Below are 144,179 nucleotides of genomic sequence, written 5' to 3'. Positions count from 1 at the left end.
AATGCAAATAGCCCTAATAACCTTCTGTGTCATGTTTGCGCTACATAAAACTCTACAAATAAATAAATACATAAAATATGTAAATGTATTTGCTATCTGACTTTGTACAGTGAGAAATACACAAATAGCTATTTTCACCGAAAATTATAGCTAAAACAAGTTTGTCCTTTCATCTGCCAAGAACCTTAAACATCGCCAATCACAAGAGACAGTGATGTATTGACGAATAATAGACGTGCATGGTTTTACCTCACAGCAACATCCTTCCGAACTGAGTAGCCGATATGTCTTCAAATATGTCTGAGACTCCTCACCCACGCACACAAGGCTCTCCACGACATAGGCCCCGACTACCTCAACAGACGCCTCACATTCTACACTCCGTCCCGCCTGCTCCGCTCCGCCATCCTCGCCCTCGCCACCATCCCACGGATTCGCGGAACCACCACCGGAGGAAGATCGTTCTCCTACCTGGTCGCCAAGACCTGGAACTCCCTCCCCGTCCAACTTCGACTGACCCAGGACCACCTCACCTTCAGGAGACACCTCAAGACCTGGCTGTTCGAGCAGAAGCAGCACCTCCCTCCCCCCCCCCCCCCCCCCCCCAGCGCCTTGAGACCCTCACGGGTGAGTAGCGCGCTTTACAAATGCTATGATTGATTGATTGATTGAGAAAACCATAAACGTCGAAAATACATAATTTCAGAATGATCTTCTTCATTCTACAATGGTGCCGTTCACACATATTTCAATTACAGACCATCTCCCGCAATCGTATTACAAATCATGAAACCTTATACTAATGCAATCTCACTGTGTAAGAGAGACAGGCATCTGGTTCTCTGCATCTTTGCTCAGAGCCTGCACATTTTCATAATTAAAGGCTTCAGGCATCAGAAGAACCACAGACCCTGCGTGAACTATTTCGGGGTTACTGCATGCCAGGGTCTTTGATTTGCAGTGACAGCTGAAGAAAACCTTTCAGTTTGCCAACTCCATGGAGGACAAAGCAGCATCGTCCTAACAAATGGTAACCTGTAAGAAAAACAAACCGTGCTGCTTGCATCCCATAGTGTTTCTCTCACATTTTGATCCTATTGTGCTTGGCAAAGAGTCAAAGTAAACGTTGTTTCTTTATTGCCGCTTGCTGTGCTCAATTTTCTTTGGTGTGCAAATGATATAGATGGATTTGAGTACATGTAGTTATGACAGCGGTTTGCCTTTTTTATTTCAAAGGAAGTTTGCATGCCCCTGGTGAACCTAATTTTGAAACATGCACGTGTTACAGTTTCTGTATAGTACCGCGTTTGCAGTTTGCATCGCTTCCTAATGCTGATTGCCTTGGTGTTATTGTTGCCTACACTCTTTCTGGATGTTGTTGTTCTAATGGCGAAGGCTTGTAAGGAGTAGCAAGCAGATCTTGCGACGTTCTACTATGCAGCCACCCATGATTTTTGACCCAAAGCTCAGTTTACATAAAAAAATATACAGCGACAAAATATTATGCCTTCTTGAGGCAGGCATACCTTAAAAAAAATATATTCTTTGCGACACATTTTTGCAACTCTTCATGCGTGCTATACTTTACAGCTCACATACAATCTTGGGGAACTTTTAAACTAGCATCATCATCCCTTGAATTATGGTGCATGGGTGTGTTTGTGACACAAAACACCCCAGAGCATCAATGTTTGCGGTGATAGATAAGGGTCTACACATTTTCTGCTCTCTCACTTTCATGTAAAGCTGTGCAGCAACTTTGCTTGCTGAGCTGTATGGTATGAAAAATTTGCAAATTTGGCCCTCGTGAGTGTGATCTGGGGCTCTTTGGAGTTGTGTGTAAGCCCTACCCGGTCCTTGATCGTTCTTCTGTGACACAGCGAGTCTCTGCATTTGGGGATCACCACAGCACCTCGCCGGACCCGCTTCGCGGGTCCCGCAGCGCCTTGTTCTCTGAAGCTGCTGACTGACTGGGAACCTTTGGAGAGGAGTGCGGGGCAGGTGATAGCGTCAGCGGGGCTGCGAGCATATAGGCCGGGACTCCAGTGTCCAGGAGTCCCTGTGCGCCCGATTCAAGACACCTGGGCTGCTCTCCCCGCTGGCCACGCCCCCCGCCAACGGAGTAGAAAGCAGACCTTGCCTCCGGTTCATTGGGACCATTTTGGAGTTGTGTGTAAGCCCTACCCGGTCCTTGATCGTTCTTCTGTAACACAGCGAGTCTCTGCATTTGGGGATCACCACAGCACCTCGCCGGACCCGCTTCGCGGGTCCCGCAGCGCCTTGTTCTCTGAAGCTGCTGACTGACTGGGAACCTTTGGAGAGGAGTGCGGGGCAGGTGATAGCGTCAGCGGGGCTGCGAGCATATAGGCCGGGACTCCAGTGTCCAGGAGTCCCTGCGCGCCCGATTCAAGACACCTGGGCTGCTCTCCCCGCTGGCCACGCCCACCCGCCTATATGAGTTTGCAGTAATTTAGTTCAAAGGTGACCAGTGCCACCGCTTCGCGGGAGCGACCGGGAGAAGCCCGGGACAAGCCCGGGACAAGGGTGGGATCGTCTGTGGCCGTCAGGGGCCGGAGGAGGCCGGGCTGGGCCACCCCACTGACATTTGGTATTCTGCATTGTTGATTGTGTTTGTAACCTAACTTGCTTCTTTTCTTGAGGGGGTAGGAGGTTCTATAGTATGGCTTCTTCTATAAACAATCCTACTTTGTTGCCCTCTTTGAATGAGACAGGGGCTGCTATCATGGGCCCCCTAGACACCTATTTTAAACGGCTGCCTCAAGATATTGATAGGGAAATTGCCCTGGCAGAAAGAAGTGCGGGACGCAGGTTGTCCATTGAGCTTCTAAAAACCTCTGTTGATAAACGTCCCACCCAAAGTTTTCCATCATTGGTCACGCCTTTATCATCTATCACACTGCCTGTCGCACAGGAAATCCCACACCTTTCTCCCCCAACAACTGAGCCATCGGTTATTTTACCTTTGGAAATAGTAACCTCTACTTTGCCTGTAACCCCTCCTAGTGTTCTTACCAATCCATTCACTGGGCAGCAACCTACAGCCCAACCCAGTGTTTTAATACATGTTGCAAAACCCAAACCCTGTTCCAAAAGGAAAAGGAGTGTAGTTCCAAAGAAATGTTATGCTCCAAAACCTCCCAAAAAATATAGGAAATTAGGAACATGTACACGACCTCGTGATATTACTGGGAGTAATCCTTTTTTTTTTTTTTAATATTTTTATTGGCAAATTTATACGCAATACAGATTCCCAGAGACAAACAGAATACAAAAACAAAAGAAAAAGAATTAACAATTCATGTCATAGCTTGAATAATACACATAAAATAAGAAGCATTTAAAGTCTCACTGGCACAGTAACAATATACAAAAGAAAAGAGCCGGGTAAACAGAGAAAAGTATCAGATTAATTAATCGCTGATAGGATCTGAATAACCCCTCTCATTTGTGTACCATCTAACAATGGGGTCCCAAATCTGTGCTCCGACTACTCTTGCTTTTCTACCTCTAGTAAACAAAACAGGTGATGGACCGAATGTGGATCAATGTCACACATTCACCCCAGTCCAAAGATCTGGGCCCAAATCCATCGTTTTTTTGCACTCCACACCACCCTGGGTTAGACAATGGCGGTATGCAAATCAGCTCTGACCCTGTGCCCCATGGGAACAGTCCAGTCCGAACTACAAAAGCCATGTCCTTCCCAGAACGGAATCAAGCATCCGAGGACCGGACCGGTTTCGAGGTAACACCTCTCATCAGCCCGGCTAGCTTGACTCCAGTGGTGTGGAGTGCCTGGGACCCACGTCTGGGCATCCCCAGCGCACTTATGGCGGCAATTGCAAACAAAACAGGTGATGGACCGAATGTGGATCAATGTCACACATTCACCCCAGTCCAAAGATCTGGGCCCAAATCCATCGTTTTTTTTGCACTCCACACCACCCTGGGTTAGACAATGGCGATATGCAAATCAGCTCTGACCCTGTGCCCCATGGGAACAGTCCAGTCCGAACTACAAGAGCCATGTCCTTCCCAGAACGGAATCAAGCATCCGAGGACCGGACCGGTTTCAAGGTAACACCTCTCATCAGCCCGGCTAGCTTGACTCCAGTGGTGTGGAGTGCTTGGGACCCACGTCTGGGCATCCCCAGCGCACTTATGGCAGCAATTGCAAACAAAACAGGTGATGGACCGAATGTGGATCAATGTCACACATTCACCCCAGTCCAAAGATCTGGGCCCAAATCCATTGTTTTTTTGCACTCCACACCACCCTAGGATAGACAATGGCAATATGCAAATCAGCTCTGACCCTGTGCCCCATGGGAACAGTCCAGTCCGAACTACAAAAGCCATGTCCTTCCCAGAACGGAATCAAGCATCCGAGGACCGGACCGGTTTCGAGGTAACACCTCTCATCAGCCCGGCTAGCTTGACTCCAATGGTGTGGAGTGCCTGGGACCCACGTCTGGGCATCCCCAGCGCACTTATGGCGGCAATTGCAAACAAAACAGGTGATGGACCGAATGTGGATCAATGTCACACATTCACCCCAGTCCAAAGATCTGGGCCCAAATCCATCGTTTTTTTGCACTCCACACCACCCTGGGTTAGACAATGGCGATATGCAAATCAGCTCTGACCCTGTGCCCCATGGGAACAGTCCAGTCCAAACTACAAAAGCAATGTCCTTCCCAGAACGGAATCAAGCATCCGAGGACCGGACCGGTTTCGAGGTAACACCTCTCATCAGCCCGGCATATAGCCATGTCTGAACTGGGGTGGCAGAGTGGGCTAAAGAACGGTGATGGATTAAACCCAGATCTTTTGACTGGGTGTGAGTGTTTGATTGATTCAGATGCTCCGTCCATCACCACCCCTTTTTGTACCGCTTTTGGCCACCATAGGTGTGGCAGGGTATGCTCAGACGTGAGTCCCTTGCTCACTTTGCCACTGGATTCAAGCAAGCCGGGCTGAAGACGGCTGGAATGCCAGAAACCGGTCTTTGGAAGCTTGTTTCCGGTCCAGGGAAGACATGGCTTGGCAGTTCGGGCTGGACTGTTCCCATGAGGCACAGGGTCAGACTGATTTGCATATAGCCATGTCTGAACTGGTGTGGCAGAGTGGGCTAAAGAACGGTGATGGATTAAACCCAGATCTTTTGACTGGGTGTGAGTGCTTGATTGATTCAGATGCTCCGTCCATCACCACCCCTTTTTGTACCGCTTTTGGCCACCATAAGTGTGGCAGGGTATGCTCAGACGTGAGTCCCTTGCTCACTTTGCCACTGGATTCAAGCAAGCCGGGCTGAAGACGGCTGGAATGCCAGAAACCGGTCCTCGGAAGCTTGTTTCCGGTCCAGGGAAGACATGGCTTGGCAGTTCGGGCTGGACTGTTCCCATAAGGCACAGGGTCAGACTGATTTGCATATAGCCATGTCTGAACTGGGGTGGCAGAGTGGGCTAAAGAACGGTGATGGATCACCACCCCTTTTTGTACCGTTTCTACCTCTAGTAGCATATATTGCAATTTCTTGTTTATAAATTGAGAGGAATCGACTTAGCCACATACGGAAAGTAGGGGGTTCCGGATCTTTCCAACGAGCTGCCAGAATGATGCGAAAAACGGCATACCCCAGAAAAACAACCGCTTGTTCCTCATTATTATGACCCAAAGAGTCATCATGGCCTAATATATACAGAGTTAATGAGTCTCTTATCTGATGTCCGAAGACCTGGGCCCAAAACTCCAGTATCATAGTCTTTAACCTTGTCAGTTCCGAGCATTCTGAAAACATATGTAATAAGTTGGCCAGTGGCTGTTTACATCTTGGGCAGTTATCATCGGCCCGAAGGCCCCAAGTAAATAATTTTGCCGGTGTGTAGTATAAATTGTATATAACTCTATAGTATTGCGCTTTTAAGTTGGAAGCTATAAAGTATTTTGCCGAAAGAGCAATTGAAAGATCGATATCCACATTGGGGTTTGCTAGTTTTACAGCCCAGGATTGTTCGGTTCGTTCAAGATCATCAGGGGTTTTATCCATCAGCATCTGATAAAGAGCCCCTATTCTTGTAGTTTTTTTACCTATAGATTCAAGAAGTTATCTAATACTGTTATTATTGGTATAGCGTTACGAATGCTCAACAATATTTGAAAATATTTGAGGAAATCATAAGTGGGAATGGAGTATTTTTCTTGGAAAGATTCAAAAGGGATGGGGATATTATGTCCTAAAAAGTCACCGACTGTGATGATACCTAAACGCTCCCACCTCTGCGAGGTAGTATCATTAAGAGAGGGAGAGATAATCTTGCTATGCCACAAAGGGGTATATTTTGTAAAAGTGGGAATAGATAGATATTTAGAGACAGCTTTCCACACAGCCCATGCATCTAGAACTGTCTTCAGTTTAATTTTTTTATAATACGATGACTCTACCTGCCTTAAAAATAAACCCTTGCAGTTATCACCAAGGCTAAGCTCATAGATCGAAGGAATGTATGAGTCTGGGGGCAGTGAAATAATTTTTTTACCAGTTAGTAGGGGGTCCATAGATTGAATTAATGTTGCCCAAAGATACAGTTCTAGATTAGGAATAGCGAGTCCTCCTCTATCCTGTGGTAACGAAATCCAACAAAGGGCTCTTCTTATCTTACCATAACTCCACATAAATTTAGAGATGGTAGAGTTGATGGTCCTAATGAAATTAGCTCCAGCTAACAAAGGGATTGCTCTAAAAAGGTAGAGAACCCGCAGAAAGATATTAATTTTTATATAGTTTGCCCTTCCAATTATAGATAGATGTAGGTTGTCTATTCTTTTAAGATCTTTTTTAATTTTATCAATGAGGGGGGTGTAGTTTAGATATTTAATTTTATCCACCTCAGTAGAGAGGCATACTCCTAAGTATGTAGCCTCTTTAACTTTAAGAGGACTCTCATATTGAATATTTTTAGTAGCTAATACCATAGTTTTATCATTATTTAGAGAGTATCCTGAGGAGGTGCCAAAGGCCTGGGTAATTAATTCAATTTCCTGAATTGCACCGGCAGGGTTGGTGGTTATAACGGCCACATCATCAGCATATGCCATGACTTTAGTGGAATATGAGCCTACTTTAACTGGTTGGATTGAGGGTGACGAAAAGAGTTTTTGAATAAGGGGATCTATGTATAAGGCAAATAAAATCGGAGAGCATGGACACCCCTGCCTTGTACCTCTTTGCACCTCAATAAACTCTGACTCAGCGCTGCATATAGAAATTTTTGCCCTAGGGTTGGAATATATGGCTTTAATGGCTTTAATAAAGTTGTTCCCAAAGTTTTTTCGTTCCAAGATGTTCCAGAGAAACTGCCATGATACTCGATCGAAAGCCTTTTCGGCGTCGAGGAGAATCATCGCCATCTCGCCCCCCGTGGTGCCCATGATATCAAAAAGGGTAATGGCTCTCCGGGTATGATCTGTAGCGCCCTTTCCGGGAATAAAGCCGTGTTGCCACGGGGATACGAGATGTTTGATGACCCTAGTCAGCCTTTTAGCTAGTATTTTGGCGTACAGCTTTGAGTCAGAATTTACAAGGATATCGGCCTATATGATGAGGGGAGATGAGATGGTTTTCCTTTTTTGTGGAAAATTACTATATTCGTTTGTTTCCAGGAGTCAGGTGGGACTGAGTGGTACTGTACTCCGAGAAACAAATCTAATAGAAAGGGTATTATTTGACTACCTAAGATTTTATATAAGTCTAGGGGAATTTTGTCAGGTCCTGCCGCTTTACCATTGGCAAGTTCGGATAAGGCAATCTCCACCTCCGTAAGCGTGATTTCTCTGTCCAGATTTGCTTTAACCTTGTCATCAATCATAGTACTAGAGTCTTGATCTGGGAGCCAGCTGTTCAAAAATGTTGTGATATCAGCATCAGAATATGAAACATCGCTGTGATAGAGTTTCTGGTAGTATTTTTGGAATACATTTACAATATCCTGCGTGGATGTGTATTCCTTGCCCTCAAATTCAATCATCTTTATGCTACTATATGATTGTTTTTGGCGTGTTCGTAATGCTAGCTGCCTACCAACATTTTCCCCTGATTCATATACCTTGGTTTTATTTGTCTGATAGGTTTCGGCAGCTTTCTGGATTAGGGAATTATTCATTTCATTCTTTAGAATCAGTATTTTTTAAACAGTTTCTGAAGTTGAGTCACCCTGGCCTATCTGAGTGGCATGATAGGTTTCGAGGTCAGATAGATCTTGCATGAGTTGTACATTGATATTGTCATCATTCTTCCTTTTATCAGCTACGAATGAGATAGTTTCTCCCCTTAATGCAGCTTTAAAACAGTCCCAGACAATTATTCTTGACGCACTGAACCGGTTACAATCAAAAAAACTTTGAGCCCAACTTTTAATGTATGTTATATATTCCTGATTGACCAAAAGTCTTCTATCAAAGGTCCATTTGGTCTTTGGTTTTTGGTTTTTACCAATTTAGCCGTGTCAAAAGATAAAGGTAAGTGCATTATGGTCCGAAATCGTTTTGGGGGATTTCGTTATATCAATAATAGCCAAACCCTCTAGAGATGACATAACATAGTCAATTCGGACATATTTGTTGTGGGGATGAGAAAAATATGTGTGACCATCAGTGTTTTTAACTGACAGATCCCACATATCAAATAGGTTATGACTTTCCATCATCTGCCTTAGTGCATTAAATACCTTTGGTTTGCGCCCTTTATAACTTGATGACAAGCAGTTATCGACGAGCACTCCTACATCGATATTAAAGTCCCCACAAAAAATTAGTGGACCTGTCCAGGAGGCCAATTCGATTTCTAGCTCTTGAAAAATAGTAGGATCATCAATGTTTGAACCATATATTGCACATATCGTAAGACCAAATTTTAACTGAACTATGGCCCATCTACCGTTTTTATCAGCCAATATGCGAGTCGGGGGACCCATTATAGGTTTAGCTAAAATAGCTACTCCTCTAGTTTTAGACGATTGGGTTGTGGTTACCATGAGGTTATACCCAGGCAATTTAAGCAGATCTCTTTCGACAGCTGCAATATGTGTTTCCTGCAGGCAAAGTATATCTGCAGGATTCTGACGTGTTAGCTGAAATAACTGAGCCCTTTTGCTTCTATCATTGAGGCCGGCCACATTCCATGTACATAGACTCACTATCCCCATTTAATATGATACAGACCTATCCTGGTTTTTAAACATTGATCACGTAAATAACAGCTAGCCTTATGTTTTATGCTGGTTCTTTGCTTTCTACCATATAGGTGCCAGTCAAAATAGAATCTTTGCATATGTTTTACCTTTCAAATGAATTTGCACATTTTTTTGCATTTTTTCCCCCCAGCCCCCCCTCCCCCCCTTTCCCACCCTCCCCCTCCCCAATCTCCCCCCCCCACAATCCACCCAATGAGGCATTTAGACTCTAACAAGAGTCTGTTGTGATGGAGAGACACCCCTACCCAGTGCCACACATATAAAACTTATATCTTTTTGGATCCCTTAGTTGGGCTAAAGAAAAGAGGTGTAAAAAGAGAAAAAAAAGAGGAAAAGACCTTATATATGACCTTAAAGAGACAATTAAGGACTCTATCAGGACAGGTCGGTACAGATAAAGCGCCAGCTACCACTGAGTCTGAGAGGCTAAATAGTCCCAGAACCGGTTATGAGATATCTAGAGATATCGAATATGTAATACCATTAAAGGTACTTTTACAACTATTTCCAGAATCAGTTAGATTTCTAGATCAGCTTGTATATCAATCGGTTGGATTTGATTTGGTTCCATCAAGTTTGCACAGTGAGGTCCAGTGTCATACCAACATGATTAGATATGGCTTTAGTTCAGACTATCTAGGAAGCCTTTTGCTTTGATTTCCGAGATGAAAAAATTGGTTTGGCCCTTATAAATGACTTTAAGCGTGGCAGGATTATTCAGATAAACCTGAGTCTTTTTCTCCAGAAAAGGTTTAATCAGTTGACGAAGCCGCCACCTCCGCTCCACTGTAGTGTGGCAGAAATCGGGCCTTACAAAGTATGAGATTTCACCTCTAGATCGGTGGGCATCTGGTCTTACTTTCTCAGCGATAGCTTGACGGAGAAGGAAGTTTCCGAAATAAACTAAGATTGCCCTTGGATATTTACCCTGCGAGATTGAGGCCCTTACTGTAAACGGTGTTCTGTGAACGCGTTGGACCTCTAGCTCCCAGTTCCAGGTGGACAATTCAGGGAGTGTATCCTTGAATAGCTGGATCACAAATGTGCGTATATTGTCACCCTCAATTTTTTCCGGAATACCTAGTATTCTAAGGTTGTTACGTCGCATACGATTCTCCATTTCCTCCAGTTTCCACCTGACGTCTTTAAGTTCTGCATCATGAGCGTTTACTTGCTCTTTAACAACAGTTGCTTCAGCTTCATTAACAACTATGCGATCCTCCATATCGATCAATCTTGCATTAGAGGCTGCTACTGATTTGGAGAGTTTGCGCACTACACCTTGTACTTTGTGTAATGCTTGTTGAGCCCTACGCCCATCCTTAGAAGTCTGTTCTCTGTGGGAGGCTATCGCTTGAAGCACCGTGTCCATAACAAATGTTAACGTGGCATTTTGCTGTTCAAGAAAGGGGGTGCCTTCGATATGGGCTCTAGAGGAGGGATCCTGCGGACTGGAAGCTGTTGCTGGAGAATAGTCCCAAAGCAAACCCTCAGCGCCATGATGACTTTTTTTCTTTCTTAGCACTGTATGCCTCCTATCTCTGGATTCGCCTATGGCAGGATCAAGGTCGAGATCGCTTTCCCGTGAACTCACGTTAGAGCCCGTATGAAGATCAGAGTCAGAGTAGGAATAGGAGTCTGAGTCTGTGTCTAGGTCTAGGTCTTGAGGCAATATAGGATCCTCAGCCCCCTCAGAGATGGTGAAAAACTCGGATGGTTCCTTGTCTGTGTCCGACGCTATGCCCATCCCCCCTGTAAGATCGCATGGAGGAACCACTAGAACCTGCTCGCTGCTTAGATGTTGCAGAGGGTTGGTATCCTCATTAATTAGCCTAGGAGAAACAATCTCAGGAGGCAGGATATTCGTCTGGGGCTGCACTGGAGTTATTCCTGTATCGGAAGATGTGGCATTTTGGAGGGTGGATGTAGCCTGTGCTAGGTGTAATGCAACTGCAGGCCTACCCTCCTTCTGGATCTGTTCCAGACCTCCCTGCGCTGGTCCAAGCCCATCTGCCGATGCTATTTGTGTTGTTGGTCTTGCAGGTATTACTTCTGTGCCAGGCGCCCCTGAGCGTGTGCAGTACCCTGTTTCAGCTCAGCTGGGTCATCTTCTGCAGCTTCTGTAGAGGCAGCCGCTCCGTAGGCTGAGGCTGATACTGCAGGAAGAGCAGGAAGAGCAGACAGCAAATCCGCACTGGCGAAAGCTGCAGGAGGTGCGGGAGCCGCTGCAATCAGCGTCCCGCTTGTTGCGTGGTAGGCGGAGGGGGAGGGAGCAATCACCGGAGGAGCGGAGCCGGCAGGCGTTTTCCGTAGTAGATCCACCACAGAGGGGCCCGGACCTGGTGTAGTAGGAGTTTTTGTCACCTTGGCACGTTTTTGAAATATCTGTACTTGTGCAGCATCGGGACCGGCAGCTTCGTCCGTCACAGATCCGCCAACGCCAGCGCGTCTCGCTGCCAGTTTCAGGTCGCGGAGGGCTTGTTTAGCCGCTCGAGTTTTGGAGGCGGCTGCGACCGCTGCTGCATTCTTCGGGGCCATCAGCTCAGTGTGGCCAGCAGAGTCCGCCCCCGCCACAATGGAGAGTTGCTTCCGTGCTTTGTCGCCCCTGTACTGAATACCGGCAAAGTCCTTGTTAATTTGAAGCTGCGAAAAAAGTCTCAGCACTGCAAAGCCGAGAACTGAGGCCACCAAATGAAGACTTGAATGAGACCACCCCGTTGAGGATGGCGGATCCTGCCGGGTAGGTTCCATGCATTATATCCACTGCCTCGCTTGTGGTGAAGTCTTCGTATTGTCCCTAGTATTCTTTAGTATTCTTTAGTATTCACAGAAATATGTCCATTCTTCGCCAAGACACCTCCTAGCCCATAGATTAAGGCACTGGTCAGAGGACGTCTCACAGCGGTCTAGAGAGCCGCCGCCATCTGGGAGTAATCCTAGTGGGCCACCAATGGGCGAGGGAGAAGCTGTTCCATCAGGCTTAGATCCCATAGTAATAGCATCCCCTGGGACACCACCATCTAACCCGCCACTGTTCTTGGAGTTGGAAAAATTAATACGGTCCCTCCTGAACCCCTTTGAAGACAGACTTAAAAAGCTAGCTGACCAGCTAGACCACCTAGAGCAGGCCAGTCTAGATAATTTCTTTTCAACAAAATCATTAATCAAGTCCTGTCTTAAGACGGGTGAGAGTAGGAATCCCCAGCAACTTGCTGAGCGAGATGGAAGTGCCCCCACGGTTGAATTCCATCCTCCCGTGGCTAGTATTGCAACTGGCCTACAGGGGAAGGGACAAAGCTGCAAGACTACTACCGAATCGCCAGCTATCCCAAGCAAAAACAATGGTGGGAAAACTAAGCCCCCTAATACGGTGGTTAAAGGTAGCAAGGAATGCCCAAAAAATGTCACCTCTGCAAGTAATGTTATTCAACACCTACCAAGTACCCTGATAGCTTGTCAGGGTCCTTTGGTTGGTGATAATAGTAATTCTTGCAAAAATAGTGTTGAAACAAATAAGTCCCATGCTTCTCAAGTTCAAAACAAGGTTGGTTCTGTAACTGGTGGTAATGACAGCTTTAGGAAAAATAATGCTTCCTAGGTGTCAAAAAATGTTCCCCTTTCACGCCCTGTTGTTCCAGACACAAGTCGACCAACACCCTGTGTGACAAAACCTCCACCTAGGATACCCCCCATAAATCTTACCCCGGATTCTTATCCCTATGTGGCTATTCTTACCAATGTTCCACCTCTATTGGTAGGCCAAAGAGAAACCTTCCAGATATTAAAAAATAAGGTTATGCACTGGTTAAGGGTTAATAGACCATTGCCCGGGGAAGTGGATGGTTTGATTATCGGGGTAAGAAGGGTTAACTGGATAGGAGGTACCCCGAAAAACCTGGGGGGAGAATGTATTATAATCAATTTTCAAGATCCAAGGGTGGTAGGATTGATCACGAGGCCAGGTTGGAGCACTAGCAGTCGTGGGATTGGTATTGTGGATCTCACCTTTTTTTACCCAAGACCAGTTGGTGCTCATCTTGGTGGGAATAGCGATCTAGGGAGTTCCAGCTATCCTCCACCGGCAGAGACTATCCCTTTTAATGTTCCTTTTCTACGACCAAACTTTTGTTATGGTCAAGTTTATAACTCTTATGATGGGATGAAAAACTTGGGGTGGGGATGTTGACGAAAATCGGGTGATTTCCTGGAAATTGGGGGCAATATGGCTACGGGGGATATATCCGAGAATTTTGTGGCATCAACCATGGACGTAACAGCATGTCCAAAAGAAGTGACTATTGATGGGAAGAATGAGAATTGGAGGGGGGACAGTAGGGTGTGTATGGAAAGTTTGGGGGGTGAAGAATCGTCCATATTAAATACTACTGTTATCCAGGGAACTGATGTTACCTCTGTGGATATTGCTGTAGATCAGGAAGGTAATTGTGAGAGTCTGGCCAACCTTCCACCTATGCCAGCCGTTGAGGTGGGAACCAGTGATGGCCCTAGCCCGGGGAGGTTTTTCTCGTGGAATATCGCGGGGCTAGGTACTAGACTATTGTCCCAAAATTGGATAGATTTTGTCAACGGGTTTGAAGTGTGTCTATTCCAGGAGACATGGGCTTGCGATCCGATCTTCCTCCCAGGCTATTTAAACTTTTCTATTCCAGCGAGCAGAGGCCCTAGGGGTCGACCCATGGGAGGTTTAACAGTTTGGGTCAAGCAAAGTTTACAAATTAAAATAAAAGTGCTTGACCTGGGTTGCAAGGATATCCAATTGATAAGAATGGCATCGGATAAGGGGGGTGTGATAGATATTTACAACATTTATGCTAGGGGTACCAATACCGGGAATTCTCCCACCCTAGAGGCCCTGTCCACTTTCCTTGAATCACAGTCCCTGGGAAATAGAGTGGTTGTGGCTGGCGATCTCAATAGGACCTTCGAACCGTTGGAGAATACGGAAAATCCGATAGGGCAAGAGGAAGATGTCCAATGGGGTGTCCCGAATCTAAATCTTGCACCAGTCAAACGGTGGACAAAAGACATATTGCTATTAAATGCATTATGCTTGGAATATGGGTTGAGGGCCCTTAATGGAAGGACAAAGAGCGACCAGGGAGGCATTTGTACATTCGACAATGGTCATAGTAAAAGTAGAATAGACTATGTCATTTGTAGCCTTAATTTATGGCATGGGATAGGTGATATGGAAATAAAGGGTAGATTGGAAAGCGATCATAATCCCCTTTGTGTCACCCACACTTGGTGGACGGCCACGCCAGACAAGTTACAATCGCGTAGTGAAGTATTACCTGCTATGACCAATGATATGCGTAGAGTCAAATGGCCAAATGTGCTGGCGAATGTAGCGTCCATGGACTATATAAGTTCCGAGGTGGATACTGCAATCGCCGCCATGGAGATAGCAAATCCCGTAATTCCTGGGTCCGCTTTAACGACAGCCATACATGATAAGTTCTTTTCCCTTTTAAAACCACATTTCATGAGATTGACCAAGGCAAATAGAAAAGCCCCACTCAAAATGGCTAGGTGGTTTAATAAGCAGTGCAGGTTAGCTAGATTGGAACTGGGTAGGGCAATCAGAAGTAGGGACAGGGTTTTGATCGGTGTAGCCAGGAAACACTACAATGTTAGTATCCGCCAGGCTAATAAAAAGTGGGACGAAGAATATTGGGACGAATTGCTGGAAGCCTCCGGGGCAAGGGATTCCAGACTTTTCTGGAAAATTGTGAAGTGGGGCCGAGGTGGTACCCCAAATAACCCAGATAACAACGTCGATGAGGCATCCTGGGTTGAGTATTTCAAACCCCAGTACGCAGAGAACAGGGAGACTGTGGTTACAGAACCAATTCCAGTTGTATTTTGCAAGGAAAGTTTGTTTTCAAACAAAGAAGCAGAATTGGTAATTTCCTCTTTACAAGGGGGAAGGGCACCGGGTTTAGATGGGATACCCTCTGACATATTTAAAAATGATAAGGTACGGTGGGCCAGGTATGTGACCCTACTGGGAAACGCCGTAGCTAAAGGGGCTGTAATCCCAGAAATATGGAAGGGGGCAATAATCATACCTATCTACAAGAAAGGTGATCGGTCACTCCCGGCCAATTACAGGCCAATAAGTTTGATTACCACTGTCCAAAAAGTGGTGGGGAAGATGGTGGTAAACAAACTTATGGACTGGGTAGAGGAGAACAATGCTCTTTCCCCTTACCAGGCAGGTTTTAGGCGGGCGACAAGCACGGTAGATCAAATATTCCGTTTTACTATGTTGCGGTGGGGGACGGTGCTCCTTGGCGAGGGCAGCCTATATGTCGCTTTTGTAGACTTGAGGGCTGCCTTCGACCTGGTCCCAAGGAGCAAGCTTTGGGCAGTTTTGAATGGGATAGGGGTCCCACCTGAGTTGCTCACTCTGATAATGCGACTCAATGAGTGTAATTTTGCCAAAGTCCAATGGGGGGTGAACGGGGAATCTACTGTTGACTTTCCTGTCGAGCGGGGTGTACGGCAGGGATGTGCAATGGCACCCCTGCTCTTCTCCCTATTCATTAATGGAATTGTGGATAGGATGTTGGACGCAAGTGTGGATGCACCTTCGCTAGCGGGCATTAGGGTCCCGATCCTGATGTTCGCTGACGACACCCTAATTGTGTCCAAAACCCCAGCTGGACTGCAGCGTGCCCTAAATATATTTGACACTTTTTGTAGGGAGCATGGCCTTGAAGTTAATGCTGGCAAAACTAAGCTGATGGTTTTCTCCCAAAGGCGTAGACCTCAACCAAGGGTATCTCTGAATAACATCGAGCTCGAGGTAGTAAATGTTTTTACCTATCTTGGGATTGAGATATCGAGCAAGCCAGGTTGGTCTCGCCATATAGAAAAGGCGGTATTAAGACACCAGCAGATTGTAGGGGAGCTTCGGTTAGAGCAAGCAAAATCAAAAACTAGGCCTATAAAACCGGTCCTCATGGTCTATGATGCCAAAGCTTTAGGGTCAGCCCTGTATGGGGCAGAAGTATGGGGTTTTGAGAGGTTCCCTACTCTACAAATATCAGAGAATAGGTTTCTGAGGGGAATTACGGGTCTCCCCCAGAGCGCGCCATTAATCCCGCTTGGCCTTGATCTAGGGAGGAGATCGGTTAGTGACCGTGCTCGATTAAGGCCTATCCTCTATTGGAGACGGCTTTGGACAACCCCAGAGATCCGACACTATGCTGATGGGTTTTTAGCCTTAATTAAATCAGATACTTTCCATAAAATATCATGGTTGAAAACACTCAGGGTTGTTCTTGGTGAGCTTGGTCTCCCTAATCTTTGGGAAAATCCCTCTGGGGAAGTATTCCCAAGCAAAAATACCATCAAGACCATCTATTGGGATTACGTAGAAGAAAGACTCTGGAGGAGCACACAATCCGAAACAATGGGGGGTAGATTTCTGGAAATTAAAACGAGACCTGTATTAGAACAATACTGGGACAGTATTTCTGTCCCGATAGACAGGAAGTTATTCTTCCAGTTAAGGTCAGGCTCCCTCCCCTTGAGATCATTGACGGGTAGGTGGAGGAGTTCGAATACCTCATGCTGCCCGGTGTGTGGTGCACTTAACGAAAGCATAGCCCACTTCTTATTTTTGTGTGAAGCCTATGCAATCCCAAGGAGAGCATGGCTGGCCCCAGTTTGTAGAAACCTTGGGGTATCTAGCGGTGTTGAGGGGTTGAGAATTATTTGTACCTCCACTGACATGCCCATTGTGCTGGGAACAGCAAAGTACTTGGGGTGGGCATGGTCCATTAGGCGGAGGGCTTTATCTCCCAACATGAATTGAAATTTTTATAGTACTTTTTATTATTCTTCTTGTTAAAGCTTGCACAACTGTTCAAAATGTATTTTTATGTATGAAATATGGATTTTAACTACTATGTATTTTAAAATGTATGTTTGTGATTTTATGAGTCTATAACTCGAATAAAGCTTTACAACGGCATAAAAAAATATACAGCGACAAAATATTATGCCTTCTTGAGGCAGGCATACCTTAAAAAAATATATATTCTTTGCGACACATTTTTGCAACTCTTCATGCTTGCTATACTTTACAGCTCACATACAATCTTGGGGAACTTTTAAACTAGCATCATCATCCCTTGAATTATGGTGCATGGGTGTGTTTGTGACACAAAACAACCCAGAGCATCAATGTTTGCGGTGATAGATAAGGGTCTACACATTTTCTGCTCTCTCACTTTCATGTAAAGCTGTGCAGCAACTTTGCTTGCTGAGCTGTATGGTATGAAAAATTTGCAAATTTGGCCCTCGTGAGTGTGATCTGGGGCTCTTTGTCTATACTTATGATGTGCATGTCAGGGCCACCCCCTCCCAGGATGCATTAGTGTCAGTGCATTCCCTATGTAAAGCCCACATTACAAACAGTGCAGAGTCGACATTATAGCTTGCTTTCGTATATTAAAATTGATTGCCTGTCTCCAAAGCTCAGATTGGTGTACATTTAAAACTGAGTTTGCATCACAAAAGTGATACAAACCACTACAAAGTTTCTTCAAAGTAGTGCAAAGCAGCACAAAATGCTGCTTTGTAATAATTTGCATCAAGGGGTGTTTTCCCTGGGTGGTACATGGGCCTTCCAAAGCAACCACCCATGGTTTTTGATGCAAAACTATATCTCCTAACAATAGTAGACAGGATTTTGCACCTAATAATAACGCCAATTTAAAGCAGGTGTCCTCCTAATTTTTCCTACTTTGCACGTTGGCTGCACTGTACAGCACAAATCCGAAATTGGAACTGTTTTGAAGATTGTTTAGGCATAGTATGTTTACTGGAAGTGTATCCTTTCAGTACAAAACTTGCACTAGACTTATGCAGACCACCTTTGCACTATGGTGCAGACACCTTTGCACTTTGGTGCATCCAGTCTACTGAGCACCATGCACACCTTTGCACTATGGTGCAAATGTGTGTGCGTGCCCAGCGAGGGAGCTTATCGGACGTTCCATAAATCAGAGAAAAGGAAGTCACGCAAGAGAGATGCGCCAGATCCGGAGAAGAAGGAAGAAGCAGGAGAAAGCAGGACGAGGCCATCGAGGAGGTCCGAAGGGGAGCCCTGCTGCCGAAGGAGACAGAAGATGTGGAGAAACCAGAGAACAGTACCCATTACAAGGACGGCGGCGTTGAGGAAGAAACTCCAGAGGACTGGAGGGAAGAGTGTTGGACGCACCCAGGAGATGCCTGCTTGCTTCCGCAAGTCTGTGACCAGGAAGGGGAAAGGTGACGTCGGGTATCACAAAGCCAAAAGCTGATAGAACCCCGAAAAGAGAATGTGTTGGGTCCTCTAATGGTGGTGTTGGGAGGAATAAGGGGGGGGGGAGCGGTAATCAAAAATACTGAATGTAAGAGGTATTTTATTTTGCAAGATGCACACCATATTACCGAAATGTGTAAAACCAGGTCACAAGTTGAGCCCTAGGGGTAAGTGTACTTGGGCCTTTCGGGAGGACACCTAGAATAGGACGCCTTTACACTAAAACAATAAGGCCATCAGTTTTCTTTCAGGGATTTGGTAAAAAGCAGTAATTAGTCTTTTGTTCATTTTTTTAAATCCTATGGGTTTCTATGAAGGCTTTTGATTTCCTCATCTTAAATTGGTGTGTTTCCCTCCTACGCGTGCAAATGAGAAAAGGAAAACTGAGGTATCTTGCCCTTGTGATTGTGTCTTTCTGTGTTGTCGTGTTTCCTCTCACCAATTTTCTTCAAACACAAACCTTGTGAGACAGCTCTTTTTCCTCCAGGTGTGGTGAAGGACTCTATGCTTATTCGGAGAAAGGAAACTCAAATACTTACCACCATTTTCTCCTCTCTTTGAGCCTCCTGGGGAATTTCCATCTCACGAAGACTATCCTATAAGAGAAGAAGAAGAAGAAGTCATCATTGTGCCGAAGGACAGCTCAGGCTTAATATTATTACCTTCTGCCTAAAATTCAAGAAACTCTAATGAAATAAGTCAAAATTGAAAAACATATAAGGCCTCCCAGATTCTGTTTTTGCCCATCCCTCCCACAGTGACAGTTTTGTAAATCTGGACCAAGTGTTTTTTACATGCTATTTTACCACATGTGCTCTAACAGGGTGGAACTCATGTTTTTTCTGGACACAGTATTATTACGTGTAAGAAAATTGAGAGAGACCCCTTAACACACAAGGGGAATAGGGTACTGTAAACAGTGAAATCAAAAAATTTCCTTGGCGGAATGCTGAGAAATTGAGCCCAAATGTTAGTAATGGACACTAATGCTAATCAATCATAAACAAAACATTTTTGTATATAAAATATTTGAAATGTATTTATATGTTAAAAACAAAACCTGTAAACATTTAAAAACAAATTATAATTCCATAAACACCCTATACAATATCATCACAGTCACAGTTCATCTAAAATTCCTCTACAGTTCGCAAGTTCCCATGCTACACCTGGTATTGCAGATACAAGGTATCAACCGAATTAAAACAATAACATGAAAAAAGTTTTGTAAATAAAAAGGGGGAGAGACAAACATAGACAATACAATTTGTCATGAAAATTTGCACATCAAGACCATAATTCAAAACTCAATCCTAGACTCGCTTGATTTATGTTGTTCACAGGATAAGCTTGATTACTCGATTGTGCGGTTTTTGGGCGTCGACACGTTTCGATGGCTTTTTTTCAGTAATATGCCATCTTTATCAAGACTGAAAAAAGAGTCTCTCCTATTATACAGCACTGGATGGTTGCCTCATACATAGGAATCCTTATTTCATGTCCTTTTCACACTGCTCTGGATTTATTTACGTTTCTAAATATTTGCATCCCTGATTAGAATATATTTTTTTTAAGGTAAAATGGTTTTAGGGTCAAGCACAATCATATCGTAGTCTCTTTTTAAATGTTTTAACTTTATATTTATGTATGTGTCAAAATTATGTCAAACTGTATAAAATGAAATGTTTAACATGTATTTTTTTACATATATAATCAAGTCTTTAATTGAGTATTTAATTGTTATTCTGATTGTACCATGTCTTTTTTGATATTAAGTTATCGAATAAAGGAATTTTGACTGACTGGCATCCTAGTTTGGGATGGGTCTGAGGGTCTTTTGTTCGCTCTGTAACACCCTTGCAACTTCCTTTGAAATTCGCGTGGTAAAATATTTAAAACGATAACTCTTCCGTTTTGTCTGTTGTTTGACCGGACAATGGGGCACAGCATCAACACCTCGAAGGTCGTTAGGCTCCAGCTTTACTGCACCTGGCTCTTTTCCTAGTAGCACGGCAACCTGGTCCTCACTGGGGTGGGTATTATTTACAGCTTGTAGTCCTTAAACTATCGTGCGATATCTTAGCCTCCGGCTATCCACACCCATAATACGCCTGCCAACACGGTCGTCTCCTTCCGGAAATACTGTTCGTATTCCCTGGCTCCTGGTGGTATCGTTACTCTTCCATTGACCTCCGACCATCTGTGTGTCTGTAATTTAATTGTGCATTTGCATTAGCGCTTCTGGTTGTGCATTTGTATTAGCGCTTGTGGTGTATTTTTCAGTCTGCTTAGTTTGTGCCACTTAATAACGCTACAGCGTTTCTGATATTCTGCAGCGTAGCATAGTTTATGCCATTTAATCAGCGCGAAGGAAGCGGAGCTGCGCTCTATCTGTTAACATTAAAGCTGCCTGTTTAAAAGCGCTTGTGAACATTTTATCAGTGCCCCAGCCTCACTCAACTTTTCACTACCTCCATTTTGTTTGTTGTTGTCTCCCTGAGCCCTTCCTCCTGGCACCGCTCCCGCCTCCCTGCTGCCCCTCCCACGCCCCTCCCCCCCTCAAAGTGCTTTTAATGACAGATGTCCACACGCGCAGCGTCCACGCGCTACGGCCGCGCCGAAGGTGCGCCAAAGGTAAGCCCGTCTACGCCCGTCCGCGCCTGGACCGCGCCCAGCGCCAGACCCCCTGGTCCGTGCAATGCCCAGCCCTCCCGCATTACATACAACGCCTCCACCCTCCTAGCCCTTAACCCCGGCCGACTCCCCAACTGCGCCCAAGCCGCTCCTGGACACACCCATGGACCCTTCTCTTGCAACTCCTGCAAGTTCGACAGCACCAAGAACAACTCCTCATCCACGAACACAAAACAGATATCTGACTCCAACCACCTAAAATGCATCTTGCTCAACACCCGCTCAGTCCACAGGCACGCCATCGACCTCTGGAGCCTACTAGACACCATCTCCCCAGACGTCGCCTTCCTAACAGAAACATGGATGAACTCCACATCAGCCCCTGACATCACCATTGCCATCCCGGAAGGCTATAAGATCATCCGTAAGGACCGTACCGACCAAACAGGAGGAGGCATCGCTATCGTCCATAAGAAATCCATCCGCATCTCAACCAGCTCAGACTTCAATCTCGCCAATACTGAACACCTTCACTTCCAGATCCACATCGACCCCAAGACCACACTTAGAGGCACCCTCCTCTACAGGCCACCAGGACCCCGTGCACAATTCAGTGAGGACATCACGGACTTCATCACCCCACACGCCCTCCCCTCCGAGGATTACATTCTTTTGGGAGACCTCAACTTTCACCTTGAAAAGAACAACGACCGCAACGCCACCACCCTTCTGGACAATCTCGCCAACCTCGGACTTTAACAACTTGTCACTACCCCCACCCACGTCGCAGGTCACACACTCGACCCCATCTTCACCTCCAGCAAACATGTCTCCTTCAGCCACACCACTGCTCTCCTTTGGACGGACCACAGCTGCGTTCACTTCACCTACAACAAGACCACAACCAACAACCATCCCCAACCTACTCTGCGAAGAAACTGGAACAAAATCACCATCGACCAGATCGCCTCATCGCTTCTTCAAAACCCCCCTGCCCACTCCTCAAACCCCGACCAAGCAGCCATTAACCTCACCCAATGGCTATCCAACAGCGCCGACATCCTAGCACCTCTGAAAAAACGTCAAACCAAACTAGGCAGCAAGAAGGCCTCCTGGTTCAACAATGATATTAAGAAATCTAAGAAACTCTGTCGCTCCCTTGAGAAGACCTGGAAAAAAGACCCTAACAACAGCACCAAGGACGCCTTCTAAAACGCCACCCGTATACACCACCAACTGATCAGGAATGCCAAGAAAGCCGCTTTCAAGGACCGACTAGATAGCAACGCCCACAACAGCAAGGAACTATTCAACATCGTCAAGGAATTTACTAACCCCTCAGCCAACTCCAACGACATCACCCACTCTCAAGCCCTCTGCGACTCCCTAGCTTCGTTCTTCTACAACAAGATTGCTGACATCCACAACAGCTTCGACAACCGGCCCGTAGACCAACCCACCCAACCTTCTGCAGGACCCCCACCCCCCTTGAACATCCTCAATGACTGGAACCCAATCTCCACTGAGGACACCATCCGCCTAATGAACTCCATTCACTCAGGATCCCCCACAGACCCTTGCCCTCACCACATCTTCAACAAAGCAGACTCCATCATAGCACCGCACCTCCGAGACGTCATCAACTGCTCCCTCAACTCCGCCACCTTCCCGGAAAGCTGGAAACACGCAGAACTCAGCGCCCTTCTGAAAAAACCCACAGCTGACCCCACCGAACTCAAAAACTACCGCCCCATCTCGCTCCTGCCATTCCCGGCCAAAGTCATCGAGAAAGCTGTCAACAACCAGCTCGCCGCCTTCCTCGAAACCAACAAATCCCTCGACTCCTCACAGTCCGGCTTCCGAGCCAAACACAGCACTGAGACCGCACTCATCGCAGCAACTGACGACATTCGAACTCTGCTAGACAACGGAGACACGGTCGCCCTCATCCTCCTCGACCTCTCCGCAGCCTTTGACACAGTTTGTCATAGCACCTTAATACAACGCCTCAGAAACATCGGAATCCAAGGAAAAACACTGGAGTGGATCACCTCTTTCCTCACCGGAAGAACCCAGAGAGTCCGCCTCCCACCATTCAAGTCAGAGGCCACTGAAGTCATCTGCGGCGTGCCACAAGGATCCTCACTCAGTCCCACCCTCTTCAACGTTTACATGAGCCCCCTCGCGGCCATCGCACACCAACATAACCTCAACATCATCTCCTACGCTGATGACACTCAACTGATCCTCTCACTCACCAAAGACCCTAACACCGCCAAAACTAACCTACATGAAGGAATGAAAGAAGTAACCAAGTGGATGAAGCACAGCCGTCTAAAACTGAACTCCGACAAAACTGAAGTCCTCATCCTTGGTACCTCCCCCTCCGCCTGGGACGACTCTTGGTGGCCAGAGGCCCTCGGAAAAGTACCCGTCCCGACGGACCACGCACGGAACTTAGGTGTCATCCTGGACTCCTCACTCTCTATGAACAGACAAGTCAACGCCGTTTCATCATCTTGCTTCAATATTCTTCGCATGCTCAAAAAAACATTTTGCTGGATCCCCACCGAAACCAGAAAAACGGTCACCCACGCACTGGTCACGAGCCGCCTGGACTACGGAAACACCCTATACGCCGGCACCACCGCAAAACTCCAAAAAAACCTCCAACGCATCCAGAACGCCTCAGCCAGACTCATACTAGACATCCCGCGTAAAGACCACATCTCTGGACACCTGAAAAACCTCCACTGGCTCCCCGTTAACAAGAGGATTACTTTCCGCCTCCTAACCCACGCACACAAAGCACTCTACGAACTTGGACCCGAATGCCTCAACTCACGACTTTCCTTCTACACCCCCTCCCGCCTCCTGCGATCTTCCAACCAAGCCCTTGCAACTGTACCTCGCATCAACAAAACCACCATGGGAGGCAGATCCTTCTCCTACCTGGCAGCTAAAACCTGGAACTCACTTCCAACTCACCTTCGCCTCACTCAGAACCACCTTACATTCAGAAAGCAACTTAAAACCTGGATATTCGACAAGTAATTCCCCTCCCTTCCTCAAGTGCCTTGAGACCCCCTGGGTATGTAGCGCACTATATAAATCACTTGACTTGACTTGACTTGACTTGGTCAGCCATATTTATATTGCTGCAGAAGGAGGATGCTGTCCAGCACAGAAGGGTATTCTGAGACCCTCAATGGAGGAAGAAGTTCGGGCTTATTAGGAAAAGTCTAACTACTCTCAGCATGCCCACAGCGTGCCTTCTCACTACGTATTCGTTGGCATGGCCACCATCTGGAACCTCTTGACTTGCATGGTGGATGCACTGAAGCCTACTATTGGCATACTGATTGCCATTGACCTCTCATGAAACGACTTGCTGTACTTGTGCATTATTTTTGGTCAATGGCAAATACCAGAGCACACTAGGACATGTGCATGACAAGCCACTGCCCACGTTGGTAAGGCGTTGAGATGGGCCATACATGTGTTTCTTGCTTTAAACTCTCAGAAAATTGCTTTTACTGTAGACCCCTCAACAGAGAATATATTGCTAGGGCAGATTTCTATGATATTGGGGTTTTCCTAACATGAATGAGGCCATAGATTGCACACATGTGGCACTTGTTGTTCCCAGTTCCAGTGAGCAAATCGCCCATAAAGGAAGATGCAACACAGCAGCCATATACTGATTGGTCTGTGATGCTGGCCTGACGATCACACAGTCATTCGCCTGATTATCCAGATCCTCCATGATCTCTTGATCCTTATGAACAGACGTCCAGATACAATGGAAATTCACCACCCACTCAAGACATGGCCACTATGTGATTATGGAGCTGCACAACCTCTCCCTTGCTCTGAGAATAGACCAAGGTTGACACAAGACAATATTCCTATGTGCCATGAAGGAATCTTCAGCCATACCTTAATGGAAATTCTTGTCTGTTTGGTGACACAACTGGAATATTCACAGTGCATCTTGTTACTTATAGTAGCGTAATCAAGACATTCATCCAATAATATCGCACACGAGAAAAGTATGCAAATGCCCCTCAATGTTTCCAGTGCTGTATTAACTGACAACCAGAAAAAACCAAGGTGGGAACAGAAAGTACCCATATTATTTCTGAGATAACATGACTGCGCAAATAAAGGGCACAAAGTTACAATGTGTAGTAGTCTCAACGTACAAGAATGTACTGCTCTGACACATATTGTGGATCCAGTACAGAGATGCAAAGACATACTGCAAAAACGTAAATTACAAATCTCTCTCCTGTACGTCTCATTATAATGGCTACGTAGTACTCTGGAATCAGTGAAGAACCCTCCTGTTGGCAAGATGATTGGCCCAATTTAAGCAGTGCCTTGAGGAAATTGAGCTATCTGGACAAGCAGTGCATGATTGATAAATGTTGATACTGGAAATGACATCAGGTAGAACTTAGTTACCCAGGTAAACAATGGTACATGAACGTGGTGTCCCCACCATTTCTACTCTACGATCTTACTTACCTGTCCATCCTGCGGAGGAGGCTCCATGCGTGTCAATTCAACAAAATGCCTGGGGTACCGGAAATGACATCACATGCCCTTTGACCCCGATGACATCACAGGATTTGGCATCACACATCCTTCGACCCTTATGGCACTGCACGCCATTTGTCCATGAAGGCATCACAAAAACTGGCATAAATGCAAGAGCAATTAAATGTTTAATAACACAAAATGTGATAAAACAAAATGAAAAGGGAGTAGTTAAGTTGCCACCTGGACATTACACAGGCAACTGCAAAGATATGCTAGGGTAAATCAATAACCTTGTCACTTACAATTCTAGCCAATGATGAAGTTGAAACGTAAATGTCCGATTAAAACCTGACATGCATAAGTGAAATCTCAAATGTCTAGGATTAACTGTCAGAAGCCTATGTATAATCCTTAGATTTGCAAGCCAGCCCAATTATTCTCTCAAAATAACAGAAAATACCTTAAATGTCCAGACACAACATCACACCTTGACATGCATCATGTATTAATTGCCAGTACCTAAGCATACATTGAGCTACTATACTATGCAACTGATTTAACCTTTCTAACCAATAATCTATTTCTAAAGTTTTTCTGAATTAGCTCTTTCTCTCCCTTATTAGTTTTTTCCTCCTGGTTGTCTTTAATTGCTTTACATCCCCTTTTTGTTCCATCTTGTGCCTTTTCTTATTTTTACTCCTACTAGTTCTTCCCCTATCATTCTTTTACTCTACCCATCTTTTTCATCCATATCGCTGTTTTTAATTTCCCTCATTCCTTACCACTCTCTTTCATTCTTCCCAAATATTCTAGTGACCCTTGCTTTATCCCTCTCTTCCTTCCTTTGCTTCACCATTCCTTCTTTCACTAATTTAAGTAGTTATCATTCACTCCTATTTTGGTGAGTGCTTTGATGATTTTCATTCCCTGCTCTCTCAGCCCTGACAGTTCCATCTCTTTCCCAGGTTGTTTATGACCCTCTACTAAGTACAGATCTAAACGTTGAGGAAGGCCCATTAAAAGTACTTTTCCACTTGCAACAGATGCAAATGCTAAGGTGACAAGAGAGCAGGTCTCTTTAAAATAAAATATAGGTATGGCACATGCAACAGCAGTACAAGCTTCACTCTTCTTCACAGCTAGCAACCATCCATATGTCATATGCACACAAAACCAGTACAACACGGATAGGTATTCACGATTACCTCACACATATGAATCAGTAATGCAAGCTTTTCGTATAGACGCAGCGCAGGTACAGCAGGTACAGTAAGGCTGTGATAGTGCAAGAGCTCCATAAACAGAGCAGTTTCAGGAGCAACAGTGCAGGTTTTCATCACACACAACACAAACCAGCATTGCATGCTTTCCAAACACAAGAAGGAACAGTACAAATTACACCTGTACATGTTCCTTTACAAACTGATGAGGCGCAACACCAGTGCCAGCTTTCCTTACACAGAAAAATGAAAATGGGACAGAAAGTGAAAAAGACATTTCACACATGCCTAAAAAGCATCAGTGCTAGCGTCTCTCTCAAAACACATGCACACCATGAGAAATAAAAGTAAATGGTTCTTTAGAATATTACAAGTACAATATGGACAGCTGCTCTACTTCACAAAGCAGGCAGAGCATAAGAAGCAGGAGAGTAAACCTCCATCACTAAAGCAGTTACATTAGAGCAGCTCTACCTACGTCAAAGTACAAGCACAACACTGTGAGGAACAATGCAGGACTCCTTTTTCACAACACAGGTACATTACAAACAGCAGAAAAGTCTACCTTACAAAAGAGGTATAGCACATGACACAACACTGCAGGCCTCTGTCACACAAACCAAATACAGTAGAGAAAGCAGCACAGCCTACCCCTCAAAGGAGGTACAGCACAGGAAGCAATCAAACAATCAAGCCTCCTTACAACACAGCTTCAGGGCTCAATGTGCACAAAAGCTGCTTACTTCCACATCATGTGGGACACCATCCTGGGTATTTATCCAACATCATTTTGCAAGCTGTTATTTTAAGTACGTGCTCATAATGGCAAGAACAAAACCATGATAGAATGCAAAGTGCTGTTGCTGAACAGCTAAGACTGTCTGAAAGTGTCACGCCATGGATGCGCTTGACAGCAGTGTTTGTGCAGACAGCAGCTCTTATGACGGGCAAGGTATTAGGTTTCAGTGTCATAAATAATCTGAAACACCAGACACCATCACTCTAAACGTGGCATGGAATGCAATTTGAGTATGATTTTTACAATGTTTGGTTATTTAATAAAAAAAAAACTAATATTTTAGGCCGAAAAGCAGCGATAATTCAATTGCATTATAAACAAGGACACTCTAGCGCGTGTATCCTTGATTTATCTCCCGTTTCTGTCACCACTCGCTACGCATCGATAATGAGATGCAAAATAGGCGTGGCGGACAGAAACAACATGGGAAAATATTGCGAAGGCAGCTTCGCGATATTAGCAAGGTGGGGTAGCGATGATAATAATCACGCTAACTCTAACCTAACACAGGAAATTAATGTCTACTAAATTCCTGTGTTAGGCATACCTAACATGGGAGGTGGATTATGGGATTAGTGCCACAGGGCCTTATCACCAAGATCATCGCCGTTTTGTGAGGGTCATCGCTGTTTTGTAGGTGATGTTTGGCCATTTAACTGCTATCGCTGGAATATTTATTGCCATAGGGCTGAGCATTGGTAATACAGGGCTAGCTTGGCAGGATATTCCGGCGATCGCCGGTGATAAAGAAAAGCGCGCTAAGCGAGCTCGGCAATAATTATCACCAACCCTAGATAATATGCCCCTTAATTAGCTAATGGTACGTGGTCTGGGGAACAAGGTCACACCAAGCACACATATTGCATGGAGAAAATGAGCGAAGGAGGATTGACAACGTTTTCCATCCAAAAACACTTTGGAAAATAGTGGCAATAGAATGCATTTTACAATACATTTTGCAAAAGACACTGACATTTTTAACAAGGACATGAACTCACAGTGAACCATGACCTACAGTGAGGTGATACCAGCTAGCACTGCTTTGACAGTATGATAAATAACAATCAGAAATATTTCACTAATAAAAGCAACTACTTAACAAAATGCAAACTGAAGATGACCTCCAGAAAGCAGCGAATGGAATCACTCACAGAAGGGTGGTAAAAAACTCGCAAACAGGAAGGGGTCCCCAGGGGACCCCTTCCCCTTTGGGAATGCAGGGGAAAATATTTTTAAGGGCAGGCAGTGGTCCCAGGGACCACTACCTGCCCTTAAAAAAATGAAATGAAAACGTTAAATTTTTTCTTTTTTAAATGCATCCCGCTTTCCTTTAAGGAAAACGGGCTGCATTTAAAAAAAACACTGCTTTATTGAAAAGCAGTCACAGACATGGTGGTCTTCTGACCCCAGCAGGCCGCTATCCCTGTGAGGCTGGCCATTCCCAATGGGGTCGCAAATTGCGAGTGGTATGATGTATATTTCTCAACTTCGCAAGGCAATTCTGGGAGAGCAATATCAGTGGGTTTGCTTTGACTAGTTTGTTCTTTTGTTTTGTGTTGGCATCATGCAATCTTTCTGCACTTCATCTGCAGTCCAGTGTTTTAGCAATAGTGCCTATTTTGCACATATATTGTTCCCATAGGCATCCTTTTAAGAGAAAGGCAGTTTGTGCATTGTTTTATTTTTTAATTTGATTTAAAAGTGATTTTTAAATGAATTTCCTTGCCTTGTATTAGTTTTCTTCTTCAGTAAGTCATCCTTTCCTTTTTGGGTAATCTGACAGTGTATTATTGATTTAAAATGTTTTAATGACAAATTATATTACTCAAATATTGCTTTTTTATCTCTCTTTTCTGCTTTTTTCAAACATAATTATTTAAGGAAACAACACATTCTGAAAATAAACTTGCAACAGCTCAACATTTTTGGAGAAATTAATTAACGTTTAAATGTGAAAGAATTTCGGGGCATATTATCAAGGACCGGTGATAAAATTATCGCTGTTTTATCGGCAGGAAACTGCCGATAAAATGGCGATAATGGACTTGATAATACGCCCTTGTTATATCCCATAGAACCCCATGTTATGGTGTTAACATGGGCTTCTATGGGAATTAACAAGGGCGTATTATCAAGTCCATTATCGCTGTTTTTTGAGCAGTTTCCTGACGATAAAACGGCGATAATTTTAACACCGGCCCTTGATAATATGCCCCTGTGTTCTGAAAACTTTTTTTCATTACACTCCCTACGTCCTTCAGTAAAATCATGGACATTATCTGTAACTTACATTTCATCTGTGGATGGTTCCCAAGTCTCACCTTCTCATAACACATTCGTCTGCATGCAAATATTGTGCAGCATTCCACAGACACCTGTAATTTTGCATGCCATTTTTTGGACTATAAAGCCTTCTCCCTTCTGACTTGTCCACATAACGGAAATTGGATTTTAACACTCAAAACGTCCACTCGAAAACATTTCTCATTTTCTTTACCGATGTATTGAATCTCTTTTGTACATATGTTTGGGTACATACTTCTACTGCATCGTGTTAAAAAAATAACTTTTGGTGTCATAGTACACATTGTGCTAATGAAAGAAAAAGTCACATCACTCACTCTGTCGACCACTTTTAACAGTGGGTGCCAATAGTTTCCAAACATAGTAAACAACATTTTTGTTTTAAAACCATATTAAAAGAACATTAAATTTAAGATACATTTAAAATGAAATAATATTTAAACCTATTGATTGCTAGAAATAAATAAGGAGATCTTGGATTGTGCGATACATGCAGTGGGACCGGTATACATGTACACCAGTACAAAATACTACGCCATCACTTTAAGTGCTATACACTCTAAAGAAAGGGAGACAAACATCAGGGGCAGTATTATAGGTAGACCAAAATGGTCCATGTTTGTGCTATGGTGCACCTTTGACAAGGTGCGCAGGCGCAGACCCTGACACTGTGACTTAATGCATACAACACACTGTCCTGGGAGCAGCACATTAGTCAAAGTCAAACCAGGCAGCAACTGGTCTGCATTTTAGTAGTTTTAAAGAAAAAACTTTCATAACTTCTGGTGGGTGTGGCTACTTGTAAACTTTCCCCATCAACCTAGTTAATTCCCACCCCCTCAACTGGGTCACTCTTAGACATGAGGAGATAGTCATATGTCATCAGTCTTCCAGGGCCACAGAGGAACCAAATCATGAGACCAATGAAAAGTCAGTTAACCCCAGGGCATGCAGTGTTTGAGGACAAGTCCAGTCTCTATAGTCTTTGTTGAGGTAAGAGATGACTGGGTTCACGGGTTTGAGGAAGAGGTTACATTTGTAGGCCAAATCATTAGCCAGTTTCTCTTGTACCGGAAGATGCCATAGTTTAACTAATCAATGTTCATATATTGGGAATGGTGTTCTCCAATGGGGAGAGGAAGTGGTGTTTAGCAGCCAACATGAGAAGAGAGATCCTCTTTTCCACCAGTCAAATGAAATGGGGAAAAGCCCTCTAATGGTCTGCCCAACAATATCAATATCGTTATCCTCTATCTAAAAATTGGCAATGAAGATTTTCCCTGAAGTTTCCAATGCGAGGGAAGGTTCACAGAATGTGTAGAAAGTAGTCTGTTTCCTCACAGCCCAACAGCAGGTATTGGGACGGGTGGAATTGAAGGTGGGACAAGGGTGAGGTGCCACAGAATATTGTGTTATATAAGATCTCTCTTATCTGAGCATGGCGAATGAAGTTGTTAGTGTGAAGAAAGATTTCATGCCGTTGTTTGTGGCCTGCACTTTATAGCGAAACAGAGATGCCCCTGAAGGTGGATGGAGTGACTTACTGCTCTTGCCTTCAGGAAGATATCTAGGAGGTCGATAGGACTCACTTCCACCCCTTTAAAAGGCACCCTCTGGAGCTAAGCGACTTTGTGCCACCACTATGTGGCACTCAATCACAGCACATCCTGATGGCCTTTTGCCTCTGATCCCACATCCAAAATGTGGTCTAGGTGCAAAAGCACCTACACCACATGTTTGCCACATTTACATAGGACCACACCCCCAGGCAAATGATGGAATGTCCCTTTAGGGTTGCTCGGGCACTACAGGTGCTCTGTCATTATCTGTATTACATGAAGTTATGCAAACAGCAGTGTGGGCAATAGGGGCTGCACCAATGTGTGTTCATTTCTCATATATGTATAGTAGAGATGCTCACCTTCCCGTGACCCCATCGCTAAGAAGTCACAAATATAAGAGAAAAAACTTTCTCTCAAAGTAATTAGGTTCTGAAAAGGAGAATACAATTGAACATAATTCCTTCATTAATTATGGACACGCATGTAATTAAACATCTTTTTTTATACAAAATGTTTTGGGATCCACAAAATACATGTAAAAAAGGAGTGCAAGGAGTCCTGCGATTCCTTTTTTTCAATTATTCTTTATTTGTAGTCAAATGCATCAGCCCAGCCAATGCGTTTCGTCCAACATGGACTTCATCAGGGTTGGAATTGTCTTTTTGAAGATCACCAATATGTCTCTCTATCTATGAAAACCACTGTAGCGTCTGTTGGATAAAGACTTTGAAGGCATTAATGCCTTCGATTCATATTGAGTTTATCGTACTGATGGTCACCCGGAAGCTTAATTTATTGCCAAATGTAGTTTCAAGGCGCCGGTAATCACTGTTGCGTCCGTTCGATACAATCTTAAAAGTATAATTGCCTTAGATCATTGCTAGTATGTTATCCGCTCGTGTATGTAAGGGCGCCCAATGTTTTGTCTCATGAGCTTCTCATAGAAGTTATGGCAGGTGCTCCAGAAGCTAAAAAAGAGCACAGGCTGCAATGGTAAGCCTGAGACATGTTTTGCAGTGCTACTTTACTGGGTGGCACAACAAGAGCGGCTAACCCCTAGTAACATGTAATTTCTAGGCCCTGGGTACATGCAGTACCATATAATAGGAACTCAAGTTAAAGGTGGCCATAGGTGTATACCAGTTTGAAAAGTTTGAAAGGGAGAGCACAAGCACTTTATCGCTGGTTAGAAGGGGTAAAGTGCGTAGAGTACCATGGCCAACGAAAACAGGTTCAGGAGATGAATAAAAAAATATGGGAGAATACCACGCAAAAGATGGTAATTTCCAACATAGTTTCAGTCCCTTCAAGGGATAGTTCGTTCTGCAGGTCCTCACAGTCTATCATTGCATTCACAGCCATTTACATGGAGTCACACGGGCTAACTTGCTTCATCAGTATACGTGAAGCATTATTTCTGTGAATCATGAGAAGAACTCCTTTGCACTGTACCCAATTGCTATTTCCCACTTGTGCCAAAAAGGATTGGGTTACGGCACTGTGTAGAAACATCGGCTTCTGTGCAACCTGACCTTTTGTTCATCTGGCCTAAATTGACTAACACTAATGCAGTGCAATAGGGAGGGTCTGGAATATAGTTGGAGCGTACAGCCCTGGCTTATACAACAGAAAAAATTGCAGATTTGTGCTTGCTTTATAAATAGCATACAACAAGGGCACACAGAACTGCAGTTGTCTACCGCTCGCTGATATTTTTACAATGGCCTGGTCACTGGGGAGGCCAGATGGCTCACACAAGGGTGGCACAGTCAAGCAGAACACTGACCGCTGTGAAGGCCTTCAAGGATCCACTGAATGGCTGGTATGCAGGCCGCACCTGCACAGGTTCTTCTTCTAGTGTCTTTGCAAGGGCGCTCTTAGGCCGGTTCTGGAAAGGAGGTATGGACCTCCCAATGGAGATCCTTGGAAGTGGGTTTTATGCTTCTGAGCATCACCTACTCAATGGCACTTTGATAGTGTGTCTATCCAAGGCAATATGCCCTTGTGTCTGCTTTTGTGAAATGGCACAGACACACAAACTGACTTACAACACTTGTATTATGCTCATCACCCAGATGTATAAAGACATTCCCTTAATTCCATTGGTCGATTTCAATATGCAAATGAGAGAATGTTCACTTCACATTGCATGGGGCCTAACTTTGCACCTGCACATTAAGCCCCAAATGTACAAAGATTTGGCATTGTGGTTGCATCACTTTTTTAAAGTAGCACAGATTCAAAATTATTTTTGGTATTTTACAAAGCCAAGCAAATGACGATGTGCATGACTTTTTGGAAGAAAAAGTAATGCAGGGCAGTGTGCTGTCTTGCATTACTTTGTGTCAGGCAGGCGTTCCTTAGGTGGTGCATGAGCATTCTCGATCACCCACCGATTGATTTTGAAGCGCAACTATATTTACAAAAATATGTACACTCTTGTCTGCCTGAGGCTATCAGGATGAGAAGAAATATCTTTATTTCTCCTCGTTATTTCCTCTTTCAATGTGTGCTGCATTTTGCAGCACACATACAAATAGGAAACAGCCTCAAATGATAGATCGTGTGCAGTAAGGTACTCCTTCTTGTGCAAAAACTATTCTGACCACAGCCCAGACACCCTTATTCTATGGCACAAGGAGGCCAGCAGTGGCGATAGGCAGTCCTAAGTGCACAAGCTCAACTAGAGAGCAAAACTGTGCCTTTACTTTGAAGATATGGCAGACTTCTGCTCTCTCAGGTGACACCACCCAGCACAGCAACTTTCCATGCTGCACTGCATTGCACCATGTCTTTGTAAATATGCCCCCAAGTATTCATTGCTGAGGCAACACCAATGTTTATGGTACCATCCGAATTACTAAATTGCCCCACAACAAATTATCACAAAGGTCGCTTACACTCTCAAGATGAGTTCTGTAACCTAGCATCTTAAGGACAGGGTGGTGTTGTGCAAAAGCTCTCAAGAAGCAACTGAGATATGAGAAAGACTGGATTTGGGATTACCTGGAACAAGAAACTGCATATAGAAACCCATCCCCAAAATTACAAACATCAATGTTAGGCATCTCATGCTTTCCAATTTGGATTACAAAAATGACTAAACTCATTTACTGAATCTTCCCAACCAGACAGAATGTCAATGGTGGCCGGCATGACTCGCAGGTGGTGGTGCAGGAGCAGGGGCGCGTGATAAATAAAAACCTTACCATGTCACCAGGTCCTGCATCTCTTCTCCTTGCTCCTGCTCTCCTCGTGAGACAGGAAGCCAGGAAGAACAGTCAGGCTCCCCTGATCAATCAAAACACTGCAATGCAGCGTTGGGATTGGTAAGCACCCAGGCTCCCCTGACCAATCACATCACCGCAATGCAGCATTATGATTGGTTTTGAGCATCCTGGTTCAAAGGTCGACCAGGGAATGGGGGCCTGGGTTTGTTCTCCCTGCAGGCTATAATGCAACCTGCATGGAGAACGGGGAAAGTGCCCAAGAGGGCCAACCAAACATTCATTGCGCACTTAGGAGTGGGCAAACCACTCCTCCGCTGCCCTGCTCCGTGAACAGAGCAGACCCGCCCCCCCGTCCGCCAAGGAAACATAAAATGATAATAACTGAAAGTTATTATCAGTTTATATTTTCTTTCCTTCACACTGCTCAAAAGCAGTGGGGCGACGCTCATCCACCATAGTGGAGGAGCCATCACTGCAGGATGTATCCTTTAATTCTATTTAATAAGAATTTCATCAGAATTTCCCATTTATTTAGTTGCTTACACTAATGTACACATTTGCTCATCTGTACAAGTAATGACTGACCACTTCTGGTTTCATATACAAGACCCTTGTCACTGCGCCAGGCTATATTAAGCTAAAGAGGAGTCACTGCACATGGATATGTACAGTTACTTTAGTTCCATTTTTATCTTAGTAACCTTACAAGTTTTCATTAGGAGCAACTTCTCGCTTATAATACTGCTTTATAGAATATTTAAGTTATACATCACCCCACCACACATATTAAACGAACCATGGGGCATATTTTCAAGCATGGCGTTATAATTATTGCCACTTTAGCGGCAGAAAACTGCCACTAAAGTGGCGATAATGGGCTTGATAATATGCTGTAGAGAACTCCCTTAGAAGTCCATGTTCACACCAGAACATCGCGTCTAGTTCCCGACCGTGAGCCTACTTTATCTGATCGTCTACACAACGGATATGACCAGCAAATGAGTGGCAGTACATCGGGCAAATCGTTATTCCTGATTTATACTGTCATTCATCCACCTCCAGTCTTGAAAAAGACCCGCCGCGACCACCGACTGGGGCGAATTAGTGTCGAAACGTCGACGCCCAATAAGGTCCAGAAAACTCAGCGATTCCTCGACATTGTATTAGGATTCCCTGGAGATTAACTAATTGTTGGCCTATCTATCATCTTTGTATATAATTGTGGTTATTCTTTATCACTGTATATATATCTTAGCACCTGGGCACGTTTGCACCTACTGTCACTGAACTGTATTTATGTTTGATGGTCTTACTTTGTATTGATTTTCTTGTAACTGAATGGAGTAATTCAGCACAAACGATTTTGAATTCTAAATATAAATGCTTATGAATTCAACATTTGGCTATACCACGCATTCGTTTTTTTCTGCTTGAGCATTGATTTCTCAACTTGCATTTTTGTATCAGAGTTCTAATATTTGTTTAATTTGCATATACTAGCATTTTAGAAAGTAATTGGTCTTACCCAACAGAACCATTTGTTTGTTTAATTACCAATACCCAGGTTCTGAGTGACACAGGGTTACCCCTTTTTGTTGAATTGTATCACACAGAACATGGGCTTCTATGGGAATTCACAAGGGCATATTATCAAGCCCATTATCGCCGCTTTAGCGGCAGTTTTCTGCCGCTAAAGCGGCGATAATTATAACGCCATTCCTTGATAATATGACCCCATATCTTTCGAAGAGTTATGCATTCAGAAATAAAGTGAATGAAGGCATAAGGCAGAAATCACACTGCTGCTTGCTAATTATTTGTTTGGCTGATTTGCTTATCTGGAAGGTTAGACAAGAACAGAATATTCCTTGGTGGGAAAATGAACAGTTGTTGAAAGAATAATGGAGCTGCACGGATCAGTAGAGATTTGAAAGACTTGCGTCTGGGAGACCAGGAGGGAAACAAATGTACATATTTGTAATGGCACGTTTGTTTGGGAAAATAAAACAATTAAGGGCAGAATCCTTCCAGGTACTGGGTGAGGTTAAAATCAATATTTGCCTTGCATGTGCCAAATACATGTTTCCCGTGAAAGTATTTAAATCAAATCTTGTTAGGAACAAATGAATAATCAAAGTTGGAGCGCACAGAAGGATATTGGATTGCTGAGCACTTTTGTATTTGTGAGGTTTGTAACACGCTTACCTGGGTTTTTAGAGATTCAAATACTGCATTTGTATTTGGTTGCACACGACATATATTTCCTTGAATTTCATACTTTTCTCATGTTAGGTTTATTTTAAATGTTATCACAACCGCTTTTTTTCAGACCGTGGCATGCCAAGGTTACCCTGGGTTCAAAAACAAACAAGGAAATTAGGCAAACAACTCTTAGTTTTGTAGTTGCAATAATAGGGGTGACCTGGAACTCTCACATCCCTGGGCCCCTTTACCACTGCACCTGCTGCACTGGTAATAGGCACCTCCTTAATTTTAGCTCTTTATTTATTTTTAGTTTATTTGTAGATGCTCACTTATTAAAAAACTATTGCATTAAAAACCGCTAAAATGATTTATTAACATAAATACTACACTTATAAAACTTTATGTTTTGCCAGTAATTCATGAACTTGAATAACTAGATCAAGCAGTAAATCATAAAAGTTGGCAGAGTGACTATCAAACTGCCTGCGCTAGATTGGCATCTTGTCATTACATGACACATTCCAAAGGGGCACAGACGGGGTAACATTAAGGGGCTTATTTACAAGCCCCTTGTGCCACCGGTGCGCCACTTTTATTATGGGAAAAAGAGATGTCACATTGGTGCTAGGGGCTAGTAAATAGCTCCTAAGTTTCTTTGCTGTGCAAGCCAAGAATTAAACAAAGTGAGCATGTAAATATGTGTGGTTAAGGCAAAAGTGACTGAGCCTGCGTTGTTCCGACTGTTACCCCACCACACGGCTTTGTTGACTGCAGTTTTGAAAGCTAAAAACGGAGTCACTGAGTGCCAGAGGTCCCCTAGTAGTAGGGTTAAAATTGCCCGATTGAGAAATACCCGGGCCGATGATGGTGGTCCTTGAATCTGAATGTCGGACCATAGGAGTTGATTTCGAGTGACCGATTTTGAACTAATGGGGCATATTTTCAACAAACTGCGATAAACATTGCAGAGCGAGCTTAGCGCTTTCTTTTCTATCACCGGCTATCGCTGGATTTCATTGCGTGACTTTTATTAGCGCTTCCCGGGTCCGGGACCGCATTGGTAATAGAGGCAAGTTGAGTTTGCGACAGTTTCCATGTTGTTGTTGTGAGGAATGCCTACTTTGCATATCATTAGCGATAAATATCTCCGACAGGCAAAGCGTAAAAAAAAGTCCGCCTTCGCAAGGAAACAAGCGCTAACGCATAATAGTGAGTCCTTGTTGACTGTGCGATAGGAAAATCGCCTCTTTTCCAGTGATATGTGACGGAAAAGCGGCGATAGTGCTCTTGATAATATGCCCCAGAGAGTTTATGGTAGTGTTTTACATATGACCCCCTAGCACATTACATTTTAGCTGTTGGTTCCAATCTCCAGCCGTATTTGTGTCGGGGTAATCTGAAGGCCTTCCTGTGTATACTTTGAACCAGACTTTCAAGGTGCTGTATGCCCTGTCACGCAGGGCTTCAGAGCCATATGAGATGTTTGGGATCAATTTTGCCCTAATTCCATCTAAGAGTGGCCTCAATGAGGGTCCAGACATAGGCTTTGCCAATTTTCCAAAGGCATATTGAAGAGCTCCTGCACTTTTTTGTATGTATTTCTTTTGGGGCAGGGAAGATCCACTACTGTCAATTAAAATGCCCAAATACATGTAGGTGCTGTCTTTGCCGATCTTGTTGCCATTTAGAAACAATTCACAAACCTTTTTGTTTGTGTTTCCAGGATCATTGTTTTGTAGATTCACTGCGAGGTGATCCTTTTCGGAATTTATTTGGAGGGTGTTTAGCATCCGTTGGAGGCCTATTTTTGTCCACCTCATAAGGAGTGCATCATCTGCGTCAAGCAAATAGCCAAGGTAATTTAAGCCTATTTTGGAGGGATGGGCTGACATCATTTAAAGAGGTTGCAAGGTCAGCCAGATGCTCTTTATTTTTCACTAGTTGTATTTTGGGCCCAAATTCACAAAATAATTGTGCTGGAGTTGTAAATTGCCAGATTGAACTTGTGCACCCTGCACAACTATACCAACTGGGTATGGCCCCAAATTGACAACGGGAATGCACATATTTAGGAAATGCTGCCTCTAACAAGGACAACACGTAGGGGTCGCAATGTGTACCAGAATCGATTCCTGTGTATACTTTAGACCAGACTTTCAAGGTGCTGTATGCCCTGTCACGCAGGGCTTCAGAGCCATATGAGATGTTCGGGATCAATTTTGCCCTAATTCCATCTAAGAGTGGCCTCAATGAGGGTCCAGACATAGGCTTTGCCAATTTTCCAAAGGCATATTGAAGAGCTCCTGCACTTTTTTGTATGTATTTCTTTTGGGGCAGGGAAGATCCACTACTGTCAATTAAAATGCCCAAATACATGTAGGTGCTGTCTTTGCCGATCTTGTTGCCATTTAGAAACAATTCACAAACCTTTTTGTTTGTGTTTCCAGGATCATTGTTTTGTAGATTCACTGCGAGGTGATCCTTTTCGGAATTTATTTGGAGGGTGTTTAGCATTCGTTGGAGGCCTATTTTTGTCCACCTCATAAGGAGTGCATCATCTGCGTCAAGCAAATAGCCCAGGTAATTTAAGCCTATTTTGGAGGGATGGGCTGACATCATTTAAAGAGGTTGCAAGGTCAGCCAGATGCTCTTTATTTTTCACTAGTTGTATTTTGGGCCCAAATTCACAAAATAATTGTGCTGGAGTTGTAAATTGCCAGATTGAACTTGTGCACCCTGCACAACTATACCAACTGGGTATGGCCCCAAATTGACAACGGGAATGCACATATTTAGGAAATGCTGCCTCTAACAAGAACAACACGTAGGGGTCGCAATGTGTACCAGAATCGATTTCTGAATTACATTTGATGTTAAGGGTGAGCATTCGGTAAATCTGCAGGGCATTTGTTGTTCTGGTGGAGTATTTGATAACATGCCTGGTCTTAAAGAAATGCTTTTGCTTTGTAGCCATTTGTGGATGAGCTCAAAGAGGTAGGACTTTACCTGTCCTTGTGGGAACGTGTCTGAACATTAAATGGTGTGCCTAAGAATTTTGGGCTGTTAGGCATATACCAACTGTGGTTGTACATCTGTCAACTTTACTCTGTGGAGCACTCCCTTTCTTGGTCATTCAGAACTTGAATCTTTAACACCAACTGAGTTTGTGGTTCCAAAAGCCCAACCAGGCCTTTTTCTGTTGTTTCTGATCTTTTATTAGTGTACCTAGTTTTTGGGTATGTGTCTGGATAGTTGGGTTATGTCTAAACACGTGGTGCTCTGTCTGTCCAATTTAGAGAGTATTTGGCTAGTCGAAGCTGTGCCTCCCTATATAAGTTTTTGCTGGGGTAATCAAAGCTAACCATATGAATTTTAGATTGTACTTAGATGGTTGAGGCGTTGGCTTTTATGTGGATCTGGATCTAAGTGTATGAGCGTGTAGGCAGGCTGGTAGAGCACAGTTTGGCATTTGAAGCTGTGATCAATTATTTAGTCCTGTTTCCAGGTATGTAGGGCTCTTCCTCAGTATTTACAACTGTTTAGGGCATCTAGGGAATCACCTAAAGTGCATCAAGCTACAGTTGGGCATTCATGACTGCTCCTGTGCGTTTGTGGTGTTGCCTAAGTATGTGGAAACTGACTGTCCCAAGGCACTCTGGGCTTTTACAGGCATTTCAGATGTATTTGGAAATTGTAGACTCTGCCTCAGGATTTGAGTCTGTAGCTTAACTTTAAGGCTAGATCTAATTATCAGAGGCTGTTTACTCTCTTTATGTCCCTGAAATTATTAGTCATTGGCTCAACATTTGGGGCTGTCCTCAGTGATTTGAGACTGGAAATATCCATTTGGAACTTTGGGTGTTCAAACCGTGCCTGTATGTGTGGGTCGATGTCTGTAGTTGTGGATTTTAAGACTGTACTTCATTTGACAAACCAGTAGGCACTTTGCATCAATCTATAATCATCTTAAATGGTTTGCCTCTCAAATTATTCAAGCTTCTCAATATCTTTATCACTAGAGAGCTAATAGAAAGGAACAATGATGAAGGAACTGCTATAATTCTTTACAAACCATAATCTGCGATGTTTACTCAGTAATAAAGATAGTATTGAAAAGGCATTTTAAAAAAAATATATTTATTTATGGTATTTGTACATATACATACAATACAAAAGGGAATCGTTATATGGGTTGCCAGCCTGTGAGGATACAGGGTAAGTGGTTCATGGTAAAAATCTCGGTTGTCAACCCCTTTGTTGGTTATACAGTGGTGGTAGGATAAGGATAGAAGAGGAGAAGAGGAAAGTGAGAATTTTTACCGGTAAATTCTCCACCAGAGTATTTAGGGGCATATTATCAAGGGGGTTTATCTCCGCTTTTTTGGCTTTAAAAGCCAAGAAAGCGGAGATAAAATGATCTCCCTATTACCAAGCTGTCGCTAACACCAGTTAGTGACAGCTAAAAGGAGATAGCGACCATCTTGGGCCCCGCTTTGCATGTCAGTGATATTTATCACTAATGAGATGCAAAGTGGGCGTGCCAAGAAGTTAGAGACTGGAAACAGTCGCTAACATCGCTATCTCCTATTACCAACTTTTGGAGATATTCGCGCTAAGCGCGAATATCTCCAAAAGCTAACACCTGCCCTGAGCAGTTCATAGCCATGTTATCCAATGGGAGGTGGATAACATGGCTAAGAGCATTTGCTCGATAATGCATGAATATCGCTGACTTTTCAGCGATATTCATGCATTGCGGCCGTTTTTTATCGCATTTGCGATAAACCTTGCTAATAGCAAGGTTTATCTGCGATAAAAATCGCCGATGTGCGTCGATAATTTTTGTCTCTAAACAGGTTAGAGACAAAAATTATCGCTAGTTGTTGGTAATATGCCCCTTAGTATTTCAGTTATCACTGAACTACAAATCAGACCATTTTCGATTAGAATTAAGCTGCACAGAGAAAATAATTTGAACATTGCATTTGAAATATTTTTATTAGTGATTTTGCCACTGGAATGTGACGTGTCAGGCTGTAAGGTCGGTAGAAGCCGCAACATCTGTCCAACACGTTTAGAGATCCCACTACACCAGGACGGTGAGTATGCAATGAAAGTGCATCAGAGTGGTAAAGGCATTTTCTTCACCTCTTTGTACCAAGGGATGACAATGGTTTTTTTGGCATTTTATTTTGCTGTTCAGAAACAAACCCACATACATAGACTCTGTAAGTAGGGTTACAGGGGTACTGCAGCACCCCCATGGCTGTCAATTCATCAAAATGCCAGAGGAAGTGGAAGTGACATCACATACCGTTTGACCCCAATGACAACACAGGATATGACATCACACATCTTTCGACCGTGATGACACTATATGCCATTTGTCCAAGAAAGTGGCATTGCTGATAAAAACTACATTATATGCAAGATCAATTAAAAGTTTAATAACATAAAGTTAAACTAAAACAGAAAAAAGAGTAAAGTTGCCACCTGAACATTACACAAGAGCTGCAAAGATATGCTAAAGGTAAATCAGTAACCTAGTCATGCATAATTCTAGACAATGAAGATGTAGAAACTTGAAAGTCTGATTAAAACCCAGTTATATCTTCAGATATGCAAGCAAGCCCAATTATTCTCTCCAAATACCAGACAATACCTTAAATGTCAGACACAATATAACTCTTTGACTTGCATCATGTATTCATTTCCCAGTATTGAAGCATTCATCGAGGAAATATATTGTACAACAATTTTAACCTTTCCTACCAATAAGCCATCAAGAGAAGTTTATTTCTATGGTTTTTCTTTTTTAGCTCTTTTTCTCTCTAGTTAGTTTTGTCCTCCTGCTTGTCTTTCTAATTTGCTCTGCATCCCCTCTTTATTCCATCTTGTACATTTTCATTTTCTTTCTTCTACTAGTTCTTCCTCTCCCTATCGTTCTTGCGCTCTACCCTTCTTTTGCTTCCATTTGGCTGTTGTTCATTTCCCTAATTCTTTACCACTCTCTTTCATTTTTCCCCTATCTTCTACTGTCCCTTGTTCTATCCCCCTCTTTCTTCATTTGCGCCACCATTGCTTCTTTCCCTAATTTAAGTAGTTATCATTCACTCCTATCTTGGTGAGTTCTGATGATTTTCATTCCCTACTCTCTCAGTCCTGACAGTTCCATCTCTTTCTCAGGTTGTTTATGATCTTCTACCTGATTACAGAGGTCCATGTTGAAGAGGGTCGATAAAAAGAACTTTTCCCACTTGCAACCCAGGCTGTGATAGTTCAAGAGCTCCCCAGTATTTCAGGAGCAACGGTGCAGGTTTTCATCACACACAACACAAACCAGGATTGCATGCTTTCCAAACACAAGAAGGAACAGTAAAACTGCAAACTGTACATTTCTTTCACAAACAGGAAAGGCAAAGCAACCGTGCCAGCTTTTCTAACACAAGAAAGATACAGCTCGGGCAGAAACTGTAATATATATTTTACACATAAATAGAAAGTACCCGTGCTAGCATCTCTCTCAATACACATGCACACCATGAGAAATAGAATGAAATGCTTCTTTAAAATATTACAGGTACTATATGACCCCCAGATCTACTTCACAAAACAGGTACAGCATAAGAAGCAGGGGAGAGCAAACCTCTGTCACTAATGCAGTTACATTAGAGCTGCCCTACGTCAGAATATAAGCACAGCACTGTAAGGATAAATGCAGTGTTATGTGTCTGAGGTAGACTCAAACAAAACCAACAGCATCTTTTATTATGGACACATGTTTTTAAGTTGCCTTTGTTTTCGCACAGTAACCACAGGACAGTGGTTTGGACAGCACACAACAAGAACTGTGACCACTGAGGATGCTGTGAAAATGGAATAAAAAGAGAAAACTTAATCCATCGTCGAGTTGTGAATTTATATGTGTCTGTACGTCTACAATTGTTGCCCAGGCTTTAAATTGTTAATTTGTATCCAGGGTGAACTTTGTCCCTCTATTTACAACGTTTGGCAGTGGTTGTATTTTAGCCTTGAGCACTTTTGTCCTTGTTAATTTGAAAAGAGAGATACACTGCTCTTTCCTGCGTATGCTTCCCCTACTGCCTTAATTCTCTAGTTTGCTTCATCCCAGCAGCTGGCTGACTTCTCCCTGATCAGGACGAGGACTTACATTTTTCCCACCAGATAACCGTGGTTGCATCACCAAGTACGGGGCGCCTCGGCTAGACACATACATACTCGCCCTAGACACTTAGATAATGGACTGCACAGTAGGAGTACGACCACTTTTCTGCATTGTGGGGCATATTACCAACAACTAGCGATAATGATCGCTATGTCGGCTTAGCGGCAATATTTTTATCGCCGAGCTGGGGCGATTTTTATCGCTTAGGAATCTTGCTATTATCAAGGTTTATCTCCTAAGCGATAAAAATCGGCCGAAATGCATGAATATCGATGAAAAGTCAGCGATATTCATGCATTAGCGAGCTAATGCTCTTAGCCATGTTATCCACCTACCATTGGATAACATGGCTAAGAACTGCTCAGGGGCAGGTGTTAGCTTTTGGAGATATTCGCGCTTAGCGCGAATATCTCCAAAAGTTGGTAATAGGAGATAGCGATGTTAGCGACTGTTTACAGTCGCTAACATCTTGGGACGCCCACTTTGCATGTCATTAGCGATAATTATCGCTGACCTGCAAAGTGGGCCCAAGATGGTCGCTATCTTCTACTAGCTGTCGCTAACTGGTGTTAGCGACAGCTAGGTAATAGGGCGATAAAATTATCGCCTCTTTCTTGGCTTTTAAAGCCAAAAAAGTGGAGATAAACCCCCTTGATAATATGCCCCTGTATTTTATGCTTGCCTATATTATATAATCATAATGCATATAGGTTATATACATTGTTTTACCACCATGCTGGAGCTTTTCATTCTGTTCACCATTCTGGTGCTCTTAGTAACTTGCATTTGCTTCTGTCTATTGATAATTGCGGCACATATATGTTAAACAAGAATCCGACTTGTTCAATAAATATCGAGAAACATCCCTCAGTATATTTATTTCTCGTCTGTTTCTCTGAAAGAACTGGAGCACAAGTGCCTGAGCAAAAGGGTTTGAGTTCTGCTACCACCCTTCCTGGGGATCAGGGTTGTCATGTTTAGTGGTTTCCAGAAACCTTTCACTACCCTACTGGATTTAGGGGGACATATGGTGGCACTGTGGGCTAGCTGGTCTATAAGACAACATACCCCGAGGTGGTGCATAGAATCAGTCTGCCAACATCCCAACATTAATGCTGTCCACAAACGTACAGTTCTTACTGTAAGGTGGAAACTACATGTCAGAAGAACTCTTTTGCACAATACAGATACATTGCTAACAGCAGAAAAGTCTACCTAGAAAAACAGTTATAATACATGACACAACACTGCAAGCCTTCATCACACAAAACAGTTACAGTAGAGGATGCACCACAGTCTACCTCACAAAGGAGGGACAGCACAGGAAGCAATCAAATTATCAAGTCTCCTTACAAAACAGGTTCAGGGTTCAATGTGCACAAGTGCTGCTTACCTCCACACATGTGGGACATCATTCTGGATATTTATCCAACATCATTTTGCATGCTGGTATTTTAAGTGCATGCCCATAATGGCAAGAATAAAACCGTGATAGACAGAATGCAAAGTGCTGTTGGTGAACGGCTATGACTGTCTGAAAGTGTCACGACATGCATGCGCTTGACAGCAGTGTTTGTGCAGACAGCTGTTAGACATGAGCAAAGCATGTAGGTTTAAATATCAAAAATAGTCTGAAACACCAGACACCGCTACTCCAAAAGAGGCATTGAATGCAAATGGAGTACATGCTTTACACTGTTTGGTTATTTAATCAAAATTAATTAATATTTTAGTTAGCTAACGGTACCTGGTCTGGGGAACTAGGGGGCATATTACCAAGGGCCATTATCGCCGCATTAGCTGGACTTTTTCCCGCTAATGCAGCGATAATTTCATCGCCCTATTACCAAGCTGTCGCTAACACCAGTTAGCGACAGCTTGTAGGTATAGCGGGCATTTAGGGGCCCACTTTGCATGTCATTAGCGATAATTATCGCTAATGACATGGAAAGTGGGCATGCCCAGATGTTAGCCACTGAAAACAGTCGCTAACATCGCTATCTCCGATTACCAACTTTTGGAAATATTCGAGCTAAGCGCGAATATCTCCAAAAGCTAACACCTGCCCAGAGCAGTTCTTAGCCATGTTATCCAATGGTAGGTGGATAACATGGCTAAGAGCATTATCTCGGTAATGCATGAATATCGCTGACTTTTCAGCGATATTCATGCATTTCGGCTGATTTTTATCGCTTAGGAGATAAACCTTGATAATAGCAAGGCTCCTAAGCTGTAAAAATTGGCGAAGCACGGCGATAAAATTATTGCCTCTAACCAAGCATAGCGATAATTATCGCTTATGCTTGGTAATATGCCCCTAGGTCACACCCAGCACACATATTGCGTGGAGCAAATGAGTGAGGGAGGATTGATAACGTTTTCCACCCAAAGACACTTTTTAAAAAGTGGCAGTTGAATGCATTTTACAATACATTTTGCAAAAGACACAGATATTTTAACAAGGACATGAACTCTCAGTGAACCATGACCTACAGTGATGATGATACAAGGACTGCTTTGACGGTATGATGAATAACAATCAGAAATATTTAAATATAAAAAGCAACTACTTAAAAATTGCAAACTGAAGATAACCTCCTTAAAGGGAATGGGATTACTCACTGGAGAGCAGGATGGTAGAGGAGAGCTAGAAGTGCTTCGACATCTGTTAAATGAATGGGGGAGCACATTGCCATGGTCTTGTTCTGTACCCAACTCCTTGGAAAAGTGTTACTTTTCAGCCCAAACATAGAGAAAAGCACATTTGCGTATAGGTATTTGGAAGCGGACGAACATCAGTGACCATACAGAGAGATCAAATGGTAACTGATGGGTAAGGAACAAGGGGGGATATTTACAATAAAATGTTAGAGTGCTGTGTTACACCAAAATTGGTCGACATTTTTTATACGCAGGGATGTGCTGTATTTACAAAAACCCTGTGCACCCCTGCATTTCCCGTAGCGCTGGTGCTAAAATAGCTGCCTAGCGCCAGTGCAGGCACTCTTGTGCTATGTTCCAAGGTTGCCAGCGCTGCAGGGGTGATTGTATATGCACGGGACGGGCAACCTTCCTGCACATAAACAATCTTGAATGGTAATTTGAATGGTATGTGTGCAGAATGCAGCACACATAGAAAGAGCAAAATACAAGGAGAAATAATGATTTCTCCTCTTTCCACCATCCTAAGACCAGGTTTTACCAGGCCTTAGATTTTGGCGCTGCCTAAACCTTGTAAATATGGGGAAGCATCAAAAAGCAATGGGTGTTGTGGCGGAACGCCTACTGCAACACCCATTGCACGCCCCTTTCATACTAAGTGAAGCTTGAAAAGGGGCCTTATTTACAAGGAGGCATTAAGCCAGGTTAAGTGGCTTAACGCCGCTCTTTTATTAAGGATAAGGGGCTATCGCTACCAGTGATGTTGTGGTCGCAATATCCTCCTTGTAAATATGCCCCTAGGTGACCATGATGGGAAGAATATTTTGTGCAGGTTGCTGCACCAGTTGTGTGTACAGCATTTTAATCCCCTCCACAAAGCAATGGTTTTTGATATTGTTTATGGTCGATGAGGAACTATGTGTCTGAGAGAGTAGTGATGCATTGTAAAACATTCAGTCTTGTTTACCACATGGGAATAACCAAGAGATGAGAAGCCTGGTGTCTGTAGGTGGTCCACACTAACTACTCGGTATCACATGGCCCAGTCCACATTTTAACCAGATACCTGGGCAGCTAAAACTTACACATAGGCGGCAGCCAAGATAGTCCCCTATGCAGTTTCCACAATGAGGCTGGCTTCCTGTCTTAAAACAGGCCATGTAAGGTGGGTGTGAAAGTGTATTCCTTTATGCTGCCTGTAATAAAGTTAAACTTCCACATGAAAGGTTAACTCTTTCGATGCTGATGGTGGGACCCCTCCATCATCAGCTGCGGTGGTGCTGTGCTGATGACGGAGCGGTTCCGTCATGGCCCGCTTGCCACGCCTGCGCGGCGCGGATTGGGCACCTGCCCTGGGCGTTCCATTGAGCGGGCGGGTCCATAACGGAACTGCTCCGTCATGAGCACAGCCCAACCGCGGCTGGTGACGGAGCGGTTCCGTCACCAGCATATGCCCGCCGCGCGGCCGCCCCATCCCCTTAGCGCTGCGGCGGAATAGCCACCGCAGCGATGTAGTTAATGTTTCTCGTTAAGATAGGAAATATAAGGACGCTAGTCAGCACCGTCCTTGTTACAGACTGTCTTCAGCTTTCAAATCAGATCATTAGGCTTTCAAAATTTTAAGGTTGGAAGTTTCCAGAATGCACAACAGAGAATCATGCTGGACAAATCAACATTAACTAGTGAGGGGGTGAATGGAGGTTATATCCAAAAGAAGGATAAGATCACAAAGACTACCAGAAAGTCATCCTGTTGTCACACTTATTCCAAGGAACGTCCATGGAGTAACTGTGTCAAGAGGATGATGTCCCACTCTCACCCTGAGTTCCGAAGTGATTATGTAACTCTGAAGTTCCTGGCGTGTTACCATAACAGAAAAGCTAAGTATACATGAAAACATCACTTATGAAATATTTTTGGAGGCTAGTAAATGTGATCTATATATCCTGAGGAATGCCATAGACTCCTAGGGGGCTATAGAATTTGGCAAGAAACCTGCAGATATAAAGCTGAGAGGGTGACATGGACTCTAATTCCATAGGCACACCTGCAACATATATTTTTTAAACCTATCACGAAGGACCCAGGAATAAAGTAATATAGAGTGTACCCTCCTAGATAGTTTTAATTGAATTACTGCCCCTGCATAAATGGATCCCTAGAGTGTTTTTTCAAAAGATAATTTTTGCTCTCCAACCTGTATGTTGGCCTGCAGCAGGGTGTAGAAGCAGCCCTATGATGAAGCATGTCACTAACTAGTGGGTGAAGGCCGTATTTACAAACCCCACGGATTTCCCTAAACGCAGATTGTGAAAAACGAATCGAATTTAGAGGCTTTCCCTTCTTAGTGTGTGTATATGGGCACCATGAGGTGCCTGCCACATGGTTCAAGGATGTGCAAAAACGTCTATTTTACAATGGGAGCTTGTGCTGTGGGCAGTTTTGGACCACAGCACAAGCTCCCATTGCAAAATGAAAGTTTGCGACCGTGCCATGTGCGGTTGCATCCTAATTAGGTAGGCGGAGCTGCCGACTTATGTCAGGCGGTTCCCTCATCAAAACGATGTTGCGTTTGCCTACATCGTAATCAGGGCCATAGTGTTACACTGCACTGCATCGCCAAAGCACCCATGCAACCTTTATTAAGGGCCCGTGTCTTTCTAAATTCATCACACACTGATGTGTGACACATGATTTTAAAGTGTATATTAAAGTGGAGAGGAATTATTACCCCTTGATCTTTTAGACTTTTAGTCTTTTAGTCTTTAGCAAACCACAGAGTTTAAGATTCTGCCCATCACCAAACAAATAGACCAATGAGTAATATAACATTTTCATAATGTCAGGAGAAATTATGCAAAATGCTGCTTGCATCTTTCACAGATAAAATGAAGGGAAAGCATTCCTTGCATATTAAACCCAAGCGAAACGCTGGGGTTAGGCATCACTGTATAATATGGGTATGAGCAAGTCAGCAATTTTCTTTTGTGAGACATATGCTTTTTTATGTTTAATATTTATTCATTTAAATCTTGTTCTAGTGAATGAATTAATATCTAAAGGGCCAGATGTATGACCCTAAATTGGATGCTCTAAAGGGTTTGTAATCCGTTTGCGCATGCAAAATGTTACAGGTCCATATACAGTGCCTAATTAGTGAGTTGCAATTCATTTGCGACTCAGTAATCAGGAGTTGTGAGTCGCTATTAGGACAGGGCGTGCCAAGGGCGTCCCTTCCTAATAGCGGGTCTCTACCATATGTAAGAATGTTTTGCAACCGCAATTGCGGTCGCAAAACACTCGCAAATTACTTCCCTCTTCAAGAGGGTGGAAATGGAGTCACAAATGGGAAGGGGTCCCCAGGGGGCCTCATCCCCTTTGTGACTGGCTCCAAAAATATTTTGTAAGTGCAAGCAGAGGTCCCAGGGACCACAACCTGCCCTTAAAAAATGAAACAAAAACGTTTCATTTGGAAAACTGGCTGCGTTTTAAAAAAAAAACTGCTTTATTGAAAAGCATTCCCAGACATGGAGGTCTGCTCAGCCTAGCAGGCCACCCTCCCTGGGAGGGCCAGCCATTACCAAAGGGGTCGCATTGGGAATAGCTAACAGTGTCTCTGACATTGGTTTACATTTGCTTTAGCAACTCGCAAATTGCGACTCGCCATTTTTCACAATTTGCGAGTTGCAAAAGTAATTGGTCGTACATCTGGCCCATAGTTACTTAACTTGTATATGCATGGAGTCGCAGAAACAAGTGCTCCACAACCTTATATATTTTATTCAAATGTGTGCCAGCTTCCCAGGTTTCTGCTACTGACAAACAATTGTCTGTGGTGTAATACTCAAGAAACTTTGCTCCTGCTTTAAGAAGCACCAGTTTTTGTGACTTTGCAGACACATGTTGTGTTGAAGGTCCAAGTGTAGGAAGAAAGAAAGGGTGGCATAATATTAATAGATCAATGATCTATGGGTAGAATTAACAATGAGGGGAGGTGAATTATAGAATGGGTGTGGTCTCTGAACCGACATCTGTCACCAGTTAAAATGTTTCTGTGTGTGCTTACTTTGATGGGTGAAATAGCTAAACACAGAAATGGGCACTTTAATTTTTGGTTCCCTTCTTTGAGGATCACCAGAGCACGTGAAAGAGAAATATGGTATTCAAGTTTTTTTTGTTTTTTTTTAAATATATTTTTATTGCAGGAATCAGTAAAAAATTACAAAGTGGACCAGCATTATAAGTTCAATCGAGAACAATAGAACATATCCCATCCCCTCTCAATAAGACATTCCGTTACACAGCCATTCAGCCCACAACCCGAGGGTCGGGCGGCGAGTACCAGTGAGGGCCGATAGGAGAACAAGGCCGGTCCGGAAGATCCACAGTCCGTCATCTGCTTTTCCAAACCATCCTACAGAAAAGAAGCAAAAAAAAAAGCCCCCCCCAAAATTCTAGGAACTAAACAGAGCCCTCCCCAACCCCGCCATCAGTGTATGGTAAGCAATGTAGAAGGGATCATGGGAGAATCTCCCGGGAGTGTTACGGACATATAACGTACAACCGTCTATCGGGAATCGGGGCGAGCTGCATCCTCACTTTCAGAGTCGCTGGAAGCGCAATAATCCCTGAGGGCCTGCACTAATGTCTCCCATTCTAGCGCTGCCTCCTGCGCCTTCTCGTTGTGATGCCTTCTAGCTAGCTGGTATCGCAGCGTGCTTTCCCCTGCCGCCCATTTCAAAAGTTCGCTGTGCCACCGGACCCATGTTGGACCAACCCTTGCCTTCCAGTTCCTGGTCACCTCCCGCTTAGCAAGGAGAAGCCCTAGATCGATGAATTTAGTAGACATTTTATTTTTGGGGGTATGTGGAAACCAGTGCAGGAGTCCCACCGCCGCATCAACCGAGAAGGACCTCCCCGTCACCCTCGTCAGTGCGTCCCCCACCTCCAGCCAATAGGAGGACAATCCCGGGCAGGACCACAACATGTGGAGGAGGTCTGCCTCAGGCGCTTGGCACCTGGGGCAGTCCGCAGAGTCCGTGGCAAAGTATTGTTGGATCTTCGCCGGGGTTAAATATGCTCTGTGGAGCACATAGAAGTGGACCAATTGAAAGCGGGCGTGGCGCGTGCCCTTCCAGGCCCGCCTCATGAGTTGTGACCAGGTCGTCTCCGGTATCTCCTTCCCTATGTCCGCCTCCCAGCGGGTTCTCAAGGTGGTGAGGGGGGTTAATCCCTCGTTGACTAGCCGGTTATACAGGCATGTGACCGCTTTGACCGTACCCGCGGACATCATGACATACTGGCACACTGGGGATGTAGGAGGTTCCTCCAATCCGTTCTTCCAGTGCGCTTGGATCGCTCGGACCAGGGCAGTGTGTAAAAGAAAGTCGCCACGAGGAACATCGAAGCGGTCAATGAGCTCCTGAAAGGGCAGCAGCGCCCCATCTTCATAAAGGTCACCTACCAGCTGCAGACCCGCGTCTTCCCAGTCCGCTAGTCGTGACCAATCACCGCCGTGAGGCAGGGCCGTCAACATACCCAAAGGAATTTCGGGTGCGTATGGCAGCCGCAACCGTCCCCGGGCGTGGGCGCGGTTCCAGCATAGTCGAATAGTCTTCTCCTCAAGCGTCAGGTCTTGTAAGGCCAGACGTTGACGCAGCGCGATGAAGGAGATAACATGCCTAGCCATCCCTGTACCCCTCCTGGTCTCTGGGCCTCGGAACTCCCTGGCGACCTCTTGAGTGAAGGTCTGTAGTTGCGCTGCCAAGTAATACTTCTCAAAGTCCGGCACCGCAAGACCGCCCTCCGCTTTCGGCCTTGTCAGGGTCTTGAGGGCCACTCTCCGGCGGCCCGAGCCCCAGAGGAATCCCACCACCATTGACCGCAGCAGGCGAAAGGTGGCCGGCGGGATCCAAACTGGCAGCGCACGGAAATAGTACAGCAGCCGAGGGAGCGCCACCATTTTTAGCAGAGTGATCCGCCCCGCCACTGAGAGCGGCAGGGTAGCCCAGAAATCCATGCTACCCCGCAGTGCGCGAGTGCTGCGAGCTATGTTCCCATCCAGGAGGTCAGCCGGGTCATGGTAAATGTACACCCCCAGGTACTTGAAACAGTCAGGCTCCCATCTAATCTCCCTACTGATATCGGGGTTGGGCGTGCCCCTGCGAACCGGGAACAGACAGGTCTTGGCCCAATTCACCCGAAGGCCCGAAACCTCCCCAAACGCCGTGAGCGCCGATGCAGCCCCATTCAAGGCATCACTCGGGTCCTCAAGAAAGAGCAACAGGTCATCAGCGTACAGCGAGACATAATGTGGGCCCGATGGTGTTCGCAAACCGTTAAAGTGGGTCCCCGATCGGAGCAGCAGCGCAAGTGGCTCCACCGCCAGTGCGAAGAGAAGCGGAGACAGTGAACAACCCTGCCTCGTGCCTCTCTTCACCGGGTATTGCGAGGAAATCAGCGGGCCTGCCCGTACCCTGGCCGATGCCGAGGCATAAAGCACCATAGTCCACCTGACGAAGCCCTCGCCTAGGCCAAACCGCAGCAATACACTGCGCAGGTAGTCCCACTCCAAGCTGTCAAAGGCCTTCTCCAGATCCACCGACAGGACCACCGGGCACGGGGCGTCCACGAGCGGTTCTCCCAGCAAACGGAACAGCCTGCGGATGTTCATGGTCGTATTCCGCTTGGGAATGAATCCGGCCTGGTCCTCGTAAACCAGAGAGCGCATGTGACCGAGCAACCGCGATGCCAATATGCTGCTCAGTATCTTATAATCGACCATCAACATGGATAGGGGACGGTAGGACGCCGGGTCGGACGAGTCCCTGCCCGGTTTGAGAAGGGGAACCACCAAGGCCTCACACATCGAGCCGGGGAGCCGACCCAGCCGCTTCGCCTCTCTGTAAACTATCAGCAGCCTCGGCGCCAGGAGGTCAACATAGGCAGAATAAAATCCAATCGGAAGGCCGTCTAGGCCCGGGGTCTTGTTCCTCGCCATCTTTTTAATGGCGCTGCGGATTTCACCCAGTTCGATGTCGGAGCCCAGAGCTTTCGCTACGTCCGGCTCTATCACTGGGATCTCTAGGGGTCGCAGGTAGTCCTCAATCAGGGAGGGGTCCCTGGCCGAGCAACTGCGGTACAAGTGTTCATAGTAGCGCAGGTAGCAACTCAGGATCTCAGGCTGAGTGTGCACTTCGGCTCCCTCCGCCGTGCGCATGGACGTCGTCAGGGAAGTTTGGCGTGTGGGATTAGCTAACCACGCCAGCAATGCACCCGATCTGTCCCCCTCCGCGAGCGACCTAACAGTATAGGCCTTATAGTCAAAGCAGCGCAACCGCTCGACCTCCGCCGCCACCGCCTCTTTCGCCGCCGCCGTGCGCTCCTGGAGTTCAGGACGCCCGGGGCGGCGGAGTTCCAACTCACGGAGCTTCCGAGCCGCCGCAGCCAAATCATCAAGGATGATGCGTCGCATGCCCACCTTTTTAGAAATGCAGTAGCCCCTGACCACCACCTTAAAGGTGTCCCATTCCAGCGCCCTCGATCCCGCAGTACCCCCATTGGACGTAAAATATTCCGAGATTTTATCCTCTAGGTCCGCCTTAAAAACTATGTCCTCCAAGATCTCTGGGCGCATTTTCCAGGTGGGCACAGCGGGAACCCCGGGAAACCAGCGAAGGTCCAGCAGGAGAGGGTTATGGTCTGAGATGGTCCTGGTCAAATATTCAGATCGGACCGCCGCTGAAGTCAACACCGCCGAGCCCAGAAACCCGTCCAGTCAGACGTGCAACTCGTGCAGGCCCGAAAAGTAGGAGTAGTCCCTAGTACCGGGGTGCTGTGCCGTCCAGATGTCCGTGAGCCCCCAGTGCGTCTGCCATTCCCGTCTACCTTTAGCCACGCGGTGAACCGGAGAATCAGGGAGGGGGGGTGCGAGCGGTCGGCCTCCACGTCCACTATTGAATTGAAATCCCCTCCGAGCAGGAGGGGCCCAGAAAAGAAGTGGGCCAACGAGCCCGATAACCTGGAAAGGAAAGCAAGTTGGTCCACATTAGGCGCATAAACACAGCAAACGTTCAGGTCCCTTCCCCCCAGTGTGCCTGAGATGGCTACATAGCGTCCCTCTGGGTCTACCACGGATTTCGTAACCTGGAATGGAACTCCAGCCCTGATCCAAATCAGCGCCCCCTGGCATACGCTGAGTACGAGGTATAGAAGACCTGCCCCCTCCATCTACGCTGTAGCGCCGCCCCTTCCGCCTTGTTGAGATGAGTCTCCTGCAGCAGCGCCATTTGCACCCCTCTACGCACTAAATAAGCGTGGACTTTGTGGCGTCTAGACATAGTGTGAAGCCCTCGTACGTTCCAAGTAATGCATTTCACATTAGCAACATCAGCCATTGTCCCGTATCATTCGTTCCGGGTTTCTCCACCCCGGTCCCAACAAAGAAAGAGCAACAATCAACCCAACACTGATGGCGGCCATTTTCCCCAACCAAAAAACAACAACCCCCGTTCGGAACAAACCCCTGCCCACCCTCCCCAGAACAGGACCCAAATAGTACCATCTAGTTCCCATCCAAACCATACCCTTAACAAACCCACAATCCCCGACTAATCCTGCGGTCGCCACCGCAGGAAGGCCTTAAGGGCTAGGTGCGGGCTGGGCGCCGGTAATGGGCCCTCGACTCTCGGGCTACCGAGACTATAGTGAGCCCAAAACAAAAGCTATGTCACTAGCAGGGCACCCCTCCCCAATTTACACCGGAGTTCATGGGCAATCACCTATCCCTGCCACCCCCGTTTCGGACCCCCAACCAAATGGAAGTAGCTCACCCCATCATCCCTGTCCATCCAAAAGGTCCTCAACCGAGTTAGGAGTGACCACCGGCAAGTGGACACTGTCTGTCACTGATTCCTCCGAGTCCGTTGGCGCCCCCTCGTCCCCAGGGTCCGTTTCCTCAATAATGGGGCCTTCACGTGAACCAGACATCGTAGACAACATCTCCAGTACTCCCTTCCGTTCTGCCGACGTCTCCACAGTCGAAGGTCTGCCCGTCTGGCCGCGGCGACTCCGAAGCCTTTTGGACCGCCGGAGCTGTCCAGGTTCTGTTGCCAGCTGAGATGACGAGCTGAAACCATCTTTACCAGCCCTATAGAGTTCGAGCCAGTTGCAGACTTCCTCCGGGGAATCGAAGAACTGAGCCTTGTCATCAACGATTATGCGGAGCCTTGCGGGAAACAGGAGCGAGTACTGGATGCCCTCGCTCCGGAGCTCACGCTCGATCGCCAGGAAAGAGGATCGTCTGCGCTGGGTCTCATACGTGTAGTCCGGAAAAATGTTCACCTGGCTATTCTCCACCTTGTAAGGGCCATTATGTCTGGCGGCATTAAGGATGAGGTCTCTGTCCCTAAAGTGCAGCAAACGTGCCACCACCGGCCGTGGGGCGCGGCCCTGCTGCGGCGGTCTCGCTGGCACCCTGTGTGCTCGCTCCAGGGTGTAGAAGGAGGACAGGCCTGCCGGAGCCACCGTGTCTCGGAGCCAGGCTTCCAAGTAGGCCACCATATCGCCATCTTCAATCTTTTCCGGCAGGCCCACCACTCGAATGTTGTTTCGCCTATTACGTCCCTCCGCATCCTCCGCTCGCCGCTCCAGGGCCTCAATCCGGGATAGATCATCTTTCATCGTCGCGGCCAGGGTCTTCTGCGCGGGCTCTAAGGTCTTCACCGAGCCCTCCACCTCCTTAACTCTATCCGAGAGCTTACCATGGTCCGCTCTAAGGAGGCCCAGGCTCGTCGCGACCTGGGCGATGTCCTGCTGGAGGGCCGAGCGCGTGGTCGCTATCGCCTCCAGGACCCGGTCAAATTGTTGTTGCAAGTGAGGGCCACCAGAGCTCTCAGGGTCTCCACGATCATCCTTGTCCGGCGCCTCCGAATCCGAGGCAGCTGGAGTGGTCCCTTTGGGTCCTCTCGGCTTTCCCATGGCGCTGGAGTCCCACGGTGAAAAGTCAGTCAGAGGCACCTCCGAGTGTGGGCGTCGACTATGTCCCTCCAGGCAGATCGTCGTGGAGCCGAGGGTCGTCGATCTCCGTCTCCAGGGCCTGTCGGTCTTCCGCAACCCCGGGCCGCGCCACCACCGTGTCGCCGGAGGGCACCGAGAAGGAGGCGGGGACAATCGCCGCCAGGTCGGGTAGGCCCGCTTAGCTGATGAGGATCTAGAACCAGGGTCTCCAACCGGTCGATCGCGAGCTACCGGTAGCTCACCGAGACCCTGTGAGTAGCTCGTGATGCTTGATGTTCTATTTTGTAGCCCGTTAATGTTGTTTGAGCTATTTATGCTGTTTTCAGGATCTGTTGCCCACCCTCACCCAAACCAGCTGCTCAGATTGGCTTTGAGCTTAGCTGGGGCGGGGCGGAACGACCGAAGACGATGACGTCCCTCTCCTTCCTACGTGCAGATCAGCGTGACTGTCTATGCACCCCCTGCCTCTTCCTCACTGGCACCGCGCTCATTGAGTGAGTCACGAGTGCGAAGGGTGTTAGTGCGGAGCTCCATCAGGTATGGCAGGGCAGAGCAGCTGGTTTGTAGGTCACGCAAGGCAAGCAGTTTAGAACTGCCGGTACCCGCGCCATCTGCCCTTTTCAGTAGAGCAGAGGTAAGCTGTGGGAGCAAATGTCTTACAGAAGCTGAGAAAAGTCTTCTTTTCCACTTTAGATGGCACTGCGAGGCAAAAAGGACAACTCGTTCTTATTTGCAGCTGCTGCCGTTTTTTTCAGAGAAAGCGTTAACAGTTATTTAATGTGTTAGCCCCAACGCATTCCACTTCTCCTTGTATTCATTTGCAATGCCCTTGATAACCTTTGTGTGACTGGACACGTTACAAAACAAGGTTTTAAAGAAAACAATATTTGCGATGCGGTGATGTTCCAAATATGCCCAGTAAAGAAATAAATGTACCAGATAGGTATGTGAATATTCATAGACGTACTTCAGTAGGGGCACGCAAAAAGAAGAGAACATTAGTATTTAGTAGTAATTAAGCCAAGGAATATAAATATAGTGGTTGTAAGTTTTAATGTATATTGAATTAATAAACCGGTGTTCTTTTGCATATCTCTACATTTCACAAACAGTGCCACCAGCTGGCACCTCTCATAAGTGCTGTGCCATTGCTGACCCACAGAAACCACCGTCTCAAAAGCACTGCAAACCTATCTTTATTTCTGCTCCCTCAGCCCATTAACTTTTTCCGCTGACCGAGAGAACGGGAGCATGGGCTACCTCCATTTGTGTACATTTTAACTTTGTGCAAAGGTCCAGGCATTATACGAAAATAGAACCGTAAGTGACACCCATCCATTTGGAAACCATACCTAACTTCACCCGTTCATGTGTGCGCTAACCCATTATTTGTGCCAGGTGTGGAGCTGAGGGATCACAGTGCCCATCCAAGTGCTGGGGCAGTGTTCCGAGCACCCTGTGTAGAGTCGTGGGCCCTTGGCTCACCGCTGAATAAAAAGACGACAGGCACATGTTTCTGGTGGGTAAACTGCTCTGAAAGAGCCTGAAGGCACCGCAGTTTGCAGAAAAAAAACCATGGTCAAGCAGTAAGTTTGTGAAAACATTACACTGCCATTAATAAATTAAGTAAGCAATTGATGATGGCCAGGCAGTACCTTCTTCCTTCAAAGCATGCCGGAGCCACCCTCAAGACAATTATCCATTCCAAGATATTCAGGTGGGTTATGAGGATTTGATTAACAAGTTTGCAAAGCAGTATGAGGAATCAGGAATCTGGTGCCAGAGATACGGTGTAGAAGAGTCCGGGTCAACAATGCACATTTTTTCTAAAGTAAGGGATCTCTTGAGGAAGGAGTTTCATGAAGTGGTTGACAACACAGGACTCGGTGACAAGTTTCTTGCAAGACATTGTCTTTCTTGTACAAGCATTGCAAATATTCCTCTCAGGAAGTCTGCTTCAACCGAGGGAAGCTGCTTATGGTAGGGTTGTGTGATGAATCTCCCGATGAACCTGTCACGGAGCTGACTTTAATGAAAAGTGCTTAATACTTAAGTTATTGTGTGCGTAAGCAAACCTTCTTGTGCAGCATACAGCCTTGTGAGAACAGTGATGGCTGTTTCTTGCATCATTACGTTTCACCAGTGCTGAAAAATCATTTCCAAACTTGCATTACTGACGACTCAGCTACGCTCCACGGTGCAGCATAACAGAACTTTACCAAATAACAGTAACGATTCCAGCCGGTATCCCCCACCCACCTACCCGGCATTACGAGTTACCAGACCTAGAATTGGGGACATAATGCAGGTCTTAAGTTATTTTACGAGTTACTTATCAGCATTTATATGTTATCACATGATTTCTGTCTGTGCAATAACCAATGTTTAACTTTGGAGGAATTAGCTAATTGAAGCATCATAAATGAAAGTGGAATCATAGAGGGGCCGGTTAAGTAGATGACTCTTGTGGGTGGTTTATGCAAGGCCTCCAGGAGAACAACAGGCGTTTGTGCCTGCTTTCTCGTTCCCTAGACATGTCTGTATTACAGGAGTGCCCCCTCCCATGATAAGGAAAGTTCCTCATTTGTATGAAAGATGGCCATTTGTAAATATGGGAGTAACGTTGTACATTTGCATGCCACATATTACTGATGCAGGCCCAGGCCCGTGGTGGGCTTTTGGGAACACACTATCAGTGCTTTACGAAGAAGGTGAGCCACAGTGAATGTGACCCTGAGGGTGACTTTTGGGATCCAGCACAAAGTTCCAGGGTGCATCACATGTAGTGCATATGACTCCAACCTTCCTGGGGAGGTCCCTACTTCAGAGGGAGGCCTGGTCCTACCTGTCATGAAACACAGAAATGTTGTGCTTCATTGATACACTCTCCCCAGCACCATGTCTACATCCTTCCTGGAGGTCCGGATTATAGTGTAACCCCCCCCCCCAAGGATGCTGCATGGGTACACACTTTGTAAGTGTGAAACTGCTACAATACCTTCCACAACACCCTGAGTGTGTTGCAGTCTGACCTGGCGCTCAGTCAGAGTGCGTAAGCTTCCCATATCACCCCATCAGTAGGGTCTACTACTCTGCACAAAATTAGGCACAGTGGATAGCTAGCCGCTAACTACAACTACGCCCACCCTCATTTGTGCCCCAGCCTAGAGACCAAAGGACTGGCGAAATGCTTCTCTGATGGAGAGTGGGGCTGCGTGGGTCCACTCTGGATACTGCCCCTAGTTTTATTGCTAAATTAAAAAAAAAGTTAGGAGGCCACTGCAGCTTGCACCACAAATTGCCCCTGCCAGCGATGCCAGTACCAACACAACTACTTGCCATCACGCTCCTACAAGTGTAATAATTCAGACTATTGCAGGCCCCCAAAGCTATAAGAATGGCTTGGGCAGCAGGTTTTGGTCATTTTAAATATATATTGAATTAATAAACAACTGTTGCTGTGCTCATCTCTAGATTAGAGACAAACACCACCATGTGGCAGAATGACATAAGTGCAGGTTTTGACAATAGAGATCCGGTGCCAAGCACCGGAAATCACCAGCTCAAATTAAGCACCAAACCCCTTGTCTATGGTCATGCCTAAGAGGTGGCCAGGGAGTAAGAAGGTGCTTAAAAATTGTTCCTGTACATAGGAGCCACTCCATATCCAAATGAGGTAAAAAGAATTTAGGTCACCTCCACGTGGTCTGCGAAACTATGGGCTCTGAAGAAATTACGCTTAAAGTCAATGAAACTGGGCTTGGGGCTTCTCTCGGAAAAATACGTGAGTGCTTGGGTTTTAGTAGCTCACGACGATTTTCACTGACCAGAAGTAGCTCTCCCTACACAAAAGGTTGGAGACCCCTGATCTAGAACGAGAGTCACCAACACCGCCGGAGACTTTATGGCGCCAAGGCGCCGTGCTGCCCATGGAGTTCAGTCATTCGGCGGGGTGCAGCCGGGTGCGGCACAGGGGGTCGGTTCCACACACAGGGTCACCAGACGTCCGTGTTCCAAAGTCAACGATAGTCCGGGCCTCAGATCGTCCGGGATCGGTCACCGTGCTCAGAATCTGAGTAAAGCAACACCCAGACCATCACATCATAGGGAGATAGGAGGCGGAGGGTGCGCCGTGCCCAACGATGCTCCGCCGGATTAAGGGTCCCGGCCAAGGAGTCGAGAAGGTCCGGGCGCCATCTTGAGTCGCACTCCGCGGGTCCCCAAACTTCGATTTTCCGTCGGATCCACCGGTTTTCAAGTTTCACCGGGTGTCCCAGTGGGTCCCAATCAGTCCGATCATCAGTTTGCGGGGACTAGGGTGCCCCATGGACTCCGATCTGCAGGATCAATGCGGGCTCAGTCCCGGAGCCGAGCTCTCAGGCGACCATCACCATCGGCGTCCAAGCCACGCCCCCAGAAATATGGTATTCTAGTTGGGATCACATGGAACACCAAAGATGGAAAGTCACATTTATTCATTCTTGATTACAATTAGTCTTGGCGTAATATTTTAACTTCACCTGTGTTTTATACACCATGTCTCTACCATGCTGATCCTATGTTAAGTTCTTAAGCCATATGCTTCTCAAGTTCACCTATTTCTTTCAATGTTTTGCCGGGTTCTCAGTGTTGCACAACTATCAAAATTAAAAGAAGGAAGAAAAAAAATGCCTGTGTTCGAGGTAGACAGGGAACAGGTGCTGCCACTCAGGCAGGACTTAGAGGTCAGCATTCTGTGCGACAGGGAGGATAGCAAACATTTCCCTGCATTGCCATGGAAAAACCAGGATGCAGCGATATGTGGTAATGCTAAAGGCTTTAAGCACATCCAGGAACTAAATTGCTTCAAGGCACTATAAGAATGAGATGACTGGTATTAGATTTGAATGTTTATCTAGACTCACATGCTCCTGGTGATATGCAGAAGCATGAAAAGGTTTAAGTAGCACACTACACAATGGATAGTCCTTGCCTGGTTGAAAATGTTAAATCTTAATGTGTGACAAACTTTATGTCATGCATGATTGATTAGCGTGGTGCCTTTTGTCTAGGTTAGCAGATGAGCCATAGCAAAGTGTGTAAGTGAATAAACATCATAGTGTAGCCAGCTAGAAGAGTGTTCTTTTTATGGAAAGTATTTTGGAGTACAGCATAATAGTGGGATACACAATGCACTACTCTTTTGTTGTTATCCTGTATCTGTGCATGTGCCTGGTAGTTTGGGATACATCAATTAAACATATTAAGGGATTTTCTAAAGTAAATATAACTCAACTCCAATCCAGAAAAAAACATTACAAATTCAAAAAGGCTGTGATAGGGGAAAAAGAAGTAATTGATAGGAGAATCAATGAGGGATGTGGAAGTTTGGGTCATGTGTTAGTGTGGTCAGGTGTGTGTGGTAATTAAATTCCTTTCTATTTCTTTGTGGCCAAGTTGATGCAGAAGCATGAAGGCAGGCCATCACTAGGCTGCTTTGACTCAAGCAACTGGAGGCCTATGTGTGAGAAAAAGATGAGTCAGTGGCATATCCCACTTTGAAAGCACCACATGACCTCCAGTGGCAACAAGCAACAGTGCTGCATTCTCAGTTCCAGAAAGTTGGTCCCTGATAATTAGGGATTTGATACATGCCAAAGAAGCCTCAAACAGCCTATGGACCGTATCAATGTGCACTGGACAGACTTTCCTTCTGGTTTTATGGACTTTCAGACCGTTTGGAGAAACTCATAAGTAAGAACTGAGTCTCCCCAGCCTGTTTGTATTTGTATAAAGTTATTTTTGTTTACTACTTAATGATGGTGGTGCTTGGTCCTCTACAATATATGAGGATTAGGTATGGGATTGTCAGTGTGTGGAATTGGATTTTAGATTTTGGTAATTAAGTGGGTGGGAATGTTGGGTGGTTTTGGGTGGGATTTCATATTGATGGGATCTTTTAAAGATAAGAAATGATTTTATGAATATAATGGTCTCTTTTTATGATAGGGATTAATGATTAGCTTTAAGGTACTGATTATAGGCAGCAGCATGGAGGTTAAACCAGGGAAGGTTGCCTAAGACCAGAGACCCAAACTTGCTCAATCACAAAAGAACTTACATCATCCACACCAACTCTCTAGATCAGCACCATTTGGTGGCCACCCTTACATAGGGCTTCCACCCTCCTTGCACCAGTGTGAGAGGTCAGACCATTCTTCATGTGCTGTTATGTATACCCTAATACTTTCCATCAATAATAGTTTTGCACTGGTAGAAACTTCCATTCCTGCTAAAGTCTGAATGTGTAGTAGGGACCCTTAGAAAGATGCCACATTTTCTTACACTGCCATATACTTAACCCAACACCTTCCCACCTAAGAAGTGACTCCAGTCAACTTGTACTAGGCCAGAATATTGTAATAAAAATATCTTTTGACATAAATATTGTATTATAAATATCCTTCACAAATATACTCCAAAGAAGTAATAACTATGTAGGTTACACTTTTCTGACATGTTATTTATACCATAATATTCTGTTATACTGGTACACTCTGCCAATCCTCGTTCCTCATACTCATTGCAAATTCTCAACTCAGTCAAAATACATATGCTGGCTAGCCCAGGTTAGACCTGGAATTGTGCATGCAGCAGGAAATGTGAGTAGAGACTCAGAAGACCCAGGCCTCTAGGGGTACAAAACTGAACATGACAAGGTGGATTGGTGGAGCAGGGGTTACTTCCAAAAGCCTTGTCTCCCCCATCACCATCACCCAAGAGGCCAAAACAGGGGAGACACTACAGAAAACAAGGATTCTTGTTCTGAAAAGGAGAACCAGCGAAAGGTTTCTACAATAACATAATAGAAGACAATGTGAATGATAAGTTTAAGGTAAAAGTTAACAACATCAAAAATATTCCTGACTAAGAGAGATGCCGTTAAAAAAAAAAGTGATATTTTTTCCAATTACTAACTAGTCAAAATAATTCAGTATAAATAAGGTATATCGTTTTTAACCCATAAATAAAAATTGTGTTACTTACCTCCAAAGCCTTTACCTCTGACACTCTTTCAAAAAAGATTTAGACACAATAATGTTGCTAACTTAACTGTAGGATTCTTGCAATGTAAATGTTTATTTACTGGCCACGACTCAAACAAACTCAGCACCAAATTTGCATTCCATAAATATTCATACCTAGCTCTAGGAGGCCTTCAGAACCTCATACTCTTTAAAAATCTACATACCATAGCACACAGCATGTCGTCCCACTGATCTCTCATTAACTTGAATATGTCCACCTGAAATTGCTGACCAATAACAATTCATTGTTCTATAACTGAAGCCTTTTCCAAAGTGTCCCACTATAAAATTAACTATTACTATAATAGGAGCCTTCACAGGATCAAAAATCCTCTCCATGCACCAACAAACCCAAATTCTCCTTACTCCCTTATACTTTTGGCTTGTTCTCTTTGAAACATTCAGATCTCCTGACACTTTCCAAATAAGAAGGTTTTATACCTTGCTCTGTACCAATGAATGTTCCTCTCCTTCTTCATTCCTTAGCAAACCTTCTCTTACCAGAATCAAAAAACCAACTGGCACCTCTCTGTTCTCTCTTTTAGAAAAACCCTCTGGATCACTGCAAAAGGTGGAACTCCGTATGCTCTCATTCCCATATAATTCAGCTGAAATGCATCCACCGCAGATGCTGCTGGGACTGTCATCCAACTGAAATAGCTCTCTATTTGAAAAGTCAATTCTGCTTTAAAAAATCCACTTTCAGAGTCTCCCAGGTCTCATCTGTTTTCTTGAAATATACGTGATCCAGCTTTCAATCTCTGAAATCTTTAATGTTCTGTGAATTCCAATCTACTATCATATTGAATTGTCCTGTTAAGTACTCACACTTCTCTTGTGTTCCAAAAAAACCAAAAGCTCACTCGCTAGTTCTGATATACCACGGGATCTGCTCCCTCCTAATCGATTGATATATACCACCACTCACACATTGTCCATCTTCCTCAGAACTGCTTGATCTATAAAAGTTTATTTGAAGCTTCTCAAGGCATATAATCCTGCTATCATCTCCAAGCAATTTATGTGTTGTCTTTGCTCTTTCTCTTTCCACATTCTACCTGTCTGTTGTTCTCCTAATCGACCCCCCCCAGCTTTGAAAACTGGCATTTGTTTCCAAAATAAAATGCGGAACACAACAAAAAATGGCCCATTCCATGCCTCCATGTTGCTCAACCACCAGTTTAATTCGGCCTTTGCCTCCTGGTTAAGCACTATCCTGTGCTGTGCCACTGACCTTGTCTCAAAGCTTCTCCCTTCACTCTCTGCAATGTATGATATCGCAGTGGTCCTGGAAATATAGCCTAGGTTGAAGAAGATTACAACCCTTTCATCCGTGCTAAGTGCTTTAAAATCCTTAAAGTCAACATGTTTTTCTTTAAAACATACACTCCTTCCTGATTAGTCTTTTCTAGTATCTATCTAAAAACCGAAAAAAATCCATCTTCTGTGAAGGTGATAATATTGACTTCCCATTTATCAAGAACCCCAATTTCTCCAAAAGGCTCTTCACCAATATCAACTGACTCCTCAATTTTGCTGTATACTGGGACATTATCTATATGTCATCTAAATATACTATTAGCAGGTTATCTCTATCTCTCAAGTAATCCATCACCACTCTCATCACCTTTGTGAAACACCATGGTGTGGAGGACAGATCAAAAGGGAGGCATAGAAACTCAAATAAATGCTACCTCCATCCGAACTGCAAGTACCTCTGACTTCCTTCCTCCATTAGAATTATAAAGTGAGAATCCATCAGGTCTAATTTCACTAACCAATTGTTTCTTAACAACTTGTCCCTCGTAAATGGATCCCTTCGATTTTAAAATATCTGTAAACTAAGTACTGTTCGATTCCCTCAGAATTATTACTGTCCTCCATCCTTGTCTCTTTTCTCAACTGAAAAGAGAATGCTCACATATTTTCCAACATTTCCTTCTACACACCATATTGCACCTTTTTGTAACATGGAACCTATTTCACAATTCCCTTGGTTCCTTTATCTGCTCTGGTTGTTCCACAAACTCTATTTCTCATCCTTGTATTGATTTCAGAACCCAGGGATCCTGTATTATGTTATCCCATGCTTTCACATAGTGTTTTAATTGTCCCACTACTCTTTCTTGGAAAAAAATCAAAAGTAGTCACAGTACTCACCCTGTGAGGCAGAATAGGTTTGGACTCACTCTCATGCACCTCTTCCTCTTCTTGCTCTGCCTCTAGTTGGTAGAAACTCATTGAAGTTTGATTGCCCCTTCCATAACCTTTGTTCTGATAGTTGTATTTGGATCTTTGGATTCCTTGGCCAGCTAAAAATGCCCCCATGCTGGCCCTGACAAAAACACCTCCTCCAAATACCTTCCTTTTGGTTAACTGAGCCTTAAACATAGAGATATACTTGCCCAGGCTTTTACCAAACACTCTCCAAAAAGCAACCCTTTTGCTTTTTCACTCGGCTTCTTATCAGCCATATAACCCAATTTCGGGCTAATCTTCATTAAAATGGCTTTTCTTCTCTCAGCCAATTGATCTGCATTTGCGTTCCCTTATAAAATCACAGCTTTTCCAGCCACGTAGTATTTCCAAATCTACAGAGGACTCATTCATATAAATCTCCTCTGCTTAACATGCATACATTTATTATCAACAAACTCACTACAAGTCTCACACGCCACATAGAGTACTTATCTTTTTTAGGAGCAATATTTAAAAGAGCAAGAATAATTCTGGACTAAGGAGTTCTAAGTCCAGATTTTGTTTTATTATTTAAAGGTGTTGCATCAATGGCAGTTAAAAGGTTAATGCATAATGGCCTGTGTGGCTTATGCATATCTTGGAACTCCTAAAAACATATCCAGTGGTGAGGATGTTTCAATAGCTGGTGCCGTTCAACGTAGAAAGGTTATTCTCCCTCTGGCAGTGGTACTGTTGCTGTAGCCACCACAAAGCTCTGCAGAGGTGTGTGAAGAGAACCCTTAAGATCCTTCCTCTTCAAGTTGCAGTAATTTATCTCCAAGTTCAGACAATTTGTCAATAATCCAACTCTAATAAATACATAAAACCACCCCTGGAATGCTTATTGCTATCAGGGGCGGTTTCTCCACTAGAGCTCAGGGGCTGCGCCCCTCTGAAATTCCTGCACATTTCCATAAAAGCATATTAAATAGATCAATTTATTTAGAGGTATGATTGTATCTCTAAATAAATCAATGCATGTTATTCTCTGGGCTGTCTGTTTCAGGTTGTCTGCCACGCCTGACTCTGAATCAGCAGACGGAAGCCAGGCAGTAAATCAACTTTCTCAACTGTGATGGATGGCACAGGGCTTTCTGTTCCTTTATTGCCATTGTGGTCTATGGTTGCAGGCACTCTGTAGGCTAGTGACACAATCACCGCCATGGTTTCAGGCGTTGGAGACTTCATCTGTGCGAGATTTCAGCCGTCTGCCATTCAAAGGCATTTATCCTACCCTTTTGTCATATGTGGGAGTGGATGCAAGCATGTCTGATCTGGTGCCTGGTAATGGTAAGCATGTGCAAGCTAATGTTGTGTTATGTATATTGTGCTGAGACCCCTCATCATGCTAACCTCCCCCACCGTGACACACCAAGCCCTCGCTGCAGCTTTCTGGCTCCGTTAGATGTGGAGTGCTGTAATTGTTCCCCCGCAAAATGGATCCAAATAACGAGGAGGATTGTCGTTCCCTTGCAAAGTTGATCCACATTTCTGAGTAAACCAAGAAAAGGAATATGTGCTTACAGTGGACAGTTCTCTGATGTATGGCATTAAAACTGGCCGAGGCTTCATGCCCATAAGTTAACACTGATGCCAAAAACATTGCTTGACTTGAAAACAATGAATGTTAAAAACGTTAAGGGAATGAATTTCAGCAATTTAGTTCCTCTCTTATTTCACATGCTTTACTTAATCTTGCATGCCCGAAGAGTTAAGCTATTTTTTAATGTTGTTGTTTATCTGTATGTTATTTTGTGCATACTTTGAGGCTTGAGTCATGGCAGGTGTTTATGAGGGGCTCTGATTGAGCATGCAGGCGCTAAGGCCTAGGCCAAACAAAGTGCCTTTCAGTGGGTTGGCATCTATGCTGAGCACACAGGGCAATGTTTATGTATTCCATTTGCAACTGAAATTCTGTGGAAATTAAAGTGCTTAAATTTGTGGGAGTGCAGTGCATGGTTGGGGGCAGTGAAGTGACAGAGATAGGAGGAAGTGCATTTGGGGAATAGTGAAAAGAGGTTGCTGAAGAGGAAATAATTGGTTGAAGATGTGCAGATGGACAAGATATGCAGAAAAAAGAGGATACATATCTTACACAAAGCACACATAACTGAAGGCCAAAACTCCTTCCACAGTCCTCAATGCTATTTAATTCAAAGACTCACAGTTTCAGATTTAAAACATTTCAGAAGTTGATTATTGATAAGAAAGCATTGTTGTTACTCATTTATCTCAAACAGCTAAGACCCATTGATAAAGCCAATCTTATTGAAAGGCTCTAGGAGTCTGTCAGTTGTGTCATTTATATGGATATAATTACATCTCACAGAGAAACCAAAAGGCTGGTCAGGTGGCACAATATGGAAATCACAGAAATGTATTTGACATGTTCCTTTATAGAGAGCCCCCACCATTTCCATCCCAATTAAAGACTTGTTTGCACATACTTCTATATGACTGGAGGCATCCAGCAGCGATGGGTGCTTCTCGAAGTCTGGTTAGGTCATACTTTTCCAAAGTTAATGATGCATGGAGTGCAAGACACTGGGTCAGCATACATTTTAAAGGGCTAAAGTTGACATGCTGTACACATTACACATTACAGTAACTGTTGAACATAGTCATGTAGGAAGATATGGGGCAGTTTTTAATGTGTTTAGTATTTCAAGACTATCTGGTCCCACTGCTTTATAAGCTTTGCTTTATCAATTCATTCATTTGCTTTAAAATGCACCATTTGCCAATCTGTTTTTCATTTCTTTCACGGGAGAGAGACTCACCCTAGATGTCAGCTGTGTCCATTGAACCTGTTCACATTGCTCGCTATATAAAAGTCATGCCCAACGTTTATGCCTTATGACTTTCAAATGTCACTAGCCGCCACTGATGGCTATAGAGATAAAGTGGTGGACACATGTCAATGGCGTATTCTCGATTAATATTAGAATCAGAAAAAAATCTGGTATGTCACAAACAAATATGCAAGAGACACCAAGAGACATAAAAAACATTCAAAGGGTCGTCATCAATATTTAATTTTATAAAATGCCGAACAGAAGCAACAGGATTTGCGTTGGTCTTGCATAACTTCTCCCAGTGTAAAAGACAACATGGAAATGTATTAATCAGAACACACTCTTAAATGTAAGCCATAGGCATAACATCCCATTACAGCTGATGATTGAAACTACTCATCATAAGCCTAATAGATTTTATATATTATAAAAATAACATTAAAATACTATCGGCCAGGGCCACATTTTAAAAATAAACCCTTATATATTTACACCTCATGTCAAAACCTATCGGTAGGGGTGGTGGACTAGGGGTGATTTACAAGTCCAAATACACTTGCACCCTTAAGGCCATTAGCTTAGCCAGTAGCGAATGCGCACTATTTAAGATAAAAGTCTCTGACACTTTTACTCTTACAGGGCTTCTTGTATACCATCCCCTAGGACTGGCAAGTGCATTTCAAGAGTCGCTATTAGCAACTATTTCGTCACTAGCGCTTCAATCAGCTAATTTTAGTATTTTTGGTGATTTCAATCTTCACCTCGAGCGGCAAGACTCCCCCAATATATCGAAGTTTCTTGGCGACTTAGAAGCATGCCAGCTTCAACAACTGATTGTGGGACCCTCTCATCAGGCAGGCCACCTCCTTGACCCAGTTTTTACTAATATAGAGGAAGTTACAGCGGAATCCCCCAGCCCTCTTAGCTGGACTGATCACTTTTTGGTGTTCGTTTCAGTTAGGATCCCAGTCAGCGGTAGGGAGACCCCTCCTCCCTCTTTACGGAGGCGTCCTTGGAACAACCTAGATAAAGTTCAGTTTGAAGCTAGGCTTAACCAGACCCGCGTTGTGTGGTCAGGTAACATGGATGAAACAGACTATGCTTACAGAGAGTGGATAAATAACTCTCTAGACCATTTTATCCCCATGAAATACTCCAGACCTAGGCGAGTTCAGACCCACCCCTGGTACTCGGAGACTCTTGCGGAAACTAAAAAACACTGTAAGCTCCTAGAACGTACCTGGAAACGATCGTATGACCCCCTAGCTAAAACTAAATTTAGAATGGCCACTAAAGCTTATCATAAGCTTATAAAGAAAACTAAAGCCATTTACTATTTGACCTGATCATTTCAAGTACAAATCGCTCCAAAACGATCTTTTCCCTGGTAAAAGACATGACTAAAGCCCCGGTAGGCACAGGCAATCTGATAGTGTCAGACGCACAGTGCGAAGAACTTTCTGGCTTCTTTATAAACAAAGTTAAAGGTATATATGACTCTCTATAAATGGACAGCCTGCTGGCGTCCTCTAATCCTGACAAAGTCACTTCTGACCCTCCCTACTCCCTCCTGATTTTTCCATCTATAGAACAGTCAGGGATGGAACACCTAGCCTTAAGAGTAAAATCAGGCTCTCCGGATGATCCCATTAAACCGGATCTGTTCAGATCGCTTCATGACTCTGTCCTGCAGGAAGGGCGGGAGCTGATTAATCGATCTTTACAGCAAGCCGAGGTTCCCAAATCCTGGAAACATGCCAAAGTACTACCCCCTCTTAAAAAAACCAACTTTGGATCCCTTAAGGCCAGACAGTTTTCGACCTATCTTCCCTATCTTGCGAAAGTGGCGGAAGCACATGTCAATTCCATTCTGACTGCCTACTTGGAGTCTAATGGGATCCTTGATGAGTCCCAGCATGGCTTCCGTGCTAATCACAGTACGGAGTCTGCCCTGTTAACAGTTACAGAACATCTAAGGGCCTCCCTGGATATGGGCGCAACCTCTATCTTGGTTTTGCTGGACTTGAGTGCGGCCTTTGACACGGTCTCCCACAAGATACTACTTGAGAGACTATGGGAGATCGGAGTCAGGGAAACGGCCCTGGACTGGTTTGCGTCTTTTTTATCTGATTGCTCCTTCCAGGTGCACGCCCCGCCGTACTCATCCAGCAAGCTCCCTCTTGAATGTGGAGTGCCTCAGGGGTCTGCGCTCAGTCCCACATTGTTTAATGTGTACGTCCGCCCCCTGGCTTTGTTGGCCCGAGAACGTAGGATCTTACTAACATCATATGCGGACGACACGCAACTTATTTTCAACTTTTCTAACAACAATGTGGAGGACCAAATTAAATTCCAGGAAGACATTCTGGCGATCTCAAGGGGGCTATCCAACAACTGACTTCAGCTTAATGCCTCCAAAACAGAGGTTCTCCTGATTGGCAATGGCACGCAGACTTGGGAAGAGCACTGGTGGCCTCTGGCGCTGGGACCTGCTCCTATACCCAAGGAGTCAGTAAAAAACCTGGGGGTGTTATTGGACAATACACTCAACTTGGAGTCTCATGCTCAAAAAGTGGCAGGTACCTGCTTTGGGCGTCTTCGCTCTCTTAAACCCATTCTGTTTTTTTTTAGCCTACTACTGGTCAGATTATAGTCCAGGCTTTAGTTCTATCTCACCTGGACAATTGCAATGCTCTCATGCTAGGATCCAACAAGACTGCAATAAATAGGTTGCAAAGAGCACAGAACGCTGCCGCCCGCGTTCTATTTGCTCTACCTAAAACCTGTCACACGTCCCCCCTTCTCCGTCGACTACACTGGCTTCCTATACAACAGCGCATTCACTTCAAAACCCTCTGCCTTACCCATAAAATCCTGTATAATGTTGGCCCCCATACTCTGCAGGGACTGTGCTCTTTCTATACTCCCAAGCGCGCACTCCGCTCAGCGGACCTCTCACTTGCCTGTACTGTCAGAGTTCGGAGGAGCAGAGCCCGTGGCCGCTCCTTTAGGTATCTGGCCCCTAAGCTCTGGAATTCTATCCCCCCTAAAGCTCGGGCTACTCCAAATCATCTGCAATTCCGAAAACTTATAAAAACCTGGCTGTTTGCATCCATCTAGCACCTCCTTTACCATACCTGGATCTGGCATGTCTGCAGCGCTGGGACGCCCCGTCGCTGGGGTAGCCATGCGCTATACAAGACCACATAACATAACATAACATAACATAACATAACATAACATATTGTTACTCAATTAACAGCTGAAATACATATAATTCTGAAGAAAGTTGCTGTAAAAAAAAAGCTATCCTATGATGCCTACAGAATGTGCCAATAAAGATAGCAAAAACCATTTTCCAGCAGCTTTACCAAACACCCGGAAAAAATAAAATTCATTATTGACTGTGCTGAGAGGTTGTCACAAGGACATAACGGCAAATGCTCCACAAACCTTTCATTGGACAAGTTGGTACCAAATGGACTAAATTAAATAAAAAAACAAGTTAAAATATATACGTGCTACTTATTACTCATCAGCAGGAGGTAATATTTAAAGTTATTTAAGGTTCAATGTTGTTAACCCTAGAGATTTTGTCATATGAATTTTCTTGACTTCAAACCAGTACACCTAGCCTCAATACATTTCCCTAAAAGTAGTGCTTTCAAAAGGTATTTTGAACACAAAGTATCCTCAGATTACATATAGAAATCTCTGATTTCACAATTGTTTCTAGTCTACTTTTGAAGTATTTAATCCAGGTTATGCAAGGACCATTAACCAGAGCTAGACAATCAGAGATAATTAAACAATTAAAACCAGCCTCTTGCTTGGCCCAAATCGATAACCAAGGTCTAGTGGATGAAACCTTATTCAGTCTTCTTAAAAACCACTTCCAGCTCAGTGATGCAAATAAAAGATGATGTGCTTTTTGGTACTTCATGTAGCCTACATAAAAAGGCATTTTCAATTGAGTGGCTCCCTTTAGAATTTGTATAGCCCTAGATTTTGCCCCAGTCCTTGTGTTTAGTCGGATCATTTTCTGATTAAATGCTGGGTCCCGTGTGACTGTTCACCTTCACTGTCAGATCCTCTATGGAAGAAGGTTAGATCTTGTAAGAGAGTGGAGGCTGAATCTTTAGTCTCTACGCTTCTCTCTACCCTACCCTCAACTATGTGTGAGGGTAATTTAGATTAAAAAAGTGTAGCGTTATTATCTTGGCTCCAGGTCGCAATTGATGCAGTAGCCCCTGAACGGATAGAGAGGGCTGGAGTGAAAGGGAAAGGAGCTCCCTGGTTCAATGCCACTCTAAGAGGGAAGAAACAAGCTCTGCGCCAAGCAGAGAAGAGGTTGAGACTGAACTATAACCTAGCGGACTCTGATACCTATAAGGCTCTCCAATCTAAATATAAAGCAGACATCCTTCTCAGGAAGGCAGCCTTTTATGAGGACAGAATTGGCCGAGCTGGTAATAAGCAAAAAGAGATTTTCTCCATTCTAAAGGAACTTACGCAGATGGAGGGTAAAGCTCCAATAAACGACCGCCTGGATTGTGACACTTTCCAGGAGTTTTTCCTCCAGAAATTCTGGGACATTATCAAGGACGTCACCTCGACTGACCTCAGCGTACTAGATCCACCCAATCCCCCAGACCTGAGCAGGAATCTGAATAATATTCCATGCTTCCATGAAGTGAGTCTGGCGGTAAGAGCTCACCAGATCAAATCAGTCTCCAGAATGGACCCTTGTCCCTCGAGGATATTTCAAATGGCCTTGCCGGGTTTGGAAAAGCAGCTGCTGGATCTACTAAATGAGTCACTAAACTCAGGATACCTGCCAGTGAATTTGACGGAAGCTAGGGTTATCCCCCTCCTGCAAAAAGTAGGGGCGGATACAAAAGCTTTGAAAAACTACAGGCCCATCTCCCAACTCCCTTTCCTGGCAAAGATCCTGGAAAAGCAGGTCCTGAATACTCTGGCTAGCTATTTGGAAGATCATGGACTCCTCCACCCCAGACAAGCAGGTTTTAGATCACAGCAGAGCACTGAGCTGTTGATGGCCTCCGTTGTTAACGACCTGAGAATCAGGGCCGATAATAAACAGTCATGTGCCCTGATTCTCTTAGATCTGTCAGCAGCATTCGACACGGTCAGCCATGCCATCCTGCTGAACTGTGTATCGAAACTGGGAATAATGGGGTAAGCATTTAAATGGCTTAAATCCTTTTTAACTGGCCGGACTCAGAGAATGCAAATGTGAGATCAATTATCTTCTGCTAGTCCTGTGACTCGTGGCGTACCCCAGAGATCTGCACTGTACCCTCTTCTATTTAATATTTACCTGCAAACTTTAGTGGAAGAGCTAACGCATAGAAACTGCCAAGTTTTTAACTATGCAGATGATACTCAATTGCTGGTCCAACTTGATAACACCAGCCAGGCTCAAGACTCAGTAAAAAATCTTCTTAGGTTTACGGTTAACTGGATGGCAAACAATCTCCTGAAGGTTAAAACTGAGGTGCTCATTGTCGCAACACAAGACAGCCCCTGGTGTGAGCTTTTCTGGCCCCCCAACTTGGGGAGGTACCAACCCCAGGAAGAGTAGTAAAAAGCTTAGGACTAAAAATGTATGCAGATCTGTCCATGGCCCCCCAAGTCTCCGCGGTAGTGGGCTCCTGTGTAGGCCTATTTAGGCAACTCCGGATACTTGTTCTTATTCTCTCTTTTCCAACATTACAATCCATTGTGTCCGCCATAGTCATCTCTCGGCTGGATTATGGAAACGCTCTTTATCTGGGCCTCCCTCAGAAGCTCCTTAGGAAATTGCAGGTGGTTCAGAATGATGCAGCCAGGCTTATTTTCTCCTTATCGAGGAGAGCACAAGCAACGCCCCTTCTACAGAAGTTGCACTGGTTGCCCATCGAACACCATGTGCAATTTAAATATCTCTGTATAGCCCATAAAGCCATCTATGGAGAGGCTCCCAAATATATTAAAGACCGTCTGAGAAAGTACATCCCAAGGAGAGCCTTGCGCTCCTCCAAAGCCTGTAAGCTAACCCCACTGAGATTCAACCTTAAATCGAAGGGTGGTAGAGCTCTGCCGGTCCTCCTTCCTCAAATCTGGAATGAGCTACCTGCAACTTTGCAAAGGGAACCAGTGTTACTGCCCTGCAGAAAGGCGTTAAAGACCCATTTGTTCAAAAATACACCATCTCTATCTTAAACCGCCAGTTGGGTCGTGTGCAGACTACCGGTGGCTATTTGTTGTGTTCCTTTCTTTAAAAGCGCTTAGAGACCAGTGGTGACTTGCGGTTTATATAAAACTATAGTAACATAACATAACATAACATAACATAACAGATTTCGGCTGCATACGTTGCAACCCACAAACCAAGATTATCCTTTAAACGATCAAAAGGGACCCGATATTGATCTGGTGCCTAGCCACTGGATATCCCCATAATAGCTGTCCTAACTTCCTTCACATCAAAGGAAAGAAAAGACATCGGCCTTATCAACAGCATAGGCAGAACAAAAAAATTCTTCCCATTTGGTTGTTGATAAAACAGTAGGAAGAGTAGGTGTTCTGATGTCCCTCAAAATGGTAAACTGATCACCCTTCAAAATTCTCTGTCATCCCACAGGGCACTTACGTGCTCTAAAGATGCCCATGCTTCTTCCCTAATTATTATTTTCCTTACTAACAATATCCTTTTATATTCACACCTACACTTTTGCATTTCCTCAGGTTTATATTGTTTCTTCTTCACTGCTAGTTCTAACTGTTTATGTTTGTTGGAAGAAGAATTGTCACACCAGCTGCATGGTTTCTCTACACATTTGTGGGAGGGCCTACCATAAGCCTACTAGGGACCTGACAAATTGCCCTGTAAAACAATAAAAATCGCCAATCTGCATTCAAACAGGAAATGAAATGGTCACCAATGTCAGGCAACAAGTCACAAATAACTGCTATGATTGATTTTAGCCCATTTTTGTAATGCACTTTATTTTTTTGCCAAAACTAGATTGCTGCATCCTATTGAACATTTTATCTGCTCTCTCCTAAACCTAAAGGTGATAATAGGACTGGCAAAATGGGAGAAAACTCTAATATCTACAAAAAGAACACAAATCCTACGAAAGCACCTTAAACTCAATGGTAAAGGAAAAATCCATTACATTCTGCCTTTCTTCTATCTGATACCAGCTTAATGGAGGAACATAAGTTAGCATTATTCTTAGACCTGACATCCTTGGCATGGCTTTCCATTAGAAATTTGCCTTCACTCCTGCTTTGCTGAATTTGCTTTTTTTAGCTCCAGGACTCTACACATTTCACCACTGCTAACCAGTGCTAAAGTGCTTGTGCTCACTCCTGTAAGCATGATAATTTGGCTTACACCCAATTGACATATTTAATTTACTTGTATGTCCCTGTTAAGGTGGTATATCAAATACCAAGGGCTGGTAAATTAAATGCTACAAGTGTACCTGCAGCACTTATTGTACCACCGACTTAAGCAACCCTTTAACATGTGTTTCAGGCCTGCTATTGCAGCCCATGTGTTTAGTTTTAAATAAACATGTTGCCAGGCCTAAACTTTCCTTTTTGATGCATATACATCACCCATAGGGTAGGCCATAAACAGCCTATTGGGAATGGTATGTTGTATTTAAAAAATTGGACATGCACTTTCAAGTTTTACATGTCCTGGTAGTGAAAAACTCTCACATTTGTTTTTCATTATTGCAAGGCCTACCTCTTCTATAGGATAACATTCGGTTACCTTATTACATTTATTAAGTGATAACCTTTGTTTGGGAACATGTAGAAATATAATGTTTGGCATCTGAGGAACTATAATTTAAAACCCTCTTTAATGGTAAACATGGATTTTAAGTCCCAATTCTTAAAATGCCCCTTTTAGAAAGTTTACAACAAGGGGTGGTGAGGGACAGAGTCTCTGAATTAAGCAGAAAGCTCTCACCCAGTCAAGAGATCAGGGCTAGATCCAACACCGTTTTTTAGCTCACTGCACCATCCCAGTTTCAGAACCTGGCTGTATGCAAATTAGTCTGTTCCTGTCCCAGTGCATGATGGGAACAGGGCAAACCAAACTACAAAAGCCAATTCTTACACTGGGAAGGAAACAAGCGTGGAAGGGTATGCTCAGACATGAGTCCCTTGCTCACTGCACCATCAGGATTCAAGCAAGCCGGGCCGAAGACGGCTGTAATGCCAGAAACCGGTCCCCGGAAGCTTGTTTCCTTTCCAGTACAAGAATTGGCTTGGTAGTTTGGTCTGCCCTGTTCCCATGATGCACTGGGCCAGGGACAGATTAATTTGCATATAGCCATGTTCTGAGCTGGGATGGTGCAGTGAGCTAAAAAACGGTGATGGATCAAGCCCTGATCTTTGGACTGGGTAGGAGTGGTCTGCTTAATTCAGATACTCTGTCCATCACCACCCCCTTTTCTGAACCTTTTAGAAAGTTGACATATTCCTGTCCTAACCATTTGGTACCCGCAGTCTGCTTCCTGGGTCACATGCCTGGGTGTAGTTGGCAGTTCTCCTTGTGTATTCCTCCCAGCCACACAATAGAGGGTCTGTGTATTGGCAGGGTGGGCCATCCTGACTTCATTACAAGGGCAGAGCTGTCGCCTGTCACACTTGCACTTCAAAGACACTGTCTCAGGTCACACACAAATGACTTCACACTAGCCTATTGTGCCTGCAGACAGACTGGAACCAGGGCACAGAGTCAGGAAATTCCTGACATGTCTATAGGAGGAAGACTCCAAATGTTTCTTCCACTTCAAAGTGAGCACCAGGTAAAACAATGTAGCCCTCAGACCCCCTCTTAAGTACACTTCTGGACCCGTGGCTACTACAGAAGAAGTAATGTCCTGCAGTCTGAGAATGAAGACTGGACCTGCACACTTCATACCAGGCTGAACTGACTCTAAGGGTCAGCTGACCTGCCTGCTGTTCTGAGCTACACTTTTAAATAACAATGGGGTTTGCCCTAATCATACTGCAACATCTGGGCAAATGGTTGAAATTCCCTTTTGCTTTTGTGTTGATAAAAATGATTAAGAATTAAAGAGAAATATAGAATCACCTTTAACTGTATTTGGTATGTGATTATAGAAAGAAGCATAAATAATACTAAGGGACTAGGTACCTGCAAGTAAGAACTAATGTGTGTTTTTCCTACTGAATTTTGTACTGTATCTATGGCGCCACATCATCTCTTTTTTGTTAGATGTTCTGAGCTACATGGACACAACAATCTCCAAAGGCTTCTCTGGAGCTGCCAATCTGACCTAATGCACTGGACCTGCCTGGAACTGCAACTAGACTACTAGAGCGCTGCTGGTATCTACTGCAATGAGTTCCTGATCTTTGGTGGGGCATAAGTTGAGATCTTCTTAGGGGAAAAGGAAAAATTCTGAAGTGTTGGGCTTTGGGCCTGTTTTGGCAAGTTATTGCTGCCTGTGCCGACCGCCAATGTAAAGCTCCAGTTAACCTGACTGTTTGTGATACAGCGACTTCCAGCAATGCCAGACTAAGCAAGATTTGTACTTCATGCTACAGCATCAACAGCCCGTGGTGACCACCGATGAAAATCTCTAGCAATGACCATTTGCGGCACCCAATCGGATCTTTACCTGTGCTTAATTTGAGCAGATGGTTTCGGGTGCTCAGCACCGACACTTAATTGTCAACACAGGCACCTATAACAGTGTGGCCCATAGAGGTGTTGTTTGTCTAATTTAGTGTTAGGCACAACAGCTGTTTATTAAGTCAACCTACATTTCATATGACTAATAATAATAATAATAATAATAATAATAATAATAATTTTGACTTCCTCCCCATTGCAGCTAGAAAATCAGTCGCGGTAGCCTTAATACTCTCCCGACTTGATTACTGCAATGGATTAATGGCTGGAGTGAAAAAGTCCACCCTCCGTAAGCTGCAGAGCATACAACATGCAGCTGCGAGACTAGTCCTAAAACTCCCCAGAAGGGCATCAGCTTCAGCAGCACTAAAATCTCTGCACTGGCTACCATTGCACAAAAGAATCCTCTTTAAACTGCTCCTCACTGTTTTCAAATCCATACAAAACACAGGGCCCCACTACTTGGCAAATCGCTTTATGAGTTACAATCCCCCACGCTGCTTGAGATCCTCTGGGACAAATCTTATCATGATCCCCAGATTCAAATATAAAACTAAGGGTGGGAAATCTTTCACTGTCCTGGCAGCCAGGGCCTGGAACAACCTTCCAGCAAACCTTAGATTAATTGAAAACGAGAACAGTTTCAGAAAACTCCTTAAGACATGGGTGTACCAACAACCTGACACCTCTGTACTGGCTGCCATCTAGCCTCAATTCTCTCTCCACATGCCACTTTTCAGTTATTCACTGTAGCTCGCTCAGCGCCATGATGCTCCCTGGGAGCGAACGTCTGCGCTTTACAAATACCCATAAATATCAAAAAATATCAAAATACCTTCCACAAAGCCGTTTTTATACCTTTGGGGTCTGGAATAGTCTGAACTGTCACACTTGTAAGAGTGTAATGAGTAGTGGTTGTGTTGATACTGTCATTGATAGCACTGGCAGGAGCAATGAGTTGTGCAGGCTGCAGTAGCCTCCATAACGTTGGACGTGGCACTTATTGTCAATTGTTTTTTTTTACAAATAAAGCACTGACTTTGCGCTACAGCGACGATCGTATGCAACACTCTCACAGCTCCTTGCAGCCTCCTGAATCATGAACTGGACTCTTCTATCTGGACTTTATAAGGTAGCTTATTTAGAGGAATTGGCCTAGTCTCAGTTTCCGGCTCGTTCTCCATCGCTGTTGGCCTGAATGTGTGACTTTCACTTGGTCTGATACAATCATATGCTTACCCTAAATCTTTCAAATTGCATATCTCCTGGATTTCTGCCAGTTTGGTATCAAATAATTAATTACACTATACTTTATTTGTATGAATTGTTGGGGGATTTTTCTTGTGCTATGTTTTCACTCTATTTGTGTTTGTTTTCTGAATCAATACTTTACACAATGCCTCTAAGTTAAGCCTGACTGCTTTTGTGTCAAGCTACCAGAAGGTCCAGCACAGGTTAATTTAGTGAATTTTGTGGTTCACCCTAACAGTGATTGTGGATGTTGCTTGAGAAAGACTCACCCCCCCTCAACCAACATCCCAATTTCTCATATTTGTGCTTATTGATAGGATTCAGTACTTGCATTGTTGCAGTGTCATATAGTGATTTGTGTACCATAACACTCCCACTATAAATAACTTAATACCAGATTCAATTGTTTAAAATTCTCCTTGATTAACCTCTTTTGTTTTTTCCAAATTCACTTTCATTCTACCTGACTTTGTTCACCCGTGACCATACCTGCAAACATGGAGTTTGAGCTCCAGGATCTGTAGAGCTACAAAGTGATTGAGCTTAAGTGTTTCTGCAGGGAGAGGGGCTGCTAGCAACCAGGGGGCTTCTGGCCTGGTGGGAGGTACACCAGTTACAGTCCACAGAGGAGGAGGATAAGCAGGAAGAGGTGGAGGAGGAGGAGATGGATGGGGAGTTTTGCAGCTCCCTGATCATGGCTGCCTTGGAGAGATGGGGGCCACACAGGAGTGAAGTCCCCTACCAGATCCAGGGCCAACAGCACCACCTAAGCCCACAACCTGCTCCAAGAGGAGCTAGCGAACAGAAAAGCAGAGAGACTTCAATCTGAAAATGTTCAAACTCAAGATGGAGGAGTCATTGGCCCAGAGGGCTGTAGAGGAAAAACAGGCTGAGACAGAGAGAAGCCTGGCAAGGGAGAAGGCAGAAGCTGATAGGGCCATTGACGAAAAGTCACTCGGCTTGGAAGAAAGAAAAATTCTCCTGGCTCATGAAAGAAGTAAACATGAACAGGACCTCAAAGCCAAGCAGGTCTCAAACTCCAGCAACAATGGTGGCAGTGATACCCCAGTGCCAAAAGGAGACAGAAGTGTCTACATTTCCAAGAACCTGATGCCTACCTTTGCTCTGGGAGATGACATATATAAATGGTTTGAGGCGTATGAGGTTGCCCTAGAGATGTACAGGGTCCCAAGGAGGATTGGAGAGCCAGTCTTTGGAGGCATATCCTCAGTGAAGGGAGGGGTGCACTGTTAGCTCTAGGAAAAGGGTACCAGATGAGGTACACCATCATTAAAGGCACTCTTACCAGTAAACCAGGTCTTACCCCAGAGAAATATAAGCAGAAATTTAGGGACAGCAGAAGTTGTCCCTACAGTCTTGGCTGGATTATGTGGATTACGTTTGTAAGGCACTGGATGGCTGAGTGAAGGGCAGTGATCCAAAGGAAAAGTCAACAATCCCAACCTGATCCAAAAAATTGGTTCTTTTACAAGAAGTCCCAGAATTTTGTCCCGTAGTGAGCTGAATGCTAGAAGTATGGACACAAGAAAGGAGATGCCAAATGCATCAAGAGGTAGCAGCCCCCTAATGGTGTGCAGACACCAGTGTTGGCCAGTGTAGAGTTTAGGGTAGAAGGTGTTACAAGTAAGCAAGGGAGAGCAAGGGGAGGTGGCTTAGTGTCCCTGGGAGACAAGGAGAAGGAGCCTGTTGGACCTAGCCCTTTCTGAAGAGTCATCCCCTACCATTTTCATTCCTCCTCCTATTTGTTTTGCTGAAATAATTTTATTAGACTTAGGACTTACTTAGGCTAATCAGTGCTTAAGTGTTTGTGCTCTCTGCTTAAAACATCACTGAGGCTAGCCAGACCCTGACAGTGGAAAGGCTAGTTTCCCCAGAGCAGTACACCACCCAGGTGTGGAGTGTTAGTTAGGCCCATGGGAAGGACTTCTTCCGCCCTTTGAACCTGGTGTTCCTGGAGTGGGTTGGCGAGGTGATACAGAGGAGGGTTATAGTTCGTTCCCAGATGCTCATCAACTGCATTCTTGCGAATAAGTTGCCCTCAACTCACACAAAAAGGACTTTACAGTAGCCTAATATGCCTGCAGACAGATTGGGACACGGGTAGGTAGGTAGGAAATTTAAGACACGTTTGTAGGGGGAAGACTCCAGAGGTTTTTTCCACTTCAAAGTAGGCACCAGGCCTAACAATGGAACCATCAGACCCACTCTTCAATATACTCCTAGACCTGTGAAAACTACAGAAGAAGGAGTGCCTTGCTGCCAGAGGACTGCCCTTTTGCTTGAGGCCTGCTCTGCTGTCTGAGAAGGAAGACTGGACCTGCACCATTCATCCCAGGCTGAAGTGACTCCAAGGGTCAGCAACTGAACTCCATTTCTGAGCTATAGGGACACAACAAGCTACATAAGCCTCTCTACAACTGTCCAGCTCACCTGCTGCCGTGAATCTGCCTAGGCCTGTAACTGGACTTGTCTGAGCCCTGCAGGCCTCTGCTGAACTGAGTTCCTGACCTGCAAGAGGTACCTCACAGGTGCTGGACCCTTGGTGCGGCATCAGTTGAGCTTCCGTTATATCAAAGTAACACAAAAAGGGAGTGAAGAGATAATGCTCAAAAGAGCAGAAGAGGTGGATACGTCTTCCTCCCGTTATATTGTCAAAAAACAAAGGGATCCACCCTTATGGGAAAGTATAGATGTTTTCCTCCAGATCTCTTCTAGGTCCTCATGAGAAGCCAGGGGAGGGCTTCAAAACATGTTGACACAGGAGACACTGCTCATTAAAGCATACTATCTCCATCTCATTCCCCACTTTTAACGATACCAGCTCAAAGGAACATTAAAATGTATTTTTTCCACGGAGGTAGGTATTTTTTAATTTTTCAACGATTCACCATTCACTCACTTCTGATCCTTCCACTCACACTCCTACACCAACACATAGTATTGTTTTTCATAACCAGTGCTCCCACGTAGTCGAAGGTCGCAGCACGCCCTGTCCCGCAGCGGGCGGGAAGACCCCGATAATGAAGCATACCACCAAGGGTCCTTTTGGTGGGTGAGGGGTATTTAAACAAAGTTATGTGCTTTCCATCATTGTAGGAGACACACGTTGTCTTGAGGAACACTTCTATACTTTCCCATAAGGGTGGATCCCTTTTTTATGATCAGTTGAGCTCCTTGTAGAAGAAAAGTAGAAATCCTGAAGTTGTGGGCTCCTAATGATCATGAACGAACCCGTTTGTGTCCAGATCTTGTTGCTCACATCAACCACCAACACGAAGTTCCGGTGAATATGACTCTTTGTGCTAAATTTCCATTCTAAAACCCTTTAATGGCTCAGCTCCTTTCTAAAAAACAGAACCCAGAGAGTACAGCTGGGGTCCTTTTCTTCTAACCCAAAAATAATCATGTGTGGAGTTCCACAGGGAGCATCATTGAACCCCACCCTCTTCAATGCTTATTTTTCTGCATTGGCCACGATTGGTAGGAAATGGGGCGTTAATATTTGCTCTTATGCCGATGACATACAGCTGTTGATAGCTATAGCCGAAATATATGAGGACACTAGAGATAATTTGATCAATTTTCACTCAGAAACTGCAAACTGGATGACAAATGACTGCCTGAAGCTGGAAGCAGAGAAGTCGGAAATACTTCTCTTTGTAAAAACACACCTAGTCTGGGATGCATCTTGGTGGCCTAAATTGTTAGGTGCTGCACCAGAACCCAGACCGGTTGTAAAACACTTGGGAATTCTGGTTGACAATGCACTAACCATGCAAGACCAAGTAAAAACTGTGTGGCAAATGTTTTTCCATGCTAAAATTACTAAGGAAACTTTTCGAATGGATCCCGGCCATCTGGAGACAAACCAATATTGATGCCTTGGTAACTAGCAGACTACACTATTCATCAAGAATAGGTACAGTTCAGCGTCCGAGTGCCTGAAGGCGCAACATTAGCTGCCTATGCATTAAAGAGCTAAATTAATATTACTGTGTTATGCACATAAAGCCCTATACAAGCTCGGCCCAAAAATCCTAAAGGATAAAGTTGATTTTTATACCCCCTCATGAGAACTGAGGTACGGAAATCTCGCTCTTGCTAAAACCAGAAACATTAAGAAAATCAGATCTGGAGGCCGCTCTTTTCCGTACCAAGTGGCCATTCATTGGAATCAACTCCCTTTCGTCCTACGTCTTACAGACGACCATACAGAGTTTAGGAAAAAGTTGAAAACATGGCTAGGGGTTAGCTATCTTTGCGACGTGATATCCCTCGGGATGAGTGTTGTGCATTATAAGTAAATTAAATTACAGTGACCTTCAGGGACCTCCTGTTAAAACCTGCAACATGAGATCTGCAGTTCTCGCTACATCTTTGACAGCCTGCGTTGACTACTAAAGCGAAGCTCCAGCAGCTACCACCCACCATTGCCAACACGATCTTCATGCTCAAGCGATGACCGTCCGCGATGCCCAGCCTACGAATCATGCTACAGAAACGACCATCTGTGATGCTCTCCCTGCTCCCCGCAGCTTCCTCAATCAAGAACTGGACTCTTTGGGTTGGTCTTTAGAAGGACATTTTTTCAGTGGGACTAACCTGGTCCCTGCATTGGGCCAGCACTCCATCATAGTTCACCTCAACTTGTGACTTTCACCTTGTCTTGCACAACCAGATGACTGCCTTGACGCTTTGTGCTTTTAGACGTTATACTTCCCATAAATCTTTAAAATTGCATACCTCAATTTCTACTGATTGAATTTTTGTGCTTTCAAATAATGTATTATATTACACTCTAATCTTCGTATTTATGTGGGATTTTCCTTTTGTTGTGTTTTCACTCAATTACTGTTTGTGTGGTGTATAAATACTTTACACTTTGCTTCTCTATAAAGCCTGACTGCTTTGGTGCAAAGCTACCAAAAGGTCACACACAGGTTAATTTAGTGACTTTTGTGGTTCACCCTGACAGGCTTTGTGGCTATTGTATGAGAAAGGCTCACACCCGCTCACCCCACAACCACATTCCTCACAACTATTATATAAGGGGTGACTTCTGGTAGTAAATGTAATCTGGAACTTTCCAAATGGGAAGCGACAAGCTTGGGACCTGGTTTAGGGGCCAAACATTTTGTACTTGTGGGGACCACTGTTGTTTAGTTACCTGTCACCTTATCACTACCTTTACCAAGCTGCGTAACTCTCTCACGTTAACCACCTCTGCCACCCCACAAGTTCTGTGTGACCTTACTCTCAGACACAGATTCAAACTCCCCCTTGCACGAACCTTGGATTCCTCTCCACTTTGCAACACCTCTTTAGCCTTCTAACCAGCAACAACAGCATTTACTTTTTTCTAATTAAGATTTAATATCCCTCAGTTTTGAAAAAGTAACTTGAAAGAGGTTTTAACAAGGGCTTCCATCTGTAAAATGGGATCCGACTGGGTAACAACAGTTGAATCAAAGACCAAACCGAGCATTGCACCTTTAGCACTTGCCGAGCATAGCGTTTTTAGCAATTGGACTGGCTCTCTCACATTGTTCCTCGAGGAAACCCCAGTTTTAAACACAGTTTTTTTTCCAAGCATTGCCTTTTTTTTTGTTGCTTGTGGTGAACTATGCAGAGGTAAATCTTGTGTGTAGTCATGTGACACCGAACTACCATATATGGAAGGATTTACTCAACTACCGGGCAAGCTGGCATGAGTCTCACTCAAATTCTGTCTCAACAGGGCAGTAAAAAGTTCCTCAATCAAAGACTTAACTACCCCCAACTTTTCCTCTACTGTATTAATTTCCTTATTCAGTGCACCCATGGCAGATATGTTAAAATAGAAGGTGAAATGGAGCCATCCTTACCATTTGAAATTACTGAAGCTATCCTATTTGCCATGATTAAACAAATGAATGAGTGGCCTAGCCCAGCCCAGCCTCCTCCAGGGTCTGACCGGCTCAATAGGATCATCTTAGCAAGGGCGCTGGCCAGGGGTGTCCTTGCTAGGCCCGCCTCCTCTTCATCACCACACAGGTCACAGGATCGATCCTGCCTTATCATTTTCTCCAGAAATTGCATTATTTTTCACTAGAAGCCCGTCCCGACCTTGTCCGGGAGCAATCAGGCTTCCCCGACCCCCGACTGCCCCGACATTGTCCAGCATTTCGTGCCCCCGCCCGCCCCGTCCTCCGCCTGCCCCGACATTGTCCCCCGGAGCCTTAAAAAGGCGACATATGATAGTCACAGCAGTGCACTATAATGTAAAACCGTCTCACTGTATTGCAGCTATTACTCTAGCATTCGCCTGGAAATTACCATTTCCATGTGTTTAGAGTGGGGATAAACCGAAACAGATTTCCTGGCTTTCCTTCGGGCTGCTTGCTTTCCCCGTCCCCGCCCGCCCCGTCCCCCGCCTGCCCCGACCCCCGCCTGCACCGACATTGTCCCCCGGAGCCTTAAAAATGCGACATATGATAGTCACAGCAGTGCGCTTCGGGCTGTTTGCTTTCCCCGTCCACATGAAAAGTACCACGAAAAGAGGGCACATTTAAACACAGCTTCGAGGTTGATGGATCACTTTCACCTGTGGGGTCTCTTTGAGTGGTGTTTACCCTTGACAGAGCTTGGCATGCCGAGATTCCAGCATGGTAACATAATGCCCGCATGTCAACCTAATGACCCTTAAAGCTGAAATGCTGAAACGCTGGCGCTCTGCAGTTCAACTTCCTGAGCTGTGTTTGAGGTAAAACTAATGAGCGTGATCGTGGTAGTTTGGAGCCTTACATCAACCCGTCCCCCGCCTGCCCCGACCCCCACTGCCTTACCTCGGCTGCCGCTCCTCAGTCCACCGCTCCTCGCCGCTCGTCACCGCTCCTTCCCCATGCCATGTCCGCCGCTCCTGGACGCCTCTCCTCCTCGTGCTCCTGACGTCAGCACGCAGGTTGCGTCCGCCGCTACTTCGAGGGGACTATGTTTTTTATAATGTACATTTTTTAAATATTATGCATTTTTTGACTTTATATAGCCTATGTCCATCTGCACACCCTGAGGATTCCAACGATGTATCGGGTGTGTGGATTGGCTCTGTGGTTCCCGAGTTTACCCGCCTCAAAGCCTCAAAGTTCTTCCTTTATAATAGTATTATAAATAAATTACCAACTATCTCCATAATAAGTATATAGGTTACTGTATGAAGAGAGTCCTGTAGCGCTCCTGCTTACAGAAGTAACTCTTGTGGTAACCAGAGGACTGCCTGTCTGAAAATATGCAAAAAACTCAAAGTGATTGAAGTAATGCCTGAATTATTTGCAGCCACTGGCGATTACTCAGTGCCACATTCCAGACCATTGTTTTTCACCAATTTGTCAAGGTAAACAGAGACCAGCCATTGCAAATCAGTGTTGGTTCTGCTTCAACAGGAACATTCCAGCACAAATTACCAGGCCAGGTCACCTCCAGAAGCATTAACAAGCAACCTTAGACCACTTTTTCCCACTTAAGCCTCAAGAGTGAGATAAACCAAGAGTTCTGTAGCACAGTGAATATGAAACCAAAAACTGGGCACACCCATCGCTCTTAGGCTACCTACTACAACAAACAACAAAGTGATGGAAGGAATGCTAACATCAATCTCGCCATTGGTGATGGTTGAGGCCACTCTCGACAGATCAATCTTATGCATATCTGTCTCGTTTCTGCTTCAAAAAGTGTTGTCTAGCCCGAACTACCAGGCTAGGCTCAGCTATAGGCAGTAACACAATCAGCGGCAGAGTAATGTCAACATACTTTGGCCTTGTCAGGGAGGCATAGCTTTAGTTTTTCATTACCACAGGGGCAGTCCAATAAACCTGAACCGGGGACAGTCTGTATATACACCTAACAAATGGTTCAAGGAGAAATTCACTTACAACATACAGTTCAACATATCAATATACAGACATCATTGAATCAGAAAATCAAAAAGAAAGGAGAAAAGAAAGAAGAAGCCCCTAAATCAAAAAAATCATGTATCAAAAGTTATTATTGAACCATTTGTTTGGTGTATATAGCTTTAGTTTGTGGCACGCTGAGCTCTGGACTCAAGTGATCTCTGGGCGATTGCTAGTCGGTGAGAGTAAGTCAAGCATTCCTTCCATCGCATTGGTGCTTGTGGCTGTCTGAAAATAGGGGCATACCTGAAAAATGCAGGATTGTGACACGGATGCAATGAGGAGACAATGAGCCATGTTATAATAATGAGTTTTATATAGGTAAGGCTGTATTGTTTTATCTGCAAAACATTTTTAAAAGGCAAGTTCTTATCAAGTGTTGTGGTTGTGAAAGTGCGAAGTGAAGTTGTGTTTTGTCACACAATGCACCCTGCAGTGTGTGAGTAAAACTTCAGGATCTAAAAATAACCCTCACAGCAACAAAATGATGTCCTTTTTTTAAGCCAAGTGCAGGTTTAAACTGGAGGTGTTGATGCCCTTCATATCACTCTTGTTTATTAGTACCCCAGATGTTTAATTAGCAGGCCTGCCAGCAATGAAAGTTCTGGGAAAATATTTGAAGCAATGAGATGTTGACATAACAAGTTAATAAAGGATGTCTGCAGCATTGATTACTCTAGTGAATAGTTCAATAAATAGAACAACTATTTGCTTACTGTGGCTTATTATTCTGAATTGCCCACTTCCTGAATTAGCAGGAACTGACTTGCAGCTATCAGATAATGTGCCAAAAATGTATTACGTGGATTTGTGATTGAATGAGGAGTACGATAGGAATGGTTGATTCAGCTGCGGTCTGCTGGCTCTGGAATGCTCAGATTGTTTCATTGTCCCTGCCTGGCTGTCAAACTGGAGAACTAGCTTTGTTCAAATGGTCTGTTTAGGTAACATCACATTAAGCTTATTTATTCATTTATAACTAAACAAAAATGAAACAGTTTACAAGGTAAATCAATGAATTAGTGCCAACTCAAAGGATCATGGGGCATATTACCAACAACTTGCGATAATTATCGCTATGTTGGCTTAGCGGCAACATTTTTATCGCCGAGCTGCGGCGATTTTTATCGCTTAGGAACCTTGCTATTATCAAGGTTTATCACCTAAGCGATAAAAATCGGCCCAAATGCATGAATATCGCTGAAAAGTCAGCGATATTCATGCATTACCGATCTAATGCTCTTAGCCATGTTATCCACCTACCATTGGATAACATGGCAAAAAACTGCTCAGGGGCAGGTGTTACCTTTTGGAGATATTCGCGGTTAGCGCAAATATCTCCAAAAGTTGGTAATAGGAGATAGCGATGTTAGCGACTGTTTCCAGTTGCTAACATCTTGGCACGCCCACTTTGCATGTCATTAGTGATAAATTTCACTGACATGCAAAGCGGGGCCCAAGATGGTCGCTATCTCCTACTAGCTGTCGCTAACTGGTGTTAGTGACAGCTAGGTAATAGGGAGATCATTTTATCTCCGCTTTCTTGGCTTTTAAAGCCAAAACAGCGGAAATAAAACCCTTGATAATATGCCCCCAATTTTATGTTTAAGTGGCCTTTTCACAAAATCGATGGGTACCCCACTGATCATGCCAGCTTGCTTTTGGTTTGTGAAAAGTGTACTTTCTTATGGACGCAGGATAAAACACTATTGCATCTTTTGGGCCCGCAGCCAAGCACAATCTGTTTAGCACTTGACTCTTTGTAGCAAGGGTGAGCAGTTTTAATGCAGTTTAGTAAATCTGGGCCTTCATTGTTCTTAAAAAACATTGCCATGGCTATAGCCATAGGCCTTCTTACTGAACCCGCTAACTAGATACCGTGTCGGACACCCACACCGTGTTTGTCATTCACCGACTTAAGTGCAAAATATTTAGCTGGAGATCATTCCACATAGAAGGTCTTATTCTGTCAGACCCAATTTTCTTTATGTTTGAGGGGGGACCATCCATGCACAAAGCCTCCCCAAACCACACCGCTAACATGGGAGAGTAGCAATCTTCTGCTTCATTGACATATGACCTCTTCTTTATTCCTGTCCCTATTTGGAGGTACTCCGAAGCATTGGGAACGCTAGTTAGAAACATAAAAACATACCAAAAGACAGTTTTACAACGAGTCCATGCAACGCAGCGCAACATTTAAAGTTACTTAGCTGTGTTGACTGAAATGGAAAGAGCATCATATCTATTAAGAAGTGTAGTTATGCTCTCTCCCTGCACTAGTGCCCTTTAGGCTGCCATGAGCCAACACAGGCACCCTTGTGCCATTATACAAGGGTATCTGCGTATATGAAGTGTTGGAGGTGGGGGTCCTTATCGCTTACCGCCACCAACAAGTACAGGAGGCGAGAGCCCCCAACCCCTCGCTTCAAGGTTAGGCTAAGTAAGGACACCGTCTGAGATAGCCTTGCTCACCCCCTTAGTAGCTTGGCACGAGCAGCCAGGCTTGTCTCCAAGGCACAAGTGTACAGTATGTGCAACCAGGCTCACAGTAACCCGATAATGTCACCACAAATAGACTCCACACGAGCTTTTATAAAATGAGTATAAGCTTTATATAAGCAGATTTACGATATTACCACACAATACAAAATCAACATATAAGAATGGGTAGTATTCTTTCCGGTGGGTTGGTAGGTTCTAATCCCAACCACAGCTCCTAACCAACAGTTAAGCTCACTTTTAACCGTTTCCAAAAGGTTAGACCAGTCGCATTGCTAGAATCACATACCATGCAAAACAAAACAAATACTGCAATGTGTAACAATATTCTCTTGTACTGTGCAACAGAGAAACAATGCCATACTAGCACCACTGTCATGTACTTTGCAATACAAGGAACAATGCAGTGCCTATCACTACCAGTATGCCCTGCACCAGAAAGAAGCAAAGCAATGTGTCACACTACACTCATGTACCGTGTAATGAAGAAATAAATCACTGCACCACGTTATAATCAGATACTGTGCAATGAAGAAATAATGCAATGCCCCACATTACAATCAGGTAATCTGCAAGGGAAAATAACCCAGTGCGTATTGCACCAATCATGTAGTTCGTCAGGCACAAAAGAGGTCAGGTGTCATATGACAGTTCAATAGTTTGTTAGCAGTAACAATGCAAAGTGTAAAATAACAGCTTAGGTGCTCCGTTAACAGTGCCCCCAATATGGATCAATGATGACACAAAGGTACTGCTTCCCACTCCGACCCCAGTTCTGCCCCTTCAGGGGTCAGCACGGGCCGGGATCCAATCCGAAGCAACAGGCTTGCGCAGCTGACAAAAGCGAGAGTCCAAGAGAGTCTCCCTCAGGGCCCTCACCTCACCCCAGGTGGTGATCCACGTACCTGGGAGGCACGACCCCACTCTCCTCTCCAATGTCAGCAACTCGGGCCTTAATCCAGAACTCCGTCACTGGGTCGGGCCGGCGGCTCACCTTCTCCAGGGCCTCCTTCCGGCAGTCTCAGTGAACACCGAGACCGCCCTCAGCACTACGGAGACTTCACTTCGAATTCGGTGCACACCCTACCCAGGCACTCCTCACCAGTACCTCAGGTTGCACCTCAACATGCACACTGTGCAGCCAAGACTTGCCTTCTCTCTGGTGCTCACGATGACCCGGTGCTCTTCACCAACGCCCTGCTTGCACCTCAACACTCACTCTGCGTGTCCGAGTCTCTCCTCTTCTCCCAGTGCACAAGATGTCCAGGCACTCTTCACCAACGCCCTGGCTGCACCTCGACACGCACTCCTCGCGTCCAAGTCTCACCTCTTCTCCCAGTGCACACTATGTCCAGGCACTCTTCAACAATGCCCTGGCTGCCCCTCGACACTAACTCCTCGTGTCTGATTCTCACTTCTTCTCCCAGTGCACACGATGACCAAACACTCCTCACCAACGCCCTGGCTGCACCACGACATGCACGCTGCGCTTCTGAGTCTAACTTCGTCTCCCTGTGCACACAACGACCAGGCGCTCTTCTCCAACACCTTGGCCTGCACCACAACACACACCCAGGGCGTCTGAGACTCAGCTTACTCCTGCGTGCCCACAATCACAAGACACAACTTCTGAGGGTCTCAAGCTGCAAACGCACGTCGCACACACTGTGTTGCTTGGGAAGTCTCCGGTAACTTTTGTGATCCTGCATTTCCAAACAGGGAGACAGCTCACCTCGGCCCCTTGGGGTTACAAGACACAGCACAAAGCACATTCTTCTTCAATAAGGGGGAGCCAGCGCCTCTAAGGACAGTCGCAACAGCCTCTCCCTTGGTTAGAACGGCAAACTGCAGACCAGCCCCAGATCACGAAGCAAGGATTGGTCTTTCCACAGCAGTCTCTTCAGTTGTTCCTTCTTTGGTAGAGGTGCCTCTAAACCACAGAATGGGTCCAAGCCTTTTCAGTCTCAATCCATTTCTGTTTCATTCCAACATTCAGGGGTTTCAGCTCTCATAGTTAAACCCCTTACTGTCTTTGAAGTTTGTTTGTGCCCAGAGGTCCCTGACCCCTCCCTAAATCAGTTCTGGGTGCCTCCCTCTCAGTGTCACCTCTCTCCTTTTGATAATGGGGATCTAGATGCTTAATCACTCAGCAGGAGATGGGTCAATTGATTTATAGCACCAACCCAGGTCTTTTCACTTCCTGGTCTTCTCCTTCACCTACTCTCCAGATGTAGGGCAGCCTGGTGCCATCTCAACCTCTCCCTGGGTCAAGACTTCTCCCAGCTCCTCTCACCTGTCATATCTAGACAGAAAATCCACATTTCAGCAGAGAGACACAGAAATGCTTAGAGCACAAAACTCAGCCACATTCTAAGAGTGGTTTCTGAACACACAGTGACGAAACCACCTTCACAGAAAGATGTGTTATGACACTGTGAGTTCATACATACTAAACTTCACCTCTCCATTATGAACTGACAGGAAACTAGGCTAACTGACACAACACCCAGCCTCCCCATTCTGTCCCATGGTCAAGAGGGCCTTTCAGCAGTGAAAAATAAAATGTAGTGTTTTTCACTGTCAGGACATAATACACACCTTAGTATATGTCCTGCCTTTTACCTACACTGCACCCTGCCCAGAAATTACCTGGGACCTACCACAGGGGTGCCCCATGTGTATGTAAAAGGGAAAGTCAGGCCTGACAAGTGGTTGTACTTGTCAGGACAACATGCTAAATTAGTATTCTGCATGCAGGCCCTACACTGCAGGCCTGAGTGCCCTTCGCCGCACCCCTTTCCATTACTAGCCCTGGCACACACAGTGCACATCAGTAGGGACTTTACTAGTAAGGCAAACATAACAATCATGGCCAACTAATTACCATTGCATTTTACATAGGGAACAATTGTACTTTGACACTGGTCAGCAGTGGCAAAGTACCCAAAGCATTCAAAAGCAAAGGAGGTTGAGGCAAAAAGTCAGGGGTAATCACGCCAAGATATGCTAGGTATAACAGGAAGTATAGTTTTTGTACTGGGTGGCGTCTCATCCTGCACAAAACTATACTTTAAAGCATTTCCCTCTTTGTATGTGTGCTGTAGAGGGCAGCAGGGAGGCACAGGATTGTGGTGTAAATTCATATCTACAGCTCATTGTAGATAGGGGTTAAAGTCAGAACTCATGAAAATCTGTCAAAACCCATGAGTGGTTGCATGAGAACCCCCCACAGAACTCCCCACTGAAAACCCTGTGACTCACAATAATACAAGACATATAAAGTTTGGCCCTTCAAACATGTTTTAGAGCCATACATTGATGCAATTTTACACAAATAGCAAAAAGTATGCAATGTGGATTTCACCATTTTTATCTTTTCAGACGTTGTAAAGAGTGATTCTAACAATGGGAGCTTGACCCAATATTTCAACCATTTACTGCAGAAACATTGTAATGAAAATTGCTGAACTACGAAACTATATACGTAATATGACTGATTCTTTAAAATAGTTTAGAAGTCTCTCAATGAGCTGGAGTATGACTACATATTTCTCACATTTACCACATACAACATTATTTGTAAAACAATTAATGCACACACAAAGGGAAAGATTGATTTAATAAACTTTCCTAATGATATGTGTGCAGATTCTCAGCATGGCAGAAAATCCACATCCACAGGGCTTGGACGTTTGTGAAATGTCCTGAATGCTGCTTTGACCTTCACATGCAGCTTTGTTTCAAGCCCTCTTTGGGCTGCCATGTATTACAGTGATACTTGTTCTTTAACAGACTTAAGGCATGTGGCAAGGGTCCCAAGGAGAGAGACTGGGGGCCCTCCTTCATGGACAAGTCATGTCAGGCTTTATTCTCTGGAACAGTCAGCTTTCACTGGCTGTTTCACTTGCTGGGAAAATGCAGAGCCTCTCCCCCTTGATAGTCTTCCCTCATTGTGGGAAAGGCATGCCCCTTCCCAGTCTCAACAGTAAGACAGGCTTCTACGCACTTAAAGCAGACCCTCAACTCCTCCAGCAGAAAGTGTAGTCTTTGGGTGATGATAAATCTTCTCTTGGGTATCGGTCTGACACCAGCTGCAGTTGCACAGATTATCTTTAAGGACTCTGCGGAGAACGTTCTTCCTTCGATAAGAAGAACATAGGACTGAAAAACAAAGTGGATTGATTTGGATCCACTTTTGTACACATTTTGTAGACATGGAATGTGGATACGCTGTCACATTAAATATTAAACATTAGAACCAATTTAGGTTGTGCCTCTTTTAAATGTCATATTCAGGCATCTCCTCAAGCATAATGATTGTGCAAAGTCTATGTCTTCCCAGTAGTTAGAAATGGGGCTAGCTCCAAGTAGGACTATCCACAACATGGGCACAATGATGTGTGACATATTTGCACTTGACTGTCAGCCTTACTGAAGCAGCACTCATTGATAGACAAAAGGGCGTTGCCATGAACTAGGAATTACAATTTTCTTTCCACGGACATACCTTGGTGTTTCTGACATGGGTCTAATGCGCCATACACTGAAGAGGGCGTGGCCTTTTTAATTATTATTTTATAATTTATTTCAAAGGAGCGGGCTGATTATGGTACCCCGAAAATCCCATCCTAGAATCACAGCCTTTCTTTTTCTTCTATTTGAATTTTTTTTAAATAGAGGAAGGGCACCCGCATGTCCCCCCTTCCATGGGCCAGTTTTGGCCCTGCATATCTCATCCCCAGGCCTGCTATTTATTTATTTATTTTTTATATATGGAAGGTGGATCACTGGCCCCCTTCCCGGGCCATAGCAAACTTCAATGTCCCGTGGTGGGTCAGCTCATGCATTGACAATGAATGAGCTGACCCTGGAGGGTTGCGGTCCCCAGGGAATGTAGGGCTCCAGGAAGGGGGCTGTGTGGCCCCCCTCTTCTTTTATATGTGCCAGAGAAAGTGATGGTCCCCGGGGCTGTGAGGGAACCATGCATCCTCCTCCACAGTAATTAAATTGGAAGCCCTGAGAAGGTGGTGGTCGCTGGGGCTTAAGGGGCCCCAACATTATTTGTGATTAAAGCCCTGGGAAGGTGATGGTCCCCAGGGTTTTTTTTTTGTTTTTTTTGTTTTCATCCTGATTTGCCTGGATCCTCCTCCTATTCAGCCTCCAACTGCCATGCGCGTGTTAAATTAAGGTGCAAATTTTCCACTGCCCCTGAAAACGCGAGTAATGAAAATCGGCAGGAGATGGCCCGAAGAGAAAGCGGGTAATGACTCCAAACTTGATGTTTAACCAGTTGAACTAGCCTTGGAACCAAATGAGGGGGGCCAAGTTCTTGGAGTTCTATGGCATAATCATTGGACCGGGAAAAAAAAAAAACCCGGGTTACTGTCTCCACTGAACCAAAAAGTTCCAGAAAGCCCGGTTGCGTGGGCCACCTGATCTCGACATGTCTTTTTTAGGGGTTGCTTAGAGAGATGATAACCAGTTTGCATGTGTTGGTGCCGAGTTTTCTATCCAGACCTTGCATATTTCCCTTCTTGCAAGCAGTATTGCATAAAACAGAAATGTCCTTGCATGACCCTTAATGCTGTTATCCCATCCAAATATAATCAAGGGGAGTGTAATAGAGATCGAGATATTGAGGATAGAGTCCAAAGTCACTTTTACTTCATTCCAGAACTGTAGTATGCTTGGACATTCTTTAAACATATGGATGTCCGAAGCTGCGATGCAGTTATATTTATTGCATTTCTTTCCTGGGATGAATTTAGACAGTTTTAGAGGTGTAAAATAGGCTCGGTGTATCGTAAAAAAATGATTGCGCCTAAGCCATGCAGGTTTAACACACTTATATAACAGGGTGCAGGATTTCTGCCAGAATTCGATACTCTGGGCTCCGAGTTCTGTGCCCCATAGTTGTTCCGGGAGGATTAATTCTCCGTCTATTTCTTCTAACAGGCTCCAGTACCACTGCGAGACTTCTTTGCCTCCTTCTGATCTAGCTACCAATTTCTCTTCAGTGATACTGCGCTTCCAAAGTGTTACCCCTGACCTGGCCAGTGCTTTGAACCAACTGTCTAATTGTAAGAACTTAAACCACGAAAACTCTGAACCCAGTTGATCCCGTAATTCCTCCCAAGGCCTCAAAGATTCGCCTACCAATAAATCTCCCCATGTTGATATTCCTCCTAGTCTCAACGAGATTGCAAGCCTGTCTTCTTGGCAAAGCGGCAATCCTGGAGAATCCCAAATGGGTGCAGATTTAGAGTAATATGATAAGCCTAGTTTCCTCCTTATATGTAACCATATCTTCGCTTGGGACATAAGAATTTTTAATTTGACTTTTTTGAAGTATTTCTGGTCACCATATTTGAACATGTAACCGTTAGTTGGTAAACCAGCTCCAATCAGCATGACGTTAAACATGAGACCAATAGAGGTATTAGATGGAGTTTTTAGAAGCATTCTTGAGTGAGACAGCTGGAATGCCCACGCATAACATTGCGAATCGGGCAAAGACAGGCCCCCCTTTTCCATCCTCCTTCTCAATTTCTTCCATGCTACTCTTGCCGATTTATAACACCAAACAAATGAATTGAGCTCTCTCTGACATTTCTCCAAGGCTACGTTATCGAATGCAAGGGGGATGGTATTAAAAATGAAAGTAAATTTAGGAAGGATGGACATCTTCATCAGACTTATTCTACCAAGGATAGTCAGTGGGAGATTGGACCAAGATTTTAGTAATTTCTTGCTTTCATTAGACACTCTCTCGAGGTTGACTTGAGCGTTTTTGCTGACATCTTGCACTATCCGAATACCCAGGTATCTCATTGAGTTGGTTATGTTTAGCCGTAAATCGGGGATGTTCCAAGCCATGATGTCAGTTTTGCTTGGGCAAAACTGACATGATGGTCCCCAGGGTTGTGAGGCTTCCCCATTACATTAGCCCGGATCTGCAGGGGAGGCCACATAGGCCTCCCGCTCACTTATTCAATAATTAACCCCAGGGAGGTGGCGTTTCCCAGGGCTGCAGGGGGCCATGCTGGCCTCCTGCATCACTTCACATTTGTATGCCCCGGGCGGGGTGCCTGGGTGCTGCATGGGCACCCCTGCACATTTCACAAATCGCTGGAGCCCATGCTTCATGAAAAAAATATATTGGGGGAGTCGCGGATCCAGCGCAACTCCCGCGGAAGGGGGTCCTTGCGGGACCCTCCCTAGAGGCCAATATGTTAGAGGGGGGTCCTACCCTGCACCCTTTTCTCTTTTTTTAAAATGTTTTTTCTGTGACTCGGTTCAACTGTGTTACAAGATGGCTGCCAACACTTCTTGTTGCCAGCCAATCAGATCTCAGGCATGAGTTCAGGAGGGGCAGTGGATCTTTTGCGTCACCAGATATACAACTGGAAATTTCATTAAACATCTCCAAAACTATTGAATGGATTTACACTATTTAACAAAAATGGCACTTTAACAGCTACCTTTTTGCCGAATTTGATGCAATTCCATCTAGCAGTTTGAGATGTAGTAGTGTCTAAAGTTTCCTTTGGAAATTAACATGGAGAAAACATGCTTTGGGACCACCCCTTTTTCTAGGCAACCGCTTGATAGATCACCTGAAATTTTCAACACAGCAGCTGAAGTGAATGAGTGACGAATTAGTTTAGAAGATTCATCAAATGGCGCCAAAGTTATTGGCAAATGAAAAAATGCTCTTCCTATGGAAACTGCATCCTAACTATAACTACCTACTGGGGGCTATGATAATCTGATGCACCTCCCCACACCCTAATATAACCTTTGATACACCAACTCTAAAATACAGACTAGCATTTTTAAAACCATAAACACACCAATACCAGTTACTACATACGCACTCACTGAATTCTAGGTCTATGCATCACACATCCACTCATTCACCTATCCAGTAACTCATACATGCAGTCACACACCAATACATCACTATCATATGCACTCATTCACCTATACAGACACTTATACACTGCCACTCAACCATAGAGTTACTCACACACCTAATATGTCATGCAAAGAATCAATAACACTCCCATAATACTCACCTATACAGTTAAACACAGACTACCTCAGTTATTTATACAAATACTAACACATACTTACTCTCTTATTCAATCACTGATACAAGCACACACTGATCGATACAGCCACTCACACATATAGTCATTTATACACTCCAACACTCACATATACTGCCTTTCACATATGCAGTTACTCACACATGTACCGCTGAGGCATCCAGTGTCTGTATAGCTATGTGAGTACATATGATAATGCCGTATTCATGGTTTACTGCATGTATGAGTGACTGTGTGGGTGAATTAGTGGATGTGTGTATAGACCTAGAAATTAGTGAGTCGGTATGTACTAACTGGTATTGTTATGTCTATGGCTTCGAAAATGGTAGTCTGTATTTTAGAGAGGGTGTATCAAAGGTTATATTAGTGTATGAGAAGGAGCATCAGATTATCACATGGATGATGTCATCAGTGATGTCATTTGAGATGTCATCAGTGATGGCATCAGTGATGTCATTGGCCATGTCATGAATGATGTAATATGTGACGTTATCAGCAGTGCATTGCAGGTGCGCGAGTTATAATTAGCTGAACTAACTATAACAGCCAAATTTCTCTGGTTTTGTACCAGTGAAATGTTCAACCAACTATAACGTCCCTAAAATGTGTCTTTTTTTTCAGCCAATTTTTGAGGTTTTTTAAGTGCTAATTTCTAACTACAACGACCCTGAAACCTATGTTTTTTTTAATCAATTTCAAAGGTTTTTTTAATTCTAATTTATAACTATGCCTAAAAAGGTGGGACATGTGAAGAAAGAGGAATAAAAGCACAGAAAGAAGCAAGACAAATGCAGAAAGAGGCAACAGAAGTCCAGAAAGACTGATGGGAGGCTTGACCTAATATTTCAACCATTTACTGCAGAAACATTTTAATTAAAATTGCTGCACTACGAAACTATATACGTAATATGACTGATTCTTTAAAATAGTTTCGAAGTCTCTCAATGAGCTGGAGTATGACTATATATTTCTCACATTTACCACGTACAACATTATTTGTAAAACAATTAATGCACACACAAAGGGAAAGATTGATTTAATAAACTTTCCTAATGATATGTGTGCAGATTCTCAGCATGGCAGAAAATCCACATCCACAGGGCTTGGACGTTTGTGAAATGTCCTGAATGCTGCTTTGAACTTCACATGCAGCTTTGTTTCAAGCCCTCTTTGGGCTGCCATTCATTGCAGTGATAGTTTCTCTTTAACAGACTTAATGCATGTGGCAAGGGTCCCAAGGAGAGAGACTGGGGGCCCTCCTACGTGGACAAGTCATTTCAGGCTTCATTCTCTGGAACAGTCAGCTCTCTCAGGCTGTTTCACATGCTGGGAAAATGCAGAGCCTCTCCCCCTTGATAGTCTTCCCTCATTGTGGGAAAGGCATGCCCCTTCCCACACTCAACAGTATGACAGGCTTCTACGCACTTAAAGCAGACCCTCAACTCCTCCAGCAGAAAGTGTAGTCTTTGGGTGATGATAAATCTTCTCTTGGGTATCGGTCTGACACCAGCTGCGGTTGCACAGATTATCTTTAAGGACTCTGCGGAGAACGTTCTTCCTTCGATAAGAAGAACATAGTACTTCAAAACAAAGTGGATTGATTTGGATCCACTTTTGTACACATTTTGTAGACATGGAATGTGGATACACTGTCACATTAAATATTAAACATTAGAACCAATTTAGGTTGTGCCTCTTTTAAATGTCATATTCAGGCATCTCCTCAAGCATAATGATTGTGCAAAGTCTATGTCTTCCCAGTAGTTAGCAATGGGGCTAGCTCCAAGTAGGGCTATCCACAACATGGGCACAATGATGTGTGACATATTTGCACTTGACTGTCAGCCTTCCTGAAGCAGCACTCATTGATAGACAAAAGGGCGTTGCCATGAACTAGGAATTACAATTTGCTTTCCATGGACATACCTTTGTGTTTCTGACATGGGTCTAATGTGCCATACACTGAAGAGGGCGTGGCCTTTTTCATTATTATTTTATAATTTTTTTCAAAGGAGCAGGCTGATTATGGTACCCGGAAATCCCATCTCAGAATCACAGCCTTTTTGTTTCTTCTATTTGAATTTTTTTTTAAATAGAGGAAGGGCACCCACATGTCCCCCCTTCCATGGGCCAGTTTTGGCCCTGCATATCTCATCCCCAGGCCTGCTATTTATTTTTTTTTTTTTTACATATGGAAGGTGGATCACTGGCCCCCTTCCCGGGCCATAGCAAACTTCAATGTCCCGTGGTGGGTCAGCTCATGCATTGACAATGAATGAGCTGACCCTGGAGGGTTGCGGTCCCCAGGGCAATGTAGGGCTCCAGGAAGGGGGCTGTGTGGCCCCCTCTTCTTTTATATGTGCCAGAGAAAGTGGTGGTCCCCGGGGCTGTGGGGGAACCATGCAGCCCCCTCAACAGTAATTAAATTGGAAGCCCTGAGAAAGTGGTGGTCCCTGGGGCTTAAGGGGCCCCAACATTATTTGTGATTAAAGCCCTGGGAAGGTGATGGTCCCAAGGGTTGTGAGGCTTCCCCATTACATTAGCCCGGGTCTGCAGGGGAAGCCACATAGGTCTCCCGCTCACTTATTCAATAATTAACCCCAGGGAGGTGGCGTTCCCCAGGGCTGCAGGGGGCCATGCTGGCCTCCTGCATCACTTCACATTTGTTTGCCCTGGGCGGGGTGCCTGGGTGCTGCATGGGCACCCCTGCACATTTCACAAATCGCTGGAGCCCATGCTTCATGAAAAAAATATATTGGGGGGAGTCGCGGATCCAGCGCAACTCCCGCGGAAGGGGGTCCCTAGTCAAGTAGTATCTAGAGTAGAGATCAATAAGACTCCAACAGTCCTCTGCCCGGGGCCAACTGAAAATGTATCTTCTCTCCAAACTATGACTAGTCATCTGGGGGCCGGAGGTCAGGATCTGGACAATGGGGTACCCTCAGGATCAGGCCCAAGGGAAAAGATTGGTGATCCCGGGACAGGGAAGGGCCCAGTAGAGCTAATTGTGGAGGCCTCCCCCTTAGTGCTGGTTTTGGCCAATGTCCCCCATTTGAAACCTGGGCAAATAGAAAATACATCCTCTTTAATAAGCAAGGCCCTGCGCTGGTTATCTCATAATATGGCATTTTCACCCGGGTGTATGCATCAGTTGGCAGAAAAGATAGTGAAGGCAAGGAGAGTGGAATGGATTGGGGGTGGCCATAAAAAATTCAGGGGGGACTGCGTGGTGCTGCACTTTTCAGATCCGGAAGTTCTGCCAAACATCCTGTCAAATATATATCCTCCCCAACGTCGAACCGCTGAGATCATCCCTTTATTATTAGATTTCTTCTATGCTAGATGAGGTAACATCGCGAAACCTACCATCCTAAGAACCAAATGGAATATTGTGGCAAAAAAGGGAAATACGATTGTTACAAAAAACCGTTGGGGTGTATCTCTTGAAACCAGATATTCAGCACTATCAGATCTCAATGAGTGCAACTGACTTCATGGGTCAGTAGCTGCTGTTGATTACAATTCACCCAGCTTCACAAACACTAAGTTAAGTAGTGTCAAGGGCATCCCCGGATCTATTTCTAATAATCCCAGTAGCAACAGGACACGCAGTTTATTATCTAACTTTGGGCTAGGACCCAGTAGGCAAAATGTAGTGCCATCCCAGGATACATTCATACTAGATAACAGAAGTTTAAACTTCTTATCATGGAACCTTGCTGGAATTTCTAACAAAACGATTTCCCCAGAATGGTGTGAGTTCATAGAGCACCACGACATAATCATGTTTCAGGAAACCTGGGCAGTGAACCCAGTTTATCGGCATGGTTTCCTAAATTTTTATGTCCCAGCAAAAAAGAACCCCAAAGGGCGGCCATCAGGGGGATTGATTATCTGGGTGCGCCAATCGTTGCATTGTCATATCCAGGAAAGATCCCTCAATAATAGTGACATACTATCAATTAAGATTACCTGGGCCAACGGCCAAGAGATGGCCATTTATAACATATACGCTAGGGGAGTTGCAGGGGGAAAAACCTCAGAGGTAATAACAGCACTTGATAATGATCTTGAGCTCCTTCCATCTCATCTTTCTATTTTGGTGGGTGGAGACATGAATACGACCTTCAAGCCTTTGGGCTCGGAGGACGGTGAAATGTCCCTAGAAGAGGATAACAAACGGGGAACCCCCCAGTTGGACCTACCATTGGTCAAGAGATTGTCTGAGGTAGCAATTCAAATCAAGAGCTTGTGCTTAGCAAGGGGCTTAAGAGCAGCTAATGGGCGTACCCCGTCTGACCGACGGGGTGTTCACACATTTGACAACGGAAGGGCAAAAAGTCGAATAGATTATATCCTAGTGGATGTGAGGGATTGGCACAGGCTGGTAGATATGAGCATTACATCTAGACTAGAGAGTGACCATAATCCACTATGCTTGATTATACAATTCAACCAGGGTGTGCCAGCTCCAAGCCCGGAAAGGGGCGCAGTCACTCTGGATATTATCTCTACAAATAATCAACGCCATGTAAGGTGGGGCAGACTGATAGAGAAGCCAGAGATGCTAGAAGATCTAAGGAAGTTAGTTGTCTCTGAGATTAACATTATGAATGAATATTGTACCGAACCCAACTTCTCCAGATTTATGGAGGAGGCACACACTGAGTTTTTTTACCAAAATTCAGGGCTTTTTTTTAAAACCAGTAGGCCAAAAAAAGGTGGTAAAATCACCCACAAAACAGGGGTGGTATGATCAAACATGCAGAAGAGCACAACAGAAACGTAGTCTTCAGCTAAGGGGTCAAAATAGAGAAGGAGTGAGGAAGGCCAGGGACGTCTACAGAAAAGCACAAATCAAAGCGAAAAAACTCTGGGACGAAAAAAACTTTGGCTTGACCTAAAAGCAGCATGTGCAGCTAAAAAGCAAAAAGAGTTCTGGGCAATTGTAAAATGGGACAGGGGGGGATAGATGAGCGTCCACAAAATAACGTTGCAAAGAATCTATGGATTGATTTCTTTAAGCCACAATATGCATGTAATCTGGACACAGGCCAATATCCGCCTCCCCCAATGGTCTTCTTTAAAGGCGAAGTGTTCACCCTGGGTGATGTAAACATAGCGATGGATGGGGTGACAGGGGGGAGAGCGCCAGGAATGGACGGAATACCGGCCGATGTATTCTTAAGCGACCGGGCTTCATGGTGCCAATACTTTGCCTGGCTAGCAAATTCCATCACCCAAGGAGCTTCCATACCCAATTCATGGAAGGGTGCGGAGATTATCCCAGTCTTCAAAAAAGGTGATAAGACACTCCCAAGCAATTACAGACCCATCAGCTTAATTGATTCTGTACAAAAACTGATGGGTCGATTGATACAAAACAAACTACCAGCATGGATAGATGAGAAGGATGTTCTCTCCCCCAACCAAGCCGGCTTTCGCCCACTAACAAGTTCTGTTGACCAGGTCTTTTACTTTTTAACTTTGTACTGGAGAAACGTGACCTTGATCAATGGTCCATTGTATGCCGTATTTGTTGACTTGAAGTAAGCATTTGACTTGGTCCCGCGACAAAAATTGTGGAGCGTCCTTGCGGAAATTGGTATCAGCCCCGAATTATTGACATTGTTAGTCCGCATGCATGAAAACAACTACGCGAGGATCAGGTGGGGGGCCCTGGGTGAGGTAACTGATTCTTTCCCTGTAGAGCGTGGGGTTAGACAGGGATGCGTCCTGGCACCCACATTATTCTCATTATATATCAATGGCATAGTGAACTACCTGAAGAAATCCCCTACGGATGCCCCAATACTTGACGGGGTTCGTGTACCAGTATTAATGTTTGCTGATGACACGTTGCTGGTATCACGAACTCCTAGTGGCCTTCAGAAGGCAATTAATGCTTTCGGGGATTTCTGCCAGATCCGGGGCTTGGAATTAAACACTTCTAAGACTAAATTTATGTGCATGAACCCAGCTAAGCCATTTAGGGGCTCGATAACTTTTAAAGGGGCCGCCTTAGAACAGGTGGATGCTTTTACATATCTTGGTATCTCCTTACAGGGCAATATGAAATGGAAGTCCCATATTGACTCAGCAGTTTTAAAGTTCCATCAACTAGCAGGGGCTTTAGCACTTAAGCATAAATCTTCACTAACTAAACCTATCCACCCTGTGTTAGAGATTTATAGTATGAAGGTGCTAAATGCCTGTCTGTATGGTTCAGAGTTGTGGGGTTTTCCTAACTTGAGCGTCTTGTCCTCTGCCGAGAACACGTTTTTGAGACGTCTGGTTGGCGTTCCACAGAGCACACCAACAATCCCCCTGTTGTATGATCTGGGGAGGAAGAAGATTGAGGACCTGGCTCGATTGCGCCCACTGTTATTCTGGAGGCAGATAATGTTAACGCCGGAGCTAGGTCATTACGCCTCCGCCCTCCTGAACATTATTAAGAAAGACCGATTCCATACAATAACATGGCTCAACGAGATCTGGAACCTATTAACAAAACTCCACCTAGACCATCTATGGACTAACACTGACCCAACTGCCTTCCCATCAAAGGAGATTGTGAAACAAATGTACTGGGATATGACTCTGCAATCTGTGTTGACCTCTAACTCACATTCCATGTTAACATCCCGGTATTTGGAAATCAAATTCGCTCCATTGTGTGAACAATACTGGGATTTTATTACAATACCTATGGATAGAAAATTGTACTTTCAATTTAGAGCTGGTAGTTTGCCCCTTAACGCTTTCACACAAAAGTGGTGGCCTATTAATGTTAATACATGCAACTATTGCAAAGACTCGGTTGAAGACACCTCACATTTTTTGTTTGTCTGCCCTCTTTATGCTTCTCCCAGAAGGAGATGGTTAAAACCAGCGTGCCAGAACTTAGGGACACGTAGGTGCCAGGAAGCACTTAGAATTTTGGGATCAAACAGATCCCCTCCTTTAGCAATTGCAGTAGCAAAATATCTGGGATGGGCATGAATGATTCGCACTCGCACTTTAGCCAGTGAAGCCAGAGGAAATGTATTGTGATTTTATGTAGACTAATTATTTAATTAATCATGTTTAGTGAATTGGAGTTTTGAGCACTAAATGCATTCCTTTTAGTCATGATTCGTCAGCATTTTGAATTCAATGTGTGTTTTAAAATGTGATTGTATTTTAGAATAGTATTTACTGTTGTATAGGATAGGGTGTCAATGCTTTTATGACAATGCTGTCGAATAAAGCTTTTGAAATTGAAATTGATTAGATAGGAACATGGAACTGGCAGGGTGATTGGAGGAGTGCATGGGTAGTGACAAGGAGATGGCTGGACTGAATCAGTATTGCTCACGAGATTGTAGCAGTGCATGTGTTAGATGCCTGGGTCATTGCATGAGTACATGGGTACTGACTGGATGATTAGAGTACTGCAAGGCGAGTGTATGGTGAATTTATAAGTGTTTGGGTTTTGGCTGACTGATTGGATAAGTACATGGAACTGGCTGTGTGATTGGAGGAGTGCATGGGTAGTGACAAGGAGATGGCTGGACTGCATCAGTAGTGCTCAGGGGATTGTAGTAGTGTGTGTGTGTTAGTGCCTGGGTCATTGCATGAGTGCATTGATATTGACTGGATGATTAGAGGTCTGCAATGATAGTGCATGGTGAATTTATAAGTGCTTGTGTTTTGGCGCAGTGATTAGTTAAAGACATGGATCTGGCTGGGTGATTGGAGGAGTGCATGGGTAGTGACAAGGAGATGCTTTGACTGCATCAGTAGTGCTCAGGGGATTGTAGCAGTGCATGTGTTAGTGCCTGGGTCATTGCATAAGTACATGGATACTGACTGAATGTTTAGAGTACTGCAAGTAGAGTGCTTGGTGAATTTAATAGTGCTTTGGGTTTGGCGAGTGATTGGATAAGTTTATGGAGCTGGCTGGGTGATTGGAGGAGTGCATTGGTACTGACAAGAAGATGGCTGGACTGCATCAGTAGTGCTCAGGGGATTGTAGTAGTGTGTGTGTGTGTTAGTGCCTGGGTCATTGCATGTGTGCATTGATATTGACTGGATGATTAGAGGTCTGCAATGTTAGTGCATGGTGAATTTATAAGTGCTTGTGTTTTGGCGCAGTGATTAGATAAGGACATGGAACTGGGTGGGTGATTAGAGGAGTGCATGTGTAGTGACAAGGAGATGGCTGGACTGCATCAGTAGTGCTCAGGGATTGTAGCAGTGCATGTGTTAGTGCCTGGGTCATTGCATATGTACATGGGTACTGACTGGATGGTTAGAGTACTGCAAGGAGAGTGCATGGTAAATACATAAGTACTTGGGTTTCGGCAGAGTGATTGTATGAGTACAGACATGTCACATCAGGCCCGATCCCTCCCTTCACCACCCTGCAAACACGCCCCCTGATGGGTTTTAAGTTGGGGGATTAATTCACCTTGAATCTTGAGTGTCCCTGGGGGCAACTAGCTCACCAGGTACGTCCTACTGAACAGATTTATACCATTTTTTAAAAAAGGTCACTTTCTGAACAAAGGACCACCTTTTTGTTAAGTTTGGTGTAATTCCATTCAGCAGTTTGGGCTGTAGCCTTGGTTAAAGTTTCCTATGGAAATTAACATGGAGAAAACACTTTTTGGGACCCCCTTTTTTCTCGCCCCCTACTTAGCAAATCACCCCAAAACTTTCAGGATAGGAGCTAACCTGGATGAAACATTTTTTGAGAGAAATTTGCGAAGATTCGTCAAACAACGCCAATCAAAAAACGCTTTTCTTATGGAAACTAGATTCTAACTATAACTACCTGCTGGCGACTGCCAGTAGGTAATGTATGTGTGTATGCATATATATATATATATATATGAGCATGAAATGCGTCCGGCGTGAATCGACAGGCATGCTGTAAACTCGATCCGCCCACCAATTCGGCTTTTACCTCATGAAGGTTGCTGCTGTGGATGTCAGAGTGCGTCTCCAACAGGTGGGAACCTTGGAGCTTTGATTTATATGTGGCCTCCTAAGCCGTGGGAGATGCACCACCCGGAAATTTGGGGCCATAGAGCTCCGAATCACGCAGTCTCAATGTGGAGGCATCCATGGAGGATTGACATGCCGGATGTGCGAGGGGAGGCCCATTGGTGGGCTTGAAACATCTCAGACAGCGGCACATAACTGAAGCACACACCACAAGATCCACAAATCAACGCAGACTCATTCGAGTAGCCCATAGGAGGGCTCATATTTTTAAGTGGGAGGTGTGGCCTCTATGCCAAAATGACTGTCGCGCCGCTGAAGAGTGCAATGAGCACGAAACGCGTCCGGCGTGAATCGACAGGCATGCTGTAAACTGGATCCGCCCGCCAATCCGGCTTTTACCTCATGAAGTTTGCTGCAGTGGATGTCAGAGTGTGTCTCCAACAGGTGGGAACCTTGGAGCTTTGATATATATACCCAAGGTACTCCCAAGGTCCGGTGCACACTCGGGTTGTGTGTCGGCTAAAAAGTATCCGCAGACGTCATTCTGGCTCTTGCCGTCATCAGTGCGGAAAGCCGTCAGTAAAGCGGGACAGTTATTTAAACGGAACTGCCGTGTGGTTGGTGGATCCTTGGCCAATGAAAGGCCGATGGCGCTCCCATAGCAAAAAACTTTATTGGCAGCCGTAACAACGGTGCATGGACATCCCTTCACCTGCCGCTAATAGAACGAAGACGCTGTGAGTGTCACACAATGGTGGAGCACTCTAGCTTTGTATAAGCCACAACCTGCATAGGTTAACAGCGTCCGTAAGCGGCGTTACGGCAGCCCAAATTGAATCCAAAACTCAGTATCCCACCTGGGGCCAGCCGAACTCGCGGCGGGTGCAACTGGGAAGCGGTGGTGGAGACCGCTTGTAACAAAGCAAAAACAAGGAGTTCATGGTACTCCCAAGGTCCGGTGCACACTCGGGTTGTGTGTCGGCTAAAAAGTATCCGCAGACGTCATTCTGGCTCTTGCCGTCATCAGTGCGGAAAGCCGTCAGTAAAGCGGCACAGTTATTTAAACGGAACTGCCATGTGGTTGGTGGATCCTTGGCCAATGAAAGGCCGATGGCGCTCCCATAGCAAAAAACTTTATTGGCAGCCGTAACAACTGTGCCTGCACATCCCCTCGCCTGCCGCCATTCCATCAACACTGGTTCCATCCCTTACCTGGATGTATTAGTTTCTTTGCAGAATAACCGTTTTCAGACAGACGTATACTCCAAAAAGACGGACAGGAACAACATGTTGATCTTTGACAGCTGCCACCCGATGTCATTGAAACGGCATTTACCGTACTCACAACTATTAAGAATGAAAAGAATCTCTTCAAACGATCAGACCTACGAAAAGAATGCCAACCAAATGATCAGGAAATTTCGAGAACGGAAATACCCAGACAACATTCTTGAAGAAGCTAAATCAAGAACACAAGCCATTCCTAGGGAAGAATTGCTTAAAATACACGCAAAGGACATGAACCATAGTAGACTAGTCTTCGTATCTAAGTACTCCACCTTGAGCCATCAAATTAAGAAAGTTGTGTTAAAAAATTGGGAAATGGTTGAGAAAGAACCGGAATTCAAAGGATTGTTCAGCAAACCATTGTTCGCTTACCAAAGATCTAAAAATCTAAAGGATCTAATTGAAAAGGAGGTACGCAACAAATCTGAGAAATATACAGGAACTATTCCATGCGCCAACTGTGGCCATTGTAATAACATTATTCGTGGCACCAGCATAAACCATCCAACCACAGGAAAACTCATTAACCTTTTTACTAACGCCACATGTGACTCTAAAAATGTGGTTTACCTTCTAAAGTGTCCCTGCGGACTCCCTTATGTGGGAAAGACAGAGAGAAAAATTAAAATTCGAATGACAGAGCATAAAAGTACCATCAGGAACAGATCTACTAAGGCCCCAGTAGCCGCAGACTACATTTCCAATAGCCATAACATCAGTCAGATCCGTTTTTTGATTTTGGAGTGCGTTCCTGTGAGGCAAGGCTGTGATAACAAAAAAAGACTGCTCCAAAGGGAGATATTCTGGATTAAAAAACTGAACTCCTGAAACCCCACGGGGTTAAATGAACGCCTCGAATACAGTTGCTTTTTATAAACCTGATTAGTTGTAATATGCCATCTAAAGCTACCACGGCATTTAAGACATTGACCTTCCTTTAGAATACATGCCTTAAACACACTTATGATTGCTGCTTCTACCCAAATCACCTCCACCTTAATGGCCATCACCCATGTTTGTTTATGATTTACCTTTGATTATGCTTTTGATCTTTATCATGATTGGCTTCACCTTGCATATTTTTCTGTATGTGATTGACCATTCCAAGATGGCTGCGATCCTGTCTACACATAGCACACCCCTGTTCATTTTAATCATTGCAATGGTTTCATTGGTTTAAGTGTTCTTTCATTAAATGCCACTGTTTTATGTTACTTAATTCAATTGCATTTGAACGCATTACCTTTCCGTTTCTTAACTTGTTTAACACAGAACGTTACGTTCTCACACCGCGCCTGCTTCCGGGTCACGTGATATTTTTCTCTATAACGCGCTCTTTGCGCATGCGCGAACATGCACTAACCGTACCCACTTCGCGTTTAACCTGTTTACTAATTCGGTGAGTAATATATCGTGCATGCGAATTTGCACGTAACACGCACGGTTTGATTTCTTTACTTCAGGAGCACTGCGCTTCAATCGGCGCATAGCACCCTCACCTTCCACTAATACGAGTGCAGAGTTACACGCCACCGCGGCGTTTCCCCTCACCGAACTGGTTATGTTATTGGTTTAACAGCACACGCCACCGCTGCGTTTTCACTTCCCTGAAACGTTAATGTGCTTAATGTCACCGATTTAACAACACGCTAATCACGCGTAACCTTGGGCTCATTAACACATAGGACCAGAGTCCCTATCTTGTGAGATTCATTTTAAAATCCTTCATTTTTCTTTTTAACAACACTTGGGTTGTGCAAGTTTTTCCTTACAATCTTTTTATATTTTCACCTATGGCACAGTATGTCTTCAGAAAGAGTTCACTTATAGTTAGATTACGGATTTCTAACATTACTAACAGACTGTGACCTGCATCCTCCTCACTGATTAGATTTCATTCTGATTTTACTTTATAGAAATGTATTTCCCCTGATGAAGTGCAGCCAGCACGAAATGCATTGGGCAATTGGTTGAATTTGTGGACAACAAAATTGTTTATTGGAATGACGTTGAGCTTTCGCATAGCTGTGATGTAACAGCTCAATGTTGAGAAAAAGATTGCACCATTCAATCAGAAGAATAAAATTCGTGCAAAACACAGTTTTCTTTGGTATATGTTGAAGAATACCCTTACGTTTGAACTGCATTGAAATAGAAGGGATTGATTTCCCCAGAAGAGTGCGACTGGGCAACCTGTCAAATCTGACAGCCTCTAATCGACTAAAAAGTATCCGCAGACACGTTTCTGGCTCTTGCCGTCATCAGTGCGGAAAACCGTCAGTAAAGCGGCACAGTTATTTGAACGGAACTGCCATGTGGTTGGTGGATCCTTGGCCAATGAAAGGCCGATGGCGCTCCCATAGCAAAAAACTTTATTGGCAGCCGTAACAACTGTGCCTGCACATCTCCTCGCCTGCCGCTAATAGAACGAAGACGCTGTGAGTGTCACACAATGGTGGAGCACTCTAGCTTTGTAAAAGCCACAACCTGCATAGGTTGACAGCGTCCGTAAGCGGCGTTTTGGCATCCCAAATTGAATCCAAAACACAGTATCCCACCTGGGGCCAGCCGAACTCGCGGCGGGTGCAACCGGGAAGCGGTGGTGGAAACCGCTTGTAACACAGCAAAAACAAGGAGTTCATGGTACTCCCAAGGTCCGGTGCACCCTCGGGTTGTGTGTCGGCTAAAAAGTATCCGCAGACGCGTTTCTGGCTCTTGCCGTCATAAGTGCGGAAAGCCGTCAGTAAAGCGGCACAGTTATTTAAACGGAACTGCCATGTGGTTGGTGGATCCTTGGCCAATGAAAGGCCGATGGCGCTCCCATGGAAAAAAACTTTATTGGCAGCCGCAACAACTGTGCCTGCACATCCCCTCGCCGGCCGCTAATAGAACAAAGACGCTGTGAGTGTCACACAATGGTGGAGCACTCTAGCTTTGTATAAGCCACAACCTACATAGGTTAACAGCGTCCGTAAGCGGCGGTTAGGCAGCCCAAATTGAATCCAAAACACAGTATCCCACCTAGGGCCAGCCAAACTCGCTGCGGGTGCAACCGGGAAGCGGTGGTGGAAACCGCTTGTAACACAGCAAAAACAAGGAGTTCATGGTACTCCCAAGGTCCGGTGCACACTCGGGTTGTGTGTCGGCTAAAAAGTATCCGCAGGCGTGTTTCTGGCTCTTGCCGTAATCAGTGCGGAAAGCCGCCAGTAAAGCGGCACAGTAATTTAATTGGAACTGCCATGTGGTTGGTGGTTCGTTGGCCAATGAAAGGCTGATGGCGCTCCCATAGCAAAAAACTTTATTGGCAGCCGTAACAACTGTGCCTGCACATCCCCTCGCCTGCCGCTAATAGAACGAAGACTCTGTGAATGTCACACAATGGTGGAGCACTCTAGCTTTGTATAAGCCACAACCTGCATAGGTAACAGCGTCCGTAAGCGGTGTTTCGGCAGCCCAAATTGAATCCAAAACACAGTATCCCATCTGGGGCCAGCCGAACTCGCGGCGGGAGCAACCGGGAAGCGGTGGTGGAAACTGCTTGTAACACAGCAAAAACAAGGAGTTCATGGTACTCCCAAGGTCCGGTGCACACTCGGGTTGTGTGTCGGCTAAAAAGTATCCGCAGACGCGTTTCTGGCTCTTGCCGTCATCAGTGTGGAAAGCCGTCAGTAAAGCGGCACAGTTGTTTAAACGGAACTGCCATGTGGTTGGTGGATCCTTGGCCAATGAAAGGCCGATGGCGCTCCCATAGCAAAAAACTTTATTGGCAGCCGTAACAACTGTGCCTGCACATCCCCTTGCCTGCCGCCATTCCATCAACACTGGTTCCATCCCTTACCTGGATGTATTAGTTTCTTTGCAGAATAACCGTTTTCAGACAGACGTATACTCCAAAAAGACGGACAGGAACAACATGTTGATCTTTGACAGCTGCCACCCGATGTCATTGAAACGGCATTTACCGTACTCACAACTATTAAGAATGAAAAGAATCTCTTCAAACGATCAGACCTACGAAAAGAATGCCAACCAAATGATCACGAAATTTCGAGAACGGAAATACCCAGACAACATTCTTGAAGAAGCTAAATCAAGAACACAAGCCATTCCTAGGGAAGAATTGCTTAAAATACACGCAAAGGACATGAACCAGAGTAGACTAGTCTTCGTATCTAAGTACTCCACCTTGAGCCATCAAATTAAGAAAGTTGTGTTAAAAAATTGGGAAATGGTTGAGAAAGAACCGGAATTCAAAGGATTGTTCAGCAAACCATTGTTCGCTTACCAAAGATCTAAAAATCTAAAGGATCTAATTGAAAAGGAGGTACGCAACAAATCTGAGAAATATACAGGAACTATTCCATGCGCCAACTGTGGCCATTGTAATAACATTATTCGTGGCACCAGCATAAACCATCCAACCACAGGAAAACTCATTAACCTTTTTACTAACGCCACATGTGACTCTAAAAATGTGGTTTACCTTCTAAAGTGTCCCTGCGGACTCCCTTATGTGGGAAAGACAGAGAGATAAATTAAAATTCGAATGACAGAGCATAAAAGTACCATCAGGAACAGATCTACTAAGGCCCCAGTAGCCGCACACTACATTTCCGATAGCCATAACATCAGTCAGATCCGTTTTTTGATTTTGGAGTGCGTTCCTGTGAGGCAAGGCTGTGATAACAAAAAAAGACTGCTCCAAAGGGAGATATTCTGGATTAAAAAACTGAACTCCTGCAACCCCACGGGGTTAAATGAACGCCTCGAATACAGTTGCTTTTTATAAACCTGATTAGTTGTAATATGCCATCTAAAGCTACCACGGCATTTAAGACATTGACCTTCCTTTAGAATACATGCCTTAAACACACTTATGATTGCTGCTTCTACCCAAATCACCTCCACCTTAATGGCCATCACCCATGTTTGTTTATGATTTACCTTTGATTATGCTTTTGATCTTTATCATGATTGGCTTCACCTTGCATATTTTTCTGTATGTGATTGACCATTCCAAGATGGCTGCGATCCTGTCTACACATAGCACACCCCTGTTCATTTTAATCATTGCAATGGTTTCATTGGTTTAAGTGTTCTTTCATTAAATGCCACTGTTTTATGTTACTTAATTCAATTGCATTTGAACGCATTACCTTTCCGTTTCTTAACTTGTTTAACACAGAACGTTACGTTCTCACACCGCGCCTGCTTCCGGGTCACGTGATATTTTTCTCTATAACGCGCTCTTTGCGCATGCGCGAACACGCACTAACCGGACCCACTACGCGTTTAACCTGTTTACTAATTCGGTGAGTAATATATCGTGCATGCGAATTTGCACGTAACACGCACGGTTTGATTTCTTTACTTCAGGAGCACTGCGCTTCAATCGGCGCATAGCACCCTCACCTTCCACTAATACGAGTGCAGAGTTACACGCCACCGCGGCGTTTCCCCTCACCGAACTGGTTATGTTATTGGTTTAACAGCACACGCCACCGCGGCGTTTTCACTTCCCTGAAACGTTAATGTGCTTTATGTCACCGATTTAACAACACGCTAATCACGCGTAACCTTGGGCTCATTAACACATAGGACCAGAGTCCGTATCTTGTGAGATTCATTTTAAAATCCTTCATTTTTCTTTTTAACAACACTTGGGTTGTGCAAGTTTTTCCTTACAATCTTTTTATATTTTCACCTATGGCACAGTATGTCTTCAGAAAGAGTTCACTTATAGTTAGATTACGGATTTCTAACATTACTAACAGACTGTGACCTGCATCCTCCTCACTGATTAGATTTCATTCTGATTTTACTTTATAGAAATGTATTTCCCCTGATGAAGTGCAGCCAGCACGAAATGCATTGGGCAATTGGTTGAATTTGTGGACAACAAAATTGTTTATTGGAATGACGTTGAGCTTTCGCATAGCTGTGATGTAACAGCTCAATGTTGAGAAAAAGATTGCACCATTCAATCAGAAGAATAAAATTCGTGCAAAACACAGTTTTCTTTGGTATATGTTGAAGAATACCCTTACGTTTGAACTGCATTGAAATAGAAGGGATTGATTTCCCCAGAAGAGTGCGACTGGGCAACCTGTCAAATCTGACAGCCTCTAATCGACTAAAAAGTATCCGCAGACACGTTTCTGGCTCTTGCCGTCATCAGTGCGGAAAACCGTCAGTAAAGCGGCACAGTTATTTAAACGGAACTGCCATGTGGTTGGTGGATCCTTGGCCAATGAAAGGCCGATGGCGCTCCCATAGCAAAAAACTTTATTGGCAGCCGTAACAACTGTGCCTGCACATCTCCTCGCCTGCCGCTAATAGAACGAAGACGCTGTGAGTGTCACACAATGGTGGAGCACTCTAGCTTTGTAAAAGCCACAACCTGCATAGGTTGACAGCGTCCGTAAGCGGCGTTTTGGCATCCCAAATTGAATCCAAAACACAGTATCCCACCTGGGGCCAGCCGAACTCGCGGCGGGTGCAACCGGGAAGCGGTGGTGGAAACCGCTTGTAACACAGCAAAAACAAGGAGTTCATGGTACTCCCAAGGTCCGGTGCACACTCGGGTTGTGTGTCGGCTAAAAAGTATCCGCAGACGCGTTTCTGGCTCTTGCCGTCATAAGTGCGGAAAGCAGTCAGTAAAGCGGCACAGTTATTTAAACGGAACTGCCATGTGGTTGGTGGATCCTTGGCCAATGAAAGGCCGATGGCGCTCCCATAGAAAAAAAGTTTATTGGCAGCCGCAACAACTGAGCCTGCACATCCCCTCGCAGGCCGCTAATAGAACAAAGACGCTGTGAGTGTCACACAATGGTGGAGCACTCTAGCTTTGTATAAGCCACAACCTACATAGGTTAACAGCGTCCGTAAGCGGCGGTTAGGCAGCCCAAATTGAATCCAAAACACAGTATCCCACCTGGGGCCAGCCAAACTCGCTGCGGGTGCAACCGGGAAGCGGTGGTGGAAACCGCTTGTAACACAGCAAAAACAAGGAGTTCATGATACTCCCAAGGTCCGGTGCACACTCGGGTTGTGTGTCGGCTAAAAAGTATCCGCAGGCGTGTTTCTGGCTCTTGCCGTAATCAGTGCGGAAAGCCGCCAGTAAAGCGGCACAGTTATTTAAACGGAACTGCCATGTGGTTGGTGGTTCGTTGGCCAATGAAAGGCTGATGGCGCTCCCATAGCAAAAAACTTTATTGGCAGCCGTAACAACTGTGCCTGCACATCCCCTCGCCTGCCGCTAATAGAACGAAGACGCTGTGAATGTCACACAATGGTGGAGCACTCTAGCTTTGTATAAGCCACAACCTGCATAGGTAACAGTGTCCGTAAGCGGCGTTTCGGCAGCCCAAATTGAATCCAAAACACAGTATCCCATCTGGGGCCAGCCGAACTCGCGGCGGGAGCAACCGGGAAGCGGTGGTGGAAACTGCTTGTAACACAGCAAAAACAAGGAGTTCATGGTACTCCCAAGGTCTGGTGCACACTCGGGTTGTGTGTCGGCTAAAAAGTATCCGCAGACGCGTTTCTGGCTCTTGCCGTCATCAGTGTGGAAAGCCGTCAGTAAAGCGGCACAGTTATTTAAAAAGAACTGCCATGTGGTTGGTGGATCTTTGGCCAATGAAAGGCCGATGGCGCTCCCACAGCAAAAAACTTTATTGGCAGCCCTAACAACTGTGCCTGCACATCCCCTCGCCTGCCGCTAATAGAACGAAGACGCTGTGAGTGTCACACAATGGTGGAGCACTCTAGCTTTGTATAAGCCACAACCTGCATAGGTTAACAGCGTCTGTAAGCGGCATTTCGGAAGCCCAAATTGAATCCAAAACACAGTATCCCACCTGGGGCCAGCCGAACTCGCGGCGGATGCATCCGGGAAGCGGTGGTGGAAACCGCTTGTAACACAAGGAGTTCATGGTACTGCCAAGGTCCGGTGCATACTCAGTTTGTGTGTCAGCTAGAAAGTATCCGCAGACGCGTTTCTGGCTCTTGCCGTCATCATTTCGGAAAGCCATCAGTAAAGCGGCACAGTTATTTAAACGGAACTGCCATGTGTTTGGTGGATCCTTGGCCAATGAAAGGCCGATAGCGCTCCTATAGCAAAAAACTTTATTGGCAGCCGCAACAACTGTGCCTGCACATCCCCTCGCCTGCCAGTAATAGAACGAAGAAGCTGTGAGTGTCACAAAATGGTGGAGCACTCTAGCTTCGTATAAGCCACAACCTGCATAGGTTAACAGCGTCCGTGAGCGGCGTTTTGGCAGCCCAAATTGAATCCAAAACACAGTGTCCCACCTCGGGCAAGCCGAACTCGCGGCGGGTGCAACCGGGAAGCGGTGGTGGAAACCGCTTGTAACACAGCAAAAACAAGGAGTTCATGGTACTCCCAAGGTCCGGTGCACACTCGGGTTGTGTGTCGGCTAAAAAGTATCCGCATACGCGTTTCTGGCTCTTGCCGTCATAGGGTGCGGAAAGCCGTCAGTAAAGCGGCACAGTTATTTAAACTGAACTGCCATGTGGTTGGTGGATCCTTGGCCAATGAAAGGCCGATGGCGCTCCCATAGCAAAAAACTTAATTGGCAGCCGCAACAACTGTGCCTGCACATCCCCTCGCCGGCCGCTAAGAGAACGAAGACGCTGTGATTGTCACACAATGGTGGAGCACTCTTGCTTTGTATAAGCCACAACTTTCATAGGTTAACAGCATCCGTAAGCGGCGTTTCGGCAGCCCAAATTGAATCCAAAACACAGTATCCCACCTGGGGCCAGCCGAACTCGCTGCGGGTGCAACCGGGAAGCGGTAGTGGAAGCCGCTTGTAACACAGCAAAAACAAGGAGTTCATGGTACTCCCAAGGTCCGGTGCACACTCGGGTTGTGTGTCGGCTAAAAAGTATCCACAGGCGCGTTTCTGGCTCTTGCCGTCATCAGTGCGGAAAGCCGCCAGTTAAGCGGCACAGTTATTTAAACGGAACTGCCATGTGGTTGGTGGATCCTTGGCCAATGAAAGGCCGATGGCGCTCCCATAGCAAAAAACTTTATTGGCAGCCGTAACAACTGTGCCTGCACATCCCCTCGCCTACCGCTAATAGAACGAAGAAGCTGTGAGTGTCACACAATGGTGGAGCACTCTAGCTTTGTATAAGCCACAACCTGCATAGGTTAACTGCGTCCGTAAGCGGCGTTTCGGCAGCCCAAATTGAATCCAAAACACAGTATCCCACCTGGGGCCAGCCGAACTCGCGGCCGGTGCAACCGGGAAGCGGTGGTGGAAACCGCTTGTAACACAGCAAAAACAAGGAGTTCATGGTACTCTCAAAGTCCGGTGCACACTCGGGTTGTGTGTTGCCTAAAAAGTATCCGCAGACGCGTTTCTGGCTCTTGCCGTCATCAGTGCGGAAAGCCGTCAGTAAACCGGCACAGTTATTTAAACGGAACTGCCATGTGGTTGGTGGATCCTTGGCCAATAAAAGGCCGATGGCGCTCCCATAGCAAAAAACTTTATTGACAGCCGCAACAACTGTGCCTGCACATCCCCTCGCCGGCCGCTAAGAGAACGAAGACGCTGTGAGTGTCACACAATGGTGGAGCACTCAAGCTTTGTATAAGCCACAACCTGCATAGGTTAACAGCGTCCGTAAGCGGCGTTTCGGCAGCCCAAATTGAATCCAAAACACAGTATCCCACCTGGGGCCAGCCGAACTCGCGGCGGGTGCAACCGGGAAGCGGTGGTGGAAACCGCTTGTAACACAAGGAGTTCATGGTACTGCCAAGTTCCGGTGCACACTCAGGGTGTGTGTCGGCTAGAAAGTATCCGCAGATGCGTTTCTGGCTCTTGCCGTCATCATTTCGGAAAGCCATCAGTAAAGCGGCACAGTTATTTAAACGGAACTGCCATGTGGTTGGTGGATCCTTGGCCAATGAAAGGCCGATGGCGCTCCCATACCAAAAAACTTTATTGGCAGCCGTAACAACTGTGCCTGCACATCCCCTCGCCTGCCGCTAATAGAACGAAGACGCTGTGATTGTCACACAATGGTGGAGCACTCTAGCTTTGTATAAGCCACAACCTGCATAGGTTAACAGCATCCATAAGCGGCGTTTCGGCAGCCCAAATTGAATCCAAAACACAGTATCCCACCTGGGGCCAGCCGAACTCGCTGCGGGTGCAACCGGGAAGCGGTAGTGGAAGCCGCTTGTAACACAGCAAAAACAAGGAGTTCATGGTACTCCCAAGGTCCGGTGCACACTCGGGTTGTGTGTCGGCTAAAAAGTATCCGCAGGCGCGTTTCTGGCTCTTGCCGTCATCAGTGCGGAAAGCCGCCAGTTAAGCGGCACAGTTATTTAAACGGAACTGCCATGTGGTTGGTGGATCCTTGGCCAATGAAAGGCCGATGGCGCTCCCATAGCAAAGAACTTTATTGGCAGCCGTAACAACTGTGCCTGCACATCCCCTCGCCTGCCGCTAATAGAACCAAGAAGCTGTGAGTGTCACACAATGGTGGAGCACTCTAGCTTTGTATAAGCCACAACCTGCATAGGTTAACAGCGTCCGTAAGCGGCGTTTCGGCAGCCCAAATTGAATCCAAAACACAGTATCCCACCTGGGGCCAGCCGAACTCGCGGCCGGTGCAACCGGGAAGCGGTGGTGGAAACCGCTTGTAACACAGCAAAAACAAGGAGTTCATGGTACTCCCAAAGTCCGGTGCACACTCGGGTTGTGTGTTGCCTAAAAAGTATCCGCAGACGCGTTTCTGGCTCTTGCCGTCATCAGTGCGGAAAGCCGTCAGTAAACCGGCACAGTTATTTAAACGGAACTGCCATGTGGTTGGTGGATCCTTGGCCAATGAAAGGCCGATGGCGCTCCCATAGCAAAAAACTTTATTGGCAGCCGCAACAACTGTGCCTGCACATCCCCTCGCCGGCCGCTAATAGAACGAAGACGCTGTGAGTGTCACACAATGGTGGAGCACTCTAGCTTTGTATGAGCCACAACCTGCATAGGTTAACAGCGTCCGTAAGCGGCGTTTCGGCAGCCCAAATTGAATCCAAAACACAGTATCCCACCTGGGGCCAGCCGAACTCGCTGCGGGTGCAACCGGGAAGCGGTAGTGGAAGCCGATTGTAACACAGCAAAAACAAGGAGTTCATGATACTCCCAAGGTCCGGTGCACACTCGGGTTGTGTGTCGGCTAAAAAGTATCCGCAGGCGCGTTACTGGCTCTTGCCGTCATCAGTGCGGAAAGCCGCCAGTTAAGCGGCACAGTTATTTAAACGGAACTGCCATGTGGTTGGTGGATCCTTGGCCAATGAAAGGCCGATGGCGCTCCCATAAGCAAAAAACTTTATTGGCAGCCGCAACAACTGTGCCTGCACATCCCCTCGCCGGCCGCTAATAGAACGAAGACGCTGTGAGTGTCACACAATGGTGGAGCACTCTAGCTTTGTATGAGCCACAACCTGCATAGGTTAACAGCGTCCGTAAGCGGCGTTTCGGCAGCCCAAATTGAATCCAAAACACAGTATCCCACCTGGGGCCAGCCGAACTCGCTGCGGGTGCAACCGGGAAGCGGTGGTGGAAACCGCTTGTAACACAGCAAAAACAAGGAGTTCATGGTACTCCCAAGGTCCGGTGCACACTCGGGTTGTGTGTTGGCTAAAAAGTATCCGCAGGCTCATTTCTGGCTCTTGCCGTCATCAGTGCGGAAAGCCACCAGTAAAGCGGCACAGTTATTTAAATGGATCTGCCATGTGGTTGGTGGATCGTGGGCCAATGAAAGGCTGATGGCGCTCCCATAGCAAAAAACATTATAGGCAGCCGTAACAACTGTGCCTGCACATCCCCTCGCCTGCAGCTAATAGAACGAAGACGCTGTGAGTGTCACACAATGGTGGAGCACTCTAGCTTTGTATAAGCCACAACCTGCATAGGTTTACAGCGTCCGTAAGCTGCGTTTCGGCAGCCCAAATTGAATCCAAAACACAGTATCCCATCTGGGGCCAGCCAAACTCGTGGCGGGGGCAACCGGGAAGCGGTGGTGGAAACTGCTTGTAACACAGCAAAAACAAGGAGTTCATGGTACTCCCAAGGTCCGGTGCACACTCGGGTTGTGTGTCGGCTAAAAAGTATCCGCAGACGCGTTTCTGGCTCTTGCCGTCATCAGTGCGGAAAGCCGTCAGTAAAGCGGCACAGTTATTTAAACGGAACTGCCATGTGGTTGGTGGATCCTTGGCCAATGAAAGGCCGATGGCGCTCCCATAGCAAAAAACTTTATTGGCAGCCGCAACAACTGTGCCTGCACATCCCCTCGCCGGCCTCTAATAGAACGAAGACGCTGTGAGTGTCACACAATGGTGGAGCACTCTAGCTTTGTATAATTCACAACCTGCATAGGTTAACAGTGTCCGTAAGCGGCGTTTCGGCAGCCCAAATTGAATCCAAAACACAGTATCCCACCTGGGGCCAGCCGAACTCGCTGCGGGTGCAACCGGGAAGCGGTGGTGGAAACCGCTTGTAAAACAGCAAAAACAAGGAGTTCATGGTACTCCCAAGGTCCGGTGCACACTCGGGTTGTGTGTCTGCTAAAAGTATCCGCAGGCGCGAGTCTGGCTCTTGCCGTCATCAGTGTGGAAAGCCGCCAGTAAAGCGGCACAGTTATTTAAACGGAACTGCCATGTGGTTGGTGGATCCTTGGCCAATGAAAGGCCGATGGCGCTCCCATAGCAAAAAAACGTTATTGGCAGCCCTAACAACTGTGCCTGCACATCCCCTCGCCTGCCGCTAAAAGAACGAAGACGCTGTGAGTGTCACACAATGGTGGAGCACTCTAGCTTTGTATAAGCCACAACCTGCATAGGTTAACAGCGTCCGTAAGCGGCGTTTTCGGCAGCCCAAATTGAATCCAAAACCCAGTATCCCACCTGGGGCCAGCCGAACTCGCGGCGGGTGCAACCGGGAAGCGGTGGTCGAAACCGCTTGTAACACAAGGAGTTCATGGTACTGCCAAGGTCCGGTGCAAACTCAGGTTGTGTGTCGGCTAGAAAGTATCCGCAGACGTGCTTCTGGCTCGGGAAGCGGTGGTGGAAACCGCTTGTAACACAGCAAAAACAAGGAGTTCATGGTACTCCCAAGGTCCGGTGCACACTCGGGTTGTGTGTCGGCTAAAAAGTATCCGCAGACGCGTTTCTGGCTCTTGCTGTCTTCAGTGCGGAAAGCCTTCAGTAAAGCAGCACAGTTATTTAAATGGAACTGCCATGTGGTTGGTGGATCCTTGGCCAATGAAAGGCCAATGGCGCTCCCATAGCAAAAAACTTTATTGGCAGCCACAACAACTGTGCCTGCACATCCCCTCGCCTGCCGCTAATAGAACGAAGACGCTGTGAGTGTCACACAATGGTGGAGCACTCTAGCTTTGTATAAGCCACAACCTGCATAGGTTAACAGCGTCCGTAAGCGGCGTTTCGGCAGTCCAAATTGAATCCAAAACACAGTATCCCACCTGGGGCCAGCCGAACTTGATGCGGGTGCAACCGGGAAGCGGTGGTGGAAACCGCTTGTAACACAGCAAAAACAAGGAGTTCATGGTACTCCCAAGGTCCGGTGCACACTCGGGTTGTGTGTCGCTAAAAAGTATCCGCAGACGCGTTTCTGGCTCTTGCCGTCATCAGTGCGGAAAGCCGTCAGTAAAGCGGCACAGTTATTTAAACGGAACTGCCATGTGGTTGGTGGATCCTTGGCCAATGAAAGGCCGATGGCGCTACCATAGCAAAAAACTTTATTGGCAGCCGTAACAACTGTGCCTGCACATCCCCTCGCCTGCCGCCTATAGAACGAAGACGCTGTGAGTGTCACACAATGGTGGAGCACTCTAGCTTTGTATAAGCCACAACCTGCATAGGTTAACAGCGTCCGTAAGCGGCGTTTCGGCAGCCCAAATTGAATCCAAAACACAGTATCCCGCCTGGGGCCAGCTGAACTTGCGGCGGGTGCAACCGGGAAGCGGTGGTGGAAACCGCTTGTAAAACAGAAAACACAATGAGTTCATGGTACTCCCAAGGTCCGGTTCACACTCGGGTTGTGTGTCGGCTAAAAAGTATCCGCAGACGCGTTTCTGGCTCTTGCCGTCATCAGTGCGGAAAGCCGTCAGTAAAGCGGCACAGTTATTTAAACGGAACTGCCATGTGGTTGGTGGATCCTTGGCCAATGAAAGGCCGATGGCGCTCCCACAGCAAAAACACTTTATTGGCAGCCTTAACAACTTTGCCTGCACACCTCCTCGCCTGCCGCTAATAGAATGAAGACGCTGTGAGTGTCACACAATGGTGGAGCACTCTATCTTTGTATAAGGCACAACCTGCATAGGTTAACAGCGTCCGTAAGCGGCGTTTCGGCAGCCCAAATTGAATCCAAAACACAGTATCCCACCTGGGGCAAGCGGAACTCGCGGCGGGTGCAACCGGGAAGCGGTGGTGGAAACCGCTTGTAACACAAGGAGTTCATGGTACTGCCAAGGTCCGGTGCACACTCAGGTTGTGTGTCGGCTAGAAAGTATCCGCAGATGCGTTTCTGGCTCTTGCCGTCATCATTTCGGAAAGCCATCAGTAAAGCGGCACAGTTATTTAAACGGAACTGCCATGTGGTTGGTGGATCCTTGGCCAATGAAAGGCCAATGGCGCTCCCATAGCAAAAAACTTTATTGGCAGCCGCAACAACTGTGCCTGCACATCCCCTCGCCTGCCGCTAATAGAACGAAGACGCTGTGAGTGTCACACAATGGTTGAGCACTCTAGCTTTGTATAAGCCACAACCTGCATAGGTTAACAGCGTCCGTAAGCGGCGTTTCGGCAGTCCAAATTGAATCCAAAACACAGTATCCCCCCTGGGGCCATCCGAACTTTATGCGGGTGCAACCGGGAAGCGGTGGTGGAAACCGCTTGTAACACAGCAAAAACAAGGAGTTCATGGTACTCCCAAGGTCCGGTGCACACTCGGGTTGTGTGTCGGCTAAAAAGTATCCGCAGACGCGTTTCTGGCTCTTGCCGTCATCAGTGCGGAAAGCCGTCAGTAAAGCGGCACAGTTATTTAAACGGAACTGCCATGTGGTTGGTGGATCCTTGGCCAATGAAAGGCCGATGGCGCTACCATAGCAAAAAACTTTATTGGCAGCCGTAACAACTGTGCCTGCACATCCCCTCGCCTGCCGCTTATAGAACGAAGACGCTGTAAGTGTCACACAATGGTGGAGCACTCTAGCTTTGTATAAGCCACAACCTGCATAGGTTAACAGCGTCCGTAAGTGGCGTTTCGGCAGCCCAAATTGAATCCAAAGCACAGTATCCCATCTGGGGCCAGCCGAACTCGCGGCGGGGGCAACCGGGAAGCGGTGGTGGAAACCGCTTGTAACACAGAAAACACAATGAGTTCATGGTACTCCCAAGGTCCGGTTCATACTCGGGTTGTGTGTCGGCTAAAAAGTATCCGCAGACGCGTTTCTGGCTCTTGCCGTCATCAGTGCGGAAAGCCGTCAGTAAAGCGGCACAGTTATTTAAACGGAACTGCCATGTGGTTGGTGGATCCTTGGCCAATGAAAGGCCGATGGCGCTCCCACAGCAAAAAACTTTATTGGCAGCCGTAACAACTGTGCCTGCACATCCCCTCGCCTGCCGCTAATAGAACGAAGACGCTGTGAGTGTCACCCAATGGTGGAGCACTCTATCTTTGTATAAGGCACAACCTGCATAGGTTAACAGCGTCCGTAAGCGGCGTTTCGGCAGCCCAAATTGAATCCAAAACACAGTATCCCACCTGGGGCCAGCCGAACTCGCGGAGGGTGCAACCGGGTAGCGGTGGTGGAAACCACTTGTAACACAAGGAGTTCATGGTACTGCCTTGGTCCGGTGAACACTCAGGTTGTGTGTCGGCTAGAAAGTATCTGCAGACGCGTTTCTGGCTCTTGCCGTCATCAGTGCGGAAAGCCGTCAGTAAAGCGGCACAGTTATTTAAACGGAACTGCCATGTGGTTGGTGGATCCTTGGCCAATGAAAGGCCAATGGCACTCCCATAGCAAAAAACTTTATTGGCAGCCTCAACAACTGTGCCTGCACATCCCCTCGCCTGCCGCTAATAGAACAAAGACGCTGTGAGTGTCACACAATGGTGGAGCACTCTAGCTTTGTATAAGCCACAACCTGCATAGGTTAACAGCGTCCGTAAGCGGCGTTTCGGCAGTCCAAATTGAATCCAAAACACAGTATCCCACCTGGGGCCAGCGGAACTCGCTGCGGGTGCAACCGGGAAGCGGTGGTGGAAACCGCTTGTAACAAAGCAAAAACAAGGAGTTCATGGTACTCCCAAGGTCCGGTGCACACTCGGGTTGTGTGTCGGCTAAAAAGTATCCGCAGCCGCGTTTCTGGCTCTTGCCGTCATCAGTGCGGAAAGCCGTCAGTAAAGCGGCACAGTTATTTAAACGGAACTGCCATGTGGTTGGTGGATCCTTGGCCAATGAAAGGCTGATGGTGCTCCCATAGCAAAAAACTTTATTGGCAGCCGTAACAACTGTGCCTGAACATCCCCTCGCCTGCCGCTAATAGAACGAAGACGCAGTGAGTGTCACACAATGGTGGAGCACTCTAGCTTTGTATAAGCCACAACCTGCATAGGTTAACAGCGTCCGTAAGCGGCGTTTCGGCAGCCCAAATTGAATTCAAAACACAGTATCCCACCTGGGGCCAGCTGAACTCGCGGCGGGTGCAACCGGGAAGCGGTGATGGAAACCGCTTGTAACACAGCAAAAACAAGGAGTTCATGGTACTCCCAAGGTCCGGTGCACACTCGGGTTGTATGTCGGCTAAAAAGTATCCGCAGACGCGTTTCTGGCTCTTGCCGTCATCAGTGCGGAAAGCCGTCAGTAAAGCGGCACAGTTATTTAAACGGAACTACCATGTGGTTGGTGGATCCTTGGCCAATGAAAGGCCGACGGCGCCGCCATAGCAAAAAACTTTATTGGCAGCCGTAACAACTGTGCCTGCACATCCCCTCGCCTGCCGCTAATTGAACGAAGACCCTGTGAGTGTCACACAATGGTGGAGCACTCTAGCTTTGTATAAGCCACAACCTGCATAGGTTAACAGCGTCCGTGAGTGGCGTTTCGGCAGCCCAAATTGAATCCAAAACACAGTATCCCACCTGGGGCCAGCTGAACTCGCGGCGGGTGCAACCGGGAAGCGGTGGTGGAAACCACTTGTAACACAAGGAGTTCATGGTACTCCCAAGGTCCGGTGCACACTCCGGTTGTGTGTCGGCTAAAAAGTATCAGCAGACGTGTTTCTGGCTCTTGCCGTCATCAGTGCAGAAAGCCGTCAGTAAAGCGGCACAGTTATTTAAACGGAACTGCCATGTGGTTGGTGGATCCTTGGCCAATGAAAGGCCAATGGCACTCCCATAGCAAAAAACTTTATTGGCAGCCTCAACAACTGTGCCTGCACATCCCCTCGCCTGCCGCTAATAGAACAAAGACGCTGTGAGTGTCACACAATGGTGGAGCACTCTAGCTTTGTATAAGCCACAACCTGCATAGGTTAACAGCGTCCGTAAGCGGCGTTTCGGCAGTCCAAATTGAATCCAAAACACAGTATCCCACCTGGGGCCAGCGGAACTCGCTGCGGGTGCAACCGGGAAGCGGTGGTGGAAACCGCTTGTAACAAAGCAAAAACAAGGAGTTCATGGTACTCCCAAGGTCCGGTGCACACTCAGGTTGTGTGTCGGCTAAAAAGTATCCGCAGACGCGTTTCTGGCTCTTGCCGTCATCAGTGCGGAAAGCCGTCAGTAAAGCGGCACAGTTATTTAAACGGAACTGCCATGTGGTTGGTGGATCCTTGGCCAATGAAAGGCCGATGGTGCTCCCATAGCAAAAAACTTTATTGGCAGCCGTAACAACTGTGCCTGAACATCCCCTCGCCTGCCGCTAATAGAACGAAGACGCAGTGAGTGTCACACAATGGTGGAGCACTCTAGCTTTGTATAAGCCACAACCTGCATAGGTTAACAGCGTCCGTGAGTGGCGTTTCGGCAGCCCAAATTGAATCCAAAACACAGTATCCCACCTGGGGCCAGCTGAACTCGCGGCGGGTGCAACCGGGAAGCGGTGGTGGAAACCGCTTGTAACACAGCAAACACAAGGAGTTCATGGTACTCCCAAGGTCCGGTGCACACTTGGGTTGTGTGTCGGCTAAAAAGTATCCGCAGACGCGTTTCTGGCTCTTGCCGTCATCAGTGCGGAAAGCCGTCAATAAAGCGGCACAGTTATTTAAACGGAACTGCCATGTTGTTGGTGGATCCTTGACCAATGAAAGGCCGATGGCGCTCCCACAGCAAAAACATTTATTGGCAGCCGTAACAACTGTGCCTGCACATCCCCTCGCCTGCCGCTAATAGAACGAAGACGCTGTGAGTGTCACACAATGGTGGAGCACTCTAGCTTTGTATAAGCCACAACCTGCATAGGTTAACAGCGTCCGTAAGCGGTGTTTCGGCAGCCCAAATTGAATCCAAAACACAGTATCCCACCTGGGGCCATCCGAACTCGCGGCGGGTGCAACCGGGAAGCGGTGGTGGAAACCGCTTGTACCACAAGGAGTTCATGGTACTGCCAAGGTCCGGTGCACACTCAGGTTGTGTGTCGGCTAGAAAGTATCCGCAGACGCGTTTCTGGCTCTTGCCGTCATCAGTGCGGAAAGCCGTCAGTAAAGAGGCACAGTTATTTAAACGGAACTGCCATGTGGTTGGTGGATCCTTGGCGAATGAAAGGCCGATGGCGCTGCCATAGCAAAAAACTTTATTGGCAGCCGTAACAACTGTGCCTGCACATCCCCTCGCCTGCCGCTAATAGAACGAAGACGCTGTGAGTGTCACATAATGGTGGAGCACTCTAGCTTTGTATAAGCCACAACCTGCATAGGTTAACAGCGTCCGTAAGCGGCCTTTCTGCAGCCCAAATTGAATCCAAAACACAGTATCCCACCTGAGGACAGCCGAACTCGCGGCGGGTGCAACCGGGAAGCGGTGGTGGAAACCGCTTGTAACACAGCAAAAACAAGAGGTTCATGGTACTCCCAAGGTCCGGTGCACACTGCGGTTGTGTGCCGGCTAAAAAGTATCCGCAGACGCGTTTCTGGCTCTTGCCCTCATCAGTGCGGAAAGCCGTCAGTAAAGCGGCACAGTTATTTAAACGGAACTGCCATGTGGTTGGTGGATCCTTGGCCAATGAAAGGCCGATGGCGCTCCCATAGCAAAAAACTTTATTGGCAGCCATAACAACTGTGCCTGACCATCCCCTCGCCTGCCGCTAATAGAACGAAGACGCTGTGAGTGTCACACAATGGTGGAGCACTCTAGCTTTGTATAAGCCACAACCTGCATAGGTTAACATCGTCCGTGAGCGGCGTTTCGGCAGCCCAAATTGAATCCAAAACATAGTATCCCACCTCGGGCAAGCCGAACTCGCGGCGGGTGCAACCGGGAAGCGGTGGTGGAAACCGCTTGTAACACAGCAAAAACAAGGAGTTCATGGTACTCCCAAGGTCCGGTGCACACTTGGGTTGTGTGTCGGCTAAAAAGTATCCGCAGACGCGGTTCTGGCTCTTGCCGTCATCAGTGCGGAAAGCCGTCAGTAAAGCGGCACAGTTGTTTAAACGGAACTGCCATGTGGTTGGTGGATCCTTGGCCAATGAAAGGCCGATGGTGCTCCCATAGCAAAAAACTTTACTCGCAGCCATAACAACTGTGCCTGCACATCCCCTCGCCCGCCGGTAATAGAACGAAGACGCTGTGAGTGTCACACAATGGTGGAGCACTCTAGCTTTGTATAAGCCACAACCTGCATAGGTTAACAGCGTATGTGAGTGGCGTTTCGGCAGCCCAAATTGAATCCAAAACACAGTATCCCACCTCGGGCAAGCCGAACTCGCGGCGGGTGCAACCGGGAAGCGGTGGTGGAAACCGCTTGTAACAAGGCAAAAACAAGGAGTTCATGGTACTCCCAAGGTCCGGTGCACACTCGGGTTGTGTGTCGGCTAAAAAGTATCCGCAGGCGTGTTTCTGGCTCTTGCCGTCATCAGTGCGGAAAGCCGCCAGTAAAGCGGCACAGTTATTTAAATGGAACTGCCATGTGGTTGGTGGATCCTTGGCCAATGAAAGGCCGATGGCGCTCCCATAGCAAAAAACTTTATTGGCAGCCATAACAACTGTGCCTGCACATCCCCTCGCCTTCCGCTAATAGAACAAAGACGCTGTGAGTGTCACACAATGGTGGAGCACTCTAGCTTTGTATAAGCCACAACCTGCATAGGTTAACAGCGTCCGTAAGCGGCGTTTCCGCAGCCCAAATTGAATCCAAAACACAGTATCCCACCTGGGGCCAGCCGAAATCGCGGCGGGTGCAACCGGGAAGCGGTGGTGGAAACCGCTTGTAACACAAGGAGTTCATGGTACTGCCAAGATCCGGTGCACACTCAGGTTGTGTGTCGGCTAGAAAGTATCCGCAGACGCGTTTCTGGCTCTTGCCGTCATCAGTGCGGAAAGCCGTCAGTAAAGCGGCACAGTTATTTAAACGGAACTGCCATGTGGTTGGTGGATCCTTGGCCAATGAAAGGCCGATGGCGCTCCCATAGCAAAAAACTTTACTGGCAGCCATAACAACTGTGCCTGCACATCCCCTCGCCTGCCGGTAATAGAACGAAGACGCTGTGAGTGTCACACAATGGTGGAGCACTCTAGCTTTGTATAAGCCACAACCTGCATAGGTTAACAGCGTCCGTGAGTGGCGTTTCAGCAGCCCAAATTGAATCCAAAACACAGTATCCCACCTCGGGCAAGCCGAACTCGCGGCGGGTGCAACCGGGAAGCGGGGGTGGAAACCGCTTGTAACACAGCAAAAACAAGGAGTTCATGGTACTCCCAAGGTCCGGTGCACACTCGGGTTGTGTGTCGGCTAAAAAGTATCCGCAGGCGCGTTTCTGGCTCTTGCCGTCATCAGTGCGGAAAGCCGACAGTAAAGCGGCACAGTTATTTAAATGGAACTGCCATGTGGTTGGTGGATCCTTGGCCAATGAAAGGCCGATGGCGCTCCCATAGCAAAAAACTTTATTGGCAGCTGTAACAACTGTGCCTGCACATCCCCTCGCCTTCCGCTAATAGAACGAAGACGCTGTGAGTGTCACACAATGGTGGAGCACTCTAGCTTTGTATAAGCCAAAACCTGCATAGGTTAACAGCGTCCGTAAGCGGCGTTTCGGCAGCCCAATTTGAATGCAAAACACAGTATCCCACCTGGGGCCAGCCAAACTCGCGGCGGGTGCAACGGGGAAGCGGTGGTGAAAACCGCTTGTAACACAGCAAAAACAAGGAGTTCATGGTACTCCCAAGGTCCGGTGCACACTCGGTTGTGTGTCGGCTAAAAAGTATCCGCAGGCGCGTATAGATCAATGCTCGAAGGTGTCCACCTTTGAGTAGCACGCGAACAGCAGCTTGGTTTATGTGTAGGTGAGGGCGGGGATCAACTCGTAGACGCCGCTCCGTACGGGATCTGCCCGACGCGTTTCGAAGCTCCATCTGCTTCTCTTCAGGGGCTTTAACGGAAGCGGTGTGCGCAACCGCCGACCCACTTCCCCATTTAATGTATAACACACCCACCAATGGGAGGCTCAAATAAGACTCTGCATTCTGGGAAGTGTGGTCCGGGAAGCATACAATTAAGTCCTGTATGGACTCCACAAGTGGGCCCGTCCTCGATTCCAAGTACGACTGCTGCTTCACTGTAGTGACCCCCAGGGTACCGGGGTCGTGCATACTCCGCGGCTGGACAGCCGCGTATAGATCAATGCTCGAAGGTGTCCACCTTTGAGTAGCACGCCAACAGCAGCTTGGTTTATGTATAGGTGAGGGCGGGGATCCACTTGTAGACGCCGCTCCTTACGGGATCTGCCCGACACGTTTCAAAGCTCCATCTGCTTCTCTTCAGGGGCTTTAACGGAAGCGGTGTGCGCAACCGCCAACCCACTTCCCCATTTAATGTATAACACACCCACCAATGGGAGGCTCAAATGAGACTGTGCATTCTGGGAAGTGTGGTCCGGGAAGCACACAATTAAGTCCTGTATGGACTCCACAAGTGGGCCCATCCTCGATTCCAAGTACGACTGCTGCTTCACTGTGCACCACCCCCAGGGTACCGGGGTGGTGCATACTCCGCGTCTGGACGGCCGCGTATAGATGAATGCTCGAAGGTGTCCACCTTTGAGTAGCACGCGAACAGCAGCTTGGTTTATGTATAGGTGAGGGCGGGGATCCACTCGTAGACGCCGCTCCGTACGGGATCTGCCCAACGCGTTTCGAAGCTCCATCTGCTTCTCTTCAGGGGCTTTAATGGAAGCGGTGTGCGCAACCGCTGACACACTTCCCCATTTAGTGTATAACACACCCACCAATGGGAGGCTCAAATGAGACTGTGCATTCTGGGAAGTGTGGTCCGGGAAGTACACAATTAAGTCCTGTATGGACTCCACAAGTGGGCCCGTCCTCGATTCCAAGTACGACTGCTGCTTCACTGTAGTGACCCCCAGGGTACCGGGGTGGTGCATACTCCGCGGCTGGACGGCCGCGCATAAATCAATGCTCGAAGGTGTCCACCTTTGAGTAGCACGCGAACAGCAGCTTGGTTTATGTATAGGTGAGGGCGGGGATCCAATCGTAGACGCCGCTCCGTACGGGATCTGCCCGATGCGTTTCGAAGCTCCATCTGCTTCTTTTCAGGGGCTTTAACGGAAGCGGTGTGCGCAACCGCCGACCCACTTCCCTATTTAATATATAACACACCCACCAATGGGAGGCTCAAATGAGACTGTGCATTCTGGGAAGTGTGGTCCGGGAAGCACACAATTAAGTCCTGTATGGACTCCACAAGTGGGGCCGTCCTCGATTCCAAGTACGACTGCTGCTTCACTGTAGTGACCCCCAGGGTACCGGGGTGGTGCATACTCCGCGGCTGGACGGCCCACTTATAGATCAATGCTCAAAGGTGTCCACCTTTGAGTAGCACGCGAACAGCAGCTTGGTTTATGTATAGGTGAGGGCGGGGATCCACCCGTAGATGCCGCTCCGTACAGGATCTGCCTGACGCATTTCGAAGCTCCATCTGCTTCTCTTCAGGGGCTTTAACGGAAGCGGTGTGCGCAACCGCCGACCCACTTCCCCATTTAATGTATAACACACCCGCCAATGGGAGGCTCAAATCAGACTGTGCATTCAGGGAAGTGTGGTCTGGGAAGCACACAATTAAGTCCTGTATGGACTCCACAAGTGGGCCCGTCCTCGATTCCAAGTACGACTGCTGCTTCACTGTAGTGACCCCCAGGGTACCGGGGTGGTGCATACTCCGCGGCTGGACAGCCGCGTATAGATCAATGCTCGAAGGTGTACTTGGAATTGTAGATTTAACTTAGTCACTTTTAGGCCAATGCTGGGTCAACACCCTGCGCCTGCTTGAAGTAGGCGCAAGGCTTGACGCAGCATTGGGGAGATAGGGCCCCCCGAGCATTGCTGGAGCAGCGTCCAAGACCAATAGCTCAAACATTCCTAATGCGAGACCTATTGCATTGCAAATGCTTGTTTTTATATCTGTCAGTGCTTCCTGTTGAGCTTTAATTTTCATGACAGGCACCTCATTGCCTACTTGTAACTATTCTCTGACCCTGCTTCAAGGGTCAGAGCAGGGTCAGAGAATGCAAGTAGGCAACGAGGCTCCAGGAAGCACTTACAGGCTTACAGCAGCAGGTGCTCAAGTTGAAGTTAATTTCTTTGTAACCCTTTTGTAAAAGGTTACAAAAAATTAGCTTCAACTTTTGCACCTGCTGCTGTAACCCTGTAAGTGCTTGGCTGAAAATTCGTCCCGCTGATTCGCGTATTTTACCGCGATTTCGCGAGATTCGCGGATCGCGAAATCGCGAACAATCTGCAAATTCCGCGAGCGGAACGAATTTTCAGCCCATGCTTACTATTTATCAAGAGGTTGAGCCGCTTTTATACCATGCAACGTGTTGCATGCACAACGCATCCCCAAAATGGCATTTATTAAGCCATGGAAGGCCAATTTGTGTGTCCCTGAGCGGCTTTATAAATCAGGAGTAAAGATGCAGTACAAATCGCTGTGTTGCATTACTCTGGTCTAAGGAAGCATCCCATGGGTGTACCCAAGCAACTTCCAATGATTTCGACTTGGAAATGTGCCAAAATACTGCACCTTCTCAGGGGATGTGTAACAAGAAGAAATATCTTTATTTCTGCTTCCTATTTCCTCTTTCTATGTGTTCTGCATTCTGTGGCACACCTAGATTGAAAAAATGCCTCAGCTGATTGTTTTCGTGCAGGAAGGTGCCCCTTCCTGCACAAAAAACAATCTTGCATGCAACACAGACACCCTTGCACCATGGGGCAAAAGTGCCTGGGTCAGCGATGGCAGCCCATTGTGCTCCAGTACTGGGAAAAGGCAGGAATGGCAGTATTGTGATAAATACAGCACATTCCTGCTGATTCCCTGTAACACAGCAATGTGACTTGCTGTGCTGTGCTGTGTTGCATTACATCTAGATAAATGTAGTCCCTAGTATACATACTTGCCATCCAAGAGAAACTTCTCAATATAGAGCTAATTCCTTCCCCACAACCTAGTTGTAGATTTGTCAATCAGCAGAGATGTCTCAGCAGAGAGGCTAGTTACCCCAACATAAGAATTAAGGATACGTGCCAGTCCCTCCCTGCACCCTATTGCACTCACTCATCATCCAATAGAGAGGTCTCAGCAGAGCGGCCAGTCGCTCCCTACATCCAACCACGCACACCTATGATGGTGTCAGTGGAGAGGCCAGTTCCTCTCTAAATCCTATTATGAATACACATCATCTGAGAGAGGAGTCTCCATGGAGTCTTTCTTCATAACTTTAACGGAAGAAGCAGACCTCAGTGGAGAGGCAAATTCCAGAAGACACCCTGCTAGACAGATGTGAAATCTGAGGCAGAGGTCTTATCAAACAGGCCAGGTTTTCTCTGCACAGCCTACTATGCACACCCGTCATCAAAGACAGAGGTCTCAGTGGAGAGGCTTGTCACTCTTCACATCCTATTATGCATCAGTGTCATGCAAGACAGAAATGTTACCAAAGAGAGCAGTCTGTATTTATTTGTTACAAGAGACATCCATCATCCCAGAGAGACATTTGTGTGGATAGGCCAGTAGTACCTCCCCATACCTTAGTGTGCACAGGTGTTATCCAAGAGAGTTATAATCACAAAAAGGGGCGAGGGTCAAAGACAATTTATACTCTGCCACCCCAAACCCCCCGAGAGAACACTAGTGTACACACGAAAGGGGTGGGAAGAGTAAATAATAATACCATATATACTAATGTGGTAAAGGATAGAGCCAGTCCCAATAGGGCAAATCGCTCTATTTGGAAAAACTGCCCTCACTCACATACCGAGGTATGTGACATGCTTCATCATTGGGCCTGCTTACAATACGCCCTGGTGTACCCCACACAGGACGGAGCATAAGGGAGGTGGAAAAATAATAAATTCCACTCAACACAACATATAGTCAGACAGACTAGACAGACACAACACTTAACACATCCACTGTGGTGAAAATAGTGCAAACATATATGCAAAATGTGATAAGGAAATCACTGCAAGGCGCGCAATTTCACATGAAACTGGTGGGTTTCTTCAAATGTTTATGCCAAAAATCCAAAACAAAACTTATTTGAAAGCTTAATTCAGAATTTATTTCATTCCAATATAGCGTTGATTTAAAGAGTTCATTTTTTGAAAAGAATCAGACATCATTCCATCTTCACATTACTTGTTGCTTGCACAATGCATTTCGGGTTAGTGGGTGTAACCCTTCGTCAGGGGCCTAAAAACATGAAAACATACAAGACCTTAACTTTCAGAAAAAAGAACAATGGGGTCAAGATGACCAAACATGTAAATAACATAAATGCTGTGGTTATACATAATATAGCATTATCAAGCCTGTAAGCTAAGAATACATTAAACAAAAGCACATCTAACCCTGCTGATATAGTGAAAATATCGGTGTGACTAAAACAAGTGCCTAACATGCTGCCAGTGTTGTGTTAGTAGGTCGATAAACAAGGCGCTTTGAACAATAAAGAATAGGATGAGAGCCTGGCAGAGGGACAAACTCAAATGAAAAACGGGGAGCTTACCGCAATAATAACGTGTAGTCGTCTCGAAGTTCCAAACGCGGAACCGGTCCAATAAGCGGAGAGCCAATGGGAAGGATAGTTATAGCTATGTCAAATGGTCACGTGATGCGGGTTCGGAAAAATAATACGGGATTAACAAGTGAAACTGCAGTGTTGGGAGTTACGAACAAGGTGTAAAGACACCCGAAAGTTTTAATCATTATAGGATTAAAGCAAAATACGAAGTCTCCAAAACGCGCTAAGCAGCGTGGCCGTTAAGAGTATTATGATAGGTGCGCTGGGGTCACGTGAAAGGAAAGAATGATACTAACGGATATTCAAAAAATCAACTTCAACAAAATCACTAAAAACAATCTGTCTAAGAATGAACTGAGTACTATCATGCAGTTGTCAAATGATACTGAAATAACTTTCCAAAAAGCAGACAAAGGGGGAGCCCTGATCGTCATGGATACCACCTTTTATAATTCGAGTGTTAATCAACACGTACAAGATAAGAACACTTACATCCCTTTGGATGGAGACCCCACTGAGGAATACTTGAAAACTCTCACAGTAATTTTGGATCAAGCCCTTGAACAAAAATGGATAGATGACAGAACATACAAATTTTTGGTAACCAAATATCCAAGGAGACCAAAACTCTATATGTTGCCAAAAATTCACAAAGATTTGAAAAGACCACCGTTCAGACCCATCGTGTCTGCGTGCGGGTCAATATCTGACAGTGTTGGTAAATATCTAGACCGTTTTCTACAGCCGATTGTGCAGAGAGGGCAAACCTACATCAAGGATACCACATCTTTTCTCAATTTACTCAAAACCATAGAGTTGGAACCCGATGCAGAATATTGGCTCAGTACAATTGATGTAGTATCACTGTATACTTCCATACCACACAATGAAGGTCTTGAAGCTTTCGAATGGAGTCTTTTAAGAGATGATGAATGTGAAGCTAACAAAATTTTTCTAGTGGAACTTATGCATTTTGCGCTGTACCACAGCTATTTTGAATGGGACAACAAGTTCTACAATCAGTGCAATGGAACCTCAATGGGTTTTGGGGGGGCCCCCTCATATGCTAATCTGTTTATGTCTAAATTTGAACATGAGAACATCCTGAACAACACCAACTGGACTGATCACTTAGTGACGTTCAAAAGATACATAGATGATTTATTTTTAATTTGGAAAGGTGACAAAGAACAATTGTTGACTAACATCATTGAAATAAATCAGCTAAATCCTAGAATCAAATTCACGCATACCATCCAGAAAGAAACCATTGCTTTTTTAGATGTACAGATCACAATCATCAACCAAAAAATACACACTCAAGTGTACAAAAAACCCACTGACCGGAATTCTAGTTTGTTGTACCAAAGCTTTCATCCTGAAACTTTGAGAAAGCATTCACCTACTTCCCAATTCATTCGTCTTAAAAGGATCACCTCGGACCCTCACAGATTGGAAGAAACTCTCACCGATCAGTTACAACAATACCAAAAACGTGGATATCCTAAAGATGTGTTGGATGAATCCATCAAAAAAGTCACTAATCTCTCAAGAGATCAATTATTAACATCAAAGCCTCAATCAAAAGGTAACAAGACAGTGTGTGTCTTAAAATACTCAACAGCATCCACGCAAATTAAGAGAATTATCAATCAGCATTGGAACCTCATCAGAACAGAACCTGACTTAACCAATCTCTATAGTGATCAGCTGACCTTTGCTTTCAAAAGATCGAAAAACCTCAAAGAGACACTCAGCACCAAAAAAGTCATCAAAACTGCACCAAAAGGCATGCTTAAATGCTTGAATTGCATACACTGCAACAATATAATACCCGGCAACACCTTTATGCATCCAACTAAAGGTCACAAAATTGATCTACTATACACAGGAACTTGTGACACTAAAAACGTGATCTATGCAATCAAATGCCCATGTGGCAAAATATATGTCGGCCAGACAGAAAGAAAGATCAAGATGAGAATATCAGAGCACAAAAGTAATATTCGGACAAAAAATATGAAATCAGCATTAGCAACACACTGGCTTGAAAACAATCACCAAATCACCCAACTCAAATTCACCATACTGGAGATACTCCCGCAACGCCAAGACATTGATCCCACTAAACAACGACTACAAGCGGAATTTCACTGGATTAAGAAACTGAATTCCCTCCAACCAGCAGGGATCAATGATCGAATTGAATTTTCATGCTTTCTGTAACTCATGTCACTCCATATGGCTATATGAGCGACCACCCACTCCTCTACGGATGATCCCATGAACAATTTCAAATTGAACTCTCTCAGTTTTTCGCATCATATTGGTTATATGCTGTATACTATATGTATGTAGTTAGCATTCCTTGTTTTAATTGTTCATGTTGCCACCCAGCACATCACAGTGTTCGATTGTTTATTATTATTTTTATTATTTTGTATTTTTCAATTCACGTTTGCCACAGCCTAACAATTCATCACCTTCACCAATATGACATTGTTTATACATCTTGCACATGTTTTTCCCGTTTGACGCTTATTCGCATGAGCATTTGTTTACCTTTTGCCGGCGCAACACGTGACCCCAGCGCACCTATCATAATACTCTTAACGGCCACGCTGCTTAGCGCGTTTTGGAGACTTCGTATTTTGCTTTAATCCTATAATGATTAAAACTTTCGGGTGTCTTTACACCTTGTTCGTAACTCCCAACACTGCAGTTTCACTTGTTAATCCCGTATTATTTTTCCGAACCCGCATCACGTGACCATTTGACATAGCTATAACTATCCTTCCCATTGGCTCTCCGCTTATCGGACCGGTTCCGCGTTTGGAACTTCGAGACGACTACACGTTATTATTGCGGTAAGCTCCCCGTTTTTCATTTGAGTTTGTCCCTCTGCCAGGCTCTCATCCTATTCTTTATTGTTCAAAGCGCCTTGTTTATCGACCTACTAACACAACACTGGCAGCATGTTAGGCACTTGTTTTAGTCACACCGATATTTTCACTATATCAGCAGGGTTAGATGTGCTTTTGTTTAATGTATTCTTAGCTTACAGGCTTGATAATGCTATATTATGTATAACCACAGCATTTATGTTATTTACATGTTTGGTCATCTTGACCCCATGGTTCTTTTTTCTGAAAGTTAAGGTCTTGTATGTTTTCATGTTTTAGGCCCCTGACGAAGGGTTACACCCACTAACCCGAAATGCATTGGGCAAGCAACAAGTAATGTGAAGATGGAATGATGTCTGATTCTTTTCAAAAAATGAACTCTTTAAATCAACGCTATATTGGAATGAAATAAATTCTGAATTAAGCTTTCAAATAAGTTTTGTTTTGGATTTTTGGCATAAACATTTGAAGAAACCCACCAGTTTCATGTGAAATTGCGCGCCTTGCAGTGATTTCCTTATCACATTTTGCATATATGACTTAAGGCACTACCAGGCATAGTGCGACAAGGTAACGCGCTCGAACCAATTGAACCACAATCAGCGAGTGAGTGCACGGAGATACTATAACATGAAAATAGTGCAAACACCATGTGTTTCCAAACCGAAAAGTACGACAAAGAAATTGTGCAGTATGAGGAGTGATTTAAGACTGATTAAAGGTGTCAACTAGAAAAACTACTTTATTAAACGTTACTTGGCACCTCTACCAGGATTAAAAAGATGAAAAAACAGAGGATGGGAAATTGCCTTCAGGACATAATTAGGAACCTCAAGGCTTCCCTCCTACCACTGCCAGAGTCAACATGTTTCGACCGCTCTTGATGCGCCTGTATGGTCACTCCGGTCTTCGTCAGGACCGTCGCATTCGGTTTCTCTCGGGGTCCCCCCGTAATCTGGGGGAAAGTTATTACCCCTACAGGGAGGTAGGTCCAAGAAATCCCTACCAATCCTTTGTAATCTATGGAGAGTGTCCCCTTAAGTGCGGGAAAACAATCACAAGTTTATGTATTACAAACACTCGCACTGGTGTCCGGTGTACAGGACGCCAGAGAACACAATCGTTCTGAAGGCTTGTCCTCCGCTAGTCTGGTACAACCCGTGGCACCGCGTAGATGGAGGTTATCCAAGAGAGGACTGTTAGCAGAGAGACCACTCCTTGCTAACACCACACTGCACATCCATGTTGTCTTGCAGATAGGTGTTAGTGGAGGGGAGAATTTTTTTCCTATACACTACTGTATATGTCTGTCATCCTGGGGAGAGCTGTGACTGGACAGTGAAATACGTTACAGCACCATAGGATATATGTATTTTTTTCCTAATGAGAGGTATCAGTGGAGAGTCAGTACTTGTTATACTTACTTTAGAATAGTAATATCTTACATGTGAGGTGTGTACCTTCCCCAACCTACTTTTTCTAACATTAATAAATTAACTTAAGTTAAACAAATCAATCAATGGCTTATAGAGTGCGCTTCTCACCCGTGAGGGTCTCAAGGTGCTAGGGGGTTGGGGGGACCAACTCTGGGTCAGTCAAAGAGACAGGTATTGAGGTCCTTCCTGAATGCGAGGAGGGTAGGGGAGCGTCTGATGTCGACCGGGAGCTTGTTCCAGGATTTGTCTGTGATGTAGGAGAAGGACTTCCGCCGGATCAATTTCTGCAGATGCAGGGGACCTTTGCCAGAGCAAGGTCAGCGGAGCAGAGGTTCCTCCTGGGTCTGTGGAAACAAACTTGGTCGTTGAGGTATTTGGGTCTGATCTAGTTGAGGGATTTGTAGGCGTGGGTGAGGAGATTGAAGGTGATCCTCTTCTCAACGTGGAGCCAGTGAAGGCTTCAAAGGTGTTTGGGCATATGTTCGTGGTGTGGTGTCCCTAGAATGAGCTTGGCTGCGGCATTCTGGTTGGTTTGGAGTTTGTGTAGGAGAGTTTTGTTGATTCCGGCGTAGAGGGTGTTGCCATAGTCTAGTCTGCTGGTTATGAGTGCGTAGGTGACGGTCTTTCTGCAGTCGGGAGAGATCCATTTGAAGGTCTTGCGGAGGGTGCAGAGGCAGTTGAAGCTGGTGGACATGACGTGTTGATATGGCGATTCATGGAGAGGCAGGAGTCAAGGATAATGCAAAGCTGTGCGGCGTGGTCTGTTGGGGTGGGTGGGCTACCTAGGGTGGAGAGCCACCAGGTGTTTTCCCAGGTGGAGGTGCAGCATCCGAGGATGAGGACCTCAGTCTTCTCAGAGTTGAGCTTTAGCCAGCTGTCCTTCATCCAGGCAGCTATGTTTCTCATTCCTTCCTGGAAGCTGAGTCTGGTGTCTTGGTGAGGGAGAGGATGAGTTGAGTGTCTTTGGCTTAGGATACGATGCTGAGCCTTTGCTGTCTGACGATGGCGGCGATGGGGGCCATGTAGATGTTGAAGAGCATCGGGCTTAGTGAAGATCCCTAAGTGGGGCCGGAGAGGAAGGAGGAAGTCTGATCCTCTGGGTTCTGCCGGAGAGGAAGGACTGGATCCAGTTAAGGGCAGAACCCTGTATTTCTGCGTTGTGGAGTCTGGCGGGTAGCGTGCGATATGAGAGGGCATCAGAGGCCGCTGAGAGGTCTAGGAGGATGAGGGCTTTGGTTTTCCCTGGTCTAGCAGCATGCGGATGTCATTGGTGGCGACAAGGAGGGTGGACTCAGTGCTGTGGTTGCTGCGGAAGCCAGACTGGGAAGCGTCTAGGATGGATTTTTCTTTGATGAAGGTGGTCAGCTGGGCCTTCACGAGTCTTTTGGTTACTTTGGCTGCGAAGGGGAGGAGAGAGATGGGCAGGAAGTTCTTCAGGTCAGTACACCTTATACCAGTACACATGTTCAGCACACTCACAGCGCGCGTCCACTGCGCGACCACGCATTGGTTGTCATTATGTAGGAGAGGGAGGCGGGAGCAGAGGTGGAGGTGGGAGTGGGGCTGGGTCAGGCGGTGGGTCGTGAGGAGAGTGCAGGACACAGTGGAAGCCGGAAGCACTAAGGCGCTAGAGAACAGTAAATATAACAGTAAGCCACAGAATGCAAATTACCCAAAATGACACAGAATTTCAGTTAAGAACACAAAAGACCTGAAGCAGAGTAGGGCGCGAGGCTCAAACTCTGCTCTAACGGACTGCGGGGATGTAGTCAGCTGGCAGAGCTGCGGGGAGAGTGCTGCCTGGACTGGAGGTCACACACAAATGAGTATCAATGTGTGGTATGGAACTAAGCTAATCACATGCAGATAAAACAAGTGTTTTTTTAAAGTATTGGCTAATTTTGCGGATCCGCAGTCCGCAAATTTGGGTGAAATGGCAAAAAAATCTGCGAGTTCGCGGATTTTCCTGCGAAATCACAGATTTTTTTGACATTTGCAATAATGTGACACGTGTACCCTAGTGTGTGTGGTGAGGGGCCAAATGGGCGGGGCTTCTATGCCAGTTCACATGCCTCTTTTTTATAAAGGGTCAGAGACCGATCAGAGCAGCAGATGAGAAGAAAGCAGCCTCCTGGTCACAGTAAGTACACGGGAATTGCGCTCGAGAAACTCATGGATGCAATGTCCTCCATCAAGGATTACATCTAATTGTAGGCGGTAGATATGGGGAGGAATCACACCTGCCTAGCCTCGACCGCGCTAACTAGTTGTTTGGGCTGATTGTAATGCGTGACTCAATTTGAGCCTATGTGGCGGGGCCAAATGGGTGGGGCTTCCATGCGAGTTCACATGCCTCTACTAAGGGTCAGAGAACGATCAGAGCAGCAGATAAGAAGGAAGCAGCATCCTCGTCACAGTAAGTACACAGGGATTGCACTCGAGAAACTCATGGATGCAAAGTCCTCCATCAAGTATTACATCTAATTGTAGGCGGTAGATATGGAGAGGAAGCACACCTGCCTAGCCTCAACCACGCTCACTAGTTGTTTGGGCTGATTGTAATGCATGACTGAATTTGAGCGTGTGTTGCGGGGCCAAACAGGTGGGGCTTCCATGCGAGTTCACATGGCTCTTCTAAGGGTCAGAGACTGATCAGAGCAGCAGATGAGAAGGAAGCATCCTCCTGGTCACAGTAAGTACACGGGGATTGCGCTCGATAAACTTGTGGATGCAAAGTCCTCCATCAAGGATTACATCAATTTTGTAGGCAGTAGATATGGGGAGGAAGCACACCTGCCTAGCCTCGACCGCGCTCACTAGTTGTTTGGGCTGATTGTAATGCATGACTGAATTTGAGCCTGTGTGGCGGGGCCAAACGAGTGGGGCTTCCATGCGAGTTCACATGCCTCTTCTAAGGGTCAGAGACCTAAGCATGGGAGGAAAATCCGTTCCGCTCGCGGATTTTGCGGATTTTTGGTAAATTCGCAATCCGCGAACGCTCGCGAATTTACCGAAAATCCGCAAATTCGCACGCAGCTGATTTTTTTTTCTTGGTGATACAATTTTGCGGCTTGCGGCGTTCCCTTACCGTCATTCAGCGTTTGCCGAGTTGTTTTTCTCGATATTTTGCGAGTGCTGCGCCATTTTGGATCTTGGTGCGGGATCCCGCGGGAGTTTGGCGAGCGCGAGTACGTCATCGCGGCTTGCCACCTTGCACAGCGAGAGTTTGTCAACGCGAGTACGCCGTGATCACGTATCGCGGGAGTTCGCAATTGCGAACTTGAAGATGCGGCGGGCAGCAACAATCTCGCACTCGCGAAAATACAACATTTGCAATTCTGCACAAGTAATCCACCAGCAAGCAGCATAAACCTTCTGGAAATGATGATTTTTATCAGAATACCTTCTCAGGTTGACATTTGCAAGGAGTACATTTTTTTGGGGGGGGAGAAGGAAGTGCCCCACAGTCTCCAACTTCCTGTTCCTGTCCAGCAGGCTCCTCCCAGCGCTTTCTTCATGTGCTGGTCATTTTTATTCCGATTCTTCACCTGGAAGGATTACTTTTTGTGGATGCTGCTGGATATTTGGATTTGAGGCCTTTTTGACTTTCTTTGGATCACTTTTGGATTAGAAATTTCACAAGCAAGTTTGTTTGGGGCATTACAGTTGCTGCAACTACAATTTTGGAATTTTCGATTTTTGGGCTGTTTTGGGGCCTTTTGCCCAGGGGTACTCAGTGGTGGGTGGACTGAGTCTTTTTGTGGTGTGTCTTGAATTTAAACATCATGGAGGGCCTGGATGGCTGGGATTGTGCTGATTTTTCTGTGATTTTCGTCTTTTGGGCTGTTGTTGTGGCCTTTTCACCAGGGGTAGTGAGTGGTGCATGGGCCTAGTCTTTCTGTGGGGTGTCTTGAATTTAAACATCATGGAGGGCATGGATGGCATGGGATTGTGCTGATTTTTCTGTGTTTTTCGATTTTTTGGGTTGTTCATGGGGACAGGCCATGTGGGTGGGGGCCATTTTGAGTGCTGCTACAGGCAGGCCCTGACCATGTGCTGGGAGGCAGGGGGCCATTTTGAATGCAGGCAGTGTTCTTAGGTCTGCAACCATTTTGCCCAGCTTTCAACCTTTATGCCCAGGGGTAGTGAGTGATGCATGGGCCTAGTCTTTCTGTGGGGTGTCTTGAATTTAAACATCATGGAGGGCCTGGATGGCTTGGGATTGTGCTGATTTTTCTGTGATTTTCGTTTTTTTGGGCTATTGTTGTGGCCTTTTCACCAGGGGTAGTGAGTGGTGCATGGGCCTAGTCTTTCTGTGGGGTGTCCTGAATTTATACATCATGGAGGGCATGGATGGCATGGGATTGTGCTGATTTTTCTGTGTTTTTCGATTTTTTGGGGTGTTCATGGGGACAGGCCATATGGGTGGGGGCCATTTTAAGTGCTGCTACAGGCAGGCCCTGGCATGTGCTGGGAGGCAGGGGGCCATTTGAATGCAGGCAGTGTTATTAGGTCTGCAACCATTTTGCCTAGCTTTCAACCTTTATGCCCAGGGGTAGTGAGTGATGCATGGGCCTAGTCTTTCTGTGGGGTGTCTTGAATTTAAACATCATGGAGGGCCTGGATGGCTTGGGATTGTGCTGATTTTTCTGTGATTTTCGTTTTTTTGGGG

This window comes from Lissotriton vulgaris, chromosome 3_1, assembly GCF_964263255.1.
Source record: "Lissotriton vulgaris chromosome 3_1, aLisVul1.2, whole genome shotgun sequence".
Taxonomy (NCBI): Eukaryota; Metazoa; Chordata; class Amphibia; order Caudata; family Salamandridae; genus Lissotriton; species Lissotriton vulgaris.
Note: the sequence above shows the minus strand (reverse complement) of the source record.